Source organism: Ahaetulla prasina, chromosome 4 (assembly GCF_028640845.1).
Source record: "Ahaetulla prasina isolate Xishuangbanna chromosome 4, ASM2864084v1, whole genome shotgun sequence".
Taxonomy (NCBI): Eukaryota; Metazoa; Chordata; class Lepidosauria; order Squamata; family Colubridae; genus Ahaetulla; species Ahaetulla prasina.
The window spans coordinates 30,412,209-30,556,387 of record NC_080542.1 but is presented as its reverse complement, the minus strand read 5'-3'; the positions used below and the strand labels follow the sequence as shown (position 1 = coordinate 30,556,387).

Below are 144,179 nucleotides of genomic sequence, written 5' to 3'. Positions count from 1 at the left end.
ATTAAAAATATTTGATGCTCATGTTATAATGCACAAGCTATCATTCTGGCTTCTGCCTATACCTTCATATCCTTGGAATAGTACAATGTGTAGCCTTGATTTGAATCTCTTCCTAATATTTAGGGTTGCATTTTTTTTTCTGACCTGAGGGCTGCATGTAATTTTGGAGTGGTGTGCCAGGAACCATATTTCAAAAGTAGGTGGGGCCAGGACAAAAATTAAATTTGACTTCATTTAAATTTAGATTAATTTAATTGAGCCTAATACACGTATTTCTTGTGCATTTAGTAATTCTCCCTTTCCATTTTAATACAAACTACAAATTTATGTGGCAGTTGCTGGAAGGGCTTTGTAAACCAATCCAAGAATTTAGAAACAGCACATGGTGTACAAGCTTAAGACTCTGCCCCTCTGTTTTAAAACATTAGTGAATACCTAAGTCATACATGTTCTACTATCTACTAAATTCCTGGCATTTTTTTTCAATGAAACATTGATAAAGACTATAATCCAGTCCATTGGATTGTTACACATTCCAAAGTCTTGGGAACTAGATGGTATAGAGAGGGAATTTATATAAGGCACTCATTCTCTAACTACCAAATTATAGTATATCATGACAGAACTGACCTCATGAGCACTTTAACTAGATAGCTTAAGTGCGGATGATGGGTTCACTTCAAGTGTCAGGCCCAAAGAGAAGCCAACTAAATGGTGCCATGAATTTACTTAAAGTAGTGCTGATCAAATAGGGTGGCAAAATATTCTGGATCCATAGGCTGAAGGTGTCTGCTCCCAAGAGGTGGCACGCAGAGCCCTCTCTGTCTAGCTGTCCAGCATGCGTGTGTGTGACAGAACCCAGAAGAGCAGCTGGCCGCTGCATGCATGTACACCGGACAGCTGCTCTCTTCTGGGTTCCAGTGCTTTGGCGCATGCTTGTGCACATGAGCACACAACACCTCCGAAAAAGTTAGCCATCACTACTCTAAGAGATGTGCTTGTTTCCTACTCTCATTTCTCCAAAATGTATGTCCCTTTCATTTGACCATCTTGTTCTATTCCATTAACAAATAAGAGGAGGCTCCAGTGACGTCACCGCTCCTGCTGGGTGCTCTAACAGAGCACTCCGTGTTAGAAGATTGTAAAAGTCAGTGAAACAGAAAAAATCACTGTTCACTGAGCTTAGCATACCCTCTGGGTGAAAGAGGGTTATCAGAGTTGTGGAAAAGTGGCAGGTCTGACAGGGGGTTTGCTCTTAAGAGCGAATTTTCCTGGATTTATGACCCCACCGAATTCCACTCCTCCAACTTCAAACACGCTCCTGTTTTTATCAGGAAAAGGAGAGGAATGTCGCTTCTGCTCTAGAGGACTTATTAAATTGATTGATTTTCTAAGCAGACGGAATTTCACAAGCGTTCGATCTTTGATGTAGAATCAGCACGGCAAGTACCGACTCCTTTTGAAACCTGAAACCTTTCTTTGTCTTTGATTAATTGACTTTTAAAATGGCGTCTGAAAGTGAAAGTAAAATTTTTAGTACGATAAAGTAGCGTTATTTGTGGATTGTTACAAACGGAGTTTTTATACTGAAAGGAGGAAGGAAAGTTATTAAGTTTGAATTCCTGATTCTTTTGAAGACAGAATGGCAGCTAAACCTTTAAAGCCTTCTGGAAGAAGGGGATCTGAACCAAGTCTGAGGAAAATATTGAAAGAACAATTAAAACTTTCTGAAGATAGGCAAAAAGAGATGATGGAGAATTTTAATGCAAAAATAAGAGAAGATATTCTCATGGCAGTTCAAGGACTGAGTAAAAAAATTGAGGGATTGGAAGAGGAGATGCAACAGATCTCTCAGTCAAATAAGCATTTAGAAGACAAAATGAAAGGTGTTGAGAAAAAAGTGGATCAAAATGAAGTTCAGGATGTGATATTACAATATAAACTTATGGAAGGAGCTCTTAGAATCTTTGGTATGCAAGAAGAGCAAGGAGAAGACTTAAGAAAAATTATATCAGAAGCATTGGCTGAATTTATTGAAGTGGAACCCCAAGAGGTAGCTTACCAAATTGATAAAATATATAGAGTTAACTCCTGGATTGCAAGACAGAGAAAGCTTCCTCGGGACATTGTGGTTTATTTTGTGAAAAGGACTATGAGAAATCAGATTCTGCAAGTTTCATATCAGACAACTTTAAAAATTGGAGAACAGGAGCTGAAGGTGTTGAAAGAGATTCCTTCAAAGATGTTAAGAGATAGGAAGGAATTTGCTTTTTTTACACAAGAACTTAAAAAACATCAGATTCAATTCAGATGGGAGGTGCCAGTTGGACTGACAGTATTCTATCAAGGAAGGAGATATAGAATTGACACTGTTTTAAAGGCAAAGGATTTTCTTTCTACAGTTTTGAAAGTCGAAATAGAAGTGATAGAAAAACTTCAAGAGATTCAAGAAGGCGTGGTGATCCAAGAGCCTTCATTGCTGCCAGTATTAGAGGAACCACAAGAGCAAAGGGTGACAAGAGGAGCCCTTAAGCGTAAAGAAGAGCAACAGTCTCAAAGTAAAAGTCAGGATCCCATTATGGAAGCTGTGGGAGGAGCTAGACGGAAGATACCGGAGGAGGAGCTTCCGTTGTCTGCTTCAAAGCTTCAGGAGGCCAGTAATGGCAAATAGAATCTTGTCATGGAATGTTAATGGCTTGAATTCAGCTCAGAAAAGAAGGAAAATATTTCACTACTTGAAACAATTTAAAAATGATGTGATTTGTTTGCAAGAGACACATATAAAATTATCAGACCAAAAATATTTAATTAATTCAAAATTGGGTAACCATTTTGTTGCATCAGCTTTGGAAAAGAAGCATGGAATTGTTGTATATATCAGGAAGGATATACCAGCTAAGTTAATTGAGGCAGATATTCAAGGAAGATTTATTGCTATTGAACTGGTGATAGATGCAAAAGACTTTGTTGATAGGTATTTATGCACCTAATCAGCAACAAGAAAAGTTTTACAAAATGTTACATGAGAGGTTGACCCTCTGGGATTATAGTTCGTTTATTTTATTAGGAGACTGGAATGGAGTAATTGATACAAGAAGGATAAGAGAACCTCCTCCAAGAAGATACCTATACATGCAAAATTACCAAAATCCTTTTTGAAATGATGGAAGACTTTGAGTTTAGAGATATATGGAGGTTACGGAATCCAGATGAGAGAGATTTTACTTTTTTCTGATAGGCATCAATCTTTTCACGCATTGATTTTATTTTAATTTCTAATGACTTGCTTTCTAGGGTGAAGAAAAGCGAAGATATTTCGAGGTGTTTAACTGACCATAGCCCAGTATGGATGGAATTATTACAAGGGGAAAAAGGTGGTAGAACATGGAGGTTGAATGAAAATCTGTTTAGATATGAGGATAATGTAACTTATTGTAAGAAACAGTTGAAAGAATTTTTTGATTTTAATATGTACAAAGGGACACCTATAGGAACTGTGTGGGAGGCGAGCAAAGCGTGTATTAGAGGATATTGATTTTATTTGGACAACAGGCAAAGGAATAATAAACAAAGGCAGCGTAGATATTTGGAAGAAGAAATTCAAAGGAAGCAACAGTTATTAATTCAAAACCCACAAGATCATAAACTTAAAGAGGCTATAAAAATATTACAGAGTCAATTTAATATGTTAATGGCAGACCAGGTGGCAACGAATATACAATATGCTAAACATAATACCTTTTGTAATGCAAATAAACCTGGGAGATGGTTGGCATATAATTTAAGGAAGAAACAGAAAGCACGTGTCATACAAAAAATAGAATATAAAGGTAAAGAGATATATCAACAGGATAAAATTAAAAAGGCATTCTCAGAATTTTATACTGCACTATATGCAAAAGACAAAATATTGGATAGGGACATTTATGATTATTTGAAAGATTATAAGGTTAATATTCTAACATTAGAACAGAGGGAGGAGCTGAATCGGCCGATAGCTACTGGAGAAATAGTGGAGGCAATTAAACAATTAAAATGGGAAAACCCTGGTACAGATGGTCTTACAGCAACTTATTATAAAAACACAGGATGAAATATTAGGCCCACTTAAAGAATTATTTAATCAGATACAATTAGGGTGGGAATACCCCGTCATGGAAAACATCTTTTATTTCACTGATACCAAAGAGGAGCAAGATTGCTCTAAACCTGGTAACTATAGGCCGATTTCACTTTTAAATAATGATTATAAGATTTTTGTAAAAATAATAGCAAATAGATTAATGTTAGTTTTACAACAAAGAATTCATACTGATCAATCTGGTTTTATAAAAGGGAGGCAGATGAGGAATAATGTTAGACAGATTATTAATATATTGGAATATTTGGAAAAGAAGAATACTTCAGCAGCACTTATTTTTTTGGATGCAGAGAAAGCCTTTGATCGATTGCATTGGGATTTTTTATTTAAATTAATAGAGAAAATGCAATTTGGAGACTGTTTTATTAGAATAATTAAAGCGATTTATGGAGAGCAAACAGCACAGATTATAGTAAATGGTAGTTTGACAGAAGTTATTAAGATTGCGAAAGGAACAAGACAGGGATGTCCCTTATCACCATTATTGTTTGTTTTGACTCTGGAACCATTATTAGATAAAATACGAGAATTAATGAAAATAGAGGAATTAAGATTAGACAATATGAGTATAAAGTTAGAGCTTTTGCAGATGATGTAGTGGTTACGTTAACAAATCCTATAAATTCAAGTAGATTTTGTTGGAAGTAATTGATAAATATGGAAAGGTATCAGGATTTAAAATAAATCAGAATAAAACAAAAGTGATAATTAAAAATATGTCTATACAACAGAAACAAAAACTAGAGGAAATGACAGGATTTGAGGTAGTAAAAAGGTTAAATATTTAGGGTCTATATTAGCTCATCGAACAAGAAACTTTATAAGAATAATTATGACTTGCTATGGCAAAAGTTCAGAATGATATGAGTGGCTGGAAGAAATTGCAGTTATCCCTATTGGGAAGGATTGCGGCTATTAAAATGAATGTGCTACCTAGATTTTGTTTCTGTTCCAGATGATACCAATAATTAAAAAGGATAAAAATTTGGAAGATTGGCAGATTGGGATTAACAAATTTATATGGCAGGGTAAAAGGCGAGGTTAAAATGAAAATAATACAGGACTCACGGGAAAGAGGTGGTTTAAGAATGCCTAACTTTAAACTATATTATGAAGCAGTAGCCCTTTCAGTAATAAGTGACTGGTTTAACTTAACAGAGGAAAGAATTTTGAATATAGAAGGTTATGACTTGTTATATGGATGGCATGCGTATTTATTTTATGAAAAAAAAGTAGATAGGGCTTTTAAGAATCATGTGTTGAGAAGTGCTCTTTATGGTCTGGAAAAATATTCCTATAAATTAGATTACAAGATTCCTATATGGGCGAGCCCTAGACATGCAATAGAGAATATAAATATAGAACAGAAACAGGAAATGATTACTTATAAAGAACTTTTGTATGCTGAAGGAGGTAGATTGCAATTAAAATCATTACAGGTATTAAATGAAGAAGGGAGGAATTATACTTGGTTTCAATATGGGCAAATAAGTGCTAGATGGAAAGAAGATCAAAAAATTGGTATAATGCAAAGGGAGGAAAATTTAATAAAGCAAATTAGAAATCAGACCCAGGAGCATATAAAGAGATTGTATAATGTGTTGCTTGAAATAGATTTGGAAAAGGATTTGGTAAAGGATTGTATGATAAAATGGGCACAGAATATTCAGGAACCAATAATGTTGGAAACATGGGAGAAAATTTGGGTTAGAAATGTTAAGTTTACACAAGCACAGAATTTAAGGGAAAATTTTTATAAGATGTTTTATAGATGGCACTTAGATCCCAAAAAATTATCATGTATGTATCCTAATATCCAAGCGAAATGTTGGAGGTGTGATTGTGATGACGCTACATATTTTCATATTTGGTGGACTTGCAAGAAAATTAAGGTCTTTTGGATAAGAATTTGGTGGATTATTCAAAATGTATTGAAGAAGAAGATAAAGTTCCTGCCACAATTTTTCCTTTTGGGAATTATAACGGATTGTACAGGGATTGAGACTAAATTGATTCTGAATTTAATAACAGCAGCAAGGCTGTTGATTGGACAATACTGGAAGAAAGAAGAGATACCTACAATAGAAGAATGGATACTGAAAGTTATTAATTTGGCTGAGATGGCTAAAATCTCAGCGTTTTCAAAAGACAATACGCAGGAAAGATATTTAATTGAATGGAAAAAATGGATTGATTATCTACAAAACAGATATCAGATTAAGAAATATCAGATTGCCTTTGAATAATTAGAAAGTTATTTTATGTAATGGGGAGGGGGTTGGGAGATGAAAAGCTTTGGATGTGGTTATTTGGATTAGAAGGGAAAATTTTATTCTATGTTTGGTTTATGTATAACAATACCTTGTGTTTGACCCGGAAGCCGGGGAGGAGGGAAGGGGTTTTGGGAGGAGGGGGAAAAAAGGGGGAAAAATGTTTTTGTTTTTTAAAACTCTTTCAATAAAAAAAACAAACAAAAAACAAATAAGAGGTCCGAGGTTATATTCAGTAATGGGCTTTATTGTCAGCCAATATTACAACAACACTTAGAGCCAACATGCTCAAACGAACAGCAACAACGTTCCGTGTCTTGACAGCTGCTTAAATAGCTAGCTGTCAAGTCTGAAGAACCAATCAGGAGGCAGCCGGGTTCCCACTCTTTAAGCTAGCCGCGTCTTGACCAATCAGCGGCGGCTAGCAACAGGCAAAGGCTGCTCGGGTCGTAACTCCGAGGACATAACACATCTCTTGTGAATTTCCTGAATGACAATGACGAGTTGGAAAAACAATGGAGTAGAAGATGGAACCTGCAGTGGAGCTTGATGGAGATCAAGTTATAATAATTACCATTGGACAGAATGATAGTTCCCTACTTCAGGGGGCTTTTGCATAAAGACTGTGATACAGAAAAAGATTGGTTGTATGGTTTTAAGTCACATAGCTTAATTGGAATTCTTCTGGAGAAGCCTTACTTCATTTATAGTAGTCCTCGACTTACTGTTCAAAGTTATGGTAGTGTTGAAAAAAGTGACGTACAACCTGTCCTCACGCTTACAACTGCCACAGCATTGTCACAGGACTGTCGCAGCATTCCCTGCAGTCACATGATTGCAATCTGGGCGCTTGGCAATCAGTGCACCTTCATTTTTTTGTTTTTGTTTACATTTATATCCCGCCCTTCTCCGAAGACTCAGGGCAGCTTACAGTGTATAAGGCAATAGTCTCATTCTATTTGTATATTTACAAAGTCAACTTATTGCCCCCCCAACAATCTGGGTCCTCATTTTACCTACCTTATAAAGGATGGAAGGCTGAGTCAACCTCGGGCCGGGCTTGAACCTGCAGTAATTGCAGGCTACTGTGTTCTAATAACAGGCTTCTTAACAGCCTGAGCTATTACGGCTATCATGACAGTTGCAGTGTTCTGGGGTCACATGATCACCTTTGGCGATCTTCCCAGATGACTTCTAACAAAGTCAATGGGAAAGCAAGACAGGGAAAGGCACAAATGACATTAATGTGATATCTTGTTCAATAATTATGGCAAAAAAGGGGGGTAAAATTGGATGCTGTCATATGATACCTCCTTAACAATCATACTGCTTAACGACAGATTTTCCGGTCCCTATTGTGTGGTTGTAAATATAGCATGGCCTGTATTTCTACAATTTTTTCACAGGCATCTGCTTGGAAAAACTTGGAGTTAGAACATTAAACTAAAATGAAATTTTGCCTGTTCTAAGTCATAATGCAAAACTCATGGTACTACACTATTTACACAGATGGATGTGTATACAGAGAGATCTATCTCCAGTAATGTTTTATTTTGGGGTACCGGCTTTGTGATATGGTTACGATCTTCAATGCAGAATTGGCTATGGATGGTAATAAAGCAGCTTCCAATGACATGTTTAACCACAGTACAAACATATAGTATCTTGGCAACCTTTTTTTTCTGGAATATATTCACTCCATGAAAAAAAATGTCTTCATGTTGTTCTCAAGTTTATGATTGAGACATGCCTAAATCATCCTTAGCCTTACAGGGTTTAAATCAGCATTTTCCTCGATCTCACCATATCCAAGGGCAGCCTAAGGACAACTGAGCTATTGCCTTGTGTTACAAGCAGTAGACATGGGGAAGAATTTGTAATAAGGTAAGAAAATTTCATACCAGTCCAGTTTTCTGTCAACTGAAAGAGAAATGGATACCTTCCCTCAGAAGCAAGGAAATGTCCTCAGACACATCCTATATCTTCTTTTTTCCAAGAATAATTTTGTCATATTCAACATTTCCTACCATATTACTGCAGATATGAGAGAAAGCAGATCTATTAGATTTCTTATTGGAAATCTATCTATGATTTCATATTGGAAATCATATAAAGTCCCTTTATATGAATAAGATAAGTAGTACAACAGAAGCTTTCATTCTTTCTCTCAGTTTTTGATGTGCTGACGTGTACATTTGCAGGCATGTAAAAAGAACAGGATGTATCATGGGATTTTCTGGTGGTCTCCCATCCATATAAAAAGAACAGGATATATCAAGGGATTTTTACCTGTCACCTGTTGTGACAAAGGAGCATAGGCCTCATATTTCAGGCTTAGCTTCATGCATGAAGGTCAAGGATGCTTTTGTATTGGCAGGAAGGCTGGCAAGCAGGATCTTGTGAAAAGGAAGCTAGGAAAAAAGCATTTCTACATTATGGTAGTGTCTTTCTCTCTGCAGTACTGCTTGGATCCTGGTTTAACCACATTATAGGCTGGATAAACAGAAAGGAAAATTTAATATTTTTTTCATAACCTATGAAGAAAAGAAGTATGGGGCAATACCCTTTGTTGATGGTTTAAAAAAGGAGCAAACAGTATTTTTAAGCAAGGGTAATTCTTTGAATACCAGACTGGGAACCCTAGTTTTTTTTTAAAAAAAATAGAGGGTTGAAGGCAAAAATGTAGATAGTATATTTAATATTTAACTTACTTGTAAATGCAATTTGAATGTAATAACTACAGCTTTACAGTTAACAATCTTTATTATTTCTCATATCTCTATCTTTAAGAGTTGTAATTAAATATTTAGGATCACAAGTAAAGTTTTTGGATGGAAAAGGGTAGATATTTAGCTCTGGACTTTAGGGTCTGATCACCTGATATGAAGTTACTTTCCCAGTGAAACTGATGAAGAAGGTACGGTATATAAATCTACTGAACTGATTCATTAACTGACACAAACAACCAAATGCATTTTATCAAAGTGAAAACCAAAATTCTAAAATGTTATCATGGAAAGGAAACATAAAAAACTGCCTTAGACCAAGATGAACCAGTGATCCCATAGGTAAGATTTAGCCTTACATTTATGGTAAGTAAATTGTGTAATTTTAAATCCATATAGTGCAGTACAATTAATATTGTACTGAGGGAAAACATCATCACCATCATCCAAAAAATATCAATTTCAATTTAAAAAAAAGGTAATTTCTAGAGACTTCCAAGCATGTCAGGCATTTTTCTAGTTTCCTTGCCTGTCTTGCTCGGGATCTATGTGCAGTGGCACCTTTGCAATTTCTTGGGAAAGGACCTGGATAAAACAACTGTCTCCTTAGGGAGCCAAAAAGCCTCCTCTGAAGTCATGAGGAGGAACAACATTGTGCAATTCAACAAAGTTCTCTAAGGATGTTATGGATTATGAGAAGAGGACCTTCCTCAGGACGGGTGAGAAAAAGCTATAGAAGTTATGTTCTTCTGCGTTTTCTTTAACTTGAAGTACTGAAAAAAGAAAGAGGAACAGAAACATGCCAGGCTAGCAACCAATAATGTTATATATTATCCTGTGGAGGCAGAGGCAGAGCTGCAATGTAGTTAGAAATGGTATAAAATATTTGTAGCTCTGGTGGTAGATGTTGGTGCATCTAAGGGGCGTGCGTAAGAGCTTCAGCATGCCTACCATCCCTGCCTGAATGTTTAAGTTTAATTGTATTCATTTTATGTATTCAGTTCATACATATTATCTAATACATACTCGACAAATAAATAAATTAAAAAATGTAATATAACAATTAAGCAGCAAAATATTTAGGGATGAGTGGGATAAGGCACTGCGTTGCACGAACCTTGTGTATGAATATTTGGAGTAGATGGCCAAGTATCTTCCAGTTATTTGGGCCTCTGTCTTTTCCCAGCTGATAAGAGTGGGAAAGTTGAGACCTGTGAAGGATACTGGTTTATCTACCCTGTTCTGGTATCACAATGCGTTAGATTTAGGGGGAAGGAGAGTACTGGCATTGTGGATGCACCAACACTGGAGAACCTTCATCATGTCAGCAAGAAGAGGAGAGAAATATCATTCAAAAACATTTTTCTTTATAAATGTGAAACTAAATAATGGAGAGCAGATTAGTTAATATAACTGCAACCATCAAGGTCTAGGTGAGAAACAGCAGTGTAATAAGCCGTAACAAGCCAGCAAAACAAATCAATTCAGAAGTTTCAGGCTGCTTGGGCACTGTCTAATGTTAAACAAGATGCCCAAGTAAAAGCTTCTGACTCCTTAGTTCTATGAATATTACAGACAGGTTCACATTCCTGCCTCCTGTTTTGACTTGTGACTTTCCCATCTTTGAACGGCTCAATTTCCCTTTAATCTGAAGCATCTAAAGAATTTCATTGGTATCCTCAAAGTTTTGTAGTGGTTTCGTACAATATATTATATTTATTTGCGCAAAAGCTGGCAGGGAAGTGCTTTATTCTGGTCTTGCAAGCTCAAGTTTTGGATCTGTTTTAGACTGTTTATATGGTATAATAATCCAGCGTTAGAATAGAATAGAATTTTTATTGGCCAAGTGTGATTGGACACACAAGGAATTTATCTTGGTGCATATGCTCTCAGTGTACATAAAAGAAAAGATACCTCATTAAGGTACAACACTTACAACACTTAATGATAGTCATAGGGTACAAATTTAACACTTAATGATACAACATTTATTTATTTGAATTTGAATAGAATTTTATTGGCCAAGTGTGATTGGACACACAAGGAATTTGTCTTGGTCTCAGTGTACATAAAAGAAAAGATACGTTCATCAAGGTACAACATTTACAACACAAATGATGATCAATATATCAATATAAATCATAAGGATTGCCAGCAACAAAGTTACAGTCATACAGTCATAAGTAATCATAGGGTACAAATAAGCAATCAGGAAACAATATCAGTATAAATCGTAAGGATACAAGCAACAAAGTTACGGTCATAAGTGGAAGGAGATGAGTGATGGGAACAATGAGAAGATTATTAATATATATATTATTTTTTAACAAAGAAGAACAGCAATACATAACATACATTGACATAAAACATATGACAAGAAAGAATAACAATACATAACATTCATTAACATAGAACCTATGTTCCTTCTTCACATCAGCTTCGTTTCCTTATTCCTCTCATTTTTATATCCTTGTTCCCCTTCTCTTTTTGTTTAATTAAGCTTTTCTTTTGACCATTCTCTCATTTTATTTTCTATCCTATCTATCCTTCTGACTATTCAGTTTCTTTCATACCTTGCCTTTATATCTATATGTATATATAAGCTTTTCGCCTTTTTTCATCATCTAGTATTTCTAGTCTCTAACCAATACCCTAATTTTACGTTTTTTAGCAATTTTCTATAATCCTTTTTGATGTGGACCTTCTATAAACATATCACATCTGCATCTTTTTTAAAAAAAAATTGTTGAGGGTATGAGCTCTCTTTTTTTGTATGTTTAAACCATTAATGTTTACTAAAAACACCTTTCCCTTTTTTTATTTGTTCTGCCTTTTTTGTGCTTAATGAGAAGATTAGTAGTAGTGCAGATTCAGTAAATAGTTTGACAGTGTTGAGGGAATTATTTGTTTAGCAGAGTGATGGCGTTTGGGAAAAAACTGTTCTTGTGTCTATGTTCTGTCCCCCCACCTCAGTCCGGGAGGCACGTGAACTGACTCAATTAGCCAGCAATTTAGTCCACGGCAGCTATCAGCTCTGGCAGCAAACCAGCAAGCATCTGCCAAGATTTTCTTTATCTTCCTTGATGCCGGCGTGTCAGAAGCTCGTTATTGGAGCAACCAGGAAGTCAGGAACAAACAGCAATCCAAGCCAAATGCTCAGTCAAATAGTTCAGCTCAAGTTTTCTCCAGTCAGTTTGTTTTGTTTGTCACGAAGTAGTAGAGCAACCCCTCCTGCTTTTATACCCTGTGGGGTGTGGCTCCGTGACTCAGCACTTTCTAGGCCTGCTCCACCCCTTCTTCTGTTGTTCCCGCCTCTCTTGTCTATGAAACCGGGGATCTAACCAGGACTGATTGTCCACAGCTGGGTCTGGAAGCGTTGCCTGAGTGGGGGGAGATACAGGAGACAGAGGCCTCATCACCTCCTCCACCTGGCTTGCCTCTGGCTCCTGGAGGTGAGCCAGAGAGGCTGGCCCTGCAGAGGGGAACCCTGATGGCCCTTCCCCCTCACTCTCTGAGTCACTTTCTGACAGGGGGCCAGGTCGGGGGGGGGGGGGGACTGGAGCCACAACAGTCTAGTTATTCTGGTGTGCAATGCTCTATAGCGTCATTTTGAGCGTAGGAGTTGAAACAGTTTATGTCCAGGATGCAAGGGGTCTGTAAATATTTTCACAGCCCTCTTTTTGATTAGCTGAATTATTAAATGACCTAACTCATTGCCTAGATTCCCTTAATATATTGAACTATAAATTAAGTCTATAGGCTGGATTTATACAACATGCTACATCCCAAACTAACCAATCTCATTTAGTCTTGTATGTGGTGCAAACCAAATTTTAGTATGCAACTTATTTCTGGAGATGCATATGAAGATATCTTATAGGTTAGACTTCCCAAACATCTCACAAGAAGGCAGACAGACTGTTTTGTTCTGTTTTGTTGCCAAGGAGACTAGAGGGACATCTCCATATAGCCATCATAAACGTAACTCAGCTTGAAGGACCTCTATAAAGCGCTTCAGGTTTCTGTGGACCAAGAACATTTTCATTTACTTTGAATGTATGCATGCACATTTTTGTTGTCTTTAATCTTATTTTCAAGGTATTTGTGGAGACTGGAAGTCTCATTTTAGTGTGGCATAATCTGAATCCTTTGACAATGTTTACCACAAAAAGACACAGAGTCTAGAAGAAACCTTCCCCTGGGAGTAAGACAGAGCAGAGAGCAATTCTGCAAGAAACCTTGATTCTTGAATTTAAACATGCTGGATCTTATCTTTTACTATGACAAGATATTTTGTCTAATCCTGATGGCTTGTTGCTGTTGTAGTGACTCAGAAGAGTAAGGAAAAGCAGTTTAAATATGCTGAGAGGAACAGGTCATTTAGGAAACTGGATGTGAGGGACACAAGGATGCACATGACATACCTGTGCAAAGGCATTTACTACAGGAACGTTGTAGGGGTTAAACAAAGTGTAGCACAGTTAGTATAGGTAGTTCTCAATTTATAACCATTCATTTAATGACCATTCAAAGTTAAAATGACACTGAAAAAAGTAACTTACCTTAAAAACCACATTGCTCAGCAAAGGAAATTCTGGTTCCAAATTGTAGTCATAAGTCAAGGACTATCTATACCGGGCTAGATTTCCAACTTGTAGTCTGCCTTGAATTCCATTGCAAGGGAAAAAATTGGATCTAGTTCTTTTTTTCCTTTCAAAACAAATGTTATTAAAGTAAGCAGTGAATAGCAAGTGGAAATATGAAAACAGCCAACATTCAAAGTGCAGAGTAGGCAGAATTAACTTATCCTCTTGAAAGGGAAGACAAGCAAAAAAACACAACAACAATAACAAAAAGTTTAGTGCGCATTACATTGCTATAGTATAACCCATCATGACAGTAAGCATATTAAGGTCCTGGCAATGTGAGTTTCATGTACCCTGTTATTCATACTGTTTGCAGAAACAGCTTCTTCTCTATTCCTTAAGATTAAACTAAGGAAAGGATGGGTGTGAGCAGCACCAATCTATGAGGATGGAGGTGACGGGGAGCTGAGCAGCAGGGAATTAATGTTTAAAAGGGGAACCAAGGGAAAAACCTCAGTGCAGAGCCTACATACAGAAGGGGCTACACGACACTGGCAGGAAATGAGTGGGCAGGCAAGAAGGGGTTATAGGAAGCGGGAAGGGGGAGGCTAGGAGGCCCAACTGGGTTGGCAGAAGGCTGGCTTTACCTCACAGTCTATTTTTCCTGCCTATAGGATTTTAATAATAATAAAAAAACCTCCTTAAACTTATTCGTTCTTCTGGCTGAAAGTCTGGAAGCTGATGAAAGCAAAGTCATTTGACTTTCTCTGCAACTGCCAGCTTCTCGGGTCTAAAAATCCTTATTCCACCCTGTCCTTCTTTCATTTCGGGCTTAGCCCAGCTGGAACCAAATAGGCTGGAAAGTTTAGTTAGTTTGCTTTATATATTTTTTTTCCTGGAATCCAAACAGACACTAAAAGAAAAACCTTGAAAAAAAAGTAGCCCTTTCCTCCTATTGACATATACTGAAACAGTGCTGGTCTGTATTACAACGTCTGTGTGTGGCCCAGCAGTTAATTACTAGAAATTGGAGAACAAAAGTTAATTTAGAACGTGTACCATTTATCCCATAGCTATGTAGGTTAATTGTGATTCTGCATTGGCAAACACAGAAAGTTTAAAAAGATTAAAAACTGTTGCAGAAGTTAATTTACTTTATTGGATAACAATAAATATCACTTAGAAGCCAATTTTGGAATTTTATCTCTTTTTTCCCCCCTCTTAAATCCTTCTGCACGTGTTATATCTTTTCTAAATCAACTTCCATTTTCAGACAAAATATATCATTGCCAAATATTTAGGATAAACAAAAAATAAATTTATAGACAATCTGGAGAAAGGCAGCTGGCAACTGTTAGGACAAAATGCCTGGTTTAAAGAAACTCCCTGCCTTCGTCCTTCGAGATTGAAGTTTTGTATGTCCCCTAGGTATCAATAGTTCTGGTATAAATACATTGAGTATGATTGTAGATTTATAAATATTCATTAAATCCACTTAACGATAGTGTAGCTATATATCAAAAATCCTATAACCATCGTCTAAACCAGGGCTGTTAAACTCGTGGCCCGCAGCCTGGATATGTCACATGCTGGCCATGCCCATGCCCAGTTTAGCCAAGGGGGGAAAAGTCATGATACATCATGTGAAGCTGTCATGATGACACGAATCTGACACCTCTGATCTAAATAAACATTCAGCAAAGGTGGGCTCCAGCTAATTAAACACCATCCCACACATTTTTTTGCCTTTAAGGGTCTCTCCCCCGAAAAATAAGTAATGATTATGATTGCATTTGTGCATTTCTTCCCATCCCTTCCATTTTTAAAGACCCTTTAAAACTAAATCATTCCTTGAAATTATTTATTTACCAATTGAATTATTTTATGTACTTCTGACCAGGGGTGAAATGCTCCCGGTTCGGACCGGATCGCCAGATCTGGTAGCGATGGTGGCGGGTGGTTCGGAGAACCGGTAGCAAAAACCCCTGCCCCCCCCCCCATGACCAGCTGGGCCATGCAATCATCAGGGGTTTTGTTTTCGTTTTTTTACTTTTAAAAGCATTTTTTCTTTGGCTGAAAAAATGCTTTTAAAAGTAAAAAAACCCCCTCTGATGATCACGTGGCTCAGCTGGGATCATCAGAGCCTTTTAAAAGCATTTTTTTTGGCCGAAGAGGTTGTAGAAAAAATGCTTTTAAAAGGCTCCTCTGACGATCCCAGATGAGTTGCCTGATCGTCAGAGGCTTTTTTTTCTTTTAAGGGCAAAAAAAAAATGCTTTTAAAGAAAAGAAAAGCCTCTGATGATCAGGCAACTCAACTGGGGTCGTCAGAGCCTTTTAAAAGCATTTTTTTACAATCTCTTCGGCTGAAGAGGTTGTAGAAAAAATGCTTTTAAAAGTAAAAAAGAAAAAGTTGGCCATGCCCACCCAGTCACATTACCGCCTCCCCCACCAAGCCACGTCCACAGAACTGGTAGTAACGAATTTTACATTTCACAACTGCTTCTGACCATCATTTGTGTTGTAAATGTTGTACCTTTGATGTATTTTTTTTCTTTTTTCTTTTTCTTTTATGTACACTGAGAGCATATGTGCCAAAACAAATTCCTTGTGTGTCCAATCACACTTGGCCAATAAAAATTCTATTCTATTCTATTCTATTCTATTCTATTCTATTCTATTCTATTCTATTCTATTCTATTCTATTCTATTCTATTCTATTCTATTCTATTCTATTCTATAATAAACGATAATCCTTAACACAGACTTGTTGGCTGGAGCGCAAAAGGCCTTGGAGCAAGACATCCTCATTCCTCATGAAAACCCATTTTTAGATGTTTATCATGGTATCTCCTATTTTGTCTTTTCTTTGGGATATTATTGTACAGAATTACACTTGGGACAACATGTAGACTCACATTCAAGAGCTGCTCAGTACTTCAGTTCTCTGAATGTTAGTAATGTAGCTACCAGCACTTCTCTGTTTCAATAAGTCACTTTTAAAACAATGATCCATTTTTCACAAAGCAATTGACTGCTGGAAGGAGAGACTGAGGGGTCCATAGGGGTGATCCAAAAATCTACATGGTGTTTGCAACCTCACTATTGAATACTGTACAGCTAAAAGCAAGGCAGGCCTTTGACTGCAGTCTTGTGCTTTTTTGATCCTGACACCCTTTTGAATGGATCCTATCCACGGGTGGATTCTACTTACCTTTACTACCTGTTCGTAACGGGACCACCCGCGTATGATTGCTTTGCTCGCGCACACATGCTTGCTTCTGCGCATGCGCAGATCACCCATGATGACATTGGGGCAGGTGGGTGGAGCCTCCCACTGTTTTTACTACCAGTTCTATAGAACCGGACCGAACTGGGAGCAAGCCACCACTGGTCCTATCCAGCTGCCTCTTGCTATGTGTGGAGAGTTATGAGTAAGCAACTAGTGAGCAGCAAGCCAATCATCTGGTCAACTTCCCCAGGCCTCTGGTTCCTGATAGCTCTTTGGGAATCCGTGTTTTGGTAATTTGAACCTAAAGCACTGCTTCCCAAGTTTTCCTTCAGTGTCAAAAAGTATCTATCTCTTTTTTACCCAATGTAGATAAAATACTTTAAGTCAGTTTAAATGACCGTGTTGTGATTAGATAATCGGTTTGAGTGTTATTACCCAAAGGAAAACAAAAAAAACTTTACCCAATGTTGGATAATTTAGACAGATTTGAGAACCACTAGCTTGAAGTATAATAGGCAGGGTTACTACAGGGAGTCCTCAACTTACAACCACAATTGAGCCTAAAATTTCTGTTGCTAAGTGAGAAATTTGTTAAGTGAGTTTTGCTCCGTTTTATGACTTGCCTTGGCACATTTGTTAAGTGAATTACTGAAGTTGTTAAACACAGTTGTTAAGTGAATCTGGCTTTTCAATGGGAAAAGTTGCAAAAGCAGATCACCTGATGCCAGAACTCTGCAACCGTCATAAATATGAACAAGTATCTGAATGTAAATCACATGACTGTGGGAATGCTACAATGTTCATAAGAGTGAAAAATGGTCATAAGTCACATTTTTCAGTGCTGTTGTAACTTTGAACGGTCACTAAATGAATGTTGTAACTCAAGGACTAGCTATATTTGTCCAGTTTTAGAAATGAAACTGATAAATGGGAAACTGATAAATACATTAAATAATCATGGTAGTGGTCATATTATTGATCCTGTATTTTAAAAGGAGAAAAAATACATTTTTGTTTAAGTGGATGGTCCCCAGAATGCATCTTGCTGCTTAGAAGTAAATCCTGGCTTGCACACTCTGGCATCAACCTTACTTAGCATGCATGTTAAGGTGTTCCTAACACAACTATTAGTGTGTTCCTAACTATTAAGGTGTTCCTAACACAACTATTAAAGGTGCAGTAACCTGTCCTTTTTTACATGCTGCCCAGTCTTCTAACAACGGTAACCAAGGAGACGGCCACCTCTGGCATACAGTAATTCAAACACTACCTAAAAGCAACAGAAACCAGCAATTTTCAAAGTAGCTCCACTTAAGAACATTTCTTTATGATTACATTTATATTTCATATCTCTTCTAAGAACTAAATACAGACTACACAGTTCTGCTCTCTATATCCTCTCAACATCTTTGCAAAATACAGATTAGACTGAGAGATATTGGTTTTGTTACACAATAATCTAAATCATAGTTTTGGTGGTATTCACAAAAAAAAATTTTTTTTAGATCACACATCTTAACAATAGTAGTTTAGAAACCAGAAAGACTAAATTCACAGTAAGCTCCTGACAAAACAATCAGTTTGTCCTCACGATTTTGCTCACAACCAGCTGATATAAAGGCCTGGCTGCTGCTTTAGAGGTGCTATATGTGTGCACTTCAGGTGTTTTAATTACTAAGGTTAGGTTTGGCTTGAGTTGAGTTACGATTCATTGCAGAAACTCACAAAATGAATTAAGTAACCAGGTTAAGTTGTGAGAGCCCAGTCATTGACTGCAACAAGGTGGAGATTTAGCTTCCTCTCCTAATTCAATCCTCTAATTACTGCACCACACCGACTCTCCAAAGATATAGTTTACTTAAAACATTTTTTTATATTTCTTTCACAGAGAAAACAAAGTTTGGGTTTCAAAAAATTGCCAGAATGTAATCCGCCTGGCATGATGCAAGTCTTTTAATCTTGCTTGCCGAACACGGAAGTGTGGATCATAATTTTCTCTGATCCGAGAGAAATGCACTCTGCACAAGCTCAGAGGCACTCTCCTAACTACCTCCGAGTGAACCGTCTGGAGTGGCGGCTCGCAATCGAGCTGAGATCTTCTCGAAGGACTCGCGGCTCTCCTTCTCAAGGATACTTGTAGGAGGCGGAGAGCAGAAGCGACGTCCGAGTCTGATTCCCCCTCCTCTCTTTTCCCCATTCACTCTTGCTGCCGCAGTCGCGCCTCCACGTGCCCTTGCCGGGGCTCCGGCAGGGACTGCAGCTGTAGGCAGCCGCGGCGTCGGGGGCCGGGATTTTTGCCAGGGGGTGGCTCCAGGCTGGGCTAGCAGGCCGAGGCGGGGTGGGGGACGCAACGCGCGGAATCTCGACTGGAGGCGGCAGCCACAGATCAAGCGAGCCCGTCCCGTCTGTGCGTCCGCCTGACTGCGCCATGGTGAGTTGAGCTTTTGCGCGATTTCCCCGGGCAGAGGGGGAGTGCGGGTTGGGGGGAAGGTAACGCGGTCTGCTGGCTATCGCAAAGAGGTGGGCATTGTGATGCCTTGTTATGGGGAGGGCAGATATGGGAAAGGAATTCTGCCTGGTCACCTTCAAGGACTGAGACGAGTGCTGGACAAGAGCTGTGGGACATCGTTGGTGTGGAATGGAGACGCGGGGCGGGTGTTCTAGGCTCGGCTGTTGTAAGAAACCATTAGCTCCTAAGGGAATTGAAGGGAGTTATCTTGGCGAAATACACCGCCGAAGATTAATTAACCATATTTAATTGTAAGTAAAGGCTAGTGATGGAACAGGCTCAAGCGGATGGTAGCAATTCTGCTCTTTCATCAGAATAGTCAAAGAATTGCCCCCCCCTTCCCCCCCCCCAGAACAGGCTTATATGAATGAAAAGATGAAGCCCAGACTGTCTTTTGTAGTTCTGAATAGGGAATTAGAAATGACCACGGATTAATTAACACAGAATACAGAAGTATAATTTTTGAGCTGGTTTAAAGCTCTTTCTTCACACTATGGTGATTATCAACCAATATCTTTGTGTTTCTATAGCTTTTAGTATCAGATGAAATCTAATATAATCTATATTTATTATTTGTCTGTTGCCTTTATGTTCTGTCTGTACTTTGGAAGCTCAAAGTGGCATGTTTCCTACGGCTTTTCTTCTTTTTATCTTTCCCAACAACAACCCTATGAGGTAGATTGAGCAGAAAGATAATGACTGCCTTCAGACGGCAGTGAGCTCATGGATCTGAGTCTGTTTCTCTCCCTCCCCTTTAAATACCACACTGTCTGATTTGATTTAATGCTGGGTTTTGCTTTGTTTTTCATTTGGCTTTGTGTTTTCCTCCCCTGTCCCTTAACAACATCCTTAAGTTTATTGATTACATTCATGAAGAAAAAAAAATTATTTTCTGTTTTGGAAGAGTGGGATAAGTCAAGCATTTGAAAAGCTGGATTTTACTCTGGTGATCTCACTACTGAGTCTTGACCAGGCTATTCTTTTAGTTGAACTAAAGTTGGATGGTTTAAACATAATAATTTTAAGCCCTTCAGGATGTAGATAAAACTGTATGGTTTAGGGAAAGGTGAAAAACTTATCAATTCCAAAAATTGAAGGACACAAACAAATCAGGTTTGCAGCTGCCTCTAACTCCTGTTGAAAAAAATTACAAGAAGATTGATCCAGAGGTGAAGTTAGTTTTCATTCAGTATTTTTTAAAAAAGGAACAAATTGCTGGAAAAGACATAAATTGTCTCAAATGAGTATTTTGGAAGCAAAACAGAAACATTTTTTCTTCCCCCTCATTTGGTACTTCTTTGTTACAGATCCCCATCAGCTGTTTTCCCAGTTCTGGGAACTGGAGTGCATGGATGAGATAATCTTGGGGCCTAATAGTGATGGAAAAGAAAATCTTTTGGGGAGAGAGCTAGAACCCCGGAAATGGTTGGTGGAAAATGGATCAAGAATGTTTTCAGTCGCTTTGTCTCCAGTTTGTTCTCCCTTTACCCCAATATGCATAGACCAAGCTGCTAACTATTGAAGAAGGGCTTCAGTTTTCTTCCACATGTTTAGTAGCCAAATTCTTTTTGGTTAGCTAGGCACACTGACAGTACAGCTATCTATATTGTGACTTGTGTGCTTAGGCTGTGCTCATAGACTTATACAGGACTGCACCTTGTTTCAATGCTTGAGGTGTCAAAAACAAAACCACAACTGAGGCAGAGCATAGGCCTTGAAGGAAGAAAGGGCCAAGTTGCAACCAAGGAGCAGAGAATAACCCATCGAAAAAGCAATATGTATATCTGAGGTTTGAGAATGCTATTTCAAGTCAGGAAAGACAACACTGAATAAACTAATAATCTGGGTTAACATATATTTAGCCAAAATGTGATTAGAATAGAATAGAATAGAATTTTTATTGGCCAAGTGTGATTGGACACACAAGGAATTTGTCTTGGTGCATACTTGTTGCATAAGCACATGGTTTGCTATACCATGATATACTGAAGCTTGCCTATTTTGCAGAATGCTAAGTCCAAACTGAACAAAACATTCAGTGTAATGCATGAACCTACTCTATATTTGGCCAGATATAAAAGAATTTCCAATGATTTTGTGCATATTTTGGCCATTATTGTGGCAATTCTTAACTTCAACCCAAAGTATCTAAGGGATTGAATTTATTGTGGAGATTTATTAAGGAAAAAAATACTACAATTATTCAACTAGGTCAGTTCATAGGTAATTTTTCAAGGTTTCTTTTTTACCATGGAAACCATTTCTGAGTATGCAAACATTTGCAGAAGTATAATCAGGACAACCAACGGTGCATGAATACCCCAACCACAATTTTGAGTTTAAGGTGACACTTTCCAAAGATGAGTGAGAAATATATTTGGAAAGAAAGAGTAATTTAAAGAAAAAATGACAGATCCTGTTGCGTATGTTAACCCAGATTACTGTTGCATTAATAGCAAAGGTACTCTTCATTGGGGATATCTTTTTAATAATAAATAATTAAAAATAAACATGATTTTAGATTTGTAAAATTTGTTGCATTCTAAGAAACATTTGCAAAGCAAATTCATAAAATCAAATACGATTTACCAGCAATACATATAGCATTCATAAGAGTGGAAAGAAATTGTTTTTACCTGGACATCTGGCTGACAACCTACAGTGTTTTTTGAGCTCCAGGCCAGTGGAAATAAGCAATTTAAATAATTTCTGTTTAGAACAGTAGCCAGTATTTATGAGTAAGAAGAAAGTTGCTTAGAGTGAGGCTAGGAAGCTAAATAAGCTCAGTCTGATTTATAAAAAGAATAGTTTGCAACTTTTAAATCAAATGAAAGATACATTTTTTGGTATTAATACAAATTAAGATACCCACTTGCTCATTCTACTGTCATTCTCTGGGCTTAAGATTTTATTGCTTTTAAGAACCAAATGCAGGCATAGAATCCTGATCTGATTAAACCAGGTAGTTCTTAAAAAAGATCAATGATCTGAAAAGTGAAGGCTCATCATGCTTTGAGCAGTTTTGCATCATCCAGCAACATTTACCCCACTGAAAATTGTTACTGTGCTTGAAATGGTATTAAGCTTGAGAAATGGGTGGTAGAAATGGACCTCTGAGAGAGAATTTCTGATTTGCAGAAACAAAATAGACTCCGCGTACTTTAAACTACAGTGAACTAAGTTGGAAATAATCAGAAACACATTTTTGTGGGTATGTGGCAGGATGTTAAACAGAATTCAGTTCTGTAATCAATTTGTGGACACAAAAATCTTCTTTTTAAGTACATGTGTTTTGTACCTGGGTCTTGGGTATTTTCTTTAAAAAAACAAAACAACCCAAAGTAAACTTTACAAATCTGAAGTAATCTGATATTTCTTTAGCAAACCGGCAGTGCGATTTTTCAATGGTTATGTGTGTGATTTTTCATCAGTGTCAAATTAATATACTGTACGAAGTACTGAGTGAGGTAAAGTGGTGAACTAAGTTAACTAGCAAGCCATTTTAATTAAGAGGCTCTCTCAGCCTCTCCTCTTTATGTGTCATGGGAATAATAATTGAAAAGACTTCTTGTGAAGATTGTTGAGGTAATGCTTTTGAATATTCTAGGAACCACACTAAAGATGTATCCCCCCCTTTTAATTTAATGAAGGGGAAGTTGGCTGCAGGGGGTCTTTGACTTATGACCACAATTGGGAGAGGAACTCCCATTGCTAAGGGAGGTGGTCGTTAAGTGAGTCACATCTGATTTTATGACCTTTTTTCCTCAGTTGTTAAGCGAATCCAACTTTCCCCATTGACTTTGCTTTTGGAAACTGCCTGGGAAGAACGCAAAGGCAATCTAATCAACCCTATGATGCTCATAAATATATGCTGATTGCCAAACCCCTGAATTTTGATCACATGACCATGAGAATTGAGTGATAGCTTTAAGTACTGGGATTTATCATTAGTCAATTTTTCATCAGCATCATAACTTCAGTTGGTAACTAAACAAATGGCTGTAAGCTGAGAACCACTTTTATGATGGCTCAGTGGCCAAGTCACTGAGCTTGTCGATCAGAAAGGTCGGCAGTTCGGTGGTTCGAATCCTTAGTATAGGTCTCCTGCGTGAGCAGGGGGTTGGACTAGATGACCTCCAAGCTACCTTCCAACTCTGTTACTGTTACCTGTTACACAGTAATTGGTAACTTTCATTGTTATGGGAAAGGTTAACCCTGATGTCTCAGAATCATTGCTGGAGAAGGACAATGTGTTGGTTAACATTGGTTGGTTAACATTGAATGGCTCAAGGTTGACTCAGCCTTTACGAGGTGGGTAAAATGGGGACCAAGATTGTTGGGGGCAATATGCTGACTCTGTAAACTGCTTAGAGAAGGCTGTAAAGCACTCTGAAGTGGTAGATAAGTCTAAGTGCTATTGTTATTGGGAACTGGTGGTTATCCAGAAGTTATTGAACAGCATCCTTCAATATTTATTACAGTACATACATTTCAGTGACATTTGGAAGACAGCAAATGTCATCCTATTGTCAAGTGCCATACGGTTAGCTGGTTAACCTTTTGCCAGTATAAGAGACATTACATTGTAGCGTCTAAGTTGGATTATAAATTAGAAGAGAACTAGTTGAAAAACATGCTTCTTGGATTTGGAGCATTTTGTGGCCGTGCATAGCACACTGAGCTGTATAAATACAAAGCAACCATAGTTTAACCTAGCAGATTGTGCAATGATGATCCGTATGATTACTTTCCAGACAAGCATGTTATGGAAATCCGGTCCTTTGAATTGGTGAGCAAACCATGGATAAGTTCAGCATGGGTAAATATATTGTGCAAACTCAGCAATTGTTTTTCTCTTTGATAAAACTGCCTCCCAGGATGGCTGTCAAAGAATGTCTGTATGCGGAATTAGGAAAATGCCTTTTTGTCCTTCATTTCAAACAGTAAAATACCTTTGAACAATCTCCAACAATTATGAATCAAGCCTGCAAGTTAAAATATGACTTCAGATCAGTCCTCATGTCGCAGGCGTGTGTGGAGAAGCTAGTTTGACTTATATTAATAATCATACTGACAGAAATATGTATGCCTGTGTGTGGCCATGATTCCAGTATAATTATTCTAAAATAAGACAGTTGCTTTCGGCAAAAGCTATTTTCTTTTCATCAAGCATTTCATTTTGTATTTTGTAGCTGCCCATTGTATATTTTGTAGCTGCCTTTTTTCCAGGAAGGCAGGCAGGAGGGTCCTGTGTCATTCAAACGTTAGCTGCTATAATGACACTACCCTAATAAAAAATAAGTCTGTGTGGTATAGTGCAGAGGTCCCCAACCTTTTGGACCTCAGGGACCACTAAATTCATAATTTTAAATCCCACGGATCACTAATATGATCTGCCTAATGACCGGCTGGGTGGGCGTGGCTAGATGGTCATGTGACTGGGTGGGCATGACCAACTCAATGGCCAACTCAACGTCACTCACATCGAGGGGTGCCTCGCTGGTCTCTACTCACCCCTCCCCTGCCAGCCACTCCTCGCCTCCTCGCCCGGGCTCCTTGGGACCTCAACAGGAAACAGTTCTTGGTGCTAAGCAGCCACCACGAGAAAGAATTGGCAAAACAGCTGGCTCAGTTTGAATTGGATCTGACTGAGGAGGAAGCTCAGCAGAAGCACCTCACTCAGGACTACGAGCATAGGCTTTCCAAGCAGAGAAAGACCTGCAGGAGTGCAAGGCCAGGTAGGCACCTGCGCCTAGAGACTCAGCAGACTGAGATTGTCACCCAGTTCCAGGCCATGATGCAGTCCCACTGGAACAAAGCCCTCTGGCTCCTTGCCACCAGCGATGGTTCCCTCCAGCCTTCGCCCAAAGCACTGCACCAGGAGGCTGAAGCAGACCCCGAGTCGGAATTTCTGCACCCCTCCAACCTACACAAAAAGTCCCTGAAAGGGGAGACTCTCTGCAGCAACACAAAGGTTTATTATACGTATCCGGCCAGGGACCATAGTTTGAGGACTCTTGACTTGGTGTAATATAAAAAAATGCAAATAATTTTTCTGTGGACCACCAAAATTTTGTTGCAGACCACCAGTGGTCCACGGACCACCAGTTGGTGGCCGCTGGTATAGTGGACTCAGGTCCTTGAGAAACTTCAGAGAAAGCCAGGTTCTCATCCACCATCCTCAGGAATGGAAGTTCATCAGGTGACTTGGGATTAGAAACTCTCATAGCCCAAACTACCTCTTAGGGTTGTTATAAGGAAAAAATCGGTGGTGGCTGAGTTGCGTATATTTCCTTGAGCTCCTGGAGGAAAGGCAGCATAGATACCTAATTAATCAATTAAATCTATTTAGTATGTACAGTGGATCAGGTAAGAAAATCATCTGTAGGCTTCCCCCTCCAAAACTTTGTCCAGGATATAAAAGGAAAACTCTTTGGGCATGGCTTTCTGGTGAGATCTGCCATTTGACATAGGGATCCCTTCTGTGCTTGAATATTTCGTTCTATTCTCCTTCTCCAGTTTTCAGTCTCCTATCAATAATTCACCAACATTTGGGGCTACTGAGCATATTTAGTCCTAATCTGTCCCCTGCCCCCCCATCTCTACCCCCACCAGAAATTTAATTCTGCACATCTTGGGGCTTCACAGAACTTTTCTCCTCTGCAGGGGTAGTATCTTTTGCCTGCCAAGATATTCACTCGGGTGGGAATAATCACTGGTAATAGCAGATGGAAATACAGAGAATCTGTTTCTCTGTGTGTGAGTGAATGGGGGCTGGATATTGGCAGTAATGCTTGGGGAAGATCTGTCTGTGTTTCCATCAGCCACGCTTCTCACGTGGATCTGTCTGCCTTGCACACTCTCCAGGACCCAGAGCCAAGAAGGGGCCTTCCCGCTCTTCCTGCCAGTGTCTGGGTCTGAAGGGGAGGGGAGGGGAATTGCCTCTTCCTGTCAGGGATATAAACTCAAGCTTGCTGACTGCAAGTCTGTATTTTCTTTCCCCCTTGCTAGAAAGTGGCAAAAGAGAGATGTTTGCGTGTACATTGGGCCAGGGTGGTGGTAGTGGAATTTGGGACCTTGGTGCCTACACCTTTTTTTTTTTACAAAATAGTTTCTTTCGACTCAAGTTTCGGTTAGGGGAGGGAGAATCCCAGGAAAGCAACCAGGTTCTTGACTTTGAACTTCTTTGTGGGAAGAGGACCCCTTGCCTGTGTGTGTGTGTGTGTGTTTGTGTGTGTGTGTGTGGTGTGTGTAGAGGGGAGGGCTCTTGGGGAAAGGACTTCCCTCCCCCCAGGGCACAGCACCTGTTTTACATGTAAAAGTGCTGGAGTATCGCCTTGCCTTCCAGTTAAACAATCTGAAATGGCAGAAGTTTCTTCAAGAGCTTTCTGTATCAAGAACAGAGCTGTCTAATTGGGAACAGCAAAGTCTGCATTAGGCCAATTCAAGGGTTGACAAAATACATTCAGTCCCTGACTTAACGACCATTCATTTAGCCATTGTTCAAAGTTTTTACAGTGGCACTGAAAAAAAGTATGACAGGTCCTCGCACTTACAACTATTGCAGCATCCCCCCAGACATGTGATCGCAATTGGAGTCCTTGGCAACCATCATGTATTTATGAAGGCTGCAGCATCCCTGGGTCATTTGGAACCTTTCCAATGGCTTCTGATAAGCAAAGTCAATGGGGGAAGCTGGATTCACTTAATGACCTCACGCTCAGTGGCCGCATGATTCATTGAATTGATCCCAATTGTGGTGTAAATTGAGGACTGCCTGTAGCGTGCAAATTCTCAGATTCTTCATCAGAAGTTAAAACACAAGGACACCAGTAGAACTGGAAGAAAACTTGTAGCTGATGATGTTTAAGCCATGTCAAAAGTAGGTTAGGCTGCATTAAATACCGTACCTTCCTGTGTAGACATGGCTTAAACATTGGCCACACCCACGATGACAAACCTATGGCATGCGTGACAGAGGTGGCACGCAGAGCCCTCTCTGTGGGCACGTGCCCATTGCCAGCTGCTCTCTTCCGGGTTCTGGCACATGCGTACATGCCGGCAAGCTGGTCTTCATGCAAAGATCAGCTGGCGTGCCGGAACCAGAAAAATAGCAGCTGGCCAGTGCACATGCGGGCTGGACCAGCTGTCTGGCCCCATGTGCGCTCCGGAACCCAGAAGAGCAGCTGGCTGCCACATGCATGCACATCAGTCAGCTTCTCTCCTCCGGGTTCCGGCTCTCCGGTTTCGGACTCAGTGCCGAAAAGGTTAACCGTCACTGGGCCATACTGTTACCTCCAATGTTTTTTAATCACTCAAGAAATTTCAAGAAAAAGTTCTTGAAATTTGAAAGCTTGCTCATTATTTCTGAAACTTGAGTTGACTCAAGCATGCTAGTTTGTACAGATTCAATTGGTTTAATAATAAAATATTTATTACAGATTTTTTTTCCCCCTTACAGCCAACAGGACTACATTTGTTTCAGGAATATTACTGGGTTTTCCAGATACCTGAATTATTGGCTTGAATCCACTAAATGCTGTTTTTATTTCTGCATATCCCTGTTATACCTGCCTGTAACTTCTGTAAGCAGAGGTTAAGGAGCCTCTATTTATCTCTGATAGATGAAAGGACATTCAAACTGAATTTTAGATCAAGATTTCTTATTTTGGAAAGTGCTGGTATTAAAATACTACAGACTCTCATACAAGGCTGGACATTTGCATTTTGTAGCCTAAGACATAAGAATAATGGCACTTCCTTCTTTCACCAAATAGGGTGCTTAATTACTCAAGAATGGTTATGTTATTTCTAAAAACATGGCAGAATAATAACAAGCATTCCTTCCTCCCCTAAACAAAATAGTACATAACAAAAATATTTAAATGAGCCGAGTTTTAAAAAAATTCAAATCAGTTGCTTGAAGTTGCTCTCTTACTACGAAATTTCCTAATGGCGAAACTAGTTCTACTATTAAAGTAAAGGGTCCTTTAAATTTTTTGTAATTTTTTAAAAGCCTTGCCTGACGGATATTAGGTTAGGTGTTGAAATAATGGACGTAAAGAAAGGACTGCTCCTGCAAAATGACTCCATACTTTCCATTCTATTCACCATCAGGAAGTTTCACCAGATAATAGTAAAAAGTGCAAAGTAAGTCAAGACTAACAGTGATTTTGCTTCCTTCTCTCAAAGGAGCTTTTGGAAGTATAATTGCTACAAAAGACAACCACACATTTTCATGCCCTTAGTTTAATAAGATTTTCTTTGTCTAATCATCACATCAAAGTCCAGCCTAACTTTGTAGCTTTTGGAATGCTCAAGAACAAAGAAGCAATCAAAAAATATTTAATAAAATTATATAATCTGGGCCCAGAAGTAAGGTAAGGATGCACAGTTCTTGTGATTTTCCTGCAGCGTCTTCCAGCGTGAGATTTGAATCCAGGAAATGCTAGTGAAAAAAAATGATTGTGACTCTTCAGTAGGTACACTGGTAGGTTTAAGGCACAATGGCTGTTTCTCTTGCTGTTGTCCCCTCCTTTTATATTCAGCCTCCTGCCCTCTCTCCCCCCTCTTCCCCCTCCCTCCCTCTGTCTTCCCCCTCTCCCCCCTCCCTCCCTCTGTCTTCCCCCTCTTCTCCCTCCCTCTCTCTCCTCCCCCCAATTTCCTTTGCTGGGTGGAGCTGCGGAAAGAATGAGCTCACAGCTGCTAATGTATTCCAGATGGAACCTCTGCTCTCCATACTCCTTGGCGCCTTTCCAAACCCGTTTCATTCTTGCTGCCCCCTCATGCCCTCTGCTCTTTTTACACACTGCCGGTCTCTGTGCACATTGCCCTGAGCAATTTCCTGGCTGCCCCTTGTTCTTTTTGACACATCACTAGGGGGCAGTGGTCTTCCTCCAAGCATAAAATGTGACCAGTTGCTCATTGCTGCAGGTAACCATAACAACCTGGCTCTTCCCTTTAATTGGCTGAGCAAGGCAATGAAAGGACATCAAATAGAAAAGGGTTGAAGGCAAGAGGTCCTAGTCCTAGGGCAGCATCACGAGGTATGAGGTATATAGAAATCACAAAACCGCATGGAGCATTCATTGCATTGGGGCAAGGAGGGGACAGTTGCAAATTCTTTGGAACTTATTTCATTGCATAGCTTCAGGGGGATTGGATGAGCTGGTGAAAGGCTCTTGGAGGCTCATGTCCCCCCCCCGCCTTACATATTCTTTGTTTTTTCAGGAACCTGAGCCTGTGGAAGAATGTGTCCAGAGCACACTGGCTGCCTTGTACCCTCCTTTCGAAGCCACGGCCCCCACTCTTCTGAGTCAGGTCTTCGAAGTGCTGGAGCGGACGTACCAACACGATGCACTGCGCTACACCCTTGACTTCCTTGTTCCTGCCAAGCACATCTTGGCTCGCATCCAGAGTGAAGCCTGTGTGAGCTCCTGCTTCGGTTTGGCTCTCTGTTTGTCTGGAGTACTTCTGAACAGGAAATCTAGCTTGGCAGTGTTGGGCAATAGAGAAATAATCTGTGCTGGTGCCAGAATCCCATACTGGCTCTCTGTGTGAGAGTTAGTTAGGACATCGGTGGCCTTCCAGTGGGTGTTGAATTCCATCCCCCATCAATTCCCATAAATGTTATCCAATACCTGGAAGGCCACAGCTTCTCTAATCTAAATTTAAATATAGGAAATTTTTCTTTAGTTCCTGGGTATTTTTAAAATTTTAATTCTGTAGTTAACACTTGACTTATGGCCACAGTTGAGCCCAGAATTTTGTTTTTAAATTGTTGAGTTACTATGCGACTAGACTTGATTTTATGATCATTTTTATGATGGTCAGTAAGTGAGTCACCATAGTTGCTAAGTGAATCGTGAGGTAGTAACTCCAAATCCAGCTTATCCAATTTTGCTGCAAACAGCAAAAAAACAAACAAAAAAAAATAAAATTGAAAAATGTGATCATGTGCTGTAACTGGTTGTAAATGTGAGTAACATTTTTCGAATTTGTCATAGCTTGCTAAATGACTGGTAGTAAGTCAAGGTAGTAAGTCAAGTGTATCATAGTCCCACATTTTCTTATAGTAACTCCTTCATAAGTAAACTTATATGGCAAGCAAGTATTAGCAAAGTGGATTTTGGGTGGGATACATAGATGTCAACATTCTTTGATTGGAGAGTTTTAAAAAATGTTATGTAAACTAGATTCCCATCCCTTCCACACTCTTGTCCTCCTCTTATCTGGCAATTTTAGTTTTTGTGCAGAATTCTAATCAAATTCTTCATTGTGGTGAAATGCCAGAACTGAGCTAAGCTGCGAGATGCTTGTTGTTTCTACATGGTTGGAACAAAAAGAATGATATACTACCCATTAATGCAGTATTGGTATTGTATACAGGTAGTCCTCGACTTAAGACCACAATTGAGCTCAAAATTTTTGTTGCTAAGTGAGAAATTTGTTAAGTGAGTTTTGCCTCATTTTACGACTTTTCTTGCCACATTTGTTAAGTGAATCACTGCAGTTGTCAAAATTGTAATCCGGCTGTTAAGTGAATCTGGCTTCCCCGTTGACTGCTTATCAGAAGGTCACAAAAGATGATCACATGACCCTGGGACATTGCAATCGTCATAAACATGAAGCAGTTGTCAACCATCCGAATGTAAATCACGTGACCCTGGGGATGCTGCAACGGTCATAAGTGTGAAAAATGATCATAAGTCACTTTTTTCGGAGCTGTTGTAACTTCAAGCAATCACTAAATGAACTGTTGTAAGTCGAGGACTACCTGTATATAGGTCCAGTATTCTGTATTTCTTAATATAACATCTAGCTGAATTCCCTTTCTCCTCTTCTCTCTTTCCCTCTTTCTCAGGCTCAGTATAGCGGCTTCGTCTTTTGCCATGAAGGTTGGCCCCTTTGCCTTCATGAAAAAGTCTTCGTCCAGCTGGGTTCCTTGCCGTGGCAACACTTGAGTCCCGGGGATTTCTACTTGCAAGTGGTGCCTCACCGGGAATGTGCTCCCCGCCTAGTCCTGAAATGCCTCTCACTGGAGGGCCGGGGAGTGCAGGAGTTGCCTGTGTCTCCTGACTCCTATCGATTCCTTTTCACCATTGAATGGCTTAATGGCATCAACAAAGAACGTAGAGTAGGGCGTCTGGAACGCTGCTTGCTGGCAGCTGGAGAAAAAGTGCTGAGCTTGCCTTGGGCTGAGCTTGTGTATCCTCAATTTGTGCACAAAGACGGATTTATTGTGGGGCAGCACTGCCCTACAGATTTGAGTCCTGAGGTCCTGGGGGCAAGGAGTCCTGGTGACGGACGTCATTCTGGCGGAGAGAACCGGGAATCTGAGGGAGAGTACGTTCACCTCTTGGAGGTCAGCCCCACTTTGCATCAAGCACCCAGAATCCCACAACCTTGCACTGCCCAGATTCAGACAATGCCTGCTCGCAAGGGACATAGCAAAAATAGGAACCGGCGCCACCGAGCCTGGCTCCATCATAAGTCGGGCTGCGGGGAGAACTTTGCTTTGCGACAGGCTTGCAAAACTGAGGAGGCAGAGAAGTCTAGCCAAGAGAAGGGAAACCAGGATGAGAAGGTAGCTCAGCTGAGACCAAATTCTAGCCCAGCTTTGGACCCAGTCTTAGAAAGTCCCGGAGCAGTTGGGTACTTAAATCCTAAACAACTGGAGGAAAACCTAGATCCCATTGAAACAAAACCATCACCCATTCTGAATAGTAGTGATGGTGTTGTTGAAGACACAGCTCTGGGGAAAGAAGAATTGCTTGAATCCATTCACCGAGATCCAACTCCTCCTAAGGAGAGTAGCAAGGAAAGCCATTCTCCAGCTTTAGCAACTCCAAAACGTACCAGCAAGGGAAACCGGAGGAAAAAGAAAGGTGGTGGGAAAGGAGCTGGTGGTCGGATTAAACAGGGGTCAGATTCTGCTAACCAAGAAACAGAAAGTTCTGATCTTAAAGCAGGTGCTGAAAAGGAGGAGACCTACACGAATCCAGGAGAACAGGTTTCTGGGACCGGAAGTGTTTGTGTTAATATCAGAGATCCAGACAGCATCAAAGTACCCTGTGTTGATATCACAGAGTGCGATGATGCCCCAGAGTGTGATGACACCCAAGAGAAAGATAGAATTGCAGGAAACCAAAGCTTTGAAACTGGAGGGGAAGGAGTCAACAATGGTGACTTGGCTGTCAGCACTGGAGACTGTATTGCTGGTGCTACAGAGCCAGAAGACACCATAGGAAAATGTACCATTGGTGACAATGAAGGCAGCTCTGGGGAAGGAAACATGGAAGGCCCAAAACTTAACACGGAAGAGCCAAATGCTAAACCCAACACTAGTGAATCAAGAATTGGTACTGAGGACGTGAGCGTCCAAGAAAAAGAAGTGGAGATTCCTGAAGACCAGTGTATGGTGGAAGAGGGTCTCGACAGCAAAGAACCAGGGCTTACTGACTTGCCAAGTAAGAATGAATTAGCAAGTGTTGATGGGAAAGAAGAGGCCACAGGCATAGCAGCTGATCAGGGTCCTGGGGAAATACAAAATTCCCTTTTACCCATGGTGGCTCGTCTTGGGGAATCTGTAAACTGGAACCTTCTTCAATCAGGAGTTTTTGCTCTGACAGGTAAGTCATCAAGTGATAATCATCTGGAGATGTTGAAGTTGATTTGTTTTTCCCTTGTAATAAATCTTCAAAAAGAAATATTAGAAAATTTAATCTCTAATGTGGCATTTCCTGATCTGGATATCTCAATTGTTGAATTACTCTTCCAAGAATATTCCTAGCCAGTGTGGCCAATAATTATCTGATAGGAAATTCTGAAAATTCTAAATCCAATACATCTGGAGAGCTCCAGCTTGATGAATGCTTCTCTAGTGCTTTGATGATTATCCACAACAGTATGGCAGTGTAGAGTCAGAATAAGTTATGATGGAACCTGAGGCTTGTTTATCAGTTTCCCTTGACATGATGGCATTCAGATGTGCAGGACTGCACCTAACATTCATCAAACCAACATTGTGCATAACTAACTTAGGGAATGATGAGATCTGTAGTTGACACATCCAAGTTGGTGACTATTGCAGGGGGTTCCACTAGCAGCATCTTAAGGAGATCAAAAGCAGCAAGATCGCAGACAAAGGATTGTTTTGCAAGCCCTGATCTCTAAAGAAAGTTCAGATCTGTGGGGTTTGCATCATGACACTTTTCGTCTACTGTCTTATGATTTTCACATCTCTCGATTTCACAAAATAGTTAACTTGCTAATTTGCCTAAAGCTAGTTAGCTTTAGGCAAATCAGTAGGGTGTGCAGTACTTTGGATTCAGAGGATAGACAGATGCTTCAGAGTGTGTGGGACACTCAGCAGTTTCCTTCTAATGGATGTTATGTCTAGATTTATTTATTTATTTTATTTATTATTCGAATTTATATACCGCCCTATCTCCCAAAGGACTCAGGGCGGTTCACAGGCATATAAAACATCAATATACAAATTAAAATAATCCTTAAAAAACTTATTCTAGCGCCCGAATTATTAAAAATAGAAATATAAATATAAAATATAAATATTAAAATCAATTTAAAACCCCTCTAAATTTAAAATCTAAGCCAGTCCTGCACAGATGAATAAATGTGTCTTGAGCTCGCGACGGAAGGTTCGAAGGTCAGGAAGTTGACGGAGTCCTGGGGGGAGTTCGTTCCAGAGGGTGGAGCCCCACAGAAGGCCCTTCCCCTGGGCGTCGCCAAACGACACTGCCTAGCTGACGGCACCCTGAGGAGTCCCTCTCTGTGAGAGCGCATGGGTCGGTGAGAGGTATCTGGTCGCAGTAGGCGGTCCCGTAGATAACCCGGCCCTATGCCATGGAGCGCTTTAAAGGTGGTCACCAAAACCTTGAAGCGCACCCGGAAGGCCACAGGTAGCCAGTGCAGATCAGGGGTGTCAAACTCAATTTCATTGAGGGCTTCATCAGGGTTGTGTTTGACTTCGGGGTGGGGGCGTGGCTGGGATGGGCGTGGCCAGCTCAATATCACTCAGTAGGGGGTGGGGCTGTGATGGGCCAAACGCTCTGCCAGTGAAAATGGGCTCAAGAGCTCCATTTTCGGCTGCAGTGGCCTCCTGCAATCCTCTGCCAGTGAAAACGGAGCTCGGGAGGGGTGCATGGTGTTTCTAGGATAGACCTGCGAGCCAGATCAAAGCACCCTGCAGACCAGATCTGGCCCGTGGGCCTTGGTCTAGATCATCTCTACTATAAATAGCACAGCATCATTCTGCATTTGCTGTTTAGAGAGTATTAATGCCTCTCCCTAACAAGTATCTTCACTTTTTTCATTATTTTTTGCCCGCTTTGGTTATTGTGTATTTCAAAATACTGAGTACGGAACAGTTTTTGTCCCCAACATGCTTATTTTCTTTGACTTTTAAAGGCAAATTAGCCCTCTGCTGTCTGCCCCTCTGCTCCATTACGTAGGGTTAAACTTGATGTCACAATTAAGAAACATTGACCAACTGGAGTGAAGTTAATGGGATAACTTCATGATACGATGGGTAAAGACAATGGAGAAACAGATTTTGCATGATATTAATCATAGTTTTCTTTTGGGCAAGGGGCACAAAAATGGCACTGCAAGAAATATTTTTTTGCTGATATTAATGATGTGTAAATGCATTATTCAGTTTTAGTTCCTACCAGTGGAGTTTGTGCAGGGCGACACTCCAGTGGATTCTGCCTTGTATTCCTGGGAATGTTGTGAGCTGTGACTCCAAACAGCATGACCAGAAGGGAAGGATACTGGGAGTTATAGTTCAGGTGCAACATACAGGGGGTAATTACTTCTGTAATGGTGCAATCAACCATTTGTATTTTGCATCGTGAGCAGTAAAATAACTTGGGGGCAATCCAGGTTGCAATTCCAGCAACATGACGTAAGCAGAAAATTTTATATATATATAGTTTATGTAACTATATATTTATATATATAGTTGATGTAAACTTTATGAATTATGAACTTAGCTCAACAAACCATGGCTTCAGATTGCAGCCCAAAACTTTCCTGTGAATATCAACATTACAAAATGAGTCTCTGCAGGCTCTTCCAACAAACTTGTCCTTTAGCAAACATTTTTGCCATCTTACTAAGCATCACGAGGACTGAGTGAGGCAAGCCTGGGTCCTCGCCACATCACAACAGTCTGCAGAAACCACTCTCTTGCCTCAAGCCACCAAACACAACCCAGAATGACACCAGCGCCTGATCATGTTACTGAAGGCCTCTGGCTTTCAAAACAGGAGGCAGGCTTCCCTGGGGGGACTGGGGTACTACATGGAAAGTGTAAACAAAGAGAGATTTAGAAATAAAGGGAAAATAAATAAGAGAATGGAAGAAACTTCGAAAAGAAAGCACCAGGCTGGTGAATCCATTTCCAAAAAGTCAATGTCACCTACTAGAGTCCTTCAGTTTTATGGACATCACCCCTAAAGCCTGGATATACATGTAGTCCTCACTTAAACAACAGTAATTGAGGTCAGAATTTCCATCACTAAGTGACAGAATCATAAAGTGTAACAACATGACCATGCTGCTTGGCAGTGGAAATTCTCGCACTTCCTGTTCTCATCATTAAGCAAATGATTAATTTGTTAAGTGATGATGTTAAAAATTTTGTAAATTCTTGCTGGCATTGACTCTGCTTGTAACAGGTTGGCAAAGAATATTGCAAATGTGAGCAGGTAACCATAGGGACACTGCAGCTGGCATAAATATGAGGACTGGTTGTAACTACCACTCATTCAACACTGTTGTGAGTTCAGATGTGGTTGTTAAATGAAGATCATCTGTAGTAATACCCAGTATGATATCCCTAGAACAGGGGTGTCCAAACTTGGTCTCTTTAAGACTTGTGGACTTCAACTCCCAGAGTCCCTCAGCCAGCAAAGCTGGCTGAGGAACTCTGGGAATTGAAGTCCACAAGTCTTAAAGAGACCAGGTTTGGACACCCCTGCCCTAGAAGGTCCACAAGGAGAGATGAACAGATTCCTGTTCATTGCGGCCTGGTTCAACTTGCCAGAGAGATCATATTTTTTAAAGAAGGAGACTCTGATAGTCATTATTTTCTGCAGAATTTTCCAATTCTTTTCATCCTCTCTATTTTGGTCTGGGAGATGCCGTAGCAATACTAAAAACAGCCCAGTTGGAACGAACTAATGCTTGATTTAGTTCAGTGTTCTATTGCCAATCTAGCCTCATTAGCTAGAGAAATGACTTTCCTTCAGAAATTGTGGACGCTCCATCATTGGACGTTTTTAAGAGACTGGACAGCCACTTGTCTGGAATGATATAGGGTCTACTGCTTCAGAAGACGATTGTACTAGAAGACTTCCAAGGTCCCTTCCAACTCTGTTATTCTTTTAGGTGATTAGGTCAGGCCCTGCTTGAGTGACCATTTATAAATACACGCAAAACGGGAACTATTTAGTGCTTGCATAGGTGGATATGTATAGATATATGCATAGAACCAGATTTAGAACAAACTATAGTTTATCTGGCTATACCACACGTTACTGTACTAAAATATAGACATTAGGTGATCTATGCTTTGTATTTCTTATGCTTAGAAATCAACGGTTGATACTAGCTAAATCTCAATCTCTTGTCTGCATGCTTTTTCACACAGATCTCCTTTCTGGTAGAACAGCGTTTTGAATGTCTTCCAAATGTATTTGAGCTACATCCCCTAGAATTTCCTTTGCAATTGAAGGACACCTGTTTGGAAATGGTTCAGTTAGATGATAGTGATGATTAGATAAATAGAAGCTCTAAATTAGAAATCATATTTAACAGTAATCCTCAGAATCTGCTATTCAAAAGAACAGTATATAATGGAGATAACATTTATTTATCAATGATTATAACCCCTGATTGACCTTTTTTCCATAATACCTTTTAAGAACCTTCTAAATTGGAGAGGGAAATGCCATTTCCTTTCAACTGAAGTGTTTGAGACATTTGGGATTAGATCCAAAGGTTGACTTCCTCTGACAAAAGGATCTTTTCTATCAGTTGAAGACTTTTTCCATTGGAGGAAGGAACCTTTGGATATAATTCTTGGATTCCCTTGTGACTGTATCTCTTTTTTTGCTCCCTTTGAAATACTGCAGTCATTTGAAAAGAGTTGATGCACACTGTTTATGCAGGTTACAAGTAAATAATCTGTTGCCTTTCAGTTGTTTTACAATTTAGTTCCCATTTGTTGTCACCTATATGTTCAGTTGCAAAAGGATTGTGGGTGGTTGCTTCTTCCAGCATAGGATAATTTCAGAACAGACCAAAGGAAAATGGATAACATGGAACTAGTGGTATTTGAAACTACTGAGGCATTATTTTTTTAAAAAACTTATACAATTCATCACACAAGCAGAAGAGAGCTATCCTGTTTCTCCATAAATCACAGCTCTGATATCAGATTAGAAATGACATCTGTGTACGTATCTCAAAGGAGCTTTTTTTAAAGGCAACTAGTGTTTTTTTTTTCCTTTGAGGAAAATGCTTTGCTTCTCATCCAGGAAACTAATTCTGATTGAATGGTGGAGAATGAATTTATATTCCTTGCAGTCATCTGGTCATTAGCACCTTCTGAGAGTAGTTGAGCTCACCTGGAAGTTTGTTTATCTGTGCCTCAAGTAGCTTCAACAACTTTATTAAAAAATGCTAACGACTAGATAACTGCAAGGAATATAAATCCTTTCATTCTCCACCATTCAGTCAGAACTGAAGAAGCTTTTTGGATGAGAAGCAAAACATCTTCCTCAAGGAAAAAACCCCAGTCCAGTTGCATTTTGAAAAAGCACCTTTGAGACAACTATGACTTAGATAACTTAGAATCGCCACAGAGATACCTGTATATAGTGTAGACTTCTATGCTGTAGAGATCATTGTATTCAGTTGCATATATGCTGATTTGCTTGCAAGCCTAAAATTGTGCAATCAAAGTTTAGGCTTAAGGTAGTGCCAAAGCACACACATGCCTGTAAATGTGAAAATTTTTCACAGTGCAGATGTCTATCTTTAATTGTCATCAGAAACCCAACCTGTGAGAGGGTAGTGAACTTTCTGGTATTTATATGGCAAATTCCACACATTGTAGATTGATCTCAAACTCACTTATCCTGAATCCCAGATTAACTCACAAAATCATGAGTCATAAAACACATAAACATGCTAGGCTGTACAACATGTTTAGCTATGACATTTTGTTTATGTTAACATTGATTAAATTTTTTGAAAGATAGAGTTGCCCTTGAGTTAAGCTTGATTTGTGGTGACTACATGAACATACAACATTTTCTTAGCAATAGTATAGAAGTGCTTTTGCTTTCTTCCTGAATGTTTTTATTTGTCATTGTCTTGCCTACAGCCCTGCAGTGCCCACCTATATATAAATATATGTAAAGTGCATATCCCAGTCTTCATTTAACCTTGTTAAGAATTTATATATCATCATGAGTAGCTGAACTGAGATTACATTTATCTAATTGGTTTCTGTTGAGATGAAGTCTTTATGTCAACTGTGGTGGAATGTCAGTTTTCTTTTTGCAATGAAGAAAAGAATTGCTATTGTGAAATCTGAATGCTTTTAGAAAATTTATAAGATTAAACCAAGGCCACGTGCAGACCTGAAGGGGCTGGAAAAGAAGAAATGAAGTGTCTTGTCAACAGCATTAATTTTAATCAAATGATCATGATATGACTCCCTCGCAATCCAATTACAAATGGCAAGAATAGCACATAAACAATACTTACAAGTAATCTTTCCAGATAACCATTCTTTCCCTCCAATCCTACACAAACATGGCTGTAAACAGATTTGTTTTTTAATCATTGAATCTGCTGACTTGGAATGATGGAAACTGATCCACCACAATGGGATAATACCATTGGGATAAGACAGCAGTCTTATGGCAATTAATGGGAAGATGTCCTCCATCTTATCCTCTCCCTTGTAACCCATCTTCCCACAAACACTTGGTAACAAAACTTTCATTTATATTGTTGAGCTACTTTAACATAAAATTGAATTCTGATTCAGGGTATTTCTGCTTTCTAGCAAGTCTCCCATCTCCCGATTCCTTATGCCTGATTGTTCCTCATCTTCTCCTGAAACTTTTAGGATTTTAGGATCAGCTGTAGGCAGAAAGAGAAGATGGGGAATTTTTCCTCTGCAAATGACCTTATGTTAACTTCTTCCAGATTCCAAATTTATGTATTTTGTATTTGCTGCAATATGATATGTTGTAGGAAATGGAATACTGGATCTGTGGGGGAAGTTACAGTGTTTTTCCAGCAACACATCATTTGGAATATGAAGCAGTTGTTTTTTTTTAATGGAGAAAATGAGCTCAGATGTTCTTCCTGTAGAACACACACATACAGACACACATATGCAGACACAATCTATTTTAGTCTGATAGGTTGATGTAGCTTATGAACTCCAGTGGTCTGTCTTCAGATCTGTCTTCCACATCTGCTTTGTATCTGCGTAAATATAAATTCCAACCTCTGTTTCTTCTTGAAAGTAATTGCATTTCAACTTTCCACATGCTTATAAAATGCTGGTGCTGCAATTAGTATTGACTTTGTAAGGAAATCAGGGGTTTGTATTATTCACGTAATATATCCTTAATACATATTTTTAAGACAGATGTACAGTAGTCATGAGGTTGGGAATTATAGCCCAATGTCAGAATGTCATGGGTTATTCACATTAATCATATTTCATGCCACAAAGCTTGGAAGTCACTCTGTTCCACTTTTCTAGCCAAGGCAGGGGAAAACAAATGAAGAGAAATGTTGAGTTATGACTGTTGCATAAATATTCAAATGGAATTCATTGTTTTTTTTTCCTTTGGAGGGTTCAGCCATATTATTAATGGAGTATGATAGATATGCATTACACTTTTTATAAGGTGGTATAAAGTCATATAAATAAATGGCCATGTGGTGCTGTTCCATTTGGTGTGCAATTCTTTTTGTGGTTTTTAGCAGTCTGATGAAATTGCAGATGCACCCAGCAAAGACAATTTCTGGAGAAGTAGAGAAAATCCTATAAGTGGTTTAAATCCTTTAAAGCACTAGAGATCATAATTCATCAAGTATGGTTGGTAGGAACATGGTTCTGTCCATGCACCCCTTCGTTGCAAATTCTGAATATCTGAGACTGGTCATGTGAATGGCTGCTGAACTCAGATTGTTTTGGCTCTATCTATGAGGTTTGGTAGCTGGAAAGTCAACTCATGTTTTGTGTTTATTGGAGTAGATGCCAGAAGCATTGCAATGTGGAATAAAGTTATGATTTATAGCTTATATTTTCCTTTCTGTTTCTCTCCATACCAGGAGGAATAGACAAGGCTGGCCATTCCTTGTTGACCATAGTGCCCCAGCCTCTTCAGGATGAATTACCTCCAGGACAAGAGGATCTGGTTAATACCTTAAGATACATGCACTCACTTCTCAGGTAACCTATTATTTAGACAAAATGAGATAACAACCTCAAGGAACAATTGCTGGGATGCTGCTCTGTCTTCTTCCAGAATTGCTCCTCCTGAGTCTTAGTGACAGTGACTGTATTGCAGTCTGGCTTCATTACCTTCTCTTGCCATTATTATTACTATGTCAGAGTTAATAGAGATGAAAGTAGTTCAAGCCACACATATCATGACAAGATACTCACAATATATTTTGATCTGCTTCTACTATGTTCTAGCATTTACTAAGCCAGAGATGATGGTGTGGTAAATGAGGAATGCCCAGATATTATAGAGTAAGAGGCTGCTGCTGTGTTGTTTGTCTTAAGGCTTTTAGCTTTAATTTGTAACTAAGAGATATACTTAGCTCCCTGCTTAATCAGAATGCTCTTTGTCCCTTGTCTCAGGCAGCAAAGTTGACTAGTTTATTACAGAAAGTGCCTTGCCAAAATCCAGCTAAAAACCCACTAGGTCAGCCTAACCGATGCAGTAGCTTTACTACATATCAAAGTGCATTCAGATGAAGCAGTCAAGGCTCCTTTCCAAAAGGCTGAAATAATTCATTGAGGCAGGTGAAGAATTCAGGAAATTCTCATAAAATCAGAATTGTCAGGAAGCTGCCATGGGAAGCCATTAAGAATCTAATTAACTTAAAAGCATTTTGTTTGCAAAGGATGATTATTTTGACCCCAAATACTAAAAATGCCTTTGAACTTTCTTGCTTGGAAGAAGTTATTCATAAGCTAGTAGAATACAGCAGCTATGAAAATGAGCTAAATCTTCTCCCTCTGCATAGGTTGCCCCACTATCTTAGATTAATTAAAATAAACTGGTGTTTTAATTTTTATTTATCTGTTTCTTAGCAGATTATGTTGCATAATATAGTACAGTATAATAGCAATCATTTAATTTTTCAAATGAACAACCCAGAATTATTAATAACCACAGTATAGATATAGTAATACTCAATAATGTTCAAGGTTATTGTAAATTTCAGGGACAATACTGGCTACCGTATTTGTTACTGGAGTGAAAATTCTGATTTGTTATGATTTACCCCATATTTGCTATATTTATTATCACCTTTATTGTAATTCTATATGCAACTGTTGATTTTGAACTTTGTAACAGGTTTGATAATTACACACACTTCCTATTTAGTGATTACCTCAGTTAGTGGCCATTTACAAATACAGTGGTAATAAATCATAATAAAAATCCATTTTCTGACCATTGCATGCATTTATGATAAAATTTTATACACCTAACAAAACATTACCAAGTGAGAATCATGGTATCATACAGTGGTGGGTTTTAAATTTTTTTACTAACAGTTCTATGGGTGTGACTCGGTGGGCATGGCATGGCTTAGTGGGTGTGGCTTGGTAGGCGTAGCAGGGGAAGGATACTGTAAAATCTCCATTCCCTCCCTACTCCAGGGGAAGGTTACTTCAAAATCCCATTTCCCGATTAGCTGGGACTCAGGAGGCAGAGAATAGATGGGGGCAGGGGCAGTCAGGTGGTATTTACCGGTTCTCTGACCTACTTTCCGTAACCAGTTCTCCAGAACTGGTCAAAACCTGCTGGAACCCACCTCTGGCATCATAGCTGTATAAGACAATTTTGCTTGAATAAGATGGCAGCAAGCAGCAATCTTCACAGTATCTCTTTCAATTTCTTCTTTCCTCTCCTCTCCTCCTCCCCCCCCAGTCATATGTTTGCTTAGCAACCAATTTTTTAAATGACCTAATAGTTGGGAGAGAACTGATCGCTAAGTGAGGAGTGGGTCTCTTCATCAGTTTTATCATTAGAACTAAAATAGCATCTTAAAACATTAAACAAGAAATGTATGGGTCTTTGTAGAATGGTACAGTTAGGGCCTAATGTGGGATTGTTGTGAAGCTAGCAGAAAAAGAAGCTCTTAGAGATGCCTCAAAGCAAACCATTTTGCCCAGTTTTTCTATGATTTGGCCTTTTTGATGAGTGTTATGTTAAGCCAAGCTGGAAAACCTGATGCTGAAAAGGCAACCCTATATATCTTGTTTTTTTCACCTATGTTCCAGGCAAGAGCTAAAGATTCTTGGGCTGACAGTGCTGTTGGATCTAAGCCATGTGGATGACTGGGCCTTCCAGGCCCCCGTATTGCTCCCGGCATTAAAAGCATTCCAGGTATCATCCTGATTCAGCTGCCTTTCCCTTCTCTCTTTAGTTCTAATTGGGATGATGGGAGATGCAACCCAATGCATATGAATGACACCGAAGTTGGAAACCTGAAGTTTTTCCCCTTGGCCCTCAATAAGCAGCCTGAGGGTCTGCTGATCATTTTAATAAAATAGTACATTTGTAATAACTTGAAAATAAGAACATAAAGAGCAAGATTTATGCACAGTCACAAAAATCTCATGTTCAGGAGGGATGGAATATAAACTGTATACATTAGTGTGATTTTGATATGATTTATATCATCAAAATAAGCAACAAAATGGTACTAGCTGAAATAAAACACAAAAGTTTTCATTGTTTTATAATGGAAACCACAGCTAAGCCTTAGATCAGTTGTCCCTAACCTTTGCAGCTTGGCAGTCCAGCTGGGTGGGGAGAGGGGGACTGAACTTACATGAACAGTGAGCCAGAACAAGACATTGGAGGACAAGGTAGCTCTGCTACCTTGCCATGCCCCATTTTCTGGACTGTAGAACAGAATTCCCTCCCTTTTGCTTCTGACTATTGTATGCAACTTTTATGAGCCCATGAAGCAAAACCTTTTATTATTTAGGAGACTACACCAACTCCCATCAGTCAGCTGCTGGTGATCTTACCATCTGATAATCGTTTTGTACCCCATGAAGAGGAACTGACCTTAGAACCTGCTGTGGTAAGAACTCTGGGCTTCTATTGGAAACTATTTCCTGAAAGAAAGTTTCCTGAAGAAGAAGGGAGAATAAGGGCAGTGGGAGATATCTAGATCATGGTTAGAGGCATGAGGGAGTCCTGATCAAAATCAAGATGGCAGTCAAAACTGAGTGATTGAAACTTTGCTCCTTTTTGTACATGTATCAAATGTATGGGATGGTCGTTTGAGAACACTGGGTGGGATTACACATTTTCCTAAACTGTGATATGGTTTGATTGGGTTTTAATTTAGAGTTTGGTACAAACAGTGGCTAAAGGTTTACTACAGTGGTCCCCAAACTTTCTGGCTTTGCGGACTAGTGGTGGTGACGGGAGAAAGAGGATGGTTCTGCATGAGCGGTGGGCAAGTGTGTGCATGCATGTAGCTCCATTTGCACAAGCGACATTTGCCCACCACTCATGCAAATGGAACTTCATGCACTTGCCCCCCACGTGCAAGTGGAACTACATGCACATGTGCAATCACTTGCCACTTGTGCAATCTGGTTCCGAATGAGACGTGTCTTCGTACCGGATCATGGTCCAAGGGTTGGATACCCTTGGTTTAGCATGTTGTGCAGTCCTAGCTAACTGTAGGTTTTTTTCCAATAATTTTGATTAATACATGCTTTGGCATGGTGTAAATCCATCCACGTGTTAACTATCAAGTCAAGTCCATTATAGAAAAACTGGACTGATAAGAGAAACTTACAAACTCTTGGCCATCTGAGATGCCATTTACTGTTTGTTTAGCTCTACCTTTCTATCCAGTTGAGACATTAGTCAATAATGCTTTTATCTGATAATGAAGAAAAAGCTATACAATGTATTGTTTTATGCTTTAGGGCTCGTAAGTTTTTGGCTGAAATCACTGAAACCTAATGATACGAGAAGGAGGAGCTTATGTTCTGGGCATTCTCTAGACCAGGGGTTTCCAACCTTGGCAACTTTAAGTCTGGCGGACTTTAACTCCTCCAGGCTTAAAGCTGCCAAAGTTGGAGACCCCTGATCTAGACTGAACTGTATGAGCTGGGTGTTAACCAAATTTAGCTCATAGGGTCCCTGTATATAATTTATTTAATACATTCCTAGATGAAATCAATGGATTGATAGACTTGTGTATCTACTCCCTTAAACAATTTGGAGGATATAGCAAAAAATGCATGCATGCAAATAATATTAGAATATTAAGAGTTAGCGGTGAGGAGAAAAGAAGTATTATTTCTATTATGCAAGTTGCTGCACAAAGAAGAAAGACATTTTTTTCTGGACAAAATAAACATTTCATTGTGTATTTTTGTCCTTCAAAGGTTATGATGAGTTACTAACTATTTCTAACATCACTTTAGGTCTAGCCTTGACCTAGGGTTCATGGCTGAGGTAAGGAAGAGTGATGACAAGATATTGGATATTATTGAAAAGAATTTGGGAATTCTTTGTATCTGATTCAATCTCCTTATTCTATAGGAAATCCGGCTTCTTTTGCTGCATGAACTTCCACACTATGTGGCCTTGGATCAGCTGACCCCAGGACTAGGTGGGACTCTGAGCTACTCGCCACCCAGATGGGTTAGAGAACATCAGGTATGGGGAAAATAGTAATGAGTGGACCTTATATTGGCACAAAGAATTGATCCAGACAACTAGAGCAACCTTCTTCATTTCCTGCAAGAAACTTTCCTGCCTTTTTCCTTCAAGAATACGTAGTTAATTTTTCCATCTTCCATTGATAGCTTTTATATTACAGATGCTTTAAATGTCAGCACATATCTTATATTTACAGGAATCATCCACTTCAGATGTAGTTCTAACTTGGACATTCTTATAATGTTAGTTTTTTATTAAAATATATTGTAACACTCTGCTTCCATAACACAATTGGGCCCTCCCCCCTCGCATCTCTGTGTCTACCCAGGCTCTTGAACAACTACAAGATCTCTGCTGTGGTGTTCTCCAGACTGTGTGTGAAGCCAGTGACCAGCTCAACGCAGTGGGAACAGCATCAAGTCAGGAGGTAAATGCATATGATATTTATACAGGAGCTATGAAGTTATGCAATTGAAATATGCAATGAGAACAATACGGTTTTAAAATTTACTGTAATATCATTAAATCAGTCCTGAGCAGTTTTCACATCTCACATGAGACCACTAATCCAAGATGGCATCGCCGAAGACTGCCTTAGTGAAATGCTCTCTAATGGTTTCTTTATTTTTAATTATTCTCTGTGACTCACTACGGATTTCTTATTCACGAGACCATCTGCTAAAAATTAAGGAACATTTCTTTACTGTATGACTGTAACTTTGTTGCTTGTATCCTTAAGATTTATATTGATATTGATTGTATCCTGATTGCTTATTTGTACCCTATGACTATCATTAAGTGTTGTACCTTAGAATTCTTGATGAAGGTATCTTTTCTTTTATGTACACTGAGAGCATATGCACCAAGACAAATTCCTTGTGTGTCCAACACACTTGGCCAATAAAAAATTCTGTTCTGTTCTGTTCTGTTCTGTTTAAATTCCATTCCACTCCACTCCATTCCATTCTATTCTACCAATAGAAGAGAATATTTGTAAATCAGGGTTGAATTGTTGGGGTCCTTGGAGCTTTCTGAGCTTGGCTCTTTTCTTTTCTGTTTCATTACCAAACTAGGTAACATCATCAGTGCTGGTACGGAGTAGGGTTTGCTCTTACAAATTCATAAATACATCATAAATTCTTGGTCTTGCAACCAGAGTCATATTACCTTAAAGCAAGTCATGCTGAACATAGTGAACCTCATTTCTGAATAAAATTGTACTGTAGCCTAATGTAAATCATTTACATTCAATGGTGCTGCCAGGTATGAGGTCCTAGGAAAATTGCTCTTGGGTCTCACACATATACTCCTTAGAGCAGTGGTCCCCAACCTTTCTGCTACCAGGGAGCAGCTTCATGGAAGACAATTTTTCCACAGATGGGAGGGGGGAATGGTTTCATGTGCAACCTAAACCCTGCACATGAGCAGATGAAGCTTTGCTTTCTCACTTGCTGCTTGCACGACTCAGTTCCTAACAGGCCTTGGACTAGTACTGGTCCATGGCCTGGGGCTTGGCGACTTCTGCCTTAGCGAACACCTTCCTTTTGCTCATTTTATCCTTCCAATACTTTCTTTTCTTTTCCCCTTTTTCCCCTTTTATCTATGATCCAATTCCTCTTCTTAAGAGATTGATAAATGATATACTGTCTGTGTTGCAGATAGTATATTTTTATTTAGCTTGTCACGTCCTATCAGCCTGATTACTCACAGGATAGTTGCAATGAGTATCCAAAACTGGACAGAGCAGATAATTGGAATCATTCCTAATAATCTTGCACATACTTCACTTATTCTGTATTGGATCATAATAAAAATCTGATGACTCTAAAGAAGCTCCATCTGCCCCACCAGGAAAAAATATTTCTAAGATCTTCTCTAGCTAGTCCCTGTGGAGCCTCACCAATATATTTCCACATTCATAAGTTCAAACCAGTTGTCACAGAAGTAGTAAGAGAGTTGCTGAGCTCTACCACTTTAAACCACAAGATTTATTTATTCCTGCACATATTTATTGTACCCCACAAATAACTCAAGGTAGCAAACATATACAACTACAGTGGCTTGTTAATTTTCCTGTCAATCTTTGTGGGAGCACACTCATTTTGCTAACCCTGTCTATTATCCTTTGCTTTGTTATCATCTGTAACTTTTTATCTTTGTAGGAACTGTCAACTCAAATCACCTTGCACCAGGACACTATGCAGAAATTGCTTTCAGAGCCTCGTTTACTGGAGCTCCAGCGCCGGGGAGGCTCCTTGCTGGCACGGCTACCCCCATCGGGACCCTGCAGGTGAGCAACAGTTTAAGAAGATAATAGAGGTAGTCTTCACTGTACAACAGTTCATTTAGTGTCCGTTCAAAGTTACAATGGCACTGAAAAAAGTGATATGATCATTTTTCACACTTAAAGACTGTTGCAGCATCCCCATGGTCACATGATCAAAACTTGGATGCTTGGCAGCTGGTTCATATTTATGACCGTTGCAGTGGCCCAGGGCCATGTGATCAGCTTTTGTGACCTTCTGACAAGCAAAGTCAATGGGGAAGCCAGATTCACTTAAGAACAATGTTCCTAACTTAACAACTGTAATAATCAATAATAAATAAATAGAATAGAATAGAATAGAATAGAATTTTTATTGGCCAAGTGTGATTGGATACACAAGGAATTTGTCTTGGTGCATATGCTCTCAGTGTACATAAAAGAAAAGATACGTTCATCAAGGTACAACATTTACAACACAATTGATGATCAATATATTAATATAAATCATAAGGATTGCCAGCAACAAGTTATAGTCACACAGTCATAAGTGGAAAGAGATTGGTGATGGGAACTATGAAACGATTAATAGTAGTGCAGATTCAGTAAATAGTCTGACAGTGTTGAGGGAATTATTTGTTTAGCAGAGTGATGGCCTTCAGGAAAAAACTGTTCTTGTGTCTAGTTGTTCTGGTGTGCAGTGCTCTATAGCGTCGTTTTGAGGGTAGGAGTTGAAACAGTTTATGTCCAGGATGCGAGGGATCTGCAAATATTTTCACGGCCCTCTTCTTGTGCAGTATACAGGTCCTCAATGGAAGGCAGGTTGGTAGCAATTATTTTTTCTGCAGTTCTAATTATCCTCTGAAGTCTGTGTTTTTCTTGTTGGGTTGCAGAACCGAACCAGACAGTTATAGAGGTGCAAATGACAGACTCAATAATTCCTCTATAGAATTGGATCAGCAGCTCCTTGGGCAGTTTGAGCTTACTGAGTTGGCGCAGAAAGAACATTCTTTGTTGTCCTTTTTTAATGATGTTTTTGTAATAATCACGTAATGTAATAATCACGAATCAAGAAGAGGGTCGTGAAAATATTTACAGACCCCTCGCATCCTGGACATAAACTGTTTCAACTCCTACCCTCAAAACGACGCTATAGAGCACTGCACACCAGAACAACTAGACACAAGAACAGTTTTTTCCCGAAGGCCATCACTCTGCTAAACAAATAATTCCATCAACACTGTCAAACTATGTACTGAATCTGCACTACTATTAATCATCTCATAGTTCCCATCACCAATCTCTTTCCACTTATGACTGTGTGACTATAACTTGTTGCTGGCAATCCTTATGATTTATATTGATATATTGACCATCAATTGTGTTGTAAATGTTGTACCTTGATGAATGTATCTTTTCTTTTATGTACACTGAGAGCATATGCACCAAGACAAATTCCTTGTGTGTCCAATCACACTTGGCCAATAAAATTCTATTCTATTCTATTCTATTCTATTCTATTCTATTCTATTCTATTCTATTCTATTCTATTCTATTCTATTCTATTCTACCCACTTAACAACTGTGGCAAGAAAGGTCACAAATAGGGCAAAACTCACTTTACAAATGTTTCACTTAGCAGCATAAATTTTGGGCTCGACTGTGGTCGTAAGTCAGGACTATTTGTACAGTAATAGTGCAGATGCTCTTTGCCTCCTTTTCTAAAACATTCCACATTCCATTTGGGTTATCTAAGGTATATAAAATTACCTGTGGATGAAAAAAATCCCAACAACTCTTAAGTACACTTCACTGTTCTACAGTAAGCTCTCCTGTGCAGTGCATTTGTATAATAAAGTGACATGAGGAGGTGATTGTATTGGCTGCTTTATATGTAGGCTGGAATAACAGTTTGACAACTTGCCATTATAGTGAAAACAATTTCTTGGCTACGTGGGTTTAGCCACCATAGTAAGTCGGCTGAAGTACTAATTATATTTTATCTGAATACTTCTCCATCTAAGTCTCTGTTGTGGGATCTACTCCTTTGCTTCTTAATAGGGCAGTTACAGAAATTCTTTTCCTATGAAAAACAAGATTTTTTTTTGGAAAGTCCATTAAGAAGGTATTATATATGATGAGTGCAGTTTATTTCTAAAGCATAAAAAGGGAGGTGGAGAGGCAACAACATTTGCCTTGTTTTAAGCCTTCAGAAAAAAATAACAAAAAACTACAAAATACCCTTGTAAGCACCCCAGCACCCCAGCCTAGAAATACGTTGAATTTCCAGCCAATTCCCTATCCTCGGCCTTTGTTCTTCATAGATAATGAAGAATTATTTAGATAACTCTTGTTAAATGTTTATCTAAATGCTTTTCTAAAATATTCTTCTCACATTTGCCCTTTAAAACACAAGCAGCGGGCAGTCAGCATCCCTCCATCCAACTGTTCGTGAACTGTAATTCTTAGGATACATTGGAGAGTCTGGTGAGAACTGCTGGGAATTGTAGTTCATCTGCATTTGGAAATTAATTCTTTATGTCCAAGTGGGTCCTGTCTGGGATTAATTTGTCCCTTTTGAGCTAATGCTCTTTTTTATGTTGTGTTGCCCAAAGTAATATTTTCTCCACCTTGTAGTAATCAAGCTGTGGATGCCACAAGGCTCTATCAAGAGGTGGATGAAGCCCTTCATGGACTTGTCCAACTCAGCAACCGGTGTCTTGAGTTATTGCAGCAGGAGAAGAAAAACATACAGGTAATTAATTACTAAGATTTGTTTCTCTGATAGCAAATGTCTTTAAGCAAAGGAAATAATTAGACCTAAAGTTTGTGTCTACTATAAGAGCTTTTAAAAAAACGAAGCTAGGTAGTTATTCTCCCCAAATGGAATGGACTCTAGGATCAAAGCTTTCCTCATTTTTTTTTATCTTGGTAATACACTCATGAGCAATCAAGACTTACACTATTTGAAATCCTGAGCCTTCTTGCTAGGGATTGATGAATGAAATGAATGACTGGAAACTGTCACCTCAAAAGCCCAATTTTCTTTAGACTTGGGATGAGTGGGAGGTAAAGAGGCTCTGAGGAGTTGGGTGTTAGCTGACTGAGGGAAAAAAAGCTATGTAAGAGTTAGTGAATGAGGATAGGTGTTCCCGGTGAGGGCAGAAATGCCACAGTGATAGAATGTAATGAATTCAGCCTTTCCCAAAAGCTGAAAAAAAGTTTAAATCAGCCTTTCCTAGTTCCAGCCATTGCTATCTATTCTGGAAAATGTAGACCATAAAGCTGGAAGGCTCCTAGTTCAAGGGAGGACACCTTACTATGTTTCTTCAAAAAGATGATCCATCTTGAAAAGAAACCCTATCGGGTTTTTGAGCACATGGATCAAATTAAGCCCCACCCACAAAATTAGCCCTAATTAAGACCCTGCAGGGGGTGGGGCAAGACACATAGGTAAAAAATAAGCTAGGGTGGGGATGGAGCTGCCCTATTTACCAGGCCTCGCACACCCTGACACCTGCCTCACCTCTTTCTATGGCTACTTGCCGCCACTTGCACGTATCGCCCTGGCCTCCATTTTGCCTTCAGATGCCTGCCGGAAGGCATCTGCAGCCGATAACAGAGCTCCGGATTGATCCTATGGCAGGAATCTGAAGGTGAAACGGAGGCTAGGGCGATGCATGCAAGTGGCAGCAGGCAGCCACAGAAGTTGGGCCAGCAGCAGATTCCTGCTGGGCGGGGCTGTCGGTGCCACCTCCGCAAGGTGAGTCAATAATTAGAACCCTCCAAAAAGAAGGGCTGTTTTTTCAGTGGTCAAAAGAAAATAAGACCTGGCCTTCTCTTTGGAGAAACACAGGTATATATTTCAATAGATTAGTAAATTGGCTAAAAGAAACAGTGAAGGCAACATCTGGGATTGACCATGGTTGCCTTTTCCTTTTTTCCTCTAATCTCTCTTTCTCCATAGGTTCAGCAGGAAGGCAAAACATGCTTTCAGTCTGGTGACAGCAGTGTAGAAAAGAAGAGAGAGGGTGAGAAACCAGCTGAGGGGCTAGCTGAAAGAACATCCTTGGAGAAAAAACTGTTACACAATCCTAGATCTTCAGGGAAGTCACAGGTCACGCCCGAAGACAGTTCTGTTCCCCGAGCCCGAGCCCGTGCATGCAGCATCAGTGCTTCTTCTTCACCTAAGCATGGCTTGTTGCTTGGGGCCAAGTTTGGTTCCTCTTGCAGTTTAACTTCTCTCTTCCAGCCACTTACCAGCCCCAAGGGCTCCCCTTGTTGTTCTCCTGGCCGAAGCAAAGCCCTAGACAGCAGGAAGAAAAGCCAGGGGCCTCTCAACACTTCTAAAACACCTGCATCTCCAGCTAATAACCTGGCATTACGAGCCTTGAGTGATCCGGGGCGCCCTAGCGTGCATATACGTGGTCTGGAAGTAAGCAGCCGGGAACTGGCAGACAGGAGCTGTTCTCCCCGTGAACATGTGCTGTTGGGACGCAGCAGAACTCATGTTGCTGAAGCACCATGGGGGGCCACACCTTGCATGGAAAGAAGGCGTTGCCTTGGGTGAGTAAGGGTGCAACAGGATTTGTGACTATTTTTTGCTTTGCTCTTCCACAACAGAATGGTAGGATTAAAAAGTTGCTGATTGCCTGATGGTTTCATTTAAAAAAAAAAATTAGAAGGTTTGTTTCAAGACATTCTGATACCAGAACAGAAACTTTAAATGGCTTCTTCCTTTCAGACCTGTTCTTTGTCACCCCAGAGGGTGGTATAATAATGGCTTTTAAGCTGCAGGGAGCAAGATTTCGACTGAATATTATTTGTCAGACAATAAGAGCAATTCCACAATGGAACCAATTACCTAGAGAGCTTCCTTGTGCTGGATGTTCTCAGACAGAAACCTGATAAATATTTGTTGGGGAGGTTTTACTTGGATTCCTGCACTGAGCACTGGAGTTGGCCTTAATGGGCTAAATGGTTCTTTCCACTTCAATATGAACATCACTTAGCTTTGTGTTAGTCAGTCTTCAGGTATTTTATCCAGCTCTGGGCACCACACTTTAAGAAACAGACACAGTGGAACACATTCAGATAAGAGCAGTGAGATTGTTCAGGGAATTCAAGTAAAGTCTTATGAAGAGACATTGAAGGAATTGGAAGTGTTTAGCCTTGAGAAGTATGAGGGGGGGGGGGAAGTAGGATAGCATGAAAGAATAACTTGAAAGGATTATCACGACAAAGAAAACTTAAGACTTATTCTCCATCAGTCCTGAATGCAGGATACCAAATAATGAATTCAACTCATAAGGTGGATTCTGACTGAACGTTAGAGAAAAACTACCTAATAGAACAGTTCAAGCAGAAACAATTGCCCAGAAAAATGGTGAATTCCCCTTCACTAAATATATGCAAACAAAGGCTAGACAACTATATTTCAGAGAGGCTTACATTTGGATTCTAGCATCAAGTATGGAGTTGGATTTCATGCCCTAAGTGATTTCTTGCACCTTGGTTACTCTGTCATTTACAGGGAGCCTAGTCCTCTAAAAAACCCTATCCTCTGAAAAGCTCATTGTCACAGATTTGATTATTAACACACAGCTCTGCAGAGTTGATACTGAGCTGTCCTTGAGAGACAAGATAAGCTATCCTTCACTGCCAACTCTATGGTGACCAAAATCCATTGTCAATAGCTAATCTGCTAGCACACTGGTCAGCCACATCATAACGTAATAAACATTTTACAGTACTATCCTTTATACTATTTCCTGGTCTTGTGTGTTTGTATTCTGCATTAGGACTGTACATGTTTAGAAAAGTATTGGTGAAAGCAGCACCTCTCTGCTATTCTGAGTACTAGTTGTATGCAACTAGTTATATTTTAGATTTCTACACAAACCTAAAAAAAAAGTATGCTGCTATCTTAAAAAGCTGACTCATTGCTAATCTTAAAACAACTACATCTTTTTCCCATCCTGGCACAGAAATCTGAAAAATGATGAGCTGCTTTAATGAATAGCAGTGAGGAATTGTACTTATGCAAGATTTGAAGTCTCTTCTCTGAAAGCACTGCTTTATTATGTATATACATCCCAGTGCGACCAAATGCATTTTAAATTTTGTACTGTAGAGAAACACTGTACGGAATACCATATGACAGGTGATATGGTATATAAATATTTTAAATATATAAAACAATCTGGAGGCACCTTGAACCAGAATCACACAAATTAAAATAAAATTATACATTTATAGATTGCAGCATGTTTCAAAACACTAATCGCATAACGTTTTTTGGTGGGGGGAGGAGCAGTCTGGGACAGAAGCAGCTGATAACCCTTGTACTGATGCTCTGTTGCCAGATGTGTTGTAACATTCCTTGCTTCACAGACTTGGCTGTTGCCAGATGGTTCAAGTACGGATGAGTGACTTTGAATGTGACCATTCCTCCCTCTTTCTCCTCAGGGTCCAACAACAGCTTTTGGTTGAGCTGCTGGAGTGCGAGCGGGAGTACGTGGGTGCCCTTACCCAGCCCCACTCTCTGTCTCAGGAGCCCGGGGGACAGACTTGGACAGCTGAGTTAAGATGCCTGGGCAGTGCCCTCCGGGCCACAAGGGACCGGCTGCTGGCCTTCCATTCCAGCTGCCTCCTAAGCGAGTTGGAGGGGTGCATGAGCCACCCGTCACGCGCTGGCAGCTGCTTCCTGCGCCATGTGAGTGCTTCCTTTCCTCAGCTGCTACTCCACCTGCTGCATGCTGGGACCCATTTCCTGTATCAGAATTCCACCCCCTTCTTTCCTTCCTTTCTCACCCATCCGCTGGCAGAGCTTCTTTAACCACATGACCATCACTTGGTTCTGAAATGTTTTTTTTTTAATGTTCTGGCATATGTAAAGTAGCAGTGAAGCAGAGATTTCCACTGAGCATATAGAATTGCCTTTTCTCACCACTATAACTTAAGAGTCTGTCGGTGCGATACCAAAGTTTAGGGAAGAGACCATAGCTTCCCAATAGCTTTTGTGCATAGGGCCACATCTTTTAAAAATCAACAATATTTATTTGTTAATTTATATCCCTCCCCCCTTTGTGTAAGAGCTGAAAATGGGGAATATAGCATTACTTCCTCCTATTTTTTCCACAACAACTGGTGGTAGGTTGGATTGAGGAGAGTGATTCATCCAGAGTCACCCAATGAATGTTGGTGGCTCAGGGTGGATCTCGTGCCAGTCCAGTGAATCACCCTGGCTTTCAAAATGTCCATACGTAAATCTTTAGTAACAGTAAAATCTCCTTTGAGTAGAGCATGACTCCCAAGTCCTTGACTACAACCATTAATTTAGTGACAGTTTGAAGTTACAATGGGACTGAAAAAAGGGACTTAAGACAATTTTTCACATCACCATTGCAACATCCCCCATGGTCACATGAGAAATTTTGGATGCTTGACAACTGGTTCATATTTATGATGGTTGCAGTGTCCCGGAGTCATGTGATCATCTTCCAGAACTTTCTGACAAGCAAAGTCAATGGGGAAGCCAGATCCACTTAATAACTGTTATTAATTTAACAACTGCAGTGTTCACTTAACAGCTGGGACAAGAAAGGTTGTAAAATGGGGCAAAACTCACTAACTTGTTTTGCTTAGCAACAGAAGTTTGGGGCTCAGTTGTGGTCGTAAATCGAGGACTATGTGTACATAAGTAGTTTGCCAATATCACAACATTGACTTTCATTGCTCTCTCAACTTCTAGCCTTCCTTCTCTAGTTTTTTTTTCTTCCATCTTTAACCTTTTGATAGGGCTACCAGATCTGGGCTGCAAAGCTCCAATCACTAGAATAGATGGTTTCAAATAAGTACAGAAGACTTTCTCTTTGCTGCCATGTAGTGGCCATCGTAACTTTTGTATCCAAGATATGGTAACTCCAACCTTTGGTTGTTTTCTTTATCCAGAGGGAGCTGCTAGGATAAATTATCTCAAACTGATAAAAGTAAACAATCTCAGTCTTCAATATAACAGCAGAATAGATATATATGGATATATATGGATATATATGGATCCATAGATATATATGGATATATATATATGGAGATATATCAGTCTGGTTCAAAGTAAATGCAGGGCTGTCCATCTCTAAAAAGCTAAATAAAAGCTCCCTCTATTTTTTTTTTAAATGGGGGTTTTAACTTAGGTTTTTAAAGACTATTCAGAAAGCAAAATAATGGCCAAACAGCCTTTTTTTCTGGTCAGTTATTTGGGAAAGTCTCTTTCCATTCAGAGTGTTGCCCTTCTATTTTGTCAGAATTATACTTTGCCTTAGTTCTTGTGTTCTCCATGTTCTTTGTTTTCTTGTTCTACTACAGGAAATCTTCACCTACATGCCTGCTACAAAGTTTTTGCTTCTCTCCATTAGTAAAAAGACCTCTTTTTTTTCAAAGAGCCTATAACCTTATTAAAATGTTTTCTCCTGGCCTTTACAAGTCTGATAATACAAATTATCAGGACAAGCTTTAATTAGCATAGAAATAAATTGTTAAGGAATGTTAATTTCATAATTAATGCATGGAATTCAAAAGCAGCAAGGCTGAGAGAAAGAGATGGCAGCCCTTGTTTTGAGCTTTCTTGGGGGGGTAACATTTGTCCTGTTATAAAAATGGAAGGAATAAGGGAAAAAAACAAGTATACGTTGTCCCACAAGCTAGAGAGATGATTTTGCTGTTCCAATAGCCAGTTTTCCTGGAATTTGCCTGACTGTTACTCCACTGATGAATGAGAGAGTCTCTGTCTCTCGCTGTCTCTCTCTCTCTTTCCTACCTTCAGAGAGAAGAGCTGCAACTGTATGCAATCTATGCCAAAGATCACCACAAGTTCCAGGCTGCCCTGGCTTTGCTTCGAAGCACTGGCAAGGTAAATGAGCTGCGGCCACGTGGCAGACAGAGATGGAATTTCCCTTTCTATCTTGAAAGGCCGGATGAATCGCTCAACTGCTTCTGTTCATAAGAGGCCCTTTTTACTCATCAGATCAGGTGTCCCTGAGGTTGGCATATTTATAGTTGCATTGAGAGTTTGATGATGCCCAACCTGCTGGCCATCCCAAAAAAAAGCTTGACTTTGAGACATTTGTATAGTTTCATTCACGGTAGAGATCTGGATTATGAGATTTCCAGGAAATGATGGTATAACAGGTAATACCCAAGTGGTTTGTTTCTAGTGTTTCATTCTAGCCTTCTGCTTTTATCGTCTCCTTCCTGCAGAAAGGCCTGATGGAGCCACGTGAGGATGGTCAAATAGCATACACTTTGCAGGTGCCTCTGGAGCAACTGGAGCGCTACCGGCGCTTCCTAGGTGAACTTCTGCATGAATGTGAGCTCGAGCAGGGGCCTGACCGCCAAGCCCTACAGGAGGCCCAGCAACTGCTGGAGGCACAGAAGCAGCGAGGCAGAGATCTACTGGCCATAGAGCAGATCCGAGGCTGCGAGGTGAGGGCATGGGTGCTTCCATCACATGGTGCTGCATCTTTCCTGCTGCTTACTGTGCGTGTGCCGTTTCCTCCCATGCCACTTGTTTAAACCCACCAGTTTAATCTTTTCTGGCACTTGCAAAGTTCTGTGCTGTTGCCAAACTCTTGATCTTCTTGGACTGTGTAAAGTTCTAAATACTTAACAGTAAACACAAAAATTCTGGTGGGCAAAACTGGGGGAACTGACAGTCTCCCCTCTTCTGAGAACTGGCAGCCTTATTTTCACGTGTGTTCCTGCTCCTTTGCAGATGAAACTGTCAGAACAAGGGACATTGCTTCAGCGTGGTGAACTCATTCTGTTGTCTGGACGCCGTAAATGCCAGCGGCACGTTTTCCTATTTGAACAGTTGCTACTCTTTACCAAATGTAAAGGAGCTGAGAGTGGCTATGTCTGCAAACTGGCCTTGCAAGTAAGTTAAGGGATTATCTCAAATAATATTTTCCCAGGCTTTAGGGGCTAGAAGTATAATTTGGGGCTATTTTAATCCACACTGATGAAATTATTGTCTGGAATGAGATTGCTTTAATTATCCGTTCAATAAACAGACATGATTGTCAGACTTGCACATGACAAATAGCTGAAATCCACGGCAAATGCAGTGTGGAAAAAAGGATTGGGAAGAAAAATTAAAAGCAAGGGAAAGGAAGGGGATAATTAAGTCACGGATAGCTCAGCTGACATCAGGGAATAAAATTACAATTCTTGGTGAAAGATCTTTCCAACTAGAAGAGTCCCTTTTCTCGAGGATCACCTGTCTCTCAGCTTTGTATGTAGACTTACTCCATATTGCAAATGATGCCACAATATTTACTCACAGACCTGGTTTATTATATTTCAGTGAGCAATGTGTTTAATAATGATTTACTGCGTAAGTTATAACTGATTATAGCTGCAGAACAGTTAAATGAAAATCAAATTACATTGCATCTGGCTATGAATTTGAACACTGCCACATTTTCTACGTTTTCCTCTGTCTTCATATAGACTGCTTCCATGGGGTTGACGGAGAGTGTGGGTTCTAGTGGGTTACGTTTTGAACTTTGGTTCGGAAGGGGGTCATCCCGACAGGCCTATACATTGCAAGCAGCCTCTGCTGAAGTCAAGCATCAGTGGACAAATATTATAGCCCAACTGCTCTGGAGACAAGGTATGAGCATGCCTTAGAATGGTCAGCTTAATAGGGGAATGTTTTGCTGGGGGCAGGGTTCAGGTTCTTAAAATCTTTTATTCCGGAAAGAAAAGAAAGTGGTAAAAAGTTGCATAAAATCTATGTCAAAAATTAACAATAATTTTATTTTGAAAGACAATCAGTGGTGTTTTCTAGTGTCATTATCCTCGTAAGTTTAAAGAACTAGATCTGTCAGACAAAACAAATACTACTTTGTGTGATCAAGGAGGTTTGAAACAAAGATACACTTTTGATAATGTCATTTGATCCCCAGCATCATCATGACTGGGGTTTCTAGTTCAGCCTAATCTTGATACATTTCCATTGTTTTTTGTTTTTTTTTGAGGGGGGTGGGAGTTGCAAGTGTGTGGATGGGGCCTTACATTTCAGGCAGTTGGCTACTTCAGAACTGATAAGAAAAAAAGCAGTAACAAGCAGACTGGAACAGACAGTGCAGTGATGCATTAACTCTAAGTAACTGTAAGCCTTATTGCCTTTTACTATACACAAAAGAAGACTCGCAGGGAAGAGTGGAAATAGATCTGCAAACAGTAAAAACTGGTGGATTAATCTCAGAACCTTTTTATCTGCAATCAGAAAGGGGGAAAATATCTCCCCCACCTTGTTTGGCTCACATGAGTTTAAGATGGAGAAAGGCCACAAAAATGTAGTTGAAATATCATTTTCTGTTAATGAGATGGGAACAAACCCTAGTGGGAGAGGTCTTCTCAAGGACTGGTGCTGAATCAAAATGCCTTGGATGTTTGTCTCTTTTTTTTTTCCTCCTCTCACTTCTCCTCAGCTGCCCAGCCAAGTGTCTCAATGAGCTTGTCCTCCTGCCCTTCTCAGCGCTTAGCTCCTCTGGGCCTTGGCCCTGGTCCCCCTCCTGGTTTGTCACTCCCTGGCCACTTTGAGGAAGAGGAATGGGACTTAGATGTCAAGCCCATCCCGAGAGGTAGCATCACTATTCTTCTATCAATCCTCTCAAGAAACTAGTAGCAGCTTCTGCTGGTGCTTAACTGTATTCTGTGTTCCTTTCAGCTCACACCTCTGGGTCAGAGGGAGCCTCCCCAAGCCACTATGAACCACTTAGGCAGGGGAGAAGTTCACTGCCTGGTAGCAGCTCTGCTTTAGGACACAATCAGTCGGTGAGTTTATTCAGTATTGAATGTTTTTTGTATAGGATTTGTAATTTGAGTTTTTTATTAATCTGATTAATTAATTAATTAATTAATTAATTTTATTGACTGTATTATTTCAGGCTTTATGTGGGGAAAGCGAAATTGTGCTGGACTGGCGTTGTACTTGAATTAACTTTATGTTCAAAGACATACAGAGGGAGGGTCAACCCAGATGTCCCATTATTATAATCAACATCCCCTAGATGTGACCCCCCCCCATTCCCTGGGGAGAAGTGCCTGCGACCTGAATTGCTGTGAATCAGAGAAATCATTAGTTGAATCTGTTGAATATAGAGATCATTACTGTGACTTGCCCTGAATGAAAGAGTGCCCCAAGTCTTTTCACCTACCATTGCCATTTCTGTCTCTTCACAAAGTTATGAAAGACCATCTTTCAGTTACTGGTACCCTTCTAGCTATTTGAAGAGTTATGTGTTTTGTGTGCCAAAGAGTATGATTCAGCTATTCCACCTCTTCCTCTCCAGGGTTCACTAGGCCATCCCTGATGGCTTGTTTTTTTCTTTATTTGCCAGAGCTTTGGCATTGCCGGCGAACCAGTGACCCCACTCTGAGGTTGGGCGGCCAGGTACAGCCACCCTGCCAAACTTTTCTGCCTTTGTGCAACCTCCCACTTCGTTCCTGTATCTGCTCCCTGCCATCCCCATTTCCCTAAGCTGCAGCACATAATATTCCCAAGAGCCTTTCTTTCGGTCTATATTACAGGGATACTTCAGGATGTCTGCTTCATCCCTGTTAAATGAGTGATTCTGTGTCCAGGTGCTCTTCCTTTTGTGTTCCACCGTCTTACAGCTTCTCTGTCCTGTGTGCCATTGCCATGCAGTTGTCCTTATATCACTATTGCTGTTTAAAATTCCTCTAATATCTATGCAGCTGGCTAATATAACGGCTAACAGTGTGAGCTGAGTTTTCTAGCCCTCCGTCTGGATAATGAAATATCAACCAATCTTGCAGAGTTGTTGTAACATAGTCATTGTAGACTGCAAGTTTCATCATCTCTTGCTGATGCTGATTGGAGCTGATGAGAGTAGAAATGGAACACATCTGCAGGAGATTAAGTTAGAAAGCAACCGAGCTGAAATGCTATGGATAGGATACTAAAAAAAAATGTGCTGTAAAGTGCTGCTTTCTAATTGCATGTTGGTTAGTACTATTTAATGCATAATGGTATTAAGGATTAAGCCTCATATTAAATTTCATAAGGTCAGAATGGATTTTAAAGATTCAAATATAAAGTAGAGATGTGCATTTTTTAATTTATTTAATTAAATTTTTATATATTGAATACTTGATAGGGAAGAATAGGTGTTCAACAGACATATTTAAAAGTTTTGATGAATTTCTAGAGTCTGATTTGCTTTTTCTTTTTAGCGTTGGGTGTGGAGCCTGCATCGGAAACTCTTTTCTCCAGGAAGCCAAGGACGGCAAGATTCAGTTCCTAGGGACTCTGGGAACAGGACAGTTTGAGATCCTTGCAGAAACTTGGGGATTGGGACACAAATGGATGGTCATATTCAGCAATATTGTGACTTGATCCTACCATTTCCTGATGGCTCTTCTACCACTCCACAGAAGCATCCACATCATCATATCCTACTGTGGGATTTCCATGTCCTGCCTGATTACTACTCATTGAGTGCCTTTTCTGCCATTTTCTTGGATTGTGAATTTCCTGAAGCGTTTTGGTCAAGCTCACACTATTGATAGTAAGAGAGGCTACCAAGCAAGGAAGTTCAACTAGGAAACTCCCAGGTTCACCCAAATTAAAAGTTGCTGGGAAAGAGGGAACTTGGTGGGCTGAATCATCTTCTATTGAGCATCAAATGTGGTAATACCCAGCGTGTATGGATCTGTGCATTTATTGGTTACCCTATCTCCAGTCATACCTTCAGTCTTAAAATTGATTCGTATTTTGCTCTCTTCAGTGGGTGTTGAAAGAAAGAATCTAGGCTGCAGTTGTTAGGCAACTACAGTATCCATTTCCTGAACTTTCTCCAAGGTAATTCTAGAGTAAAAGGAAGAAAGAGGGCATCTGGGCTACATAGAGGGGTATGTGATTGCCATCTTTAGAAGTATTCCCTTCTAAAATAGGATCAGAGATCTTTAGGTGAGTTACTCAAGATCAAAAGAATAACAACAGTATGAGAATGATGTACGGTATGCACAATGCCATAGACCTTCGCGAGATAACAATTTTTCTGGGACTGTGCCACTTTAGAATGCAAAAAAGGTGCTTGTCAGTTTAATATTGGGATTTTGAGTTTTTTATTTTGCATCTTATTTTGTAGAGTAACTGGCATGGCAAGGAGAATTAAGATATGTTAGATATCTATTTTGTTTGTTAATATTCCTGTGCAGGGAGTTTTGATGAGCAGTACTTGGTTAAAGCTATACCCCTACATTCTTGCAGTTTGAAGAAACGTGAGAATCATTGTTTCATGATTATCCTGAGCATAAGGAAGAGATCCTTGAACTGCAAACATACACATTTAATTTTCAAGATTATTTTTGAGATGATTAAATAATATAACCACCATGGCTTGTTTAAAGAACAAAATTTGTACAAAACCAACTTCCATGTGAAAATCTATTGCAGTGCGAGTGAAAATATCAAAAACTGGGAGAAGAGGGATGGTTGCTTTACCCTGTAGCACAAAGTTGGCTTACTTGTTTGATTGTTTTTACATGCAGTTTACTGTAATTCTGACTGGGGGAAGTAATCCATAAAGAAGTACAAATGGTGCTATATTTAGAATTGAGCAAGAGTTTCTAATTTTTGAGGGGGGGGGAGCAATGTGAGTGTACTACTGGATACAGATAAGTTTTTTTTTAATTTGGTAAGTTGGGTTATTTGGCATTTGTCCCTTTTTATATATCCTCTAGGAATTTAATATAGGACTTTCTTTTATGTCCACATAGAAAAAGTGATAAAAATCACCTAGGTGAATCCATATTAATATACTTGCACTTGTCTTAATACTTTTCAGTGGGAACAAAGGGCAATTCAATATTGGTCATATCTATTGTGATATTATTCCTTCAAAAGCAAACACATTGTAAGAAGATGCAAGAAGAAGTAATGTAGAATATAAATTCATAACTTTGGTATAATGCACTGAGACTGAACAGTATTAGTAGACATTTGAATATTGCCATAAATGCCACTAAATATATTGTACCATGACTTTTCTTCTACTTTTTTAAAATACTGAGCTATCAGTTCCCACAACTGAAAGGATTTCAATAGTATATAAGTACCTTTTTTGCTATTCATTTCTATTAATGAGGTGGGCCTATAATACTTTTTGGAGCAAAACTATTTCTTTTGTTTATAACCACTTTTGGATGGGCCTGGTGCTCATTTATGTTTGACCAGCATAAATTAACAGTGCTGAATTTAAACCTTGTTAAAGAGGCATCACTGTGCTGTCCATAAAGTTATAAGATGCAACCTGAAGAGCAACTAGATGGGATGCTTAAAAATCTGCCAACTGATGGGTGAGACACATACAAACTGTCTCTTGCAAACTGTCTTATCTTCTTATATATTCTTTTAGTGTGCATTTTCTTCTTAAAAGGGCCACACTAGGATTACCCCCGTTGCATTCGTAACTGTTTTGTTTTTGTTTCAAATTGCAGTTCTAGCTGATCACAGCAAGCTAAGCTAATTTAGATCTTGTTAGGAAACCTGGAAGGGACTACCAGGAAATATCAGGGATATAGGGATAAGCCTGGGAAGTCAAAAGACATTCTGGAAGACAGTGTGTTGTTGCCCTGCTCAAAGCCATAAACAGACAGGTCTAGGAAGTAAATAGGAAACAAGACATCTTTTTACTGTGTATACACCCGCCTAGTCAATAGGAACAACATGAAGGATGAGCTTTTAATGAGCTATAGTTTCAATGAAAATCATCTATTTCTCCAATTAACTATAGAGAAAAAAAAGTGTCTCCAGATAGCAACTGGAACTGTTTCCCTTCAGGCTATTTGTCTTTCTCTGTGTAATCTAGTCCCAGTGACTCTCTTCCTCCATGCCCCCCAGCTAGTATTAAAATATAAGCAGTATTTGGGTTATTAACATACAATTAAGAATAATGCATAATTTGAGTTTTTGAGTAATTCCAGTGGTGATTGATAGTGAATAAGGGACAGGATTCAATATTCTTACCCTGACTTTCCTTTTGCTGCTAAAATCAGATGATGTTTTCTCCCTCTTTCATATTTGGGCCACACTTCATGCTTAAGTGGAGGGAACGGCAACCTATAATGGAGAATAGTCTTGCTCCCCCTCTAAATAATTCCTCCCTAAACAAAATGGAAAAGTGAGAAATAAGGTTTTGTTGGGAGTTTTTAACATCCAGTCATTAGTGTGTATTTAGCCCAGATTTTTGTGGCATCTACAATTTCACACATATATTGGTTTCAAATTTTACGTTGTATTTCAGTGCAGAAGATGGGGACTCATTTGATGGAGATTGTGATTGCTTTGTGGGCTGTAAAGATGGGGAATGCTTTTAATTCTGCTGGTTTAGAAAAATCAGAATGGATAAATCAATACTGGAATGGAATGTTCAGATTTTCAGGCCCAATTTTCATGGGAAAAGTAAAATATGGGGATATTATGCACATTTTAATCTATTTGAAGTGATTTAGTTATTACCTACGATAAACACAAGGCATTGTAAGTACTAAACAGAGAGCTGATATTCCATCAGAGTTGCCTAACAAGATTATACTTTTTAGAAAAGCATGCTGAAACAATAATCATTTCTGTCCTTCACTCTAAAAGCTACAGTACTGTATTTTTTCGTCACACAAATAACTTCCAATCTTATTTACTGCAGCTATAACTATAAATTTCCCTTTTACGCTACCTAACTCTCTTCTTTTTATATCTATCCTGTCTAATCAAAATCATAAATCATAAGTTCATTTTTTTCTATTTCATGTAAAAGTCTGTAAGGGATCTTTTGGTCAACATCATAGATAGTATTTTTTCTCTGATCAAAGTCAATTTAGCATTTTCTTCACATTATCTTGATTCTCTATCCACTTTAAATGGAATATAAACAGCCAAGTTAATTTAATTTCTCCTTAGATTTGAGTAGCTTTGTTTTTATATGTGGCTTTTGTTTTTACATCAACTGTATCATCCTTTAGACTTTTCTTTCACTTGGAGAGATCTCTAATGGAGAAAGGGCTATTTTCAGCAAGCCTTTATTTATAAATAGTGGTTAGTTTTACAAGGCTGCAATTAGGTACTCATTTGGACAGAATCCCATTGAAATCAATGGGACTTCTGAGTTACAAATACAGTGCATTGTTCATGTATATAGCTGTACCTGCACAGTTTTATTAAACCTTTCACCCATCTCCCTCAGCAAAGCAGGGTTTTTCAGCTCACACTGTCATTTATCCATTTACTTGCCCTGGCTTCTGAATAGCCCCCCCCTCCCCCTTTAGGAGGAACACAATGCCAAGCTGATTTGGCCTCTTTCCCATCTGTTTTCCTGACTTAGATATTTGGCTGGTGTGCTCACTTTCCCATTCTTTAGAGAGCTACATAAGAGGTAGATAAAAACCTGACTTGTGGTTGCTTGGCAACCAGAATGTTCCTTTTCCTCGTCTGACCTGAGTGGCTGAGCAGCAGCACTGAGAGGCCCTTCCATCAGACCACATGCCTGGAAGGACCATTCAGGTCTGCTTGTCAGCAGTGTGGTGCAACAAAGCAGACAGGGCTTGACTCTTACTCAGTGGTAGCACAACCTACCTGTTGCTGTTGCTCACAAACTTGGCTGCTGCCTATGGCAGAGTACAATGTTGGAGTGGAATTTTGCCTTCCTGTTCCTCCTTGTGCTTTTCAGAAGCCATCCAGCATCCCACCCTTTATCCCAGCAATGCTCAGTCTCAGCTCTACCAACCTTAAAAGATGAGAAGGCTTTGGGATATGAAAATGACTGTGTGGTCAAGTTCCAGTTAGTGGTGCCAATCCCGGCCTGTGCTTTCAGTCAGGGTGCAGCAAAACAAAGCCAGTCTGTGCCTAACTATACTGGCCTAACATTCTGCTCCCCTCCCTCCTGCCAGGGACACTCCCGTCATCCCAAAAATTTGTATTGATTTCTTTCCACTAATGTACAACAAAGCAGACAATGCTTGCTTGTGCCAAGTTACCAGCTCTTCTGCCCCCCCCCGCCCCCCTTCGTGGCCCAACTGAGCAGGCTGAGACAGGCTGATCCTGCCTCTCCAATCCTCTGCTCTGTAATCTTCAATTGCACTACTGTTTGTTTGGCTCTAACAGCGGCAGGGAGTTCTTGGCTTACGATAGTGCTATTTTTTTCTCCTCCTGTGCGAAATACCATCCCAGAACTGGCTGTGTCCCTCCGCGGGACCTCATCGGAGTGCAGACAATAACTTGTGGCAGAGTAATGCCACCCATCCAGCCATTTTCTCTCGGGGGAGGGGGGCAAACGAAGTAAGTGGCAATCTACTATTCTCTTGCGCTATCTTTCCGATCACTCCTAGGGCCGCCCTGGCAAAGCTGGGCAGAAGGGTTTTGGATGCACCGGAGTAAAGTGCCTACTTTCGTGGCACGAATATTTTTGTCCCCCCCCCCCGGTGCTCGAGCAGAGCAGGCCGTGTTTCAACGTATCTCTCCCTCTCTTCTAACCCGGGCTGCCCCCTCCCTCGAGGCAGGGCTGCCCCGGCCGAGCCGGAGCGCACAATGGAGCCGGGTGATCCCTCGCCGCGCAAGGCTCAGAAATGCAAATTGCCGCCGCTGCCTGCGGCTCCATACAATGGAAGGGAGGGAGGAAGGGAGCGAGATAGAGGGAGAGGGAGGGAGGAAGGAAGGGAGAGCGAGCGAGCGAGCGAGCGAGCGAGAGACTGCGAGGAGGAGAGAGGGGGGAGTCCCATTGGCGGGGAGGCTGCTCGCCCCGGCCCAGCCCCGACGACGCGGCGGGTCGCCGGAGCGCCCCCTCCTCCGCGCCGCCTAGCCGTGCGCCTTGGTGAGTAGCTGCGCTGCGCCGTATCGTCCGCCCGCCCACCGTGCGCCCCCCTACCCAGAAAACCCGCCAGCCCGGCCGCTCGTCTCTTCTCCCTCCACCCTTCGCCCGGCACCCAGAGCAGGTGCATGGCAGGAGGGGAAACGCGGCCCGGGCTTCACTTTTCCTCTTACGGGGGCGGGAGGAAGCCGGCCGCGGGACCGCACCGGGCCACGCTCTGGGCGCGCAGCGCTTTGGCGCACGGAAATCGCCTGGCTTCGGCCTCGGGCTTCCTTATCCCCGAATGACCCGGACGATTTCCTCCATCTCTTTTTTTTCTATATCCCTTTCCCGCCCCCCCTCGCTTCTCTTCTCACCCCCATGCACGTGACTATGACTAAAATTGCCGTGGGTGGGGGGGGTGCGATATCTTCTGCGGAAATCAGAAGAAGGAAATAGGGGGACGCGGAAGATATTTGGGGTGAAAGCATTCCTGAGAAGGGATGGAAGAGCAGGTGGCTTGCAGCATAACGCAGGACGGCCGATGCTCCACCTAAAAACTGTTTTCCTACCCTTCGGCTCTGTTTCCCCCCACCCTACCCCCCCACAACAGGCACATTTTGGAGGTGGTGTTTAGTGTTCCCCAATCCCACAGTTTTTTGAGCCTTTTTTAGGGCACAGGTAAGGAAAGGGAGAGGTGGGAAGGTCGGTGGTTTAATGACCCAGTGCTAAGTTGAGGCTCTCAAAGATTGAAAACTATGTTGGGTGGGGTCGAAGGGTGGGTGGGAGGAAGATCAGTAGCTCTTAGTCATTGGGAACAGCTCCCTTGGCTCATCTTCCCATTCCCCCCTCCCCCCCCAATGTGCACTGGAGCATTTGCTGAGGCAGCTGCTCCCTTTGTTTGGGGCGTGTGGGTGGGAAGGGGGGAGGAAGATCTGTGTCTTGCTGGGACAGTCACTCTCTTGTCTCTCACAAGCCAAGGAATGGCTACGGTGTGTGGAGACTGGTTGCTCCCATTCATATATCCTCCTCCCCCTACTCCTTCATGGCTTGGAAGTTGGCGGGAGTTGGCTTGAGGCCTGGCAGCCACCCTCCCTCTTTGGGAGTGGGGATCCTTGAAAATTGCCACTGTTTTTTTTTTCCTCTTAAGTTGCCTTTTTCTAAGAAGTAGCCATCTTGTTTATTTGGGAGGAAAAAAATGAATTGGCACTTTCTATCCTCAGCACCCCTTGGTACAGTTACATTGCATTAAGAAAATAACTCCCTCCCTGTGTTTTGTACAAACAAAACAGGACAATCTGCCTTCTTTGCACCGAGTGGGCCCAAAGGACCTTGTTTGTGTATGTGTGTGTGTGTTTAACACATTCGTCATTAGGATACTACTGTCATAGGCTCAGCATGGCATGATGCCAAAATGAATCAGCTATCTTTTCTCCAGGCTTGTGAATACCACCAGCATTGCTGCTTGATTTGAGCAATTGTGCAGCAAGCTACGCCACCATTTTAGGCAGTCAGATATTCCTTAATAAGGGTGGCAGTATAACATCTGATGTATAGTGCCTAAATCAGGGCTTAGCTTCAATGCGTAATCCTTGAATTTTTGAATAAATAAAATAAAAATGAGTTGAAGGACAAGTAGGTTTTCTCTCTCTTCCCTGCTAGCTGCTCCAACTCTATGATTTTGGGACAGAAGTTTTTCAACCACATTTGAGCCCTGCTCTCTGTTTTATTAAAAACTAAGCTTTGGATAGGAGCGTCCTCTTTCTGAGACAGTAACTTTTCCTAAGAGTGCCTTTGTTAGATAAGTTTTCAGATTGCACTTATTTCAAGATTGTAAGCTTTCAAATGGCACAGAGCTATTCTTCAGACAATAATGAAAAGGAAATTATGCAGTGCCCTACTGCCTATGAAATGCTTCTGTGCATCTTGGAAGTCTGATGCGTTGTTTAGCCTGTTTCTTCAGGGGCTTGTTTGTACAAGTTTGTGATGTCATTATAAGATCACTATATTGAAAGAATAAGCATTGTCTCTACAAGTAAAAAAATATGAGTAAGATTCTGCCACAGTCTTATTTACTGTCTTGGTTCATTCAAAGGTGCTCCATATGAGTGGGGACTCTGAACTCCACAAGTGGTCACATCTGCCTGAGTTTACAGCCTCTATTCCTCTATTAGAGTCTACTTAGTTAGACTATAATTTTATCTTATCAAATTGCAATGGCCATGCAGAATAGGATAATGGAAGCTATAGTAATTTAATATTTTGAAGGGCATCAACTCTAAAGAAGTATGGTTTACTCCAAAGAATATGCTATTAGTTCAAATCCCACCAGGCTCAAGATTGATTCAGCCTTCCGTCCTTCTGAGGTTGGTAAAATGAGGATCCAAATTGTTGGGGGCAATATGCTGATTCTGTAAACCGCTTAGAGAGGGCTATATATCAGGGGTCTCCAACCATGGCAACTTTAAGACTTGTGGACTTCAACCACCAGAATTCCTCACCAGGGAAGCTGGCTGAGGAATTCTGGGAGTTGAAGTCCACCAGTCGTAAAGTTGCCAAGGTTGAAGACCCCTGCTATAAAGCACTGTAAAGTGGTGTATATACCGTATTTTTTGGAGTATAAGATGCACATTAGTTTTTGGGGATGAAAACCAAAAAAAAATCTGCCTCTGCCTACCAGCATCCATTGGTATTCATCTGACTAGCGTCCTTACAGCAAATAGCCTGGTCATCTTCAGCACGTTATCGCAGCCTGATTCAGCATGAGCAGCTGATTGGTGGTTAGATTGGCCTCCCAGAATACCACCAATCAGCTGTTCCAGGCTGCGGAGATCGCCACAGCCCATTGCTGCCTCTATGCATTGCATTTTTGGCCTCCACATGTTGTGTTTTCAGCCTCCAAGTATTGCATTTTCGGCCTCTGCACGCCCCATTTTTGGCTTCCATGAGTCACATTTTTGGCCTCTGCACGTTCCGTTTTAGACCCGTTCCAGGCTGGAACCCCTCCATGCGTCACATTTTTGGCTTCCGTGCATTGCATTTTCAGCCAGCGAGGATCGCCGCTGCCACCAATCCCTACCACTGGAACCAGCTGAAAACGCACCACAGGGAGGCCAAAAACGTGACTCATGGAGGCAGCGATTGGCAGTAATGTGCTGTGGCAATCCCCTCAGCCTGGAACGGATCTGAAATGGGGCGTGCGGAGCAGGAGTGAAATCTAAAAGTTTTTGCCACCAGTTCTGTGGATGTGGCTTGGTGGGCATGGCTTGGTGGGTGTGTGACTGGGTGGGCATAGCCAACATGACATCACTCATGTCTGTCTGCCTGCCTTCCTTCCTTCCTTCCTTCCTTCCTTCCTTCCTTCCTTCCTTCCTTCCTTCCTTCCTTCCTTCCTTCCTTCCTTTCTTTCTTTCTTTCTTTCTTTCTTTCTTTCTTTCTTTCTTTCTTTCTTTCTTCTCTCTCTCTCTCACACACACAAACACACATACCTGGTTTGAGCAGCGGCTGCTGAAGGAAAAGGAAGGAAGTGCTCCAGGAGGATGGCCCAGCCTGGAAGTAGTGTGTCCCCCATCATGGGCTGGATGCAGGCAGCGGGACCTGAGGTGGAAGAGAAGGCAAGCTGGTGTGGGACCACTGGGAAGGCAGCATGGAAGGCAGGCAAGCATGGCAGGGCTTCGAGGAAGGGAGTAAGCTGCTAGCTCCTTCCCCACAACCTTGCCATGCTTGCCTGTTTCCATGTAGGCTTCTGCTTGCCTGCCTTCGCAAACTGGCCACTGGGATGCCTGGAAGGCAGGTAAGCATGGCAGGGTTGCGGGGAAGGAGCTAGTAGCTTACTCCCTTCCCCGAAGTCCTGCCATCTTGCCTGCCTTCCAGGCATCCCGGTGGCCAGCTTGTGAAGGCAGGCAAGTGGAGCCACCTGGAAGGTAGGCAAGCATGGCAGGGCTTCGGGGAAGGGAATAAGCTGCTAGCTCCTTTCCCGCAGCCCTGCCATGCTTGCCTGCCTTCCAAGTGGGCGTCTGCTTGCCTGCCTTTGCAAGCTGGCCACTAGGACACAGGGAAGGCAGTGTGGAATGCAGGCAAGCATGGCAGGACTGCAGGCCATGGACTAGTTCGGGGGCATGGCCAGCCAGCCATGGCTTCCAGTTCGGTGAACCAGCCCCAATCTCCACTACCTATTTGCCTGAGCCAGTCCGATCTGGTAGCATTTCACCCCTGGTGGAGAGGCCGAAAATGTGACATACGGAGGTGGCGATGTGCTGTGGTGATCCCCATAGTCTGGAACAAGTTTAAAATGAAGCATGTGGAGGCCAAAAAATGGCTGAAGAATGGGTGCCCGCAGGTGGGCAGTGCTTCAGCAACATTCGGTGTATAAGGCGCACAGACATTTCCACCCATTTTTTGGGAGGGGAAAGTGCATTTTATAATCCAAAAAGTACGGTAAGTCTAAGTGCTATTTGCTATTAAATTATCCAGAGCTGCTGGGGTAATTTGGATAGGATGTAGACGAATAATGTCAAACCCACCATGCACCTACCCCCATTTTTGTCTTTGGTTGTCAAATATTTTTCTGCTCTTTCAATCTATCCAGAGTTTATTGAAAACTCAAGTCTTGCTTTCCTAGAATTAGGACAAATTAATAGATAAGTACAGCATGAATGTAAATAATTTTAAATGACAGTTTCTTCCTTAGGAGAACTGTGGGTCTGTGGAGGACTAGATTTCTCTAAAATTTTAAGATTTTTACTAAATACAGTTCCCATGATTTCCCTGGGGAAAGCAAGAAATCCTGATGGTTATCTTGCTATGAAAGAGGTGAAAATCTGAGGTGTGGAGTTTCTTAATAAGGTGCTCACAATACTATTTATACTTCCTGTAAAACTGTCCTTTGAAACATGTAAAATTGTGCTGCTTTTACATGTTCCAGAGGGCACTGTAACTATGCAGTGCACATCGGGGTAAATGTATGTCCAGAGGAAAGTGTATATCATTATTTTAGATTATAATTCTAAAGGCACAGATAAGATCTGTACATAATGAAAACAGCAAGAAATGACATATAGGAAGAATATTTGTTTTTGTGGTAATGATAGGCTGAATTCATAGAATATAGTTAAAACATAATGTGGTTTGGTTTTGGTTTACTGTGTACTGTAACCCATCCCTTCTGATTTCAGAACCAGGGTTTATGATAGTGTGGTGTTTATTATAGTTTATTCAACCAAGTGAATCTGATTTAATGCAGTGTATGAGTCAAGTCATCATAAATAGTCAACTTTCTATAATTCTAAAAGCAGTGGTTAATAGTCGTGACTGTTCTCTGACAGTTGCTCAAACAATACCTAAACTATATACCACTTGAATTGAGGCCTTGGGATTGGCATGACGGTTCTTCTCCTGAAAAATATATGCTTTGCCTAGATGTAAGGCTGAAATGATTAGATTAAGTCCAGCCTCTCTGATCCTATGGTTCTGTAAGCACAGGAAGTTGAAAAACAAAACAAAATGAAACGTGAGGCATTCAGCCATGCACATAAAATGTCAGTTCTGTGGAAGGTATTGTCTTGCTATAGTGAATATAACCTCTAGATAGATCATTTCTCATAATTTTTCTCAGTTCTTCTGTGAGGCCTGTTGCCATCTGGGGGTAGGGCAAGAATATCATATGATAACAGCATGAGTTCACAGATCTGATTCATTCATGCTCAATCCTGCTATGAATGTAAGTTTAGATTTCTGCCCTCCAACTGTTTCTCCTCTTGCTAAACCCTCTGAATGCAGAGGAGACTACCTCATTTCACCTTCCTGTTTACATTCTCATTGTTATCTTTCACATACTGTACAGACCTTTTCTTTTCTAAGATGAGATTCATAAAGAGTAAAATGCCACAGAGAAGATTCCTTCCTTTCATATGCAAGATCGTAAAGGCATACACTCAGAATAAGAACTTTCATTCAGATCTACCACTTCAGCTAGCCCTTTAGCCATAACTCACAGTGCTTAATGCTCCAAGTAATTTTAATTTCAGGTTAATTAAACTGGGGCTGAACAAAGAATAATTCATGTTGGCTCAGAGGCCTACAAACGGACCCCATTAAATATAGTGCATTCTTAGAAAAGGTGAATTCAGTTGGGCTCATAATTCAATTTGTATGACAATTCACATATTGGATTAAACCTTAATGTAGTTTGCTTAGTATTGGCATGGTATGTAGATTTAGACTATGCATTTTATAAACTATATCTTAAGACAGAAATGCAAAAAAATTTAGCGGGAGTAGAATGCAGCACACCACAATCCCTTCTGCATTGCCCAAAGTGAACAGGGACACATGCGTATCTGCATGCAGAATGGGACAACTCACCATGGCCAGCTAGCCATGGTCTACTCGCTAGAGCCAAATTGCCATGGACAACTCACTATAGGACAATTCAATTCAATTCAATTTAATTATTTCAAATAATTAAAAAATATTTTCATTTTTGTCATTCACATTTTGTTTTGTCCCTCCGTTGGCATTCTTTCTTTACGGATTCTATTTGGCTACTTCTTCGATACTAGTGTAACTCTTGTTCTGCGGTAAGTTGTCCCACAGTGAGTTGGCTATGATGAATTGGCCATGGAGAGTTAACCATGGTGAATTGGTTCTAGCAAATTGGCTCTGGCAAGCTGTCATAGACCTCTTTGCATGGGTTTAAGACATCCATTTTGTCTGCTTAACTTCTGAAATCTTTGCAAAAAACTGTCTCGGCTCACCCATTTTTATTGTATAGCTCTTAGGAAGTTCTGGAAAACATACTAAAGCCTTTGACATAGCAGAGGTTTTATTAGACTCCTAACATATGGCTTAGCATTATTTGTGAATCCAGCTACTATATTTGATAATCAGTGCCAGGTTAAGACAAATCCTGGCTTAGCATGATAAATGATCTCGGAATTCAAATGTCAACTCCTTCTCCAGATGCAGGATCAGCCTGACCTTGACCGGCAGAAAGAATGTTGTTATGTCTAATGATATGTCTTTAAAATTTGGCTATTTTGCTATAGCCATTTTAAGATCGAACCCTTTATAGGATCTATTGCTTAAAATAATGTTTATTGCTTTTAATACAATAACAAAAAATTAAACAAAAGCAATAAACTACAAAGAAATACTATAAAAACACAATGTGCTTAAAAATAAGTGGAAAAAATGCAAGAGAAAAAAAAAGATATGGAGTATAATATATTGTAATAAATAGTTATCATTCCATATGTAATTTTCTTGCATACTTGACCTTTGGCTAAGAAAATATAGTAGGGTTTATAACTTTTTAATAGTTTTGGCTTCCTTAAAGGATCTCCAAGGATTGGAGCTGTTGCTAAAATTCATGTTTAGAAATTCCTATCATTTCTTTCTCTTAAAAATGCACAAAAAAGTGACATATTAGCAAATATGCTAATATGCATATATTAGTGTGTTGGAGGAGATTTGCTATTATGATCTTAATGGAAATTCACACTCATCTGTGTAAAATTCACTGGGCAACTCTAAGCTAGGAAGTATTTCTGATTCCAACATGCTTATATGAATTAAAAAGTGTCTTTTTAAAACAAAGGATGGAATAACATGTCATGTGTTGTTGTTCATCTGAGGTTTATTTACCTACTTTTAAGAACTGCTAAGGATTAGATGATTTTTTACTATGTCTTGATACGTAAAACCACAAAATTCAAATAGGGTATACTTTCTTTTTCACATGACTATGCTTATTGGGAGAACATAACAAAAGTATACATAAAGAAATTTGTCTACCACACCTATTTTCCTCAATATCTTAATTTTCTTGTATAGATCCTGCCCCACTCCATTTGGGATTTTAAACTGGATACGCATAGAGCATTTTTGCTGGAGCATGGCTAGCTAACACTTTAATCCACAATCAGAATATTTGTCACAAAAGTAGAGGCCGCAAGAATTCCAGAAATCTTTTGCCAACATCTGGAGATTGAAATCCAGATGAATATAATTGTAAAGATGACAGCTTTGCCTGAGGTGAAATGGGGTGAGATGGAGCACCCCATGTCAATCAGAACACCCCTCCATATGATACATATTGGGGTGTATCATATATATGTAACTTTGCCCAGATATATGTGTCTTTGCCCAGAATTTCCTGGTGTTTATTTTCATATAATCAACCTTTGATTTGTGGAAAGCAGTTAGCAAGAGACCCACAAGTCAGCAGCAGTGATTCAGTTTATTCTCTCCCCTTGAACAATTCTCCATCTTCTAATTTATCTGCTGCTTCCTTAGATTTATCTCTAGTTCTAGATGTCCTATTTTTTCTTCCATAGACCCATCCTTGCCAGCTCACTGTTTCCCTTCTTTAGCTGCCCTATTTCCTTCTTGCTCATAACTTTGTCTAAATGTTTTTCACAGCCAAAACAATATTTTTATAAAGGCTACTGTTTATTATTTTATTCGTCTGTTAATGGTTTTGCTTGTTACCATTCCCTGGTATTGTTGAGGTAAGCTAACATTAAGAAGAGGAAGAAGGGACTGTAAACCACACCTACATATAATATTTTAAAATATTTCTGGAACAAGAACAAATAATATTCAGAAAGGATACTACTTTAGTGGAAGGCCCTCAAGTAACAGATGTCATCAACACAGTTTATACCCCCCTTTTTGAGTTCTCAATTTGTGGGCCCCTGCTTTTATTGGCATTACTACAAGAAACTTGGGTATTCTGTTACTCAAAAATACTGGGGTGGTGGTGTGCTCTGTTGAATTGTGCAAACAATGGGATATAACATATGCAAAAGCTTGCATTGTGAGATTCTTTGAAGCACTGGGAAATATTTGGTAACATCAAAGCTCTTAACATAGAGTCCTGAGTGGTATTCCAGTTTTTCTCCAACAGGCTTCCTTAACTCTTATGCAAATAGTGACTTGCCCAATGTAGTCACTTGAATTTCATGATCATAAACTGAAATGTTGATTTTTCCACTTCAAAGGACAAACCCAACTAAAATGTTTATCTGCATCTCACACATTTTTCTTTGGAAGATTCAGTGGGATCAGTTTTGATAGATCTGATTTAAAGTTGTCACAAGTTATCACAGCAACTAAGGACTGAACTGGAGATAACTGTCTTTTCTTCCATATCTTAATATTTGCATGAAATGGAGAATAATGAAAGGCAAGACATCTCGGCTTCTCTTGCGTTGTTATTCACATCTGCTTCCTACTTCTGCCTCGTTTTAACTTGCCTGCAGCAAATATAAAATTGTTATGGAAAGTGGAAATCAAAGGCTGGAATATTTTCTTGCAAACGGACAAACATTTCCCAATTGCAATCTGAAAATACTTTATTTGGATGTCTTTTTCTTACTGCTGAATTCCTCCTGTTTTGACAACTCAAGAAATGTTGGTCAAAGATCCACTGCAGATAAAATTCTTGCCAGCTTTCTATAAAGCAATTATTTTGCAACAATGAACTAAACATTGTCAGGCTGTGTCACATCGGTATTTAGAATGTTTTCATTTTTCTCTGCAGTCTCTAGAGAACATCAGGGCAAAATGTTATTTATTTATTGAACGAACAGACCCTGATTGCAAATTTACAATTAAAAAAGAAGGAAAAGGGATGTTGAGGAAAGTGGGGAAATGCGGGTCAGGTATCCATTATGTGAAATAATACTGTAGTACTGAAATCTTATGGTTTAGGGAAGAGGCTGAAGGATTTGATCTTTCAAATCAGTTGAACGGAGAGCCCTCCGTTTATGTCTTTGTTGCTTGAGAAAGAAGTCCAGTGGAGCTGGTTTCCAAGAGATACCAGTATATTCCAAGAGCCATGCTTCTGTTTTTAAAGTCACGCTGGACCTCAGTTCCACCTGGAAACAATCCTTGCACTCTATTGGAAGACTTATGCTGGACTGGTGAAGGCTCCCTCAACCATGTACCAATAGCAAAGAAATTACACTGTGGGTAATTTCATGAGTATTTAGTTCTATTCCAGACATGCCTGAGGCTTAACTATAGAACAAATTAAGTTATGGGAGAGCATGTGTGGATGACAATTTCATACTTATCAAATACTAGCCTAATATGCTCACCATTCTAAGCCAAGCTTTGATAATTATAGTTTACAGAAACATATCACTGTTGGTTGGGTTGAGCAACACAGAGGCCAAATGTGAACTGATAATATTGTAGTATGAGCATAGTTGTTAATTTCAAAGTAGCCTCAGCCTTTGTTTATAAAACATTTACATTTCATCTAAATGACTTCCACCACCCTTTGTGTTGCAGCTGATGGTTCTACCTAACAAGGGTGACATGTCAACTTGGCTGTCACTGGCTGTTCCATCACCAGTCAAGGATTAAAGCATGTGATCAGGAGCACCATGGAGGTGAGTGGCTTGAGTCATAAAACGAGGGGGGAATAGAACAGGATAGGGAACTTCTGAAATGATTTTTGTCTCCTCCCTACAGTATTATCAAAGTAAATTATTCTAAGCTGACCTGAAATTAACTTGGCAATGGTCCAAGTTCTCTTAGCTCCCTCTTGGTGAAATACTGAATTTCAAAATCCATTGAAACTGGAAAAAGAAACACTTTTAATAGGGGCAAGATGGAAGAAGTATTTATATGTTACTATTTTAATTATTATATCTTACTTTTATGGATACTCTTCTTTCCAGAGTGGTTAACAACTAGATTATCATCAAATATTCAAAGAAAAATTAGACAACTTAACAGAATACTGCCATTGCAATTCATAGCCAGCAAGTACAGAAGCTTCTTTCAATTAGCCCGCCACAAGCTGCTTCTCATGTCAGAGAGAGACTGGTGAGGAATTAGTCTGGAATCTCTATGTAGGCACAAAAAGGAAAGGTTTGACTCTTGAATGCCATTGAACCTTATGTAGCTTGGCCTAAATTCAACCTGCCAGTCTGAGAAAATTCCTGTGTTATAGCCATGAACAATAAAATATCTAATTGAACTCTTCATGTATGGATTTGATTGTTCATGCCTGACACATAGGACTCTTAGCATTAGTTGGGTTCAGAATGGGACATAGTATGGTAGAAATAGTAGTTTTCATAGATAATAAGCAAGATAACAAGTCCCATCTTCACTAGAGAACTGTTGAATGTAATGGGACAATTCCAATCTATTCAACTCAGTGAAATTCAAAGGGACGAGCAAGAAACCCTAACAATATTTCTCTAATATTCATTTTACTATAAGCCTAAAATGATTCCTGAGGTTTGCCTTTGAAGCAGATTTTACAATCCCATTAAATTTGTTTTGCATTTCAGTTTTCTGTATGTGTCTGTCTCTTTTTTCCTCACTTACCGGTTTGAAATTCTTACCCATTCTTTGGTTCCCAACTATGTTTTACTGTCTTATCGCAGGATATAATTCCTCAAATTCAATCATGTTTTTGTTGACACATAGATTTGTTTGTAAGTGCTAATTGATTTTCCAAAATACTCTTAGTGAAGGAAATTGAGACACCTGCTCTTGGGAGTCTCCATTTTCCTATTTCCCCTAACAATAAAGTAAAGCTTCTGCTTTCCAGTCATAGGAAAGAAAGTTATTTGGCTGCTTTTCTCTCACCCTCTGCTTTGCAAAATGCTGACTGGAAAGGTTGCTGGCTGAGGACAGAAGGGTTTCTGTTTGTTTTGTACAAAGACTGCATGCCAGCCACCAGCTTGAAAACTGCACTGAGGGAAACCCAGAACCCTGTCTCATTCTGCAAGGAAGTTAATGTTGTCCTTCTTTTCCTGTACCAACAAACTGTTATGCTACATCATTGATTGCAAAACAGACTTAGGAAAAGAAAAGATTCAGTATAAAGGTTTTAACCTTCTTCTTTCCCTTTCCCTTCCTACAGGGTGCAGATTACCAGTTGCCTTCTGCCAACTCAGCCAGTGTTGCCCTTCCTTCTCCTTCCTCGTCTTCCAGTGATGAAGCTGACATTATGGCTTTCAATGGGGAGCTGGACTTACAATATTACTCTAATGGGCCAGGGGGGGCAGGAGGGGAGGCTCGCCCTTACCAGTGTCCTATCTGTGGCAAGCGTTTTCGCTTCAACAGCATCCTGGCATTGCACACTCGTATCCACACCAGCTCCTATCCACTCACTTGTCCCTACTGTGGCCACCAGGCAGGGCAGCGTGCCAGCTTACGTCTCCATTTGCGCTCCCATTGTCCTGAAGCCCAAACCCGGCTCAGTCACCAGAGCCGCCTGCTGCTTGAATTGGAAGAGCGGGCACTTCTGCGGGGTCAAGAAGAGGAAAAGGAGGAGGAGGAGGAGGAGGAAGAAGAAATGGCTGCTCCTATTCCACCCCGACCTATACCCACCTTCCGCTGCTCTTTCTGCAAGGGCAAGTTTCGCACTGCAGGGGAACGCGAGCGCCACCTTCGCATCCTCCATCAGCCATACAAGTGTGGGCAATGTTCTTTTGCTGCCACACAGGAGTCTGAACTTCAGTGGCACAACAAACAGGCTCATAACACCCCAGCAGCCTGGACACCCGCCCCTCCTGCCCCTGTGCCTACCACTACAGCTCCACCCACCCCTCCTGCTTCCACCCCTACCCCTTCCTCCTCTGCCTCCACCCCTACGGAGTTCCGCTGCCAGGTCTGTGGTCAAGCCTTCACCCAGTCCTGGTTCCTTAAGGGTCACATGCGGAAGCACAAAGACTCCTTTGACCATAAGTGCCAGGTGTGTGGGCGTGGCTTCAAGGAACCATGGTTCCTGAAAAACCACATGAAGGTTCATCTCAGCAAGCTGGGCCTCCAGAGTGAACAAAGAGGACCAGGACGGTCAGCACAGAGTTTACTCGTGGGTTGTGAGGCCCTGTATCCATCTCTCCTCTCTCCTCGGCCAACAGATAAAGCCAGTACGGGCACTTTCCTGGGTTACAGTGATTCGAGCTGTGCTGAACGATTGCAGGCCACAGCTCGTGCCGTGGAGAGTAGTCAGCAATGGCGGGAGTGTTCTTATGTAGTGGGGTCCAAGCTTGTGAGAGAAGACTCAGGAGCGAACCATCGCTGCCCAGACTGTAACCGGACCTTTGGTACATTCCAGCAGATGGCTTTGCACCGGCAAAGCCACCTATCCCGTGAGAGAGAATGGAACAAGGGACAATCACTGGGTTCTCATCTTCTAAGTGGACACTGGCTTCCAACAAACGTGAGAGCTTCTAGTGCAGCCAACACCAGCTCAGCTCTGCTGACCCAGAAGGAAAAAGGCAAGTACAGACGGAGTCCAGAGCACACTTAGCAATTTTATGGGAATGAATGAGCTGGGTAGAGATGACTGACTTTGGTCACGGAGAACTTTCATTTAGTTTGAGGAAGACGGTGGCCCAGGGCTGCATGGCCAGAATTGAAGTTTCAATTAATAGAATTAAGTCTGCTTTGAATTTTGGAAGACAATTTGTGGTGCTTTTTCTTTAAAAACACAACGATATAGTTGCATGCATGAATGTAGGCATCTCTAGTGAAATTATATGCTTTAGTGAATCCCCAAGCAAACAGAAGCTGAAACAAGCTCTACATGTATAAACCTAAACAGGCCATCTTGCTGCAAATTTGAATGCATAATTACTGTTTACATGCAGCTGTTTACAGATTCAGAATAAGAAAACTAGTACAAAAGTCTGGATACCCTTTAGCCTGTACTTTGTAATTCTTTGACAAAAATAACAAACATTTTGTAAAGCCAGGGAAGCATCATCGTCTCCTCCCCTCCTCCACCACCTCCTTTTCTTGGAAGTGTTTTACCTCCTTCTTAAGGCTGATAGAGTGTGACATGTTTGGGATCTTTTCCCTCAGATTTTCAAAAATATTCTTGTTTGAGAACTGTGACAGCCACCGCAAAATCTTTATTTCCTGTAAGTGTTTTATAGATGATATAGATTAGAAGCTTCTTTCACATCATAATTATGATGAAATATATGAACATTTTTCAGCTTCCATTTTCTCAATTATAGAACATGAGGTTGGACAACATGTGGATATTTAGTTAATTTCATCCATAAACTGCTGTCATACAACCCAAATATAATAGAGCCAGCCCCATTCTTTTTTTTTTTGAATTTTTTTTTTATTTTTAAAACAAACCACATACAATATATCTTTTTTTTTGAACAAAATATCAGCCAGGTATATAATCATATCCAATTCAGTTTTCCACCACCCTTTTATATATTTTATCAATATATTTCCCTTATCCCCTTTTTAATATTCCCTATTTCCCTAATAATAATAATAAAAAAATCTAGTCTAATCCTTCGTCCCAAATTTAAATCTTTAATCGAATCTATCCCCCTCTTTTTTCTATTCCTCTCTTTTATCTCTTTCCATTTATATTAAAACCCTATATTCCTATTTACTAATTTCTTTCTTTTCAGTCTCTATAGCATCAACATCAATCATCTGTTTACATTTCAATAAACATTTTTAAGATTATTATTCTTAATCTTGTAGAAAAAAATATAAAACAAGCTAGCATTCATTATTTCTCATAAAATCTCATATTTATATACTCTCATCTCTTTAATATTTCAATCTTAATCTATATTGATTCCCTTTCTATTTTCCCTTTAAATCCCTTGCTTTCTTTGCTTGTCCTATATTTCTATCAATTCTGCCAATCTCCATAGCATCAGTATCAATCAATTCTTTACATATCAATAAAAATTTTAGGGTTATTCTTAATCTTACAAAGAAAGTAAAAAAAAGTAAGCATTTCCCTTATTTCAAAAAGTTTCATGCTTATTTATTGTCATCTCATTAATGTTTCCCTCTTAATCTATTTCAATTCCATTTTTATTTTCCCTTAAAATCGCATGCTTTCTTTGCTTATTCTATATTTCTATTGATTCTCCTATTTCCCCTTCTCCCCCATTTTTTATTTCTCTCTATTAAACCTTATACAATCCTTTAAATTTATATTTTAACATAATAAGTTCTTTGTTTGCTGTCAGTTCTGGAACAGCTTATTTTTTCTAGGTCTTTTTTTTCCATTCATAACTTGTAATTATTTCTTTTATTTTTTGCTTAAAAATCGTATGCGTGTTTCTCTTCATTTCTGCATCATTCTTTGAAGATGTCACTCTTATTCTTGTCAAGGTCAAAAAGCTTGTTGACAAAATACTCCCTCTCAGTTCTCACCAGTCTTATCACTGCCATAAAAAGATGTTGAGACTTAGAAAGAGTGCAGAGAAGAGCAACAAAGATGATTAGGGGACTGGAGGCTAAAACATATGAAGAACGGTTGCAGAAACTCTGTATGCCTAGTTTAATGAAAAGAAGGACTAGGGGAGATATGATAGCAGTGTTACAATATCTCGGGGGTTGCCACAAAGAAGAGGGAGTCAAACTATTCTCCAAAGCACCTGAAGGTAGAACAAGAAGCAATGGGTGGAAACTAATCAAGGAGAAACGCAACTTAGAACTAAAGAGAAATTTCTTGACAGTTAGAACATTTAATCAGTGGAACAACTTGCCTGCAGAAGTTGTGAATGTTCCAACACTGGAAATTTTTAAGAAAATGTTGGATAACCATTTGTCTGAAATGGTGTAGGGTTTCCTGCCTGGGCAGGGGGTTGGACTAGAAGACCTCCAAAGTCCCTTCCAACTCTGTTGTTGTTGTTGTTGTTGTTGTTATTGTTATTATTATTATAAAAAGATTTTCAGCAATGGCCAAAGTCCTTGTGGTTTCCTCTTCCGCCTTTAGATGTCACTTTGCAATCCATAGGTCTAATCCACAATTAGTAAAATTATCCACTTTGTTTCTTTTACTTAGAGTTGTTTATCTTATATAAAACATTGTTTTATTTTAGTTTATTTTTTGTTTTTTTCCAATTACTGCCATTTAAAATCCATAATTTAAATTTAAAATTTATTTAATTCCAGTCCATAGAGGAAAAAGAAAAGCGGAGATATTCCACCAAGTTAAAATTTTAAGTCCTCGATTTTTCCTTTTTGTAGTCTTTAATCAATTTTAAAAGCTTCCAAATTATCCAAGTTTCCAGCTTTAATTAAGGATTCCATTTTTTCCCTTTTTATTTGGGGGAATCTGTATTTCAATTTCAAAAATCAAGTTTCTGGCAGGTCTTTGGGTATTGCTTCCATTTCTTTTGTTCTATTGTATAAACAGTCCTTGTCAATTTAGCCACTATTCCTGAGTTTTAATTTTTTTTTGCAGGCATTAGTTTTAAAGTGTTTCTCCATGAGTTGGTGTTCACTCACCCGGCTTCAGTATTTTGTCCAATTCACCGCTTCAGCACTCCAGCACAGTCTTATGTGGCCGTCCCGACTTTGGCAGCTTGTAATGGCTGCGTGTCCTCATCACTGGGTTGAAGGCTAAAAGGCCGGTGCTGCAGGGAATTTGCAACTTCCCTGTTCGCTCAGGCCGTTCCTTCTTTCTTCGCTATCCCTGCAGGACAGCTATGGTCCATTGCGGACCCCGTAACGATGGGGATATCGGCGCTCCCCGACCGTCTCAGGGTGACACTGGCCACGCCTCCCTGAGCCAGCTCCATTCTTATTGGATTGTTAAGTTTTTCTTCAAAAATGATTCATCTTCTTACTTCCAAACGTATCTTGTGAATGTGGTCATTAGTCCAAAGCACTTTCTATCAAAACAATTGAAGCTTTTCAGTGTTTTCTTTTGCTATTTTAAATTGTGTCTTTTGTGAAGAAGAGGTCAGAGAAACAGTTTCCTTCTGATAACATTCCCATGCACATTATTATTGTATAAGCAACACTCTACTGTGGATAACTACTGTAATCAGGGGTGAAATGCTCCCGGTTCGCACCGGCTCTCCCAATTAGGTAGCGATTGCAGCTGCTGGTTCGGAGGACTGGTAGCAAAAATCTCTGGCCCCGCCCCCCCCGCTTCTGCTGAGCCGCACCATCAGCAGGTTTTTTTTTTTACTTTTAAAGTTTTTCTTCAGCAGAAACATGCCTTTAAAAGTAAACAAAAAAACCTCTGATGATCGCGGGGCTGAGCAGAGATCATCAGAACACTTTAAAAGTTTTTTTTAAAAAAAACCTCTTCAGCCCAAGGGGGAAAAAAAGAAAAGGGGGGGGGGCTTTAAAAGGCTTCTTTGGCCATCCCAGCTGAGTTCCTCATCACCAGAACCTTAAAAATCATGTTTTCTACATGTTAAAACAATTATTTTAAGAGGTTCTGGGCTGCTACGAGGGAACTTCAGCTGAGATCGTCACAGGAGCTGACTTTAAAACATTTTTTCCTCTGGCGATCTCAGAGGAGTTTCCTGATCCTAGCAGGCTTTTAAAATCACTTTTTAACAGCCCCCAATTACAAGAGCCCCCACCCATGCCCACCCAATTCCCCCTCCTCACTTACCTATAATTACTGCATATTGCACCTTTTGGGCTGGCAACGCAATGCTTACTTCAGCTACTGATTACAGCCTGCTTTGACTTCCTGCTTTGCTGAATGAGGAACTCTGGGATTTGAAGTCCATAAACCTAAAGCTACTAAAGTTGGAGACCCCCTGATCTAAATAAATAAATAAAAATAATAAAATAAAATATTTGTGCAGCTTTCTGAAATTTGGTGTGTTTATGTAGTGTTTCACTCTAACTACACAAACACACAAAATCTCACAAAGCTGTATGTGGCATTTTGTGTGTGTATGAGTCAGTTGTGTTGTGTGTGTGTGTAAAGTGTAAAGTTCCTGCTTGTTGCAGGGGCCATTCTGGGTGAAGTGCAGCTGCTTTTACAGTGTGTGAGTCAGTTGTGTTGTGTTGTGTTGTGTGTGTGTAAAGTGTGAAAGTTGGTTTTTGGTACCTCTTATAGTTTTGTATACTTTGTTTATTATTTTTATTATTTATTGTTATTGGCCATGGCCACCAGTCATCTGACCACCAAGCCACACCCACCAATTAAGCCACGCCCACAGAACCGGTAGGGAAAATTTTTAGATTTCACCCCTGATTGTAATCCAATGTCAACTAAACTTTTCAGCAGGGTCTTTTGCAGATCTAACCAGCTTTCATGCACTGTAACAGAGATTTTGTTTTTGGTCTGCCAGATTTTGTTGACTTCAGTAATTTTCACTACTTAATAGTGTTTCTCAAAATTAAAGTTGTTAGCTGGAAATGTTCACAAATATTTTTTTATAGCCTTCCTCTGCTTTATAAGTAAATTATGTTCATTTTCAAATATTCTAAGCAGGCAGCTGCTTAGAAGAACTGTTGGTTGTTGAAAATAAAGAGTCACATTTGAGAAGTTAGAAGGGTTAGAGTATTTGCTTACCTGTGGGGTTGTCTTCACTTGAGTAACTGTAAGCCTAACAAATCAATCACTTTTGGGAGCTTTTAACAATTCAATGATAATAAAATAACAATGAATTTATTTTGCTTATTGGTTATTCTTAAACAACGGCTCATAACTAATAAGCATGAGTTCAAATTTTCAGAACTTTTGTTCCATGTAGAAGTTGTATCATCATCTTTCTGTTCACTAAAGCAGGGGTTTCTAACCTTGACCACTTTAAGACTTGTGGACTTCAACTCCCAGAATTCCTCAGCCAGCAAAGTTGGCTGAGGAATTCTGGGAGTTGAAGTCCACAAAGTTGCTAAGGTTGGAGACCCTTGCACTAAAGAAATTATTGAAATAAGCAAATTGACCAGGCATGCATAAATAGTCGCATGCAACTTACATTACTAAAAGCTGAATGAACATTTTTTGTGTGTTTCCAGTCCCAAAGTGGTGGAAAAATCACATTGGAAATGTTTATCAAAAATGATCAGAATGGCAAAACTCCTGCTTTGTAAGGCTTTGTATTTGTAGATCTAAACTGATTTCAGTTTTAAATGCAAACATCTTTGTCCCAGAACCCTTCCTTCCCAAACAAGCAGGAAGAAATAAAAATATTAGACATGTTTGCATAATGTGGGTGACCTAGCCAGCTGCTCTCCTGATTACTCATCCCATACCCTGCATGATCAAGAGTCAGCTGGGAAGCAGCCATTTTCTATGCCTTCCAAATTACTGCAAAGGAAAACAATGTGTGTTTTGGCATAGAATATTTTTGGGGGGAGCAAAACCTCCTCCCACCCCTAGTGTAAAAATCCTCAGTGTTTCAGTTGAGAGCAACACCGAGCAGAATCTTTACTCCTTTGAATTCTGAACGAGATGATGTCATTTGTTCCTGACAATGCCAATTTATAAACATCTCTGGGCAAGCAAAATTTGGATTTCCATGCTCCATGCATGCCAAACTGGTTTGATGGGATTACCAGGTAATACATGTGCCATGGAAATAAAATATCACTCTTCCGCACAGGTAGAAGATATATTTCAGTTACCCTGATGCACTTCTCAAATGGCCTTTTCCAATGCTTTCCTCTGTCCTTAAGCACACTACTGCTTTGACGTTACTGCTTTTGTTTCCTATTTATAAGAAGTTTGGTTAAACAATTCTGAGTCTCCTTGATGAGAAATAATTTGTTATTAAGCGAGATTAAATCTGTGATGTAGAGATGGACTAATTTTTATACTATTTGCCTCTTTGAAAAAAAAAACACTGAGGTTGGAATCATATCAGGTTACACAAGAGAATTTGGCCATGTCATTTTGTATGGTGGGTATGTTATACCCTCAGGTGGCAAGAGCTGGAATTTATCATACGAGACACAATTAAGAATTAGGCTTTGAGATGATCTAGTCAGGTAAACTCTATTCTTTCCACCTGAGGCTCTGTTTAGCAAAACATTAATGCAATAATGCGGGTAATATTCTCTCTCTCATCTGTCTCTATTATACATGCATTTCATCTTTACTTCAAGACCAGTGTAAGGCTCACTAAAAACATTTTGCCAGATTTTTTTGAATTTTTATCTCTGCTGCTGGATGAAGCTGCTGAAGGAGGAGATTTGCTCATTCACAAGCTGGTTGTCAGGGGTGAAAATTTAATTGCCACGATAGGCTTTTCTGAGTATTTGCATATCTTTACTACTGAATATTGAACAGAACTCTTATAGTAATATGTACAGGAACTTCGAGAAAACAGATAACACTGAAGTTTCGTGTTGTTTCATTTATTTTATAAATAACAACATCTAAGGTGGGGTCTGCCAGTAGGGAAAATAATGTCCCTTTCCATGTTTTATGAACTGGGATAAATAGGGCCAGCACTTCTTTTAACATTTGGAGCTGTCAGCCTGGTTCCATAATAATCCCACCAACTTTGGTTCCCCTCATTATATTGAAGTTCCCACTACACAGATTTAGAGTTATATTAGGTTCCTTCAAAATAAATAAATGAATTATTATTATTCTTTAGTCTGGAATAGTTGTAGAACCATTTAAAAAAGCTCTACAATCCTCAAAATGTCTTGAAAGGGAAAAAGTAGTGAATAGTGAGTCTTTCTTAGAATTACCGTCCTGTCAAATCACTCCCAAGTTCAACATAACATTGTCAATGAAGGTCACATACAACCCCAGAACAATATCTAAGGATCTACTGGCTTAAATTATGTTGGTTCAATATAAGAATTCATGACTCCATGATCAGAAAAGCACTGGGTGAACTATTCCTATGTTCAGCCCTAAACTGCATAGAAATGTTGTGGTGGGATCTGAAATGAGCATTTGTTGCTAGAAAACCACAAAATATTATCGAGTTGAAGCAGTTTGCTATCTTGGAATGGCCAGAAATCCTACATAATGATATGATTACATTAAATTAAAATTAAGACAGGTAATGGACCTGCAACTAGTTACTGAATCTGAAGGGGGGGATTACATTTTCAATATTCTTTCAGCAAGACTTAGGCCCAGTACATTTTGTGAAATTGCTTAGCAATGTTTTCAATTTTTGTGAGTTTTTTGTGTGTGTGTATTTTAAATTTTACAACGTGAGTGTTTATTTTTGAGGGGGTTTTTTGACAGCATATTTTATAATGCATTTAATTTTTATATGTCACCTTTTGTCCTTCAATATGGTAGCTGAATAAAGTAAAATAAAAAGATGTCTATCTTTCTTTGGAAACTAAATGGAAGAATAGTGATTGGAATGACTAAGCAGGACCACTTCATCCTCTCTTCCATCTTTGCGAGGAAGGAAAAACAAAAAGAGCTTTAAGATAGTCAGATGATTCCAACTTGTGACAAGAATTTACTTACTCTCCTCTTACCATCCCCTTTTCTGGCTCTGATTTGTACAGATATAAATCTTTTTTTAAAAATTGTTGCCTTTGAAATCAGTACAACCCAGATAGTTGTTTGGGAATATAAATTCATACAGTTAGGGTTAGGGTTGGACATTTTTGTGTTTTTTTTATTTTAAAATTTGTTCATATAACAATAAAAAATAGAGAGAAAGACTTAAAATGCAATCAAATGTGACTTTGACAAATTCAAGCAACCTCAGATGTCTTCAACATTGCCAAATCTCGTTTGTACATTTTTCCTTCCTGTACATTTCTGCCTCTAGAAAGTGTTCCCATGTTATTTGCACCCCGTTTTCTTTTCCTAAATGACAGTCATCTTGCTAAAGACAGATTCTTGCTAATAGGATATTTTGTTTCAATTTCAATTTTATTTCAATCTTTTCTTTATTGGAAACTTAGAACAACATAAGCTGTTATTAAATACACTGGGTATAATTCTTTATACAAATTATAGTTCAGTCATTTTAGATATAAATCTAAATCTAGAATGGTCTAAAATAGAGGTTCCCCAACCCCCGGGCTGTGGCCCATTACTGGTCCATGAGCTGTTCGGAACCAGGCCGCAGAAGCGGCAGGCAAGTGCCTGCATCTGCCACTTGTGCAAACCGTGGGCAAGTATGTGTGTGCACGCTCCATTTATATGAGTGGCAGGCACACATGCTTGCCCATCAGTTTCATGAACCATTCCCCCCCTCCCCCAATCTGCAAAGCTGGAAAGATTGAGAAACTCTGATCTAAAAGAGGCTGGCTTTGCTAGAGAAGTGAAAGGAGACACTGATAGCATTGGTGCTTCTAAATCTTTTTGAAATAGATTCTGGTTCTAGCAAGCAAACAATATAAAATAATATAAAAATAAGAAAATATTGAAAAGAAATAAGAACCATCAAGCAATCTTCAGCTCATATTTTAAAAAATCTCTTTGTTTTCACTTTGCCTTTTGCAGAAATGCAGAGTCAGTCACGCTTGGATGGATCCCGACGAGGCACTGGGAAAGATTGTCCATTCTGTGGAAAATCCTTCAGATCTTCCCACCATCTCAAAGTTCACCTCCGTGTCCACACAGGTAAGAGTCAGGAGCGGCCACATGGGGTAAGTAAGTATGGAAATAGGTGGTAAGGTTCATTTGTCTACAACTTAACCTTTCACATTAAATCATCTTTTCCAATCTAAATGATGCTGTATTGAAACTGATCCTCTTGAAGGTATATTACAGGAAGACCATTTGTTTTAGACCACAAATTTCAGTGTCCAAGTTTGGTTAACAACACCGTTCCTTCCATTAGCATAACCAGAGCTGTCTTCAAGGACTACAATTGCTGAATTCCTGCTCTAAGATTCTTCACAGTTGTTGCAAGTTTATTTGCGTTCTCTCTATGCATATATGCAGTGATAAGAGTGAGGCCAAAAAGCAGTAGTTTTTAAGTACTTTTCTTCTCAATGGTTGTATTTACAGGGCCCAGAGGCAGTGGCAAGCAAATGAAAAATGCTGACAGCAAGTTAAGCTGCCTTGTTCATGGACCTCTTCACACTGAGCATCACCCAGACGGAAGTTACTATGCATTAGCCCAACTGAAATGTATACTGTTAAAATATTCTTGTTCATTCTAGTAAAGGTTTTACAAGAGAACTTCTGTAAAGATGTTTAGGTCTTTCTGCAGTCCTCACTTGTTTTATGGCAGGGTCCCTCTTAATCTCTTTAGGTACTTTTAAGGTAGTATTTCACTTTCCCCCTTTTCTACCTCACAGACTGTTATAAAGAGAAAAGATAATTCCCAAGTATGATGCTCTACTTTGAACAACAGAGACACACACCAGATGCACACACACATACATATACACATATCACACTATGGATTGTTTTTCTTTCCTTTGCTCATTAATTGCACAGAGAGGGTTTATGGTAAGACCTCTTCCATAAAATATTACAAAGAAGATATTCACTGTCTGAAAGCTGTAATACAGAAAGCTGGTTTTGTTCATGGTAAAAAATGTGATATTTTTATTCCTGTTTCATGGATGCGGAAAACTGAATCAGTCAGACACCTAAATGGAGTCTCTTGCCATATGTTGCAACCAACCAGAAAAGAAAATCACACCAAAGAAAAAGAGTTACACATCATTGCTGCGCCAATTAATTTCTCCCCTTTTTTTCCCTATAGGTGAGCGCCCATACAAGTGCCCTCACTGTGACTATGCCGGCACTCAGTCTGGCTCACTCAAATATCACCTGCAGCGCCACCACCGGGAGCAAAAGAATGCTGCTGCAGCTGCTGCTGCAGCAGCTGTAGCAACAATGGAACAATGCCACATGCCCCTGGCCCCTACTGCAGTCCCTGCCTTTCCCCCTACGCCGCTCACCAAGAGCCATGAGTCCTTCCTTCCTCTAGGTGGCGTGGGGGCAGCTCGGTCCCGCCAGTCCCGTCGCAAGTCACTGTTAAACGGGAAGGCTGACTTCCAGCCATTGGATCTGTCTCTACGTCCAGCCCTGGCAGGAGGAGCCCTCCACCGTTGCCAGTTTTGCCCCTTTGCCACCTCAGCTCCTGAGCTTATGGAGTTACACCTTCAAGTCCATCACAGCAGAAAAGCTCGTACCCGTCGCTGCTCTCACACAGCTCCTAAAGCCCAGTTGATGTTGGAGGAAGAAATGGTTGAGCTGAAAGAACCAGAATCCCCAAGCCCAAAGGGGGAGATTTCTAAGACACAGAGTTTCTGGTCCTCCGAAGATCAGGAAGACACTCGCTGTCTCAAGGTGCCTCAGGGGAAACCAAATTCTGAGGGAGCAATAATTGGCAGCCTTTCCTCTGAAGCTGCAATGAATCAGCAAGAATGGGAGAACCTATCACAAGACTCTGAGGAGGCAAAGCCTGAGAAGGAATTGTCTGGCCCACTGGCCCCAAAAGGACCACATCAGGAGGCTTCAAAGAAAGGCCAAGGTCTCATGGAATTACAGCTGGAGCCGGTACAGGCATGAGTCTACTCTGCATATATAAACCAGTTCCGAATCCGTTTAGCTGTCATATTGACTCTCAACCAAGGGGCCTGGGAATTGTAGCTCTGTTCTATCTATTGGATAATAATAATTCCAGATCTTTGAGAAGGACTTGATAGGCAGATAAAAATGCCAAATCCAGTCTAAACATCTGGCCGATTGTATGACAAAACCATAATTCATAATAAGAATGCATATAGAGCTACATTTCCCAAAGTTCATAGGCAGGGGCTTTGCAGAGCCCATAGCATAGTGGTAGAACACATGCTTTGCATGCAATCAAGTTCCATATTCAATATTTCCTTTCTATCTTCAAAATAAAAAAGTATCAGGGCCAGGAAAAGTCCCTGCCTGTGATCTTGACTGGAGGCTACCTCCTAGAACAGGCAGTAAGAGGCTAGATGGACCAATGTCTGCCTCAAGAAAAAAACAACTCTGTAAAGCAGAGAAAGCAGTTTCAGACCTGGTTACATGTGTAGTGTAGATTTGCAGACAGCTTGTGAGCGGTCACCTCACATACAACAGGGTCATGCAGCCATCTGCAAGAAGTTTTGGAGTAAGACGTAGTAGAGTTATCAACTATTTTTTGAAATAATTCTCTCTATTTTTAACAGCAACAAGACAAAACATAGCAAGATACAGGGATTACCTGCCAAGCAGCTAAACAACAGCACAAGAGCTCCAGGAGGACAAAAAAGACAAAACTACAACACAACCGAGTACTAACCCTGGAAGGTAAAAGCTGTAGCTGCAGTGGAACACTGGTTAAGGGCCAGGAAAAGCATGGCAAGGAGATTCAATTCATGCCTTGAGTTGATGGGGACAATTGCAGTTCGGCTGAATGGGATTATAATCCTCTGCACGATCAAGAAAGCTGTTTGCTGGGGGCTCCCAATTGCAAAAACAAAATACCACAATGAACACCCTGCAGAAGATCCTCATCCACACGAAGAAGACACGTTTAAAGGATATGCTGCTGGTACTGGTGTCCATGTCTCCTCTCCATGCACTGGATATTTGAAAGGGCTGCTGTAGCAGTTCTATTTAGTCAAACAGGGTTTGGAGGTGATTATCACTGGGGTATATTAGAGTTCAACCCCTTGTTTTCTCCTCAGTTTTGAGCTTGATGCTGCTTCTTTTAGGTGCCACCTTCTGAGACCTGGCCCCTTGGGCAATCCTCCTGTTGGGATCTGGAGGGTTGCTGGGCTTCATGGGGACAAGACTCCTGTAGTAGTTCTTGGAAGTTTTCTTTCTTTTTGTTTTTTTAAGGGGAGCATTTCTGCACTTGTAGCTTTTCTCACCATAGAGTTCATGTGGTGCGAGAAGCTGAGCTTGTCCAAATTCTCTATTCTCCAATTATTCATAACCCAGGAGCCCTGTCCCCATTACCCTGCCATATCTCCTAGAGGCAGGGCAGGCTTCACCAACCATTCTTGGCCCAAGGGGATTTCAAGCACCTGGTATGCGGCTTTGTCTCATAAAATCCAGGTGTTTCAATCTCTCATGTTCCCGTAGCAAGCTACCTGATGCCAGTATCTTATCTCCGTAGCGACCCAGCAACAGAGCTGTTTCTGTAGTGACCTGGCAGATCAGGGTACTTGACAACTTCTAGAGTTTTCTATTTTTTTATTGTTTTCTTGTAGAAAATTTGAAACTGGAAATAAAAATTACATTGAAAAATTATCTATAGCTTGTATGTGTCTGCATTTTAAAACAATGTCTTGAGCAGCCATAGATTGTTCTGTGAGAGGTGAATTGCAATTTCCTCAAATCTTCGTTTCTTAAAAAAGCCCTTCCCTTCCCTTGAAGGATTAAATCGAATTCCCTGAGAACTATAAACATAAGAAACTAGTACAACTGACCTTCCACTTCCACTTATTTTAGCTGCCTCATCTTTCTATTTGAGTTGCTGATCCTTTCTTTTCCCTTTTTTTTAATCCTCCCCCTTTTAAGCCTTTTTTTTTGTAAATCACACAAACAAGCACAAAATTTGCAGAGACATCTATGATGGAGGTGAGTGGCTGGGACAAATGAGGAAACCAGCATTTAGTATTGGAAAAGGAATGACAGGGAATGACATTGTTTGCTCCCATTGCCCAAAAAACTGCATGAGGCCAGCTGAAGCTTGACTCAAAGGGAATATTATTTTTTAATGCTGAATTACTAAATTCTCCTAATAATCTCTATGATATAACTTGCCAAAAAGTGGATGGGCAGTATTATCCACATTTTAAAAAACCAAACATCTGAAACAGCAAAAATCATTTTCCAATTCTGGTTCTGTAAACAGAATGCATTTCTTTAAATAGCAATATGCTGCTCTCTGTGTGGGCTTATAGGCAATGTTTTCAATTACATTCTTAAAGTCTGATTAAAAACAGATGGAAAATCTGGCCATAGAAACTCATTATTTGGCTCACTTAATACATCTAGCCATATTTCTGGGGAAAAAAATCACAGTTGTTTCAATGATCTCATTGAGCTAAGTCACAAACAGGATTGCCACATATGGCCAGCAAAAATCCAGGTAACAACTAGAGAAAGCAGGGGTATACAGCAATACCTCAATGCTAGTCGTTAATTGCTTCTGGGAGGTGCAATGAATACCAAAAATGAGTACTAAACATTTTTTTCCCATAAGGAATAATGTACCATAAATAAGTGTAATGCATTCCCAAATCAAAGACAATGCACATTTTTAAGGCAACATGTAAACAGGGTTGTATATTATTACTTTACATGAGAAATAAACCTAAAAATTAATAAACACTTAGATCAGGGGTGTCCAAACTACGGCCCGCGGGCCAACTGCGGCCCGCGGGTCAGTTTTTATTGGCCCGCAGCAAATTCTGAAAATATAATTGAATATGGCCCGCACATGGCGCTTGAGCTCAACTCTGTAAAACCGCGTTAGCATCCCCTGAACACGCTGGCCAGCCCTGCCCCCCCTTCCCCAAGCAGGGCAAGGTCAGGGCAGGGGCCCCACTCCCCTGTGCGGGACCCCCGGACCCCGCAAGCTCCTTACACAACCGCTCGGCCTGGGTCGGGTCTGCGCGCGGGGCGGGCGATTGGCGTTCCCACGCGGGCTCCACATGCTCGCTGGCTGGCTGGCTGGCGCGGCCCCCACCCACCCACCTACCCGCCCCCCACCCCACCCCACTCGGGCGGGCGTGCGTGCTTCAGCCGCCCGCATTAGGCTCCGTTACAGCCTGGCAACTCCCTCCCTGCGCAAAGCCGGAGCGGCTGCCAACGGCTCCATTAGCCGCGAAGCAGCAGCGAAGGCGAGCCGGTATCAGCCGCGGCTGAGTACCTGGCATCCCGCCTGCCTCCCGTGGGCCGCCTCCTCGCCCTTCGCCGGTGCCGGATGGGCAGAGGATGAGGAGAGATGGGCCAAGCTTGCGGGTACTCCATCCTCTGCCGGAGCCAGCAGTACCAGCCCGCCGCATCTGACCTGTGAGTTCGGCCGCGGGCATCCCTGCGCGGAGTTGGGAGACTTCGGGGGAATTGGAGGAAGGTGCAGAGGAGGAGGAGGAAGGGACGCCCGCAGGACCAAGACTGGGAGCAGCCTCGTCCGGAGGGGGTGGGTGGGAGCCGGCAGGGAGGAAGGGAGGCGGGTCGGAGCCTCCGCGAGCGAGGCGACTTAAGCAAGGCAAGGAAGGAGTTGGGGAGACGCGGCGTGGAAGAACAAAAGGATTTGCTGGAGGTGGGGATGGGGACTGAAGGGGGGTGGGCAGCGAGCCAGTCAAGAACGCGCCGCGCAAGAGGCAGCAAGGAAAAAAAGTTTTTCCGTAGGCAAAAAGATGACACGGGACGCGGATTGCCGCCTGGAGCTGTCACGTGGCCCAGGTGGCCAGGGACGCCTTCCCACGCAGACCAGGGTCGCTCTAAAGCGGCCTGGAGAGACCCACTTGGGCGCGCGGTCAAGAAAATCAAGAAAAAAAGTATTGTACGTTACTTCCTTTATCAATCACCTTGCTGACATTTGCAAAGAAAAGTATAATCAAAAAGTATAAAACAGTAGTCCGTAGTGCAATTTTGTGACTGGATCAATTGAGGTGCCACTGAAGGTGTCTTCTTACTCTTGGTCTACAGAAGCCACCTTCTGAGGTCACACCAGGGTCTCTGAACATGGGTTTTTGTAAGGCTGACACAGGGCTGATAGCGGGAAAACTCAGGCAAAATTGTCTTTGCGTGGTAAGCGGTTGTGTGACTGCAGAAAGTAACCCCCCCCCATTTCATATTCCTGTAAAACACAACGTCCACAGCTTGCAACAGGGTGGACGTAAAAGCCCGTCTTGACTCAGACACAGCAAATTGAGGATGTAGTTTGGCATCAGACTACATCAGACTGTGTTTGGTCCTACACAGAGTTCTTGATCTCTGTTAGAAATACACACAGTAATCATGTGTCAATATGTCACCTCTTGTGTGTGGCCCGGGCCACATGAATTTACTAGGCTTATATACTGTTTGTTGTCCAGCCGCATGCCTTTCTGAATAATTATATTTAAAAATATTACATTAAAATCAACATAACACAAACACACACGTACACAAACATAGAGATACACACGCATATATATAACTCACATACATATAGTATACTTAAGCCTAAACTGTGCATAGGGACTACCCAGACGGCTGAAAAAAGTGATTTCTGACAGGTTCTCACACTTTTGACCAGTCCTCACACTTTTGGCCGGGCATCCTTTATGCCCGTTGCGGGATTTTGTGCATAAGGACTACTCAGAGGGCTGAAAAGTTATTTTTGACCTGTCCTCACACTTTTGACTGGTCCTCACACCTACAACTATCTTTACATTTTGCACCCTATCTTGTAACCGTGGTGAAGAGAAGCAGTTGTGAAATGAGTGATATGGTTGTTAAAAATGCTGCAATGGGCATAAATGTGAGGATGGTCATAAGTGTGAGGACTGGTCAAAAATTACTTTTTTTAGCCCTCTGAGTAGTTTCTATGCCCATAGCCACATCCACTCAGTCACATGACCAGTTAGCCACGCCCACCAGTCACATGACCACCAAGCCACACCCCAAAATAAACCACGCCCACAGAACTGGTACGAAAAAAATTACTCCCCCCCCCCATTCAATGGTGTGGCCCGGGCCTTTGCTTATTTTTCTGTATTTGGCCCTCACCAAAAAAACTTTGGACACCCCTGACTTAGATTAAATAAAATAAAAACTTTACCTGTACTGATAAGGGGAATAAACATAAAATTAAAAAATACTCAAAATGACCATAACTGCAAGGGGATATTACACAGGGCAAGACCTACAATGTGATTAATGTGTTGCTCTTTGTTTTGGCTGGAAAGGATAGCGAGTCACAAGGCAACTGACACCAACAAGCTGTAGCTTGTGCGTTGAGTACCAAACAAACAATGAGCACAGGGACAAAATGTTCTTGTGAAAATGTGCGGAGTACCAAATTTGATAAGTTTCAAAGCAGTTAAGTACCAAGACTCTGCTGCCCCCAGGACTTTTTTTGCAGCTCTCATCTAGAACTCTAGTCATAAAGCACATTTTCTAAATCACAAAGATTATGTACAAATGTCATGCATGGCTCAAGCTACCCCAACTATATGAAATCTTAGCATAATAGAAGAACTGCAATCCTTTATTTGGAGTGACAATTGCGTCACTCCAAATAATGTTGGAGCCAACATCTCTAGAAAAGTTATGCTTGAACTACAATGAAGTTGTATCTTAAAAAGTGATAGCGCTGTAATTCCCTTTCCAGATGCCAAATGTGAAGCTATAAATGTTAGGGTTCCACCCTTATAACAAATATGAACCAGTTGCCAAGGTTCTGAATTTTAATTACATGACCATGGAGATGCTGCAACGGTTGTATATGTGAAAAACACTCGTTTCAGTGTCGTAAACTAAACTGTTGTAAGTCAAGGACTACCTATACTGTTTTTATGTCATTGCAGATCTACATATATCCCACCAATTTTCTAAGGAGCTCAGAGATACTATACCTCTGCCCGCTTAAATTTTTGTTCTCTCAGCAATGTGGAACAAAGTCTTAAAGCTTGCTGTGATCTAAAATAGAACAGAATAACAGAGTTGGAAGGGACCTTGGAGGTCTTATAGTCCAGCCCTCTGCTTCGGCAGGAAACCGTATACTATTTCAGACAAATGGTTGTCCAATCTCTTCTTTAAAACTTCCAGTTGGAGCATGCACAGTTGTTCCACTTATTAGTTGTTCTGTCAAGAAATTTCTCCTTAGTTCTAGGTTACTTCTCTCCTTGATTAGTTTCCACCCATTGCTTCTTGTCCTGCCCTCAGGTGCTTTGGAGAATAGCTTGATTCCCACTTCTTTGTGGCGGCCCCTGAGATATTGGAACACTTATCATGTCTCCCCAGTTCTTTTTTCATTAAATTAGACATACCCAATTCCAGAAAACGTTCTTAATATGTCAAAGGCAATACTGTAGCACGACTCTTCTTTTCCCATATCTTTCTCCAATTTATGCATTGCTAAAGAGAACTTTTCTTCATATATTCTGAACAACAATGCATTCCATGAATCTAAGTAAATGGTAAGGCCATTAGCCAGCCCTTATAAAATAATCATATTCAAACTTTTCAAGTTTCTACATTCTCTCAAACAGTAGGGAAGTATGGGTAAGGAGGAAATTAGGTGGGGGAATAATTCAACCAAATAAAATGAAAAGAAAAAATACGTAATCCTTCCTATTCCCCCTTCCCCCCCTAGTTGATAGTAACTTCTAGTTCAAGGAACTCTGCTAATTCAGTCAACTACATAGGTTAGCTTCTGTTAACTATGTTCCAACTATTTTAAACAAGCAAATGCTGTTCTGTTCATTTCATCAGGAGGGATTGTAAGGACAGTACCAACAATTCACCAATAACACAGAAATTGTTTTTCATCTGGGATAGAAATAGGTAACAGGAGTCAAATTTCACCTGATTTGAGATTCTATGTTCCAGATCAGCATAGCCCACGCTACCCTGCCAATCTGCTTTTTTTTTCTTGCCTTGAAGACAAAAATGACAGAATAAATGGGATATAGATAAGAATGCAACGTAACGTTAGCTTTAATAAATATGAACGTGGCATAGAAATTTCTATAAATATCAATAAACCCCAGAAAGTTCTGAGAGTTCATTTATCTGGTACCTTGGGGGAAGGTGGGGAATATATCGTTTTTTGTAAGTAGCAAAACTTGTATTATCTAAGCCCTTTGTATCCCCAATGAGTTAAATTTCCTTAACAATAATAGCCAATTATTGAGAAAAATCTCAGACCATCTTATACAAGCATCTTATCTAGAAAGATCTGGATGGACGGTGGGTACCCAATTGGCCAACGACTGTTGCACTTAGTGCAAAGGAAATAAATGCAAAGCACTGGGGCATCTTCCCTAGAACCGTCCAATCACATATAATTCTCCGAAAACAAAAGATTTGCAAAAAGTGGAGTAAGACGGAAGGGGTGGTCTTATCGCCTTCTCTGGATTCTAGGTGAATTTAGGACGCTTCACGTGGCCGGAGGAGAACTCGGGAGCCGAGATCCCGGGAGAATTAGGTAAGCCCAGGGAAATATTTCTTGGCTGGATCTTGATATATCTTAGCTTTCATTTTGGATTTTGTGGCGGGAACGACAGAATTTCTGCAGGATAAGGGTGAAGCAACTACTCGGATCCGGCGCGCAAGAGGTTCTTAGATGGGAGTGTGGGATTATTCATAGTCTTCTCCAAAAGCCGCGCCGTTGCCGGTCTTGAGCTGGCTCCAGTTCCAGGCAAGACCCGGAGGAGACAGGGGCCCAATTAAAGAGGCGGAGGGGCTCTTATTATCTCTTTTCCACTTCGCATCCAATCAATGCCGACATTTCAGGGTTTTAGAATGAATCGGATACCAAAAGAAAGCACAAATTAGTCTGAAATAGTTGGCGGGACTTTTCTCGAACTTATATGTAAAGGTGTAATACATATAAAGTTGGCTTTTTCATTATTATTAAATATTTTATAGCAACTTCCCAGTCGCACCAAGGTTTCTGAGAAAAAACATTCTTAAGAAAGCAAAACTGAAAATGCAAAACCGCAGCACAAGATTTCGCAAACAGTAATAATACTTGTAAATTATAAAGGAACATACCTTTTTAAAGATTTATATCATCATATTGGCGATTAATTGCAAATGATAAAACTATCTAACTTTGGAATAATTGGAGATATGTTTGGCTTGTTTTTGTTAAAGACCTTTGGGTTCTATCTGTTTATGGAGTGCCCTGGGTGCTTAATTTTATTTAAAACTTATTTTAACATAGTCTTGATAAGACTATTTTATTACATTTACATTAATGAAGCATCTCCTTTCCTCCCTCAGATTATTCTAGAAGCTTATATAATTATTTCTCAAATAATGTAATACTAAGGAAAAACTAGAGAGACACTTCAGTTCCCAACTACTACTTTCTCCCTGTATGTGGAAAAGGATTAGTAGATAATATTAAATATTTAAACATTTAAATATTTAATAGTTTGAGTATTTAAATTCAAACATTTCAAATTTCAGAATGGTTTGTATTACGGTATCAGCAAGGCAGCAAAACAAATGTTAAAAAATACATTATATTACTCATCTGCTAAGGACTTCTGTCTTGCAAAGTTCATCCACTTTGGTTCACTCTATAGAAAAGGAATCACATCAAGTCAGTGTTGGGTTTTCTCCACGATGATCTATCCCTTAACTGATCCTTCAGGTCTTCGAATATGGCACTCATTTCTGCTATAAACTTAGTCCATCCACTTAGTTGTTTATCATTCTTTTTCCTTCCACTTTTCCTACCATTAGATCCTTCTCCAATAACTAGCTCTTCACATAGTATATCCAAAGTATGATGATCTGCGACTGGTTATTCATGCCTCAACTAAGAACTTTGGATTGACTTTTTTGATCCATTTGTTGGTTCTCTTGGCTGTCCACAGTATTCTGAGGAGTTTTTTTCTGCAACAACAGTGATCATACTCCAATCTGTCCCAAAGGTGCTTTTTCAGGAGGCAATTGGACTTTGTTTTTTCTTGAAGACTTTCGCTTGTCATCCAGAAGGTTTCTTCAGTTCTCTTGGATGAGAAGCGAAATGTCTTCAAGGAAAAAAAAGTACAGTTGCCTCTTTAAAAAGTATCTTTGGAACAACCATAATCTTTGATGACTGAGAATCTCCATAGATATGCTCCACTCTTAGTTTCTTCTAAGTTCGACTTTTGCTTCCATAGAGTATCATGGAAAATACCATTTCCTATTCTATTTTGATCTCCAGTATATGGAGATCAAAATAGTAGAAATTATTTGCCATTTCAATATCTTCATTTTTAATTGACTGGACCAACTTTAAGCAGAACAGAGAAAGTTGGAAGCTGCAGTTAAGGGCCCATTTATCTGACTGTTCTCTTTTTATTTTCAAGTTCGTTTTCAGTCTAATGTCTTAGAGAGGAAAAATACTAATACGATTTCTGCAACAGAAAGAAAGTGAAAACTTTAAAATGCAGTCTAATTTATAGCCCAACTGCAACTCACAGCAGAGCCTATGTAGTGGCTAAGGTAGGTGGACTGCAAGATCCAGGTTCAAGTACATCTTCAACTAAGGAAATTCACAGGATGAATCTGGGCCATCTCTCTCCCAATTTTCTACACAGGATTATTGTAAGGAAAAATGTGTGTGTGTATGGGATGGGATATCCCTGAGCTCTTGAATGACCGGATATAAATTGTCTCAGGTATCATGCTCAGAAGAGAGAGATCCCGGGAGTTTAGCTGCAAACTCTATACCCCCGTAATACCTCATACCAAGCTCTATAATTTTTCCCCTGTTTAATCTTGTTTGATTCTCAGAAACTGCCTGGATGAGTCCCTGCAGTTTTTCTTGGCAAAGATTATCAGAAGTGGTTTGCCATTGCCTCCTTCCTAAGGTTGATAGAAAGTGACTGACTCAAAGTCACCCAGATGGCTTTGTGCTGAAGACGGGACTCAAACTCATTCCCATTTCTTCCCCAATTCCTAACCATTACACAAACTGACTCTCTTTTTAAACTTAAAGTTTATTTCGAATAGCCAAATATAAGACTTTGCTGCTGTATAAGGTACCAGTAAACAAAGGTGATTCATTACATTGTTTTTCCATTTAAAATTTATAGCAGAAAACCAGGATCAGCCAACAGTTTCAGCCACAATCAATACTGTCCAGTTTGCTAATCCATAGCCTGCTTTGCTTGTTTGTGATTTAGCAAGTGGCCTACACTTAAGCAACTGTGAAGTATTCTGTAAAATGTGGCTAAGCAAACCATGTGGTCTGACAGCATAGCTGCAGAAGAGATGCATCTGTTATAGATAAATAAAATAGAAGCAGATATTTAATACCATTATAGGGGATGGGGACCCTCTAACTCCTTGATCAAGCAAGGTGACATTCTAGTGACTTTTGCCACCAAGGATTCTGTCTCTTTCTGGTTACAAACATTGTATTTAGTGCAGATTAGTGGACTTTTTCTATACTGCTATAATTGTCTGATTGCTGTAGAATCAGTAGCAGTTATCTTCAATTCTATCCTTACAAGCAAATGATAAAACTAATTTCTAAAAGACAATCTGGTTTCATTGACCTTATGGGATATTTAATTATGGTCAGACAATAGAATTTTGTTGAGAGAATGAGATCAATGTGCCTATAGTTAAATATTTCCTCCTAAACTTTTCCTGAATTGTCTCAAGCAGGCATCTGAACATCCTTACCTTATGGAGTGAGTATCCTGTGTGCACCTAAGATTGCTTGGCCTGTACTTGGCTTTGGGAAGAAATGGCTGCTCTTGAATCAGCATTTGGTGAAGAAGCTATGGCTGACATTAATCCTTACTTGGATAGAGAGAACTTGGCAGCAACAGGTGAGAAAGAGGAATCCACCAAAACATCTTAAAATATAGTTTGATTGGGATTCCGAGTTAAAGAAACTGTGTGAAAGGGTTGGACTAGGAGATGCCAAGGTCATGTCTGCCCTTGGCCCAGCCTACCTTACAGGGTTGTAATGAGAAAAAGTGGGAGGAGGGAACACTTGGTATGCTGCCTTGAATTCCTGAACAAAAGACAGGATATAAAATTAACAAAAATGCTGCGTTCTTTCAAGACTTAGTTTGGATCAGAAACATTGATATTTATTTATATAAAAAGAATACATACAGAGACATACTACATCCTGTTATCTCAGGATATATTACAGTGCTTGACCTAATACTAGAACATTCATATTTCTTTAGGAAATGATTGAATGGATTATAAAGTATAATAGAAACATGCAAATTAACTAATATTAAACACAACGTAAAAATGTATTGCATGAAAAAGCCTGTGAAAATAACATTCGTTTTGAACCCAATGTTTAACTGCACCAAGGGTGTCTATTGCTATGAATTACCTAATTTGGGTCCTGCCATGAAAAAAACTAAGCTGGTTACAGGGATTAAAGAGTCTTCTGAAAGGATCTATAAAACTGGTTTAGGGATGTCATTTCAACTTGAAACGGACTGTACACAAGGAGTTTGGGCTTATCCTTAGTGGGTGTCAAAAAGTCAAGATGGTATTTACAAAAGTCACAATGGGCCTTGAAGCTTCATTTTTTTTAACATGTAGAAAACAAAGAAAAGGCAGTACTTTGACTGCAAGGTTACAGGTACCATTGGTTTTTTCTGGATATCATCTATGGTTGCCTTAACTCTTAACTATATTATGCTAGTCTTCATGCAACTTTGCTGAAATTTTGAATGGGTCTCGAAAGTGAACTAACTGGGGAAATGTCTTACTCTTTTCATGTATATGCATAATTTTATATTCATATATTAAATATATGAATAATACAGTTACACAATAACATGAGCTTTGCTAGGGATCTAAAATTTTGAGTAACTATTGTACTATTGTACATAAAGTGTCTACTTTGAACGGTTCTTTCAACCAATTTTATTTTTCATTTGCTTGGTGTCATTGGTCAAAGGAAAAAGAGCATTATTGTAATGATGATTATCAAGCAATGCGATTGGGAGAGATGGTGTCCTTCTCCTTTTTCCCCTTAGTGATGATCTTTACCTGAAAAAGGACATCCTGTATTTCAATGGTACTCATATCGCTGATACAGATAGTCCTCAATTGATGATAACAAGTGGAACCAAGTTTTTTGTTATTAATCAAGTAGTTGTATTATGATTAGAAGTTGGGTCTATTTGATTATTAGATAAGGTATTTCCTTACCTGGAATACTTGATTATTTAATTTAGTATTTTTATTAAATAAGGATGGGAAGCTTATAACTATTTGTAGACCCGTTACGTAAGAGGAGGAGAATGTATACATTTTTAAAAATTTACTTTTTTACCTCCAGCTAGGGTGGATTTTTTATACTTAATGTTAAGATTTATTTGACATTTGGTACTCCCTCCCTTTTTGTACGTAAGAAATTTTTTTGGGGTTGTTAGTGTTGGATGTTTATTTTTCTATTTTTCTGTTTTGTATTTTATTTTTGTTGATAAAAGAAAATATGTTTTTTAAAAAAGAAAAAAAATGAAGCAATTGTTGAGTCATGTCCAATTCTTGACCTTGCCAGGGTTGTTAAGTGAATCATTGCAGTTGTTAAGTAACTCACATAGTTAAGGAAATCCGGCTTCCTTCATTGACTTTGTTTGCTGGAAGCCATCTTGGAATGTTGCAAATGACAGTCACATGACCCTGGGACTCTTCAATTATCATAAATACATGCTAGTTGCCAAGTACAGGAATTTGGTCACATGACCCTGGGGAGGCTGTGACAGTTGTAAATGCAAAGACCAGTCATAAGTCACTCTTTTTCAGTGCCATTGTAACTTTGAATGGTCACTTAAATGGCTGTAATTTGAAGATTACCTGTATAACATCATTATAATATGGCTGGTTTTGCACATTCCACCCAGCTATATTTCAAGTATGGTTTTGTAAATAAATATGTATTGGCTGATTGTACATAGCAGAAACCCATGTGTTCAGAGTTTTTCTCCCCATGTTGAGGGCCACCCTTAAAAGATGTTTTCCAGAACATTTGAAATTGGAAAGGTTTCCTATGGAAATTAGCGTGCTTTTAATTCACATACTGGTTTCAGTATCTGTTCAATATCTATTGCAGAAATAATGAACCTACATTATTTGATTGTGGAAAAAATGCATCTAGTCTTTTAAAGCTTCAACCTTGCATTTAAAAAACTGAAACTTTTCATGTCAGATTAAAATTTTACTTTTATTAAATTTGGGCAATAGGCAGTAAAATTTTAGCTTCTCAAGTTTTTAGAAAAATCATCTAAAAAGCAAATTATCATACAGGTTTGAAATTGCCAAGCTTTTCTGTGGTTGAAAAATGTTCAGTTCACATCTTGAGTTACATAGTTTATTATGTGGGGGGTTGTGATATGTTTCTCCAAGGAGAACTCCAAATGGTAGAGGCAGAACCAAAAGCTCAATTTGATTTCAAATGATTTCCATTTCCATTTATATTAAATAAAGTAATTGTAATTATTTTCCAAAAATCTGGAGAATCTATTTCATCATGTAATCTCTGTCAATGTTAAAAAATTACAATGAAAGTCTCCATGGTTGACACCCAAGATCTTTGAGAACCACATACATCCCTGTGGTGTCAAATTGTACTCTTCTGACTTAAAAATAACAATGGCTGAGTTCAGATACCATGCTGAAACAAAACTGCACAATCACATAATGGCTTAATGCAGTTCATAAATTCAATTGACATGTCCCACAAGCCAAAGAACTGAACATAATTTAGGATCTTGAGGAATAATAATGCAACACCTATGGTTATGAAAAAATCCAGATTTGGTTGCTGGGAATTCTACCATTTGGCAGTTCTCTTATTAGGCAGGCCATAATAGCATCTACCTATTTGTCCTTTGCAGAATGCTCAGAATTCCAGTTTAATACCAACTCTTTAACAGGACAAAGTCAGTTATGCATCTTGGAGCCTCATATTACTGAAATTATTGGTGAGTCACTGGCTAATATATATCCAAAGAAAATAGATAAAACTCTCAGTGGATGAGAAATGATCTGTACTTATCAACTACACTGGGAGCATGTGTCTTACATGGATAGGACACTGGCTTGATGAGCAGCAAGCTCATGTTCAAGACCCAAGTAATGCCGTGGGATGGGGTGAACTCCTGTCCTTCACTCCAGCTACTGAAGGGGATGTGAAAGGAATCCCCCCAACTGGGCATCCCCCACGCAACAGTGATGTCACTGGCTAATCCTTTCCATTCGGAATCGCCTTGTGGACTCCAATACAAGTGCAATGCGACCAATTGCACCTTTTTAGGACTGGTTTTTTCCTCTTAATCCTAATTATATATCCATAGCCTGAAATGTTTAAAAGCCTAGGTACATATTTGGAGAGCTCTTTATTAAAATATGGTTTTATTATATCCAGTCTATTAAAAATGGAGTTTGCCTAACAATCCAACTTGCAGGTTTAGACTAAGGCAAGCTATAATGTCAAAAGGAGAAAAAAAACCCAGGCTGCAGCTTATCTCCCTGGTTTTTACATACAGGATAATTTTGAAGAAACATTCAGAGAATCATATTGCAATGATTCTGGCCAAGGAGCTATACCTTATGCTTGCTTGATTGTATAATTTGATACTTGAGATTGATGTTATCCCAATTTCCTTGTCATTCTATTGGATGCCGGCGGTCCCAACATTTCAATTACCAAAATAACTATTTTTCCCAAATCATGAAATCACTAAATCTCTACAATCTCATATGATAAGTGTTTTAACATATCAAGCTTTTATAGATGCACATAAACAAAGTTTGGCAAGCTTACTTGCCAGAGCAAATTTTCCAAATGTAAGGAATGAAGTAAATGTTTGTTTCTCCTACAATTAAAGTACATATTTAAAATATAAGGGTCAGTTTTGCCTGCCATGCTCCAAAAAGGCCCCAAGTATTATTTTCAATGTTTTTAATTTTGGCAGATAATGAAGGTTTGGTGACTGATCCGTTGACAACTGCTGAGAAAGTAGCATTGGAGGATTCAGTAAAGACAGAAGCAGTTCGGGAGTATTCGTGGCAGTCAGACAAAGTTGTGACTAGTCTTTCAGTACCCCACCAGGATGAGAACCTCTCTGTAAAAGATGAAGAAGCAAAAAGACAAAGCTCAAAACAAATTAATTATCACAACAATCAAAACAAAAATCTGTACTTTTGTGAAAGGCTTAAGAAGGACTTTCAGCAACCATCTCTATTTGCCCAACATAAAAATATGTTCTGTGCAAGTAAAGTGCCCATGCAGAGCAAGCAACATAATTGCGAGCAACTGCAAATATGCAACCCATTGGTACCAGACCAGAACAGCCAAACTAAAAATTGTTTAATAGGTGATCAATGTGGAAAAAATAACCAAAGTCTATCTCATCTTTTCCAATATAAAAATGTGTTTCCAAATGAAAAGTCAGCTTGGCAGCATCAAAACTCCCAATCAGAAGCAAGCAGTCTGATATCAGAAGCATGCTATCGAAGCACATTTGTACCTGTTCCTCTTCAAGAAGGGAATATAATAGAAAATGATGACGAAGCAGTTGGTCCAAATCCAATACAAGTGACAGACCAGAGAACTGAGACTAAAAATCTGCATATTTGTGACCAGTGTGGAAAAGAATACCAGTGGCTTTCTGAGCTTATCCAGCATCAGCTACTATTTTTTGGAGGAGAAGCAGATAGATGCCAGCTTCATATGGAAGGTAGAAATCCAAGTCATTTGGCACCTGTCCCTATTCTCTTCCAAGAAAAAAGTATGTGTGCAACCTCTTGGGAACCTTTTCAACAACAGTCAGGGAATCATAACACTCATGCCAAGATGCGGTCCTCTCTACTCAAATGGCATACACTGCCTAGGGAAGAACCGACTAGACAGACTGAGCCAAAAATAAATAAATCTAGTACCTTGTCATTTGTCCCCCATGTGAGAGGAAACGTGTTTGCAGACTCTTGTGAAATATCTAATCTAAACTCAAAAATCCCCATAGAACAAAAGAACTATGATAAGAATCTGTACACTTGTAATTGTGATAGGAACGATTTCCAGTGTCATTGTTTGTTGGCCAAACAGCATCTACATGTTCCCATGGGAGGTGAAGCAGACGCACAGGACCAATTTAAAATACAAGCAGGCAATTTAAGTGAATTTCAAATGGAAAGTAAAGTTATAGAATCCTCTGAAACAGTTCAACCTCAATCAAATCTCAAAACAAACCAAGATTTCTATATTAAGAGTCTGAGAATATATAAGGAATGTGGGAAGGATTTCCGATGGTCCTCTGCCCTGCCTCAACATCAAGTTGTGCACTCTGGGAAAGTTAATGGGAAACAATGCCCATCAAAGGTAGATGATCAAAATGATTCATCACCTGGTCTCATGGATTTTGACCAACCTTCCCATCTGAAGACAAATCAATTGACTGAGAAAAACAAACACTATGCATGTGGTCACTGTGGTAAAAGCTTCAAGTGGCCTTCTGACCTTGCTCGACATAAACATGTTCATTCTAGAAAAGAATTAATGAGAGGCAAGGACACCAAACCCAACAAATCTTATACCTGTGATCAGTGTGGAAAACATTTCTATTGGCCTTTCCATCTTGCCCAACATAAACACACTCATTCTAGAAGTAAATTAATGAGAGGCACCAAGTTCAAATCCTGTATTTGTGGTCACTGTGGAAAGAGTTATCATTGGCCTTCTCAACTTGCCCGACATGTACAGACTCATTTTAGAACAAAACTAATAAAAAGCAAGTGCACCAAGCTCAAAAAATCATATATCTGTGGTCAGTGTGGAAAAAATTTCCAGTGGCTTGAGCTTGCCCAACATAAATGCACTAATTCTAGAAAAAAATTATGGAGGGGCAAGGGCACCAAACTCAACAAATACTACACACGTAGCCAATATGAAAGAAGCTTTCGGTCACTTCCTCAACTTGCCCAACTTGAACACACTCATTCTAGAAGTAAATTAGTGAGCAGCAAGTGCGCCAAACTCAACAAATCCTGTATTTGTGATCAATGTGGAAGAGGCTTCATGTATCCTTCTGATCTTGCCCAACATGAACGTACTCATTCTAGAAAAAAAATACTGAGAGGCAAGTGCACCAAACTCAAGAAATACTACACATGTAGTCAACATAGAAAGAGTTTCCAAGGGCCTTCTCAACTTGCCGAACATGAACACACTCATTCCAGAATTAAATTAGTGAGAGGTCAGTACACCAAACTCAAAAAATCCTGTATCTGTGATCAGTGTGGAAAAGGCTTCAAATGGCCTTCTGACCTTGCCCGACATAAACAGACTCATTCTAGGAAAAAAATACTGAGGGACAAGGGCAGCAAACTCCACAAATACTACACACGTAGTCAATGTGAAAAGAGCTTCCAGTGGCCGCCTCAATCAGCCCAACATGAACACACTCGTTCAAGAAGTAAATTAGTGAGAGGCAAGTGCAGCAAGCTCAAGCTCATTAAGTCTTGTGTCTGTGATCAGTGTGGAAAAGGCTTCAAATGGCCTTCTGATCTTGCCCGACATGAACAGACTCATTCTAGAAAAAAAATACTGAGGGACAAAGGCACCAAACTCTACAAATACTACACACGTAGTCAATGTGAAAAGAGTTTCCAGTGGCCGCCTCAATCTGCCCAACATGAACACACTCGTTCAAGAAGTAAATTAGTGAGAGGCAAGTGCAGCAAGCTCATTAAGTCCTTTATCTGTGATCAGTGTGGAAAAGGTTTCAAATGGCCTTCTGACCTTGCCCGACATGAACGCACTCATTCTAGAAAAAAAAAAATACTGAGGCAAATGCATCAAACTCAATAAATACTACACATGTAGTCAACGCTGAAAGAGTTTCCAGTAGCGTTCTCAACTTACTAACATGAACAAATTCATTCAAGATGTAAATTAGTGAGAGACAAGTGTACCGTGCTCAACAAATCCTGTATCTGATCAGTGTGGGAAAGGGTTCCCATGGCCTTCCAACCTTGCCTGACATGAATGCACTCAGTCTAGAAAATAATTACTGAGAGACAAATACATCATTCAACACAACACATTTTTAATCAAAGGTTTATAATGAAAGTGAAAAAGGTTTCCAGTGGCCCTCTGACCTTGCCTGACATGAACACACTCATTTTAGAGAAATGTCACAGAGAAATAAAGGCATGAAGCTTCAAAAGCTGTTTGCATGTACTGGGTGTGGAAAGAACTTCCAGGGGTTTGTTCAACTTTAGTTCTCCTAGTTCAACTTTAATGCTCTCATTCTGGGAAAATAATGACTAGAAGCAAATGCACCAGCTCAGGAAGATGCACATCTATTGTGAAAGTGGAAAAAGCTTTCAGTGTTCAGTTGAACATCAGTGTGTTCCTTCCAGAAAAAAGATTAAGGCAGAAATGTGTCACTCAAGAAATTACACAGTATAGTTAACAACTACATTGGGAAACTCATGAGGTAGCCTAACCTTGTCTAGCATATCCATGTTTATTCCAAAATAAAATTAATGAAAAGCAAATGTACCAAAGCTTCTGGTGTCCTGTCTTTTCTGTATATGAAAGGATTCACTCTAAAGAAATGTTAGCCAGTGACAAATGTATTAAGCTCAAAAAATCCTCTATTTGTCCTCAGTGTGAAAAAAGTCTCCAGTGACTGCCTGAGCTTCCTAACAATCTGTCAGATTCATTCCAGGAAAAAGTAATTATGGGTTTAGCCTGCCCACTTGCCCCAGCAGAAGGGCTTACTGCAGACCCTGTCAAGGAAATTTGGCTGGTAGAGTTGAGGAGAAGAGCCTTTTCTATTGTGATTCCCACCCTGTGGAATAGTCTATTGCCAGTGAGATCTGCCGCTACCCTCTGGCGACTTCCAGAAGGCCCTTAAAACTGGTTTTGTCAGTTGTTGGGAGTGCTCTTTGCTGGAGGAAATTGACCCGGTAAGAAGAATACCTCATCCCCTTGGTTTTAGTTCTGATATAAGTCATTTAATTTTTAAATTATGTTTGTAATTTTTAAAAAAAAATATTTTTCAAAAAAAATATTTTTTAAATCTTAATTTTTAAGAGCCATGGTGGTGCAGTGATTAAGTGCAGTATTGCAGGCTAATTCAGTTCCCTGCCAGGAGTTCTATTCTCTGGCTCAAGGTTGACTCAGCCTTCCATCCTTCCAAGGTTGGTAAAATGAGGATCCAGATTGTTGGGGGCAATATGCTGACTCTGTAAACCATTTAGACTACCAAAACTGTGGTTCAGAAACCAACCCATAAAGCTTAGAGCATGAACTTTCACTGTGGTGGTCTCTCATGATGTAAGAGTCAAACACGCGTTCTTCCTCGGGATGAGAGCCCAGAGTCAAATCCAAAGCTCCCTTTTATTATAATTCATGCAAGGTGATACATACTTGTAACATCATGATAGGTCAGTGAAGATGCATGCTTATACAGTGAAACAATATATGATTGGCTGAGGTGCTGCCTATTCGGTGTGTCCTAAGCTGAGATAGATACCTAAAATGATTTTTCTGTTTTCATCTGCTGATAACAGTGTGTGTCAGGTTCTTCCCAAGAGCAGAGATTCCCTGGGAATGAGTCAGAGGCAGTAAAGTTCACATGATTCAGCTGCTAGTGGTCTGCCAACTAAACAACCTGCACGTATAATCTCTACATCTCCTCCTTTTTTATTAATTTTATTGGTAATTGTAATCAAGGTCTTCTTGATTTTTTAGGATTTTATAGATGTACATAATGTCCTGCCGTTTTGGCAGTGATACTTGTCTACACAAGGAAAGAAGTCCAGGCAGGCACTGTATACAGCAGCAAAGCCCAATTAACAGGATAATAATCCCAATTGCTGTTACAACCAATTGACAAACCCAGCTTAAATCAGGTAACCAGGACCACAGCCAATCCCACCAAGAGTTCACAGAATCTATTTTTAATTGAGAAGCTAATTGGTGTAGATGATCAATTTGTTGTTGAACTGTTTTTGAGTCATCAGATATATTAAAACAACATAAACCTTCAAAAGACTCACAACCTAAATGTTGACGTAACAGTAAATAATCAATGGCAGCTTGGTTTTGTAAAATAGCAGTGCGCAAAGTGGAAACTTCATGATTAAGAGCACTAAAGGCAGCAGATGTAGCATTGATAATTTTTGCTAAATTACAAGCTACGGAATTAATATTTATATATGCTCTAAGAGCTAAAGCAGGAACTCCAACCAACTCATGTTTCATCTAATACCATAGCACGCTTATTCCGATGAGTTACATTAAACAATTGCTTACTAGGTAGTACTGGAACTAATCTACTTAGACAACAAGTGGCTTTACTCATATTAGCTGGAATATAATTAAATGTTTCACTCTCACAAATAAAAAATCATCCTTTAGGTAATTGGGTATGACTCCATGCATAGCTTTGTTCTTCCATTGTAGAACAATTTAATTGTCCTTTGAATATTTGCTTACAATGATTAGTTGATGTCTGAGAGCAGTTCATGATTGTTACACATGAGACATTTTCTGCAACTGCTACTACTGGTGTATGGTAATTCCATAGCATCAGCAGGAAGGATTTTAAAGGTAAGACCCCAATCATACATCATATTATAAGAAAAGTTTTTTCCAAACTCAATATCTTTCAGTCCAGTTAAATTCTGTATAATCTTTACAGAAGTACAAACTGGAACAAGGCATGATGATAGTACTCCAGACATATCATATTCTTCAGATAAACAAAAGGAACTTAGTTATGTTTGCTAAATGAATCCAAATGTTTTCTTTTAGTCTTTGTTCCCAAACATGGTTATGTCCTCCAGTTGGGTTGCCAAGTCCAGGAGAAATAAACAACAAACATAAACAAATAACCATCATGGAATTAGCTGTTAAAACGGCAAAAATTGCAACACATAAATTTTCTGCTGTCAGTTCTTGGTCTTGTTTCTCAACTGCTGAGCTTGGGACGATAAAGCTTTTTTTTTTCCATAATAATTCCCACAGTTTGACCAGTGTACAATACAATCACTTATCCAACAATCGATCCTATACTCAAATTATACTCCATCAGGGCTGCTCGACCGCCACTCCCTCCCTTAATCCTTTCTACCCTTCTCATCCTTCTTCGACTTTCCCCACCATCCTTCTCCTCGCTTTCCTACTTCCCCACCTCTTTCCCACTTCTCACTACCATCCTTTCTAACCCTCTATCTTCTTCTCCTCCTCCTATCCTTTCTTCTCCCTCTCTTCTTTCCTACCTCCCTCCCTCCCTCCCTACTTTCTTCCTTCTTTACTCCTCTTTCCTTACCCTTTCCCTTTGGGAGTGGTTACCGAGCAGTCCCGACTTTACACCATTCCAACTTGTTTAATTCTACCATTCTACCTGTACAAAGGCAATCAATCAATTTATAATCTTCCCCTCCCCCCTCGCCATTTCCCCCCTCCCCCCTGAGACTTCCCAGAACAGAATACAGGGTATTGTAACTAACAAACATAATCTAAAATATAACATAAAACATATTCCATTTCACACCATCACACCATCACACTACCAATTCCCTTCTTTCTTAAACTCTAATAAATAGCAATTCCTAACTTCACTCAAAAACTAATTGATATTTTTTAATCTGATACTTATTTTGAATATAATCAATCCACTTTCTCCATTTCAAAATATATTTTTCTTGTGTACAGTCTTTCAAGTAGGCAGAAATTTTTGCCATTTCTGCTAAATTTGATAGTTTACTAATCCATTCTCCAATTGTAGGTAAGTCTTCTTTCTTCCAATATTGTGCAATCAATAATCTTGCAGCAGTTATTAAATTCAGAATCAGTTTTGTCTCTATAACAGTGCAATCTGAGATTATTCCTAATAAAAAGAACTGTGGAACAAACTTGATCTTCTTTTTCAAAATGTTCTGCATAATCCACCATATTTTAATCCAAAAGGCTTTAACTTTTTTGCAAGTCCACCATATATGATAATAGGTAGCATCCTCACAATCACATCTCCAACATTTTGCTTTCACATTTGGATACATACATGACAGTTTTTTAGGATCTAAATGCCATCTATAAAACATTTTATAAAAATTTTCTCTTAAATTTTGTGCTTGCGTAAATTTAACATTCCTCACCCAAATTTTTTCCCATGTTTCTAACATTATAGGTTGTTGAAAATTTTGTGCCCATTTTACCATACAATCTTTAACCAACTCCATTTCTGAATCAATTTCAACCAATACATTATATAATCTCTTTATATGCTGTTGACCTTGATCTTTTATTTGTTTTACCAGATTATCATCACTTTGCCTTATACCAATTTTCTGATCTATTTTCCATCTAGATTGCAATTGTCCATACTGGAACCATGTATAATTTCTCCCTTCATCCCTCAATTTCTCCCTAGATTTTAACTGTAATTCCCCTTTTTCCATAGTCAAAAGCTCTTTGTAAGTGATAACCTCCATTTTTTGTAATATATTTATATTCTCTATCATATGTCTGGGGATGGTCCATATTGGTATCTTTCCATCTAACTTATATTGATATTTTTTCCAAACCCTCAACAAAGCACTTCTGACCAAATTATTCTTAAATGTCTTATCAATTTTCTTGTCATATATTACATATGCATGCCATCCATATAACAAACCATAACCTTCTGTATTCAAAATCCTTTCCTCTGTTAAATTAATCCAATCAGAAATTAAAGCTAAAACAACTGCATCATAGTATAATTTCAAGTTAGGCATTTTTAAACCCCCTCTCTCCCTAACGTCTTGCATTATTTTTAACTTTATTCTCGTTTTTTTACCCTTCCATACAAAATTATTAATCCCTTTTTGCCATTCTTGTAAATTTGCATCTTTCTTCAATATTGGACTCATTTGAAACAAAAATAAAAATCTAGGCAAAACATTCATTTTTATAGCTGCCACTCTTCCCAACAATGATAATTGTAGCTTCTTCCAATTCTCCATTTCTTTAGTTACTTTTCCCCACAATACCTCATAATTATTTTTATATAATTTTACATTCGATGCTGTAATATATACTCCTAGGTATTTAACCTTTTTAACTACTTCATATCCAGTTATTCTTTTTAGTTCTTCCCTCTGATGTGTATTCATATTTTTAATTATCATTTTTGTCTTCTGTTTAAACCCAGATACCTTACTATACTGATCAATTGTCTCCTTCAGATATACAGCTGAATGTATTGGTTGAGATAAAGAAACAACCAGATCATCTGCAAACGCTCTTAATTTATAATCTTGATTTTTAATTCTAATTCCTTTTATTCGATCTAAACCACATATATTACTCAATAATATTTCCAAAGTTAGAATGAATAATAATGGTGACAAGGGACATCCTTGTCTAGTCCCTTTCTCAATCTTGAAAGATTCTGTTAATCCACCATTCACTATTATTTGAGCTGTTTGCTTTTGATATATAGCCTTAATTGCTTGAATAAAATAATCCACAAATTGCATTTTTTCTATTACTTTAAACAAAAACTGCCAATCCAATCTATCAAAAGCTTTTTCCGCATCCAAAAAGAAGAATGCTGCTGAGACCTGGCTGTTTCTTTCCAAATATTCAAGTAAATTTACAATTTATCTCATTATATCTCATCTGTCTCCCCTTAATAAATCCTGTTTGATCATTATGAATTAATTGAGTCATCAGTGGCATCAATCTATTCGCTAATATCTTAGCAAATATAATCAGTATTTAAAAGCGATATTGGCCTATAATTCTTTGGTTTAACACCATCTTGATCTTCTTTAGGTATTAATGAAATAAAAGCTGTCCTCCATGAAGGAGGAGCTTCTCCTCCCCTTTGTATTCTGTTAAATAACTCCTTAAGTGGTACAATCATCTCATTTTGTAAATTTTTATAATAAGTAGTTGTCAAACCATCTGTGCCTGGTGCTTTATTCGCTTTAAGCTGCTTAATTGCAAACACTATTTCCTCTGAAGAAATTAATTGATTCAACTCTTCCCTTTGATCTACTGTAATTTCTAAGATACCGTGGTCCTGTAAATATCTATCTATATCTTTATCATTAATCACATCTCTAGAATATAACTTAGTATAATATTCTAAAAAAGCTTTTTTAATCAAATTTTGCTGATATACTTCCTTACCTCTATATTCTATTTTATCAATTATACGTCGTTTCTGTTTCTTTCTTAATAAATATGCTAACCACCTTCCAGGTTTATTAGAATTATTAAACAAATTGTGTTTTGCATATTGTAAATTAGTTGCCACCTGATCTGTCATTAGCATATTAAATTGACCTCTTAATATATTTATTGACTCTTTTATTTTACTATCTCCTGGATTACATACCAATAACTGCTCCTTCCTTTTAATTTCCTCTTCTAATTCTTTTCGCCTTTTGTGCAATCTATTTCTGTATTTATTATTCATCTCTAATAAAATTCCCCTCATATAAGCTTTGCTGGTGTCCCAAACTATCTCTATAGGTGTCCCTTTATCCATGTTCAAAGAAAAAAATTCCTTCATTAGAATTTTACATTCATTTACATTTTGTTCATATTTAAACAAGTTCTCATTCATCCTCCATGACCTCCTGGCCTCTTTTTCCCGATCTAGCTCAATCCAAACCGGGCTATGATCAGACAAAGTTCTAGAACAAATTTTTGTCTTCTTCACTCTGAAAAACAAATCATTAGTAATTAAAATAAAATCGATCCTAGAAAAAGATTGATGTCTGTCAGAAAAAAATGTAAAATCTCTCTCTTTTTCATTGCGTTCTCGCCATATATCTCTCAATTCTAAATTTTCCATCAAATCAAAGAAGGCCTTTGGCAGTTTTACACAATTGGAAATATTTCTAAGACTTCTTTTATCTTTCTGGATATCCATCACTCCATTCCAATCACCCATTAATATATAAGTTTTATAATCCCAAGATGTTATTCTTTTATGTAAAAACTTATAAAAATTTTCTTGTTGTTGATCTGGTGCATAAACTCCTATTAAAAGTATTTTTCTCCCCTCCAATAAAAGTTCAATAGCAATATATCTTCCTTGATTATCCGCATCAATTAATGTTGCAGATAAATTACTCTTTATATAAACAACTAGTCCATTCTTCTTTTCTGTAGAGGATGCAACAAAATGTATTCCCAATTTTGAATTTATCAAATATTTCTGGTCTAATGTTCTAATATGTATTTCTTGTAAACATACAATGTCATTTTTAAATTGCTTCAAATAATGAAATATCTTTCTTCTCTTTTGTGGTGAGTTTAATCCATTCCAAGATAAAAGTCTAATTGCCATTATCAGCAATCGGAAACTTTTGAAGCACCAGCCGCAAATCATATCTTTCTTTGGGCCTTGCTCCTCCCACTGTTTCCATCTTGGTAATAGCAGATTGAGCCTGTTGAGCCTTTTCTTCTTGTTCCTTGCGTTTAACAGCCACTCTTGTCATCCTTGGCTCTTTTGGAATCTCTGATCCCATCTTAGACACATCCAACGCTTGTAAAAAGTCTTCTTCCATTACTATCACTTCTTTTTCTTTAATTTCGCCTTCCTTTCTCCTACCATCCAGAGATGGTGGACTTCCAGCTTTGAGCACATAAGCATAAAACTCTTGTGCTTTACTGACTGTATTAAGACGATGTGTTTTCCCTTCATAGTAAACTATTATACCAGTTGGGATGCCCCATCTATACTCAATCTGACGTTTTTTAAGTTCGTTCACCAAAAAAGCGAACTCCTTCCTACCTCTCAACATTTTTGGGGGAATTTCCTAGGGATGATAAAGCTTTAATTTGACCCCAAATTACTCGATGTTGCTGAGGAACCTTCCTCCTGTCCTTCATTGGATTGGGCTGCAGATGAAGATGTTGATTGAAATTTGGAATTGGATCCCTCAGACCTCTATGCCATTTTTCCATGATAGGGTTTTACCAGCCGTCCAGGGACTCACAAAGGATCTGTAGGTGTAAGCACAGCGGCATATCCTCGTCCCCATGTTATTAAAGGAATGGGACCTTTCCAATTAAGGTCACGCAATTGTTTATAAATTACTATTGGTTTTTCTACATCTACTGATGTACCAAAATGTCTTTCAAGAGCAGAAGTCAAATTTGAAGAAAGATTTAAATGAGTTAATGTGAATAAGGTCAAATTAATTTGTTCCTGTATCAATGCCAAATTAGGAGGGCTACTATGTCCTCCTTTTTTATTTGTTTGTTTAGCAAGGGCAGTTTTAAATGTTCGATTAGCTCGTTCAACAATTGCTTGTCCTTGGGAATTATAAGGAATACCAAATTTATGAATGATGTCCCATTTGGTACAAAAAACATAAACTCCTTACTGCAATAAGCAGGCCCATTGTCAGTTTTTATAACTTGAGGTTTACCCATTATTGCAAAAGTTTGAATACAATGATTAATGACATGTTTTGTCTGCTCCCCTCTTTGTGGTTTAACAAAAATATATGCCGAAAAAGTATCTACAGTAACATGCAAATATTTCCAAGGGGAAAAGGCCGAATAGTGTGTGACATCCATTTGCCAGATTTCATTGGCATGAAGACCTCGGGGGTTAACCCCCATTGATGGATTAGCAGTTTGTTGTGCACAATCCATACATTGCTGAATGATAGCTTTAGCTTCCTACATTGTTATTTTAAATTGTTTAACAAGAGCTTTTGCATTTTGATGATGATATGAATGACTTTCCCATGGAGAAGTAAAGAATAAATGCATATCAGATGCAACTGCATCCGCTATAGCATTTCCTTCTGAAAGAACACCAGGAAATGGCTGATGACTACGCATGTGCCCTATGTAAATTTCATCTTTACGATTCTCAAGTGCCATGTTAAGAGTAAGAAATAAAGATAATAAATTTTCTTCTATCCCTGGTGAAAGATATGTTCCAGGAATATTTTTTACTACATTTGTCACATATAAACTCTGATATAATGTTAAGAGGTTGTGTGGAAAATAACTGAAGAGCCAAAATCACTGCGGCTAGTTCTGCCCTTTGAGCTGATGTTTGTGGAGGGGTAATTTCTGTGTTCCATAGTCCTTTTTCTTTCCATGCAACTGCACCCCACTTTTTCCCTCCATCTGTAAAGACTGTTAAAGCAAACACGAGAGGTAAGGCAGAAATAATAGAGTGCATTGAAATATGCTGCTGATTTAGCAGAGTTAACCTTGGATTTGGAGGGACATGATAGGTTATTTTCCCAACATAATCAGTTAATGCCATTTGTACATCTTGTGAATTGCTCACCCAACATTCCCATTCCTTAGATGCCATAGGGACAATAATGTGATCCAAATCTAACCCTAAAAGGGGAATACTTTGATGGCATCCTTTGACTATCAAGGATGAAAATAATGAGGCCAATTTATTAATTGTTTTGGATTGTGTATGGCCCAAATGCTACCATTCTATTAATAACAATTTTTTGCCACCTACTTGCGCTTTAAAATGTTTAGGTTTACCACAATTAAAACAATTCCCTGTAGGTTTGCCAAACTTCCCCTTTTGAAGGGCGTTGGCTAAAGCATTCATGTTCCATGCATTTATGCCAACTTCTGCACAAGCTTTTAACATGTCTTCCAAAGTATAATCAGGTCTTGAAATTACACTTTGAAGTGCCTTTTTACAATCTGCATTACAATTTTCAAAAGCCAATCTACGCAACAATTCTTGTGCTGCATCAGGATTATCAATTTGTCTTTTAATAGCTTCTTGGAGACGATAAAATAAAATCAGAATAAGTCTCTGCTGGTCCTTGTTTAATACTGGAAAATGATTTTGTAGGTTTTCCAGATTGCAGTACTTTGCTAAAAGCATTAATTATACATCTGCCAATTACGAGATAGGCAGCTGCGGGACTGTCCCCTGCTTGTTGTTGATTTGTGGCAAATTGACCTGCACCATACAACTGATCAGGTATATACAATCTCCCAGAATTATTTCCTGCAGCAATAGCATTTCTTTGAGCAGCATTTCTCTGAATCCCACACAACATATTGAGCTGGACTTAACAGTATCCTCATCATATCCTTCCAATCTTGGGGAGCCATATGATATCCAGACGCAATCCCTTCCACCAAACCTTTGGTAAAAGACGATTGCAGCCCAGTTTCCCGAATACTTTTCCGAATTTCCCTAAGAATTGAAAAAGGTAATGGTTGCCATTCATATTGAATATTTCCTTGCTGATCTTGTTGTTCTGTAATAGGGAATGCCTGCAAACAATCTGAAAGTTCCTCAGGGGTTATATCACCTTTTTCTTGAGCTGTCTTAAATCCTTCTCTTACCATGCCTTTACATTGCAAATTTTGCTCAGTACTTAAAGAATTTGATACATTTGCAGAAGATGGGGTTTGTTTAGGAACACTTTGCAAAACAGTTGACTGAGGCTTAGGTAAGGCTATTTGAACAGAAGGATTATTAACATATAGCGAAGGGGCTGATGCCAGAGAAATATAAAGTTGTTCCCCATCTGGATGACCACTAGTTTCTAAACTTTCTTTAATTGTTTTCCATAAGAGCAAATGATGTTCAGCTGCTCTAGGTTCTTCATGTAAAGACTTTCCTATTCTTATCCAATCATTAAGTTTTAAAGATCCATTTTCAGGATACCATGGACAAGTTTTCCATACTTCTGACAACAGGCTTTCTATAGCTGAAAGACTTGCAGAACAGGATCTACCTCCTGTTTTAAAAAACGTATTCCTAAGAATAAATCTCAACTCCTTTGCATGAGCCTTCTGCATTGTTGAGAGTTCCCCTCCCATACTCACGAAAATTGAGTTGCCTTTGTCCTGCAAAGTCCAACTGAGGTGCACCAAACCTATTCCAGGTGATGAGCAGAGAGGTACTTCGGAATCACGTCGGGGTCATCACTTGTGGTGGTCTCTCATGATGTAAGACAGTGATTCCCAAACTGTGAGCCGCGGCTCCCCAGGGAGCCGCGCTATCGTCATGGGGGCGCCGCGGAATATCTGCGCCCGCTGGGTCCGGCGCTGATGCGCCATTTCTGGGGCGTCTGGTGCGCATGCGCAGTTGCAGGTCGGATTTCCGGGGAGCCGCGGGCACGTCTGGTGCGCATGCGCAGTTGCAGGTCGGATTTCCGGGGGAGCCGCGGGCGAAAAAGATTGGGAACCTCTGATGTAAGAGTCAAACACGCATTCTTCCTCGGGATGAGAGCCCAGAGTCAAATCCAAAGCTCCCTTTTATTATAATTCATGCAAGGGGATACATACTTGTAACATCATGATAGATCAGTGAAGATGCATGCTTATACAGTGAAACAATATATGATTGGCTGAGGTGCTGCCTATTCAGTGTGCTCTAAGCTGAGATAGATACCTAAAATGATTTTTCTGTTTTCATCTGCTGATAACAGTGTGTGTCAGGTTGCTCCCAAGAGCAGAGATTCCCTGGGAATGAGTCAGAGGCAGGAGACTAAAGTTCACATGGTTCAGCTGCTAGTGGTCTGCCAACTAGTGGTCTGCCAACTAAACAACTTGCACGTATACTCTCTACACTTCACCTTACTTTCACCCTCAGATTACCAAAATTCCCAGCATATTTGGACAATATCAGATTGAGCAGACTATTGTAGTAGCAGATTGCATCCACTATTTTAGAAATATATTCATCTTAGCAAGAATAATGACATTTGGATGTATCTCAGTATGGTATTTTTCAAAATGGATTGCAGGTAAGTCATGCTCTTTGCTTTTCAGAGAAAATAGGATAGTTCAGAAATACAACTTACTATTCAGTATTAGAAGAAAGTATGTTTTGGAATTCCTTTGTAAAATCCCAGTTTTGAATGGAAGTTCTTCATTAGATAGACATGCCAAAATTTAAAACTTGTTTTTAAAAAGGTCAACACTATGTATGATATAATCCTTGAGATGATGATCATGAAGAATTTTGCTGATGTAGGCATCTCATTGTGTATACATTGCATCACTGAGCTGCTTGTTACTGCCGCTTCAAAAAGAAGCATCTTTCCACAAAGTTTCATTTCTTGATAGGGAATTGAAAGTTTACATCAATAATGACATCATAGGCAAACTACAAGGTCATAATCAGGGTTCAAATTATATGTGTAGGTGCCTTCAGGCAGTGTATAAAAAGGACTTAATGGTGCTGCACTTTCTGCAACATAAGAAAAACTCTGCTAATGGCTACAGGAAAATAGGTCAAAGACGGTGAGAATTATGCTTTGATATTTGATTAAATTAGAGTGCTTTTCAAACTTAGCAACATTAAAATGTGTGGACTTCAACTCCCAGAATTGTCTAGCCAACCATGGTTGGAGCTTGGAGCTAAGTTGCCAGGTTTGTAAAAACATTGGATCAGATGATCTCTGAGGTCACTTCCAACTTAAGCTATACAGGTGAAACTCATTAGAATATCATGCAAAAGTTCATTTATTTCAGTAATGCAACTTAAAAGGTGAAACCAATATATGAGATAGACTCATTACATGCAAAGTGAGATAGTTCACACCTTGATTTGTCATAATTTTGATGATTATGGCTTATAGCTCATGAAAACCCCAAATTCATAATCTCAGAAAATTAGAATATTGCATGAAATCAATAAAACAAGGATTGTACATAAAACAATATCGGACCTCTGAAAAGTATAATCATGCATATGTATTCAGTACTTGGTTTGGGCCCCTTTTGCATCAATTACTGCCTCAATGTGGCATGGCACAGATGCTATCAGCCTGTAGCACTGCTGAGGTGTTATGGAAGACCAGGATGCTTCAATAGCGGCCTTCAGCTCTTCTGCATTGTTCAGTCTCATGTCTCTCATCTTTCTCTTTGCAATGCCCCATAGATTCTCAATGGGGTTCAGGTCAGGTGAGTTTGCTGGCTAATCAAGCACAGTAATCCCATGGGCATTGAACCAGGTTTTGATACTTTTGGCAGTGTGGGCAGGTGCCAAGTCCTGCCGGAAAATGAAGTCAGCATCCCCATAAAGCTTGTCTGTGGAAGGAAGCATGAAGTGCTCCAAAATCTCCTGGTAGACGGCTGCATTAACCCTGGACTTAATGAAGCACAGTGGACCAACACTAGCAGATGACATGGCTCCCCAAATCAACACAGACTATGGAAACTTCATACTGGACTTCAAGCATCTTGCAGTGTGTGCCTCTCCGTTCTTCCTCCAGACTCTGGGTCCATGGTTTCCAAATGAGATGCAAAAGTTGCTCTCATCAGAAAAGAGGACTTTGGACCACTGAGCAACAGACCAGTTCTTTTTTTCTTTAGCCCAGGTGAGACGCTTCTGATCTTGTTTGTTGTTCAGGAACGGCTTGACAAGGAATACGACATTTGAAGCGCATGTCCAGGATCCGTCTGTGTGTGGTGGCTCTTGATGCACAGACTCCAGCCTCAGTTCACTCCTTGTGAAAGTCCCCAATACTTTTGAATGGCCTTTTCCTGACAATTTTCTCCAGACTGCGGTCATCCCTGCTGCTTGTGCACCTTTTTCTTTCACACTTCTCTTCCACATAACTTTCCATTAATGTACTTTGAAACTACACTTTGGGAATTTCCAACTTCTTTTGCAATTACCTTTTGAGGCTTTCCCTCCTTATGGAGGGTGTCAATGATGGTTTTCTGCACAACTGACAGGTCAGCAGTCTTTCCCATGATTGTGATTCCTACTGAACCAGACAGAGACCATTTAAAGGCTCAGGAACCCTTTGCAGGTGTTATGGCTTAATTAGCTGATTAGGGTGGGACACTTTGAGCCTAGAATATTGAACTTTTTCACAATATTCTAATTTTCTAAGATTGTGAATTTGGTGTTTTCATGAGCTGTAAGCCATAATCATCAAAATTATGACAATCAAGGCTTGAACTATCTTGCTTTCCATGTAACGAGTCTCATATATTAGTTTCACCTTTTAAGTTGCATTGCTGAAATAAATGAACTTTTGCACGATATTCTAATTCTTCGAGTTTCACCTGTAGATACCAGGACAAATCATCCCTAAACTTAAAATGTGAATACTTTTGAACTGCAATATTTTTTTTAAATTGTAATAAAATACTATTTTAAGAATGAGATTTCAAATGAACTATTTAGTTCACAGAACCATGTTGGTCCAGTGGTTAGAATGCAGTACTGCAGGCTACTTCTGCTGACTGACCGCAATTTGGCAATTTAAATCTCACCAGGTTCAAGGTTGACTCAGCTTTCCATCCTTCCGAGGTGGGTAAGATGAGAACTGAAATTGTTGGGGGCAATATGATGATTCTGTAAACCCCTTAGAGAGGATGCTAGAGCACTGTAAAGTGGTATATAAGTTTAAGTGCCATTGCTATTGCTATTTGTGTCCTTCCTAGGCAATACATCGGAAGCTGGATAATTGCCACTTCATCAAAGATTACCAGTAGCCAGTAAAGGTGCATCTTTCATGATAAATATAAAACTCATCACTGTTTGTGAACCATCATTTATGTTTTCCCTCATAAAGCTATGCAGCTGTAATAGAAATGTCCTCAGATAGTGGAATATGTCTTACCAATTAAGAACATAATTGGCATTGTTTATTTCAGGTCCAGGATTGTATACATTGAGAAAAATTGTGGCCTTTTCAACAAAAAGTGAGAATTGCTGCTATAGCCATTATCCATTGATGAGAGATTGTCTTCAACTTCCATTACTGCCTTCTAGCAAGGAATCCTGTTATTTTTTCCCAGGTCTTGCCCCCTTCCCCTTTTGATATAGTTTTAAGTCCTCTTCTAAAGACAACATGTCCCCTTCACTCTTGCAGAAGGAATGTCAGAACTGGAAAAAACTTTCCTTAGATTTTCTGCATATGGAAACACAGCTACTCACCGGAACACCATGTCTATGAAGAACTTCTACAAGATGTTGAAGGAATGTGGTGTGATGGATGGGAAAGTCGTGACCAGCACTGATGTGCTCATTGCCTTCAATGAAGTCAAGTGAGCTTGGAATGATAATGGTGGGAACATTGCAAACAAGCTTGCAGGGACTACTGAAAACCCTAAGATTACTTACTAATTGTTCACAGCAGGCTCTGTTTAGCTCTCTTCTGCACCCACAAACCATATTAAGATGATGTCTTGCCTGCTTTTGCCATAACCTTTTTGTTTCATGAACCTCTCTGAAAGTCTTGTGAAAAATACTGAATCCTCAGAAAGATGTATTCAAATGTGTAAAATAAAATGCGTAGATAGAAATTAGAAGGAAACAAATTGTGTTCAAAATACAATTAATCAAAATATTTTTAAATTAATATATCAATAATATAATAATTTATTATATTATAAATATTTATTATATTACTGTTGTTACTTGTTCCAGCTTCTGCTAACCTAGCAGTTTGAAAGCACGTAAAAAATGCATGTAGATGGATGGGAGTTTATGTTAAAATAAAGTGAAAATAAAGTTGAAACTCTCTTCCTATCCAAGTTCACAGACTCCTAGATACTGTATTTGTCCTAGAGATTAAAGCCTTAATCTTAGAGGCTTATTGATTTCAGCTGTCTGTGGTTTACAGCAGTGGTGCACAATATTTGAAGGGGCAGAGAGTATAATTCAGCTCTTAGTTTCCCAGGAGGAACAAAGATAAATTTTTCGTTCTCTTTATTCTGTTTTTAGGGTTTTAGGTAGCAAAAGGAACAGGAGGCTTGTAGAGTGCTAATCATCCCAATTTTCAGTCTTGAAATGCCCCAATCCCAGAATGCCTTGCATTTTAGGCTGACTTCAGCCATTTTTCAAAGTTTTGGCAGCTTTAAGGTTGAGTATGGGAATTGCATGCAAGAATAAGTTGCTTACCCCTGCGTCACAGCTTAGGGGGAAATAAAAATTCACTAGCATATGGTTAATTGATTTCCCACTCTGTCTCCTGCAGGTTTAAGGGGGCCAACCACATTAACTATATTGAGTTTTTGCAAGCCATTAAATTGCTGAGCAGAAAGTGCTTTAAGGAACAATCTCATGAGGAAGCCCTGCAGGCCATATTGAAGCTAATGGAGGGGAAAAAGCCATCCAACCTGGAAGAATGAGCAAGTGAAGGTTCCTTTGCACCAGGAACGACAGCCTGATTTCAACTCTATACATCTGAATTACTTGAGTAAAAAAATGTAGTTTGTTCTTTTTCCATAGATATATAGGAAATAAGTATGGAATGGGATGCAAGGAACAATTCAGTACCTTGAGAGTTGAGAATCTAAGTTTTCTTTTTGAAAAAAGAAATGTTTTTAGTCTCTTTGTTTGCAAAGATATATTTGAAAACAAAGGAATGTACTAAAACTTATAAATTAAGATTTCCAGTGAAGGAATCTTGTACTTTGTGGTAGGCAAAATAAATTGTAAAAACAAAATACAAATAAACATTTTCTTTGCACAAAGTACACCAATTGGTGTGCTGCTGAATTTACCTGTTGGTAGAAAATGGGGAGAGCTGTAATCCAAAATTACAGCAGATTGGCCTGGAATGAATCTGGATTTGATTTTGAATTGAGTTTTAGGTCTAACCCAGATGTAAAACTTTCAAGTGCATTTGCTCTAGAATTCTGTGATAAACTGAGGAACACAGGCAAATACGTTCTCATGAGGAAAATTTGGACATGTGGCAGTGAGACTGGATAGGCATCTAGCATAAAGTGGCAGCCACCGTACATTGCAACATCCAACAATGCCAGAAACAATACAAATCCCCAGATGTTAGGTAGAACTGGTAGCATCTTTGGAGAACCTTCCTTTGTCCTAGGATCGGGAAGCCTATGAAACACTTTTCCTCTGGTACTCTGTGTTCAGTGTAGGTGTTGTTTAGGATCATCCAACCAGGCCACTGAACTGGGCCACATTGGCTCAACCAAGCTAACTGTACACCGAAGAGCTGCTTTCAGACAGAACAAACCTGCAGAGAAATTCATGCTGGGAGATCAGTGCAATTAATCTTGGAATGAGCAACATACCCAAATAAAGCAGTATGCTATTTTTGCATGATTAGCATTCTTACAGCAGATTTCAATACCCAAATTCTGGGTTCCCTTCCCTTCCTGAAGTTGTGAAAATTAAATGTATTTTAAGAGGGAAAAGTCAGGATTTCTGATCATACATAAGCAATGTTGACTATCTGTGACAAGATGGCATATTTTGGCCACCATAGAGAAGAGGAAACTCTATACTTGGTTCTTGTCTTCAGAACCTTGCATATCAATATAGTAGGTAATGGGATTTAAGAGGGCTAATAGAAGATACTGAATATCAATCATATCTTAATCAATTAATTAACCAATTTTTTTACAAGCAGGCTTGCAAACGTTGTCCTGGGAAAGAACCTGAGTACATTTATATCTGTTCTTGAAAATAGGGCTATATCAGTGGTGGGATTCAGCCAGCTCGCACCACTTCGGGAGAACCGGTTGTTAACTTTCTGAGCAGTTTGGTGAACTGGTTGTTGGAAGAAATCATTAGGGCAGAAAACCAGTTGTTAACTTATTTGAATCCCACCACTGGGCTATATATATAAAAACCAATAGTAATATAGAGGAATTACCAAGCCCTTTAACTTTAGGAACCAGTGGCTCTCCAGATGGTGTGTTAAAATGCCAGCAGCCTCAGTCAGTTGCTTGGGTCATAGATTGCCTGTTCTTAACCCGATTACAGCAGTTGTAGCCTTAGAAGAGAACACATTTGTGGGAGTGAATGGGTTATTTTATTAACATTAGGTTTTGCAAATTTTAAATAGGGCATGAGGCTATGGGCTGCAAAAATCTAGATAACTTCTGGAGAGAAGCAAAGAATTAAGATTTTTTTTAAAAAAAAACATTTCTGCCATCTAGATATTGTAGGCAAGAATGGTAACTGTAGTTTAAGCCTTTTGTAGTAATAGGGCTGAGCAGATAAGGATTGCAGGATGCAGGTTTTCAGCCTCCTCTCCCACAAGCTGTCTATTTTCCTGCTCCCAGTTAAAGCTGCCACCACTTATCCTGGGAATAGTTTTGTCTGGTGTCCACTATCTTAACTCTGACATGTGAGTGAGACAACCACTGACATAAACTGGCTCCTTACTGGCAAATAAGAAAAGAAGACGAGGGAAATGAAATAAATTATGTTTGTATCCCATATTTATTTTTCCTCCTCCCATATTTTTCAGGTTAACTGTTAATTAATACCTCTTATTACAGGCATTAATAAAAGAAAATAGATCATTGTAAATAATTATATACAAATATAATTAAAACCCTTCCTTCCTTCCTTCCTTCCTTCCTTCCTTCCTTCCTTCCTTCCTTCCTTCCTTCCTTCCTTCCTTTCTTCCTTCCTTCCTTCCTTCAAAAGCACTACACTAAAAGGAACCAGGGTTTATTTTGCATCAGTACTAATATTCAATGAGTTTTAAATCTAGCATACAGATCCCTGTATATTTTGTCAAAGTTCTGTCTCATGGTCATGCAACAATTATGGATGAGTTACCTTATTTCATCATGGTGACTCTTCTCCAGCTTCTTCCTAGAAAATGATATGTGCTGGGATCTGAAATGCCAAGAAATTTTGAAGCTAATCAACCTTCTTACCACAGGCCATCTGTAGTTGAAAGGAAATCAGATTACCAAAGTGAGATCAGCCATGATGTCATAATAACTTGATAAAGTCACAATTCCCACTGTAAAATAAACTCCTAAGCCCCTGGTGGTTCAAACTCAAAGCAGGCCTTGTCCTTCCTAGGAGGAATATATTCAAGAAAGAGTAAGGCAGGAGGCTCCAAGGCCATTTAGGTAAGTCTATCTTCAAACCAATTATCACTGGAAGAAAGTCCTCTATACTTCATTTCACAGAAGGGATAGATTTAATCTAGCATGTTTAAGGGTCTTGAAGGCATTTTATCTTGGTTTCATTTAGACATTCCCTGTCAAATCTACCATATAGGATGTTATGAACAGAAAAAGAGGAGCAGGCATGGCTGCCAGTCATGACTCCTTAAAGTCAAGATGTACACTTAATAAAAGAAAAAACTCTATTCCTTTCTGACTCTTTACTCAAAGAGTTTTGAAGCAAAATTTTCAAAGCTAGGGTTGCTCTAGCTTATAGTGTTTTTAAAAGTTAAAATATATATGCAGATCATGGATTGAATTGTGCTGTTTCCTCTGTCTTGCCTTTTTTGACCCTCCCCTCTGAATGCTGTGAATTGACACAATCTCCAAATCTTATAGCCATAGATTCCACAAATTAGCTATGTATTCCTTTTATCAGTTCTAATTCGCATTTAGATTTAAAAGATGACTCCATATTATCACTGTGAGGAAGGAGAAAAAAATTCTATCTGCATTTTCCATATTGTGCATGATTTTTCTCTATTGTATAGCTCTATAAGGTTTCACCTTTCATGCCAAGCTAAAAAGCTTCAGGCACTGTTGTCTTTCTTCCTATGGAAGTTGTGGTAGCCCCTAAATAATTTAGCTGCATTTCTTTGCACTTTTTTAAGCACTACATTATTATTTTTTTAAGATGTGGAAACCAGAATTGCACACTAAGAGAATAGTATAGTTACACCATAAATGATAAAAGGGCTTTACTATATTGCTGATTTATTTTTAGTCCTCTTCCTTTTGGTACCAAACATGGAATTTGGTTCCCTCCCCACAGAGGTGAAATCTAAAAATTTTCCCTACCGGTTCTGTGGGTGTGGCTTAATTGGTGGGCATGGCTTGGTGGTCAGGTGACTGAATGGGCATGGCCAAGAATAATAAATAATAAAAATAATAAAGTATACAAAACTTAGGAGCGTCTACCTTCTTTAAAAATAGAGGCACCGGTCTACCAATTGCCTTTTTCTGGGAGGTCTACCTTCTTTAAAAATAGAGGCACTGGTCTATTAGCTGCCTACAGTGCTGATCAGCTGTAGCTTTGAAGCACCGCGGCAGTCATATAAGGCCGTTTGCAGCTATATCACCACCAAAAGCTTCAGGGACAGAGAAGAGGAACAGTGAGGCATGGGCGGGGGGGGACGGACAGATTTTTGCTACTGGTTCTCCGAACTACCCACCCTCCTCGCTATTGGATCGTGCAATCCGGTCTGAACCGGGAGCATTTCAACCCTGCCTCCCCCCACTTTTAAATTTATCCTCCCCAACTGCATCCCAAATGGCTCAACTTTGTCTAAGCCTCAATACTTTGATCCAGTGTTCTTCAACCGGGAGTTAAAGTCCTTGCTAAGTTGAGAAACACTACTCTGGTCAAAGTCATGAGTACCCAAATTATTGAAAACAATTGCAAGATAACCTTCCAGGCAGATATGACTTTAAGAATCTGGCAAGATTTTTCACTCATTACCAGACCAGAGTTCATTTATAAATGGACAAAGCAGAAAAACAAAATTATGAGCTCTATTTTATATATAAATAGATTGTGATCCCTTTTGATGAAAAATGTTCCTTCAGCCTGATGCATTGTATTCTAATTTAAGTGATTGTGATGATATTTGTTCATCAAAGTGATTATAGGATGAAGTAGGAGAGCTTTGGTCTGCATTGCTATAACAAGAGGAATTGTGAGAAAGAATGAATTCATACTGTTTTCTGATTTTGAACATGAAAGAAACAAACAAATCTTGATGGACCAATAGCAGATTGATTGATGGACCACAGGAGATCCCACCTCCCTCCCGCTCATCCTATTTTTTCTGTCCCTATCTTTTAGTCACAATTTGTAATTCTCTTTGTCCTAAATTTCAAATTTTTTTTTTTCATTCTCATCAATATTTTTTCTCTGTTTTGAACCATAACTATACTTGGTGTCCCCAATGCATATATTTGTGAATGCTATAGTTTTTAAATATGGCAAGAAGGCTTAAGGTTACTTGTTTTGAATTTTATTTTTCTGTTTTGCCCATTATAAATGAATTCTGTATTTGCTCCATTAAAGAGAGTCACTTCTCAAAGTCCACTTGCTTTCTTCACATTTCTTTGAAAGCTTTCTCTTAATCAATGGAATGTATTCAATTCCCTCTAGATTCTTCATTGTTGAAGATTTTTGTGTAACTGCTAACTCTAATTACTGAATTCCAAATGACAGTTCATATGCATTGTATGTCATAAGCCTAAAAAAATGCTACAATCTATTAGTAGCTTTATTTTCAGGCTAATGGAACACCTGAGTGACTAATGTTCTAATCATTAATGATTAATGATTCACGATCCCAGTGGAACTGGCACTCTAGTTTAGAGCATTTGCTTGACTGTATTTTGTGACATTTTGTCAAGTGTGGAAATCAGGAGTCCAGGCAGTTCAAGTGAATATATAGGTTGATTGAAAATTTAAACTCTCTATTAGAATCTGAAATACTAACAATAAAACCAAACCGGCAGTAGATAAGAATCAACAGAATTCAAGGTGGATGGACTTAGATCTCTTGTGGGTGTTGCAGGAACTCAAGACTGATGATGGATGGCTGAATCCTTCCATGAGGTTCAACCTGATCATCTCCTACACACTTTCTGTCATTTCAGAACCAGCTATATATATGTAAGCATAATGCATATAGTATCAAATCCTATAGAATTTCTTGGCTGGGGCTCTCAGAATTGTTCAGAGAAGCTGAAGGGAACCAAATTATCTATCTCAATTACTTTCATCCTATCTAGGAGATCCATTTTATGAAATCCTGATAGTGCCATTTAATAACTAACTCACCTTCTGGCCTTGCTTTGGCCACGATGGGGTGAACTTCTGAGCAAGTTCTACAAATTCTCTTGCTTCCTCCTTTTGTTTCCTTTTCCCAAGCGCAGAGGGATGTCAGAGCTGGAAAAAGCCTTCCGCAAATTTGCTGTGTATGGAGACACAGCTGCCACAGGCAATGACATGACAGGCAAGAACTTCTCCAAGATGTTGAAGGAATGTGGTGTAATGGATGGCAAAGCAGTGACCAGCACTGATGTGGACATTGTCTTCAATAAAGTCAAGTGAGCGGAAGGGTTGGTGTGTGTATATATATTTGTGGACAGGCATCCAACCTCAATAAGGCTAATGTGTAAATAGTTATTACTGCAACATTGCTCTTCTTTTTAAATTGTGAACCAGATAATTTTGTTTCAATCAAGATACATTGTCATGTCCCTTCACTATGAAACAGAGATGCCTTTTCTTAAGGACATGTCCACAATGCAGGCAGGGCCTGTTCCTCATCCCTAGCCTATAGTCGAGGCCACCTAAATTCATTTATTTGATCCAATATTAAAGTGGCATGTTCCTCTTCTCATATAAAACTTCATAAATGTACAATTTTTATTTTATTTTATTTATTTTCTTTGTCACAACATTATATATAAGCATAAGCATGAAATAACTACATGATATATAAGCATATATATAACCATAAGTATGTAATAACTATATGAAATTGTATACAATCAAAGGGAACATTAGGACAGGAACGGTAGGCACTTTGGTGCTCTTATGCACGCCCCTTACAGACCTCTTAGGAATGGGGTGAGGTCAACAGTAGATAGTTTTTGGGTAAAGCTTTGGGGATTTTGGGAAGAGACCACAGAATCTGGTAGTGCATTCCAGGCATTAACAACTCTATTTCTGAAGTCATATTTTCTGCAATCAAGATTGGAGCGGTTCACATTAAGCTTAAATCTATTGTGTGCTCCTGTATTGTTGTGATTGAAGCTGAAGTAGTCTTCGACAGGAAGGACGTTGTAACAGATGATTCTATGAGTTAAATTCAGGTCATATCGAAAGTGGCGGAGTTCTAAATTTTCTAAACCCAGGATTTCAAGTCTGGTGGCATAAGGTATTTTGTTGTAATCAGAGGAGTGGAGAACTCTTCTTGTAAAATATTTCTGGACACGCTCAATTATATTAATGTCTAAAATGAGGTATGGGTTCCAGACAGGCGATCTGTATTCAAGAATTGGTCTAGCAAATGTTTTATATGCTCTGGTTAGTAGTGTAGTGTTTCTGGAGAAGAAGCAACGCAAGATTAAGTTTACAACTCTTAAAGCCTTTTTTGTGATGTAGTTGCAGTGGGCTTTGGCACTTAGATCATTTGCTATGAAAACTCCAAGGTCTTTAACAGGGTGGGGGTCATCTATAAGGTAGTGTCCATTGAGCTTGTATTTATTTATTTATTTATTTATTTATTTATTTTGTCACAACATCATACAAAAAGATTATATAGCATATAAACATATATATGAGTAAATATTAGGAGGTATGAGCATATATATATATAGGAAGAAGAAAAGAAAAACAATAGGACAGGAACGGTAGGCACGTTTGTGCGCTTATGCACACCCCTTATGGTCCTCTTAGGAATGGGGTGAGGTCAATAGTAGAAAGTTTTTGGTTAAAGCTTTTAGGATTATGGGAAGAGACCACAGAGTCAGGTAAAGTATTCCAAGCACTGATGATTCTGTTACAGAAGTCATATTTTCTGCAATCTAGATTAAAGCGGTTAACATTAAGTTTAAATCTATTGGTTGCCCTTGTATTATTGCAATTAAAGCTGAAGTAGTCTTTGACAGGAAGGACATTACAATAGATGATTCTGTGAGTTAAACTTAGGTCTTGTCGGCGACGGAGTTCCAAGTTTTCTAAGCCTAGGATTTCAAGTCTGGTGGGATAAGGTATTTTGTTGTTTTCAGAGGAATGGAGAACTCTTCTTGTAAAATATTTCTGGACACGTTCAATTGTATTGATGTCAGAGATGTGGTGAGGGTTCCAAACAGGCGAGCTGTATTCTAGAATTGGTCTAGCAAATGTTTTATATGCCCTGGTTAGTAGTGTGGTGTTTTTGGAAAAGAAGCTACGCAAAATTAGGTTTACAACTCTTAGAGCTTTTTTTGCTATGTAGTTGCAGTGGGCTTTGGCACTTAGATCATTTGACATGAAAACTCCAAGGTCTTTAATGGGATGGGGGTCGTCTGTAAGGTAATGTCCATCTAGTATGTATTTAGTGTTCAGATTCTTTTTTCCAATGTGTAAAACAGAGCATTTGTTGGTTGAGAATTGGAGTTGCCAATTTTTTGACTATTCTGACACAAAGTCTTTTTGAAGGGTAGCTGTATTGTTGGTAGTGTTAAATAGTTTAACATTGTCAGCGAAGAGAACACAATTGATTATAATATGGTCACAGAGATAATTAATGTTTAATATGAAGAGTGTTGGTCCAAGAACGCTGCCTTGGGGAACGCTGCTATTGACAGGAACAGGATTTGATAGGGCACTGCTATTTTGACCACTTCTTGTCTATTTGACAGGAACGCTGTTATCCAATTGTGGAGGGGTTCTGAGATGCCGTAGGATTTTAGCTTTAGGAGAAGTTTGTCATGTACTACAGAGTCAAAAGCTTTACAGAAGTCTATCTAAATTGCATCTATTGCTTTGCCCTGATCAAGATTTGTAGTCCATATGTTTTTGCAGTATAGAAGTTGTAAATTACAGGATATTTTTTTTCTGAAACCAAATTGTTTATTAGAGAGTAGATTGTTTGTTTCTAGGTGGAGGGTAATGGACTGGTTGATGATTGATTCCATTACTTTGCAGGTGACGCAGCATAAAGAGATTGGTCTGTAATTTTCAACTTTGAAGACAGGGATGACCGTGGCTAGTGACCAAAGTTTGGTTAGGGAGCTGGTCGTGAAAGCTTTTTCAAAGATTATGCTTAGGGGTTCTGCTAAGTTAGTGGAAAGCTTTTTTAAGAAGTATGCACATAGACCGTCAGGTCCAATAGATAGAGATGGTTTCAGTTTGTGAAGGGCCTTTTCAACATTATCTTCTGTGAAATCTATTTATGTTAGGTCATTGTACTCATTGTTGGTACGACTGGGGAATGATGGGTATGAGCCATTACTGTTAACAAAGACTGAGCCAAAGAATGTGTTAAAGAGGTTTGTTTTAACTGTTTCATCATTATATTCTTTGCCGTTAGATCTTTTTAGTGGTGGGATGGATCTTGAGTCTTTAAGTTTGTTGTTCACAAAATTATAAAAAGCACGGTTGGATTTTGTGCACAGAAGGTCTTCTTCTTGTTTGGTGTGGTAATTGGTGCATTCAATTTTTATTTGGTTGCATATATTTTTGTAGCAGTTTCCGAAGTTGGTTACATAGCCAGTTTTGTTTCTTCACCAGAGGGATTTCTTTTTGGATTGGAGCTTTTTTATTGATATGGGTAATTTGTTTTTCCTGGTTTGGTGGTACGTATAGTTTAATGATTCTATTGACTTCAAGTAGAAAAACTCTATAGTGGTCTTCAGCAGTGATACAGGTTGAGAATAGATTTTGCCAGTCAAGATATGAAAGGTTGGTGTTTATAAGTTCATAGTTGGCTTTTTTGAAATTGTAGTTTGGAATACCATTATTAAGTTTTTTGTAAGGGCGTATATTGAGTCTATCATGCTGTGGTCACTGTTGGAAAAGGGTTCTTTTATTTGTAGTCCATAAATTGAGTTTGCGTTGTTGCAGAAGATGAGGTCAAGGCAGTTGTTGTGTCTTGTATTGTTAGTTACTAGTTGATCAAGACCTAGATTTGTAACAGCATTGTATAGGGTAGTGTGTATGGGATCAGTTGTACGTTCGTTTGTTATCCAGTTAATAAGAGATAGATTGAGGTCACCCAGGAAGATGAGAGGATATGGGCAAGAGGTGGCCCATGATAGTAGTGTGGTTAACATGTTCACATGTGCGATGTCGTAGTCAGGGGCTCTGTAGCATAGCAAGAAGTGAAGTGTGATGTTAAGGGATAGTTCGCATACAATAGTTTCAGGAACACAAGAAGTGGTCAAAATAGCAGTGCCCTATCAAATCCTGTTCCTGTCAATAGCAGCGTTCCCCAAGGCAGCGTTCTTGGACCAACACTCTTCATATTAAACATTAATGATCTCTGTGACCATATTATAATCAATTGTGTTCTCTGAAACTATGTTCCTGAAACTATTTTTGTGCAACTTGAATATTTTTTAGATTCAATGACTTTTTGTAAAAGATAGCCACTCCACCTCCTCTGCGGGTTTCACGATCTGACCGAAAAACATGATACCCTTTGACTGAAATAATGGAGTCAGGGAGGGATGAGTTCAGCCGTGTTTCGCATACAAATATAATGTCAAATGTACCAGTATTTAACAAGAGGAGAAATTCAGGCAATTTGTTTACAACGCTTCTTGCATTTATCAGTTTGCATTTGAGATCTGCAGTGTTTGGTGTTGAGGAAATAAGAGGCGTGAGTACCTAGTTCTGAACAGGTGGTTGGAGGTTCTGAACGATGGGTGGTTGGAGGTTGGTTGGTTGAATGATGGGTGGTTGGAGGTTCTGTACGTCGAGTGGTTGGAAGTTCTGTACAACAGATGGTTGGAGGTTGGTTGGTTGAACGACAGTTGGTTGAAGGTTCTGTACGATGGGTTGACAGTTCTGTATGACAGGGAAGTTCTGTATGGGTGGTTGGAAGTTCTGTACGGGTGTTTTGAAGTTCTGTACGATGGATAGTTGGAGGTTGGTTGGTTGAATGGCAGTTGGTTGAAGGTTCTGTACAACGGATGGTTGGAAGTTTTGTACGATGGCTGGCTGGATGTTTTGAGTGATGGGGGGGTTGGATGTTTGCCAATTGACTGTAGGTTTTTCTTTTTATGCAGTCAGCACGGTAGTCAATGTAAAGGTTGGTTTCATCTTCGTCTTGTCGTCGTTTAAGTTCTGTGTGGCTTTGAAAATAACCGTGTGTGTATATGTATGACATGAATAGAATAGAATAGAATAGAATAGAATAGAATAGAATAGAATAGAATAGAATTTTTTTTTTTAAAGTTTTATTTATCCAATAACATATCCAATAACATATTTAATGTACCATCATATACAATTAATCGGATCTACCCGGTCACCACCCCCTTCCTTTTACTCTCCTTCTCTACCTTCTTCTACTTTCCACAACCATCCTCCCCCTCTCTTATCTACATCCTCTCCTCCTTCCTCCCTACTCCTTTCTTCTCCTTCTTCTATCCCTCTTCCTTCCTTTCCTCTTCCTCCTCTTCTCTTTCCTACCTCCTTCTCTCTTCTACTTCCTTCTTTCCCATCATTCTGAAGTGGTAGCCAGGCAGCTCCGATCTTACATTAATTATACATCTTCAATCATCTTTGTACATTAACTATCAATCCATTTTCTACCCTCATCCCCCCTCCCCCTCCCTCCCCCTTCTTCCCCCCACCCCCTGGGACTTCCCAGAACCGAATACAGGGTATAAAACTAACAACAAAAATTAAAATATAGCACAAATCATAATCCATAATCACTCCTTAAAACCTCCACTCCCCTTCCAGAGACAAAGAAAATACTTTTCTTCCAATCCATTATATATCAGACCATTCCACTCCTAGAGTTCTCAGAAATTTCCGATTGAGTTAGTGTTTGTTCTTGAATAAAGTACATAGTTTTTAATATCCAACCTTCATCAATCAATATCAAAACAACGTTCCATCTTCCAAAGGTTCTAAAATGTCTTTCTTCCTTAAGCAGTCTCTCAAGAATAGTTCATATTTCCAACTTAATTTCTTTAATTTTTCTGTCCAACCTTCAAGGGTAAACAATAGTCCATCTTTTCACATCTTTAACATTTATATACATCAAATAATATTACAAATATCCAATATATCAATTATAATAATTAAAATCTTCACTTTACCTTACTTATATCAAATAACGTTATTAAAATTACACCTATAACTTATCCAAAATATATCTATTATAACAATTACATTCTAATTAGCCATATAACAACATTACATCCATCACTTAAATATAATATTTAATCCGAATTCCTAAATTTTACTATCTATCCTCCAAAGTTAAACAATATCCCATCTTCCTATTCCTTTATACCTCAAATATATCAAATAGTACCCCTAAAATTACACATTTATATCCAAAATAAATCATTTACAAAAATTAACCATAATCATATATAATAGAGTTAAACATTCTCCCTCCCCTTCTTCTGTCTTACACATTTTCCACCATCTATTCACCATTCAACTTAACATCTATTAATAAAGAATTCCCAATCTTTAATACATTAGTGTAAAAATCTCGTGCTTTACAAATTGTATTGAGAAAATACTTTCTTCCTTTATAATTCACTGTTAAACCAGCTGGAACCTCCCATCTAAAATATATCTGATGTTTCTTAAACTCATCCACTAAAAAGGCAAATTATTTTCTCTTTCTTAACATTTTAGGAGGAATTTCCTTCATCATTATTATATCTTGTCCTAATATTTGAAATTTATTTTTATAAAATGCTTGCAAAATTCCATACCTAATCTTCTTATTTGTAAAATAAATAACCACATCTCTCGGTAAACACTTCTGCCTTGCCCACCAAGAATTAACACGATAAATTTTTTCAATATTAACTTCAAAATCTTCTGGTTCCACTCCCTCTATCTGAGCAAAGGCCTGAATAAAAATCTCTTTCAAATTTTCTTCCTTACATTCTTTTAATCCTTTCACCCTTATAGCATATTCCATTAATTTATATTGTAATATAACCCTTTCTTTATCTGCCTTATCAACCTTAACCTGAATATCATCTATTTTATTTTCTAAATTCAGATTAATTTGAACTTCATCTATTTTCCTTTGCAAATCTAAATTAATTTGGTTAAATTCATCCAGTCTTTCTTCTGTCTGTGTACTAGATAACAATAATAGGGTAATTGATTCCTTTAAGTTTTTCATCTCCCTCCTCTGCTCTTCCACCAAATCTTTAAAATCCAGTATTTCTTTCTCCATTTCATTAAATTTTTGATCTATTTCTGAAAGATGAGCCTCCATAAACTCCTGTAAAAAATTCCTTAGACTTTCTTTAATATCCTCTCTCAATTTCCGTACCTGAAGTGAAGAAATTTCCAATATTTTAGAAGTGGTTAAATCTCTTTGCTTAAAGACCATTTTTAAACTAAATAATACCAAGAAGAAGAAAAAAAAGGAATAAAAAAAAATCAATAAACTTTTCTTCTTAAACACTGTAAGAAAAAGATAAAAAAAGAAGAAATTTTTTTTAAAAAGAATTCCATTAAAAAAAAATATCTTGTTATATTCTTCTTAAAGGTTCCACGCCAGCAATTGTAATCAGCATTTCCTTAGCTTTTGCTTATCTTAGCTTTCACTTTCAAGACACAAAACGCCATCTTTCATCATCTCCACTCTTGAATACGAATACCTTCTCTGTCAGGGAGTTAAAATCATCTTACAATCAAATGCCAGCCCTCCTGTTTTCGGCTCTTTCCGTGTTGGCAATCTATCAATAATCCTTTTCAGTCATGGAGATGGACGCTGCGTTTTGTTCTGCATTTGCAGAAGCGTTCTGGATTCTGGAGCTTTTTTCGAGCTATAGAAGGAGCGTTCCCAACAAACCACCAGAAATCATTCTGGGGCTTTCCTTGGGTGCTCTACTTCAGCCCGAATGCTCACCTCCCCCTCTTTGCCCGAGGGCAGAGATTTACGAGCTGTTGACAGAAGATTAACGCTGTCTAAACAGCTCTACAGAATCACACAGAACTGGCGGACTGAGATAGCCCACCATTAACGAAGCGGAGCCACCCGGAAGTCCAATAGAATAGAATTTTTTATTGGCCAAGTGTGATTGGACACACAAGGAATTTGTCTTGGTGCATATGCTCTCAGTGTACTAGGATCTTGCCAGTATGAATTGGGAGAAGCCCTGTTTGTAATCATAATAGCTGAAGGCAGATCTATTCAGGAAGCAAAATAACTCAAGATTATATGGTATCCCAATTTGACAGAATTGTGTAGAAGTGTAATAGTATGTTGGAATGACCTTGGGAGACAAGAGGCCCACAGGGTAATAAGGCAGCTCAGTTTGCAGATGGGGGAAAAGCATGAGGAGTTTTGAATGGGAACTTCCCCTGTTTTCTGGAGACTAAAAGAAAAGGAGGGGAGAATAGAATAGAATAACAGAGTTGAAAGGAACCTTAGAGGTCTTCTAGTCCAACTCCCTGCTTAGGCAGGAAACCCTATACCATTTCAGAAAAATGGTTATCCAATCTCTTCTTAAAAACTTCTAATGTTGGAGCATTTACAACTTCTGGAAGCAAATTGTTCCACTGATTAATTGTTCTAACTGTCAGGAAATTTCTCCTTAGTTCTAGGTTGCTTCTCTCCTTCATTAGTTTCCACCCATTGCTGCTTGTTCTACCTTCAGGTGCTTTGGAGAATACTTTGACTCCCTCTTCTTTGTGGTAGCCCCTGAGATATTGGAACACTGCTATCATGTTATCCCTAGTCCTTCTTTTCATTAAACTAGACATACCCAGCTCCTGCAACCATTCTTCATATGTTTTAGCCTCCAATCCCCTAATCATCTTTTTTGCTCTTCTCTGCACTCTTTCTAGAGTCTCAACATCTTTTTTACATCGTGGCGACCAAAACTAAATGCAATATTCCAAGTGTGACCTTACCAAGGCAATATAAAGTGTTATTAACACTTCACGTGATCTTGATTCTATCCCTCTGTTTATGCAGCCCAGAACTGTGTTGGCTTTTTTGTCAGCTGCTGCACACTGCTGGCTCATATCTAAATGGTTGTCCACTAGGACTTCAAAATCCCTCTCACGGTACTACTGTTGAACAAGGTACCATATATATTGTACCTATGCATTTTATTTTTCTTACCTAAATGTAGAACCTTACTTTTTTCAAACGCTTTTATTTTTGCAAGATTATTTTAATATAACCTTACAATAAATTAGAATCAGTTCATCCCTATACATCTTGTCTGGACTACACCACAAATCTGACATCAATTTTCCAAGACTATGAGTATTTCATCCTCCTTTCTCTGTTTAGTCTCTTTTATTTAGGTTGCAGATCTTCCTCCTGTCTTCCAAGGTCATTTTCACAATTACAGGAACGGATCACTATCTTCCTTTAACTCTACTGGCTGCTTAAAAAGAACATGAAAATAGAAACCTACTGTAAAGAATGTTACAGCAGAGTAACATCAGAACTATAAATTACTTTCCTGACATGCCATCTTCTGTTTGTAAATAATTGTGGGCTTTCCCCTTTATGTTTTATTAATTAGACAATTATTCCCCTCTTATGTTTGATTAATGGGATAATTGTCTTGAAATAATTATTGTTTATAACACTACTTGCTTTGTAAATTCTTGGATGCCTTGTTCAGGGTTTGTCTTGTACTGAGGATCAGAGTCAAGAGTGAAATCCAGCAGGTTCTGGAGAACCGGTAGCAGAAATTTTGAGTAGTTTGGAGAACTGGCAAATGCCACCTCTGGCTGGCCCCAGAGTGGGGTAGGAATGGAGATTTTGCAGTATCCTTCCCCTGCCACGCCCACCAATCCATGCCCACCAAGCCACACCACGCCCACCAAGCCATGCCCACAGAACTGGTAGTAAAAAAAAAAATTGATTTCACCACTGGTCAGAGTTGATGTGTTTGTGTATTCCCAGGACCAAGACCGCTCGCAACATCACATATCCAGAATTCCAAGAAGCAATAAAAGAGCTGAGTGCTAAACGCTTCAAAGGAAAGTCCGCAGAGGAGGCTTTGCAGGCCACTCACCAGTTGATGGAGGGCAAGGAACCAGGCAACGTAGGAGCGACGGTGAGTGAAGAGCTCTCTACACATCAGGGATGCAGCCAGTCAATGATGCTGCCAAGGATACCTGAGCAAGACCTATTCAGATACACTACATTCTTTAATTGCAATCTCTCATACCTGATTTGTTTTTGTTTATTTATTAATTTAATTTATATGGCTGCCCATCATGCCCTACTGATTTCTCCCTACATTTCTTACTCTTCCTTCCTTCCCACTTTCCTGACCGACTTGCTTTCAGAGATTGTGGTGCTCCATTATTGAAGGCTTTTAAGAGACTGGACAGCTGCTTGTCTGGAATGGTATAAGGGTCTCCTGCTTGGGTAGAAGGTTGAACTAGAAGAGCTCCAAGGTCCCTTCCAACTCTGTAATTTTGTTATTTCTTCTTCTAATTCAGGGGTCTCCAACTTTGGCAACTTTTAAGCCTGGTGGACTTCAACTCCCAGAATTTCCCAGACAGCTTTGCTAGCTGGGGGATTCTGGGAGTTGAAGTCTACCAAGCTTAAAGTTGCCAAGGTTGGAGACTCCTGTTCTAATTCTTTTTGTATGACTAAGCTACTGATCACATCATAGCTGCAGGGAAGGCCCCTTTTAGATTGCAAGCTTGTGATCATCACTAGTAGTATTGCTATAACCAATTATTTGTGACTTCGCAAACAGCAGTGAAACAAAACTAGTGAAATCTTTTTTGGAAAAATTCTACATGATACTCAGAAGAAACCACATTACCTCTCATCAGTGCATTTTATTGATTTTATTCTGCAGCTTCAGCTATCACTCAAGTGACCAGAAACTACATTCTATTCTCTTTCCCTGTCCCTCTCCCCCACCTCTCTTCCACCCCTCCAGAAAAGCATAGTGTTAGAACAGTTAATATACTATGCAGAACCCTAAGAAAGCCCATAATCTACAACGATTCACCCAATATGTAGGTCTTGGTGTGAATAAAGGCCGTACATCCCATTTGTTGCTTATCCCTTAGCTCAGTTGTACTGACCTGTGAATCTCCCACGTGCTGGAATTAGCTTATCAGCATCATCTTCCCTTCCCCCAAACCCATCATCAGTAGGCAGCTGATTCTTTGCGAAATTGTCTTGCAGAAAGCTGTTGCAGCTGGTGCAGTAGACAGACTGACGGACACCAGCAAATACACGGGTTCTCACAAGGAACGCTTTGACGAAAGTGGCAAAGGCAAAGGGATAGCTGGGCGTGCAGAAATAACGGACCACAGCGGCTACGTTGGGGCTTATAAGGGAAGTGGGACTTATGATAAGACCCACTAAATGAGGAATGGGGCCTCCTGAAAACCTTGCCTGTCCTCCTTGGCCTTGGAATGACATGTCAATAAACACCTGCTCTTAAATTATTGTGTTTAGTGTTTGTGAGACTATAAGTGATTGGTATCTAAATGAGGAAAGGGTTAGAATTGTTCCCTTGTTTTGGAAGATCCTTCATTATTTATTTATTTATTTATTTATATTTATTTTATTTGTCACAACAGTATATATAAGAATAAGCATGAAATAACTATACGATATATAAGCATATATATAATCAATAGTATGTAATAATTATATGAAATTGGATACAATCAAAGGGAACATTAGGACAGGAACGGTAGGCACGTTGGTGCTCTTATGCACGCCCCTTACAGACCTCTTAGGAATGGGGTGAGGTCAATAGTAGATAGTTTTTGGTTAAAGCTTTGGGGATTTTGGGAAGAGACCAGAGTGTCTGATAGTGCATTCCAGGCATTAACAACTCTGTTACTGAAGTCATATTTTCTACAATCAAGATTGGAGCGGATCACATTAAGCTTAAATCTATTTTGTGCTCGTGTATTGTTGTGATTGAAGCTGAAGTAGTCTTCAACAGGAAGGACGTTGTAACAGATGATTCTATGAGTTAAACTCAGGTCATGTCGAAGACGGCGGAGTTTTACCACATCTTACTCCACAAGGCATAGAAAAAAGATGCCATCATTTTAATACTTGTGCCTCATTTCCTTTCATTGCCATAATCAAAGACACAAAAGTTTCTTCATACTGACTTTGAATGTTCTTTTCTTACAGATTCTCATCTAGATCTCTACTAAAAAGCTTATTGATAAAAGAATTAACTTGTATCTTCCACATGCAAAACATATATTTGAGCTGTCAAATTGATCTATGGGTTATCAAAAGATGCCTATTCTAGGCATGAAGATGTTAGGCCCTTAAAATTCAATCATGTTTGCTTCTATATATGTATGCTTAAGTTTCAAGCCTTGGGGCTACAGTCCTCCACAATGCCATCATCTGTATTAGCCAAAATCTGAAAGACAAAATATATTGTTAGTTTGAATTTCTTCCATCTAAATTCTGGGGCCTGGACTTGAATTGACTTGTACAGATGATGAAACTTCATTTCTTAGACACCCTGCTCCTTCTCCCATTGTGACTGATTGGATGTTCCACATAGTGTAGGCTTGAGTCAGATCTGTGACTAGGTCAGTTGGATCTTTTCCTGTTCTTAGCCAGGAAATAGTAAAACAGTTAGCCCCAAATGGGAAAAACAATATTGGATGTAAACATATGTATGCTTTAGGAAATGCATGAAGGAATAGCAGTGCCCCACTTGTAAACTTTTTGAATTCATGGAGGATTCTGTATCTTGCTGCAAATGAACCGGAACTGCCAAACTTACTGGATGATTCCTAATTTAATTTTAGCTTACAATTTATTGTAGATTATGTTTTTTCAGGGCAAGACATGAAGTGTAGAAGATAAATGATCTGGGCTCATTTAGTATTCTTAAAAAACTTTCTCCCAATGCTTTTAAGTAGAGGCATGAATTTGTTTTATATCTGTTTATGTGATGCACATTATGCAACACATTAGTGCCCAAACTCCTAACTTCTCATACAAACTAATAGGAGAAGAACTGGCAGTTACTAGGAAGTGACAGATGTTGGAGCAGAAGTAATCCTTATCTTATGACTAAAATGGAGCCTACCCTTTATGGTCAGAAGTCTTGATGGCCGTTATGTGAAGCACTCAAGTGATTGCTCGGGACTGCCAAAAGGATGTCCACTTCTGGAATCGCATTGCATGACCCAGTGGCAAAGTGTTTTGCTTTCTTAATGTGAGTTTTACAGTGTTAGAAGAAAAAATCCAGTCTGGTTCCAAGCCGAGAGAAAGATACAGGAACCAATGAATTTGGAGACAAGCTGTAGGAAAGGAGGTCTCCATTTATTTAGGAATCGGAAGCAAAGTGAGTCAGCATTCTGTGTCAGCTGTTCCAGAAGCGATGCTGAGTCACTTTGCTTCTGATTCCTAAATAAATGGAGATGTCCTTTGTTGCAGGTTGCCTCCAAATTCATTGGCTCCTGTGTTTTTCTCCAGGCTTGGAACCCGACTGGATTTTTCTTCCAACAGCAGCATTCTATAGCATTCTGCAGTACTGCAGAATACTGCAGAGTATGTATTAAGAAAGCAAAGCAAGCTATTTTTCTGCTGGGCCATTTCCGAAGCCAGCATGATAGGGTGGGAAACAGATCTGCAAGGAATCAGTGTGTGTGTGTGTGAATGGAAGATGTATAGCCAGG

At 39.4% G+C, this 144,179-nt stretch overlaps 4 protein-coding genes across 21 annotated transcripts; all 4 read left to right on the top strand.

Moving 5' to 3' along the window:
• Positions 1–18,877: 18,877 nt before the first annotated feature.
• On the top strand, positions 18,878–62,378 carry ARHGEF40 (Rho guanine nucleotide exchange factor 40). 10 transcript variants are annotated; one of them, XM_058180870.1, is made up of 21 exons: positions 18,881–19,383; positions 24,216–24,280; positions 29,692–29,889; positions 31,325–33,092; positions 40,858–40,978; positions 43,052–43,157; positions 43,765–43,863; positions 45,348–45,464; positions 45,796–45,894; positions 47,630–47,757; positions 50,368–50,485; positions 51,698–52,296; positions 54,199–54,445; positions 56,552–56,638; positions 56,986–57,210; positions 57,500–57,661; positions 58,237–58,399; positions 59,223–59,375; positions 59,462–59,568; positions 60,135–60,187; positions 60,991–62,378. In XM_058180870.1, the coding sequence occupies exons 2-20, from the start codon at positions 24,227–24,229 to the stop codon at positions 60,171–60,173; spliced, it is 4,590 nt and encodes a 1,529-aa protein (XP_058036853.1). In that variant the 5' UTR covers positions 18,881–19,383; positions 24,216–24,226; the 3' UTR covers positions 60,174–60,187; positions 60,991–62,378. The 10 variants fall into 10 exon arrangements, with proteins under 10 accessions (XP_058036856.1, XP_058036854.1, XP_058036855.1 ...); XM_058180866.1 differs by lacking the exon at positions 60,135–60,187 and adding an exon at positions 20,769–20,886 and having other exon boundaries at positions 18,882–19,383; positions 24,216–24,250; XM_058180873.1 differs by lacking the exon at positions 59,223–59,375 and having other exon boundaries at positions 18,878–19,383.
• A 3,575-nt stretch (positions 62,379–65,953) lies between these two features.
• On the top strand, positions 65,954–92,490 carry ZNF219 (zinc finger protein 219). Of its 3 annotated transcripts, none has more exons than XM_058180892.1 (6): positions 65,954–66,091; positions 76,899–76,999; positions 78,490–79,852; positions 88,762–88,881; positions 89,978–90,783; positions 91,422–92,490. In XM_058180892.1, exons 2-6 carry the CDS (start codon positions 76,994–76,996, stop codon positions 91,437–91,439), a joined length of 2,313 nt encoding a protein of 770 aa, XP_058036875.1. In that variant the 5' UTR covers positions 65,954–66,091; positions 76,899–76,993; the 3' UTR covers positions 91,440–92,490. The 3 variants fall into 3 exon arrangements, with proteins under 3 accessions (XP_058036875.1, XP_058036874.1, XP_058036876.1); XM_058180891.1 differs by lacking the exon at positions 65,954–66,091 and adding an exon at positions 66,230–66,623; XM_058180893.1 differs by lacking the exon at positions 65,954–66,091 and adding an exon at positions 66,231–66,623 and having other exon boundaries at positions 89,978–90,777.
• On the top strand, positions 91,422–109,458 carry LOC131197167 (zinc finger protein 594-like). 6 transcript variants are annotated; one of them, XM_058180879.1, is made up of 5 exons: positions 91,474–91,542; positions 98,323–98,386; positions 101,572–101,738; positions 104,784–104,870; positions 105,864–109,458. In XM_058180879.1, exons 3-5 carry the CDS (start codon positions 101,654–101,656, stop codon positions 108,755–108,757), a joined length of 3,066 nt encoding a protein of 1,021 aa, XP_058036862.1. In that variant the 5' UTR covers positions 91,474–91,542; positions 98,323–98,386; positions 101,572–101,653; the 3' UTR covers positions 108,758–109,458. The 6 variants fall into 6 exon arrangements, with proteins under 6 accessions (XP_058036863.1, XP_058036862.1, XP_058036859.1 ...); XM_058180875.1 differs by lacking the exon at positions 91,474–91,542 and adding an exon at positions 91,737–91,872; XM_058180877.1 differs by lacking the exon at positions 91,474–91,542 and adding an exon at positions 91,737–91,872 and having other exon boundaries at positions 101,569–101,738.
• A 6,722-nt stretch (positions 109,459–116,180) lies between these two features.
• Positions 116,181–142,043, top strand: TPPP2 (tubulin polymerization promoting protein family member 2). 2 transcript variants are annotated; one of them, XM_058183196.1, is made up of 5 exons: positions 116,181–120,669; positions 123,539–123,931; positions 130,745–130,918; positions 140,446–140,599; positions 141,694–142,043. In XM_058183196.1, the coding sequence occupies exons 2-5, from the start codon at positions 123,762–123,764 to the stop codon at positions 141,874–141,876; spliced, it is 681 nt and encodes a 226-aa protein (XP_058039179.1). In that variant the 5' UTR covers positions 116,181–120,669; positions 123,539–123,761; the 3' UTR covers positions 141,877–142,043. The 2 variants fall into 2 exon arrangements, with proteins under 2 accessions (XP_058039179.1, XP_058039180.1); XM_058183197.1 differs by lacking the exons at positions 116,181–120,669; positions 123,539–123,931 and adding an exon at positions 123,943–125,085 and having other exon boundaries at positions 141,694–142,001.
• Positions 142,044–144,179: the final 2,136 nt, after the last annotated feature.

What these genes read in the sequence shown, in the direction of transcription:
- ARHGEF40 (XM_058180864.1), top strand. Translation starts at nt 24,227, where the DNA reads ATGGAAATCCGGTCCTTTGAATTGGTGAGCAAACCATGGATAAGTTCA. An exon ending in CGGCATTAAAAGCATTCCAG is followed by an intron (nt 43,158 to 43,764) that starts GTATCATCCTGA and finishes TTTATTATTTAG; the next exon opens with GAGACTACACCAACTCCCAT. An exon ending in AGGAGAAGAAAAACATACAG is followed by an intron (nt 50,486 to 51,697) that starts GTAATTAATTAC and finishes CTTTCTCCATAG; the next exon opens with GTTCAGCAGGAAGGCAAAAC.
- ZNF219 (XM_058180892.1), top strand. An exon ending in GCTGACCCAGAAGGAAAAAG is followed by an intron (nt 79,853 to 88,761) that starts GCAAGTACAGAC and finishes TGCCTTTTGCAG; the next exon opens with AAATGCAGAGTCAGTCACGC. An exon ending in TCACCTCCGTGTCCACACAG is followed by an intron (nt 88,882 to 89,977) that starts GTAAGAGTCAGG and finishes TTTTCCCTATAG; the next exon opens with GTGAGCGCCCATACAAGTGC.
- LOC131197167 (XM_058180880.1), top strand. Translation starts at nt 101,654, where the DNA reads ATGGCTGCTCTTGAATCAGCATTTGGTGAAGAAGCTATGGCTGACATT. An exon ending in AGAGAACTTGGCAGCAACAG is followed by an intron (nt 101,739 to 104,783) that starts GTGAGAAAGAGG and finishes TGTCCTTTGCAG; the next exon opens with AATGCTCAGAATTCCAGTTT. An exon ending in TCATATTACTGAAATTATTG is followed by an intron (nt 104,871 to 105,863) that starts GTGAGTCACTGG and finishes TAATTTTGGCAG; the next exon opens with ATAATGAAGGTTTGGTGACT.
- TPPP2 (XM_058183196.1), top strand. Translation starts at nt 123,762, where the DNA reads ATGTCAGAACTGGAAAAAACTTTCCTTAGATTTTCTGCATATGGAAAC. An exon ending in ATTGCCTTCAATGAAGTCAA is followed by an intron (nt 123,932 to 130,744) that starts GTGAGCTTGGAA and finishes TCCCAAGCGCAG; the next exon opens with AGGGATGTCAGAGCTGGAAA. An exon ending in ATTGTCTTCAATAAAGTCAA is followed by an intron (nt 130,919 to 140,445) that starts GTGAGCGGAAGG and finishes GTGTATTCCCAG; the next exon opens with GACCAAGACCGCTCGCAACA.